We start from the raw sequence: 144,179 nt of genomic DNA on the forward strand, positions 1-144,179 counted from the left end.
AATAAATGGTCTCCATATCTTTTCAAATTTAATAGAAGTATCAAATACACCACTTCTAATTTTTTCTAAATTTAAACATAACATACTTTGAGAAAACCAATGAAATACAGTGGGAGGATTAATTTCCTTCCAATTCAGCAAAATAGATCTTCTAGCCATTAGAGTGAGAAATGCAATCATTCGACGGGCTGAAGAAGATAAATGAAACGAGTCCATCATTGGTAAACCAAAAATTGCGGTAATAGGATGGGGTTGTAAATCAATGTTCAATACCGCAGAGATAATATCAAAAATATCTTTCCAATATTTTTTCAAAAGCGGACATGACCAAAACATATGAGTTAAAGACGCTGTTTCAGATTGACATCTATTACAAATAGAATTTATATAAGAATAAAAATGAGCTAATTTATCCTTGGACATATGGGCCCTATGTACAACCTTAAATAGTATTAATGAATGTTTGGCACATATAGATGATCCTGCATTTCTAATGACTAGTACTGCTTATTGTTCTTGTGTTAAGGTGCTTTTATGGGATTATGGTGGCATGTTCTAGTTCATTTATTGTTCCATTTTAGCTTGGGTTATACAATTATTTGCTTGTGAATTTGTGGGTCACCCTGACTGTAAGCGGGGTGTGTGACGGTCGGGGTGAAACTGGTTGGGTTCAATCTCTGGGTCATGGTGCCTCATCTGTTTTGTGTTCATCACAACAGAATGGTTGCTGAATTGAAGAGCTTCCTTATCTGTCATTATGGACCAGATGCTTGTCATAGTATGTAAAAAATAGAGAGATGAGGACCGCTAGAAAATGAGGCTGAAGAAATAATGGGAGACAAGGAGATGGTTGATGAACGGAATGAGTGTTTTGCGTCAGACATCACTGTGAAAGACACTAGCAGTGTGCCAGGTGTAGGAGGGTGTGAGGAAAGAGAAGTAACTGCAGTTATTGTTACAAGGGAAAAGGTTCTCAAAAAGCTGAAAGAACTAAGGGTACATAAGACACCCGGACCAGATGAACTGCACCTTAGGGTTCTGAAAGGTAGCACTAGAGATTGTGTAGGCATTAGTAATAATCATTCAAAACCCCCTGGACTCTGGCATGGTGCCAGAGGACTGGAGAATTGAAAATGTCACTCCACTCTTTGAAGAAGGAGGAAGGCAGCAGAAAGCAAATTATAGACCAGTTATCCTGACCTCAGTGGTTGAGAAGATGTTGGAGTCAATTGTTAAGAAAGAGATGATGGAGTACTTGGTGACACAGTACAAGATAGGGCAAAATCAGCATGGTTTCCTTCAGGAAACGTCTTGCCTGATGAATCTGTTGGAATTCTTTGATAAAGGGAATGAAGTAGATGGTGTATATTTGGACTTTCAGAAGGCCTTTGACATGCTTACCAAGTTCAGAGCCCATAGTATTATAGTATTATACAGGAAAGTTACTTATATTGTTAGGTTGATTGATTGGTAAGGGGCAGTGAGTGGGAATAGAAGGATCCTTTTCCGGTTGGCTGCCTGTGACTAGTGGTGTTCCGCAGGGGTCAGTGTTGGGGCCACTTCTTTTTATGCTGTATATAAATGATTTAGATGATGGAATAGGTGGCTTTGTTGCAAGTTTATAGGTGATATGAAGATAGGTAGTGGGGCAGGTATTGTTGAGGAAACAGGTCGGCTGGAGAAGGACTTAGATTAGGAGAATGGGCAAGAGAGTGGTAAATGAAATACAATGTTGGAAAATGCATGATTATGTACTTTGGTAGTAGAAATAAATGTGTGGACTATTTTCTAAATGAGGAGGAAATCCAAAAATCTGAGAGGCAAAAGGACTGGGGAGTGCTTGTGCAGAACAGTCTGAAGGTTAACTTGCAGGTAGAGTTGGTGGTGAAGAAGACAAATGCAGTGTCAGCATTCATTTCAAGAGGTCTAGAATATAAGGGCAGGAGTTTAATGCTGACGCCTTATAAGGTGCTGGTGAGGCTTCACTTTGAATATTGTGAACAGTTTTGTGTTTCTCATCTAAGAAAAGCTGTGCTGGCATCGGAGAGGGTTCAGAAGAGGTTTACAAGATGATTCTTGGAATGAGAGGGTTATTATATGAGGAACATTTGATAACTCTGGGTATGTACCCGCTGGAATTTAGAAAGATGATGGGAGATCTCATTGGAACTTATTAAATGCTTAAAGGCCTAACTAGAGTAGATGTGGAAAGGATGCTGCTCATGGTGGAGGAGTCTAGGCCAAAAGGACACTGCCTCAGGATAGAGGAATGTCCATTTAAAACAAAGATGTTGAAAAAAGTCTTTAGCCAGAATCTGGTGAATCTGTGGAATTTGTTGCCACATGCAGCTGTGGAGGCCAGGTCATTGGGTGTATTTAAGGCAGAGATTGATAGGTTCTTGATTGGACATGGTATCAAAAGTTACAGGGAGAAGGCTGGGGATGGGGTTGAAGAGGGGGGAAGGATCAGCCATGATTGAATAGCGGAGCAGACTCAATGTACCAAATAGCCTCATTCTGCTCCTTTGTCTCATTACTACCTCACCAGCATTATTGTCCAGTGGTCCAATATCTCATCTCCCTTTTACTCTTGATATAACTGAAAAAAACACTGGTGTTCTGCTTTATATTATTGGCTAGTTTGCCCTCATATTTAACCTTTTCCTTTCTGATAGCTTTTTGAGTTGCCTTTTGTTGGATTTTAAAAGCTTCCCGATCATCCAACTTCCCACTCACATTTGCCACCTTATTTGTCCTATCCTTGGCTTTTATGCAGTCCTTAACTTCCCTTGTCAGCCACGGTTACCTACCCCTGCCATTTGAGAACTTCTGTGGCACCTTGTGATCTATCCTGCACCTTCTGAACAATTCCCAGAAACTTCAGCCATCTTTGTTGTGCCGTTTTCTCTACCAGTATCTTCCTCCAATCCACCTGGGCAAGCTTCCTCTCTCAGGCCTCTGTAATTCCCTTTATTCCATTGCGATACTGATACATGTGACTTGCACTTCTCCCTCTCAAACTGCAGTTCAATCATATTATAATCACCGTCTCCAAAGAGTTCCTTTACTCTTAAGCTCCCTAATAAGATCTGGGTTATTACTCAACACCCAATCTAAGATAGTCTTTCCCCAGTAGGTGAAACACAAGCTGCTCTGAAATCCATTTTGTAGACATTCAATTGATTTCCTCACTTGTGATCCAACACTAACCTGATTTTCCCAATCCCCTTGCATATTAAAGTCCCCCATTACCATTGTGTTATACACTTATTACATGCCTTTTCCAGCTCCTCTTATATGATTCCCATAATGTTTTGTTTTACCCTCACAGTTTCTTAACTCCACCCACAAAGATTCAACATTCTCTGACCCAGAGTCACCTCTTTCTAAAGATGTAATTCCATCTCTTACCAACAGAGCCACATCACCGCCTCTGCCTTCCTGCCTGTCCTTTCGATACAAAGTGTATCCTTTGATGTTAAACTCCCAACTTTGGCCTTCTTTCAACCACGACTCAGAGATGCCCACATCATCATACCGACCAATCTCTAATTGCATCACAAGTTCATCCACCTAATTCCAAACGCTACACACATCCAAATACAGCCACTTCAGTGCTACATTCTTCACCCATTTGAACCTTACCTCTGTGGTACAATTAAACTCTTTGTTCTGTCTATAATTGTACCCAATCTTTGGCTTGCCCTTCCTTAGATTCATGTTACACCCATCATCTACTTGTAAACCTGCTGGCTCATCCTCAGCTCTGTCATCCTGGTTCCCATCCCCCTGCAATATTAGATTAAACCACATCCAACGGCCCTAGTAAATTCTCCTGCAAGTATATTGGTCCTCCTCGGATTCAAGTGCGACCCATCCCTTTTGCTCAGGTCCAACCTGTCCCAGAAGAGGTCTTAATTATCCAGAAATCTGAATCCCTGCCCCCTGCTTCAATGCTTCAGCTACACATTTATCTGTCACCTCATTCTATTCCCATCCTCACTGTCTCGTGGCACAGACAGCAATCCCGAGATGACTACCCTTGAGGTCCTGCATCTCAACTACCTTCCTAACTCCCTGTAGTCTGTTTTCAGGACCTCCTCTCTTTTCCAACCTATGTCATTGGTACCAATATGTACCACGGCCTCTGGCTCCTCACCCTCCCTTTTCAGGATGTTGTGGATGCGTACAGAAAAATTGCAGACCCTGGTACCCGAGAGGCAATCTACCACCCATGTTTCCTTTTCATGTCCATAGAATTGTCGATCTGACCCCTGACTATAGAGTCCCCTATTGCTGCTGCCACCCTTTTCAGTTCCCTACCCTTCTGAGCCACAGGTCCAGACACAGTGTCAGAGGCACAGTTTTGCCCCAGGTAGGTCATCCTCCCCAACTGTACTCAAAATGGAGTACTTATTGTTGAGGGGAATGGCCACAGGGGGGCTCTCCACTGCCTGAGGTTCCCCTTTCCTTCTCCTGACAGTCACCCATTTATGTCTCCTGTAGCCTTGGGGTGACCACCTCCCTGTAGCTCGGTCTATCACCTCCTCACTTTCCCTAACAAGCCGAAGGTCATCGAGCTGCTGCTCCAGTTCAATAACCGTCTCTAAGAAGCTGCATCTCGTTGCACCGGGTGCAGATGTGACCATTAGGAAGGCTGGGAGTCTCCTGAAAATCCCACATCTGACATTCAGAACAGAACATTGGTTCTGTAGACATACCCCTATTCTCGCAAGATTTTAAGAAAAACACTTTGACTATGTTTCATAGGATAAAGGGTTAGATTGATCTCAGAGCAGGTTAAACGGTTCACTCAAAATCATAGGCTGAAAGTCCTGTACTGTGCTGTAATAACGGCAAATGTCCTGTACTGTTTCGTAATCATTGGGGAAATGTCCTGTACGGTGATGTAATCATTGGGGAAATGTCCTGTACGGTGATGTAATCATTGGGGAAATGTCCTGTATTGTCTGGAGTCTGGAGTTTAATGCTGAGGAGTGTGAGGTTCTACATTTTGGCAGGAATAATCCAAATAGAACATACACGGTAAATGGTAGGGCATTGAGGAATGCAGTGGAACAGAGAGATCTAGGAATAACAGTGCATAGTTCCCTGAAAGTGGAGTTTCATGTAGATAGGGTGGTGAAGAAGGCTTTTGGAACGCTGGCCTTTATAAATCAAAGCAATGAGTACAGAAGTTGGGATGTAATGTTAAAATTGTACAAGGCATTGGTAAGGCCAAATTTGGAATATTGTGTGCAGTTCTGGTCACCGAATTATAGGAAAGATATCAATAAATTAGAGAGAGTGCAGAGACGATTTACTAGAATGCTACCTGGGTTTCAGCACTTTTGGATACAATAGACAATAGGTGCAGAAGTAGACCATTCGGCCCCTTGAGTCTGCACCGCCATTCTGAGATCATGGCTGATCATTCACTATCAATACCCAGTCCCTGCCTTGTCCCCATATCCCTTGATTCCCCTATCCATCAGATATCTATCTAGCTCCTTCTTGAAAGCATCCAGAGAATTGGCCTCCACCGTCTTCCGAGGCAGTGCATTCCACACCTTCACAACTCTCTGGGAGAAGAAGCTCTTCCTCAACTCTGTTTTAAATAACTGACCTCTTATTCTCAATCCATGCCCTCTGGTACTGGACTCTCCCAACATCTGGAACATATTTCCTGCCTCAATCCTATCAAATCCTTTAATTATCTTAAACGTTTCAATCAGATCCCCTCTCAATCTCCTCAATTCCAGCGTGTACAAGCCCAATCTCTCCAATCTCTCTGCGTAAGACAGCCCTGCCATCCCAGGAATCAACCTAGTGAATCTACGCTGCACTTCCTCAATTGCCAGAATGTCCTTCCTTAAACCTGGAGGCCAAAACTGTACACAATATTCCAGGTGTGGTCTCACCAGGGCCCTGTACAAATGCAAAAGGACATCCTTGCTCTTGTACTCAATTCCCCTTGTAATAAAGGCCAACATTCCATTTGCCCTCTTCACTGCCTGTTGCACTTGCTCATTCACCTTCATTGACTGATGAACTAGGACTCCTAAGTCTCTTTGCATTTCTCCCTTACCTAACTCTACACCGTTCAGACAGTACTCTGCCCTCTTGTTCCTGCTTCCAAAGTGGATAACTTCACATTTATTCACATTGAATGACATCTGCCAAGTATCTGCCCACTCACCCAGCCTATCCAAGTCTCCCTGTATTCTCCTAACGTCCTCTTCGCATGTCACACTGCCACCCAGTTTAGTATCGTCAGCAAACTTGCTGATATAGTTTTCAATGCCCTCATCTAAATCGTTGACATAAATCGTAAAGAGCTGTGGTCCCAATACAGAGCCCTGTGGTACCCCACTAGTCACCTCCAGCCAGTCCGAGAAACACCCATTCACTGCTACCCTTTGCTTTCTATCTGCCAACCAGTTTTCTATCCATGTTGAAACCCTGCCCCCAATGCCATGAGCTCTGATTTTACTCACCAATCTCCTATGTGGCACCTTATCGAATGCCTTCTGAAAATCTAGGTACACAACATCTACTGGCTTACCCTCGTCTAACATCCTTGTTACACCCTCAAAAAACTCCAACAGATTAGTCAAGCATGATTTGCCCTTGGTAAATCCATGCTGGCTCGGCCTAATCCTATTACTGCCATCAAGATGTGCCACTATTTCGTCCTTAATAATGGACTTAAGCATCTTCCCCACGACTGACGTTAGGCTAACAGGGCGATAGTTCTCCGTGTTCTCCTTCCCTCCCTTCTTGAAAAGTGGGATAACATTAGCCACTCTCCAACCTTCAGGAACTGATCCTGAATCTAAGGAACATTGGAAAATGATTACCAATGCATCCGCAATTTCCTGAGCCACCTCTTTTAGAACCCTCGGATGCAGACCATCTGGACCCGGGGATTTATTAGCCTTTAGTCCTACCAGTCTACTCATCACAGTTTCTTTCCTAATGTCAATCTGTCTCAATTCCTCTGATATCTTATGACCCTGGCCCATCCATACATCTGGGAGATTGCTTGTGTCCTCCCTGGTGAAGACAGATCTAAAGTACGCATTAAATTCTGTTGCCATTTCCCTGTTTCCCATAACAATTTCTCCCAATTCATTCTTCAAGGGGCCAACATTGTTCTTAACTATCTTCTTTCTCTTCACATAGCTAAAAAAGCTTTTGCTATCCCCTTTTATATTCCTGGCTAGACTCTCATACCTGATTTTTTCTCTCCGTATTGCTTTTTTAGAGAAAGGTTGAACAAGTTAGGTCTCTATTCATTGGAGCGTAGAAGGTTGAGGGGGGATTTGATCGAGGTATTTAAAATTTTGAGAGGGATAGATAGAGTTGACGTGAATAGGTGGTTTCCATTGAGAGTAGGGGAGATTCAAACATGAGGACATGATTTGAGAGTTAGGGGGCAGAAGTTTAAGGGAAACACGGGGGGTATTTCTTTACTCAGAGAGTGATAGCTGTTTGGAATGAGCTTCCTGTAGAAGTAGTAGAGGCCAGTTCAGTTGTGTCATTTAAGGTATAATTGGATAGGTATATGGACAAGAAAGGAGTGGAGGGTTATGGGCTGAGTGCGGGTAGGTGGGACTAGGTGAGATTAAGAGTTCGGCATGGACTAGGAGGGCCGAGATGGCCTGTTTCCATGCTGTGATTGTTATATGGTTATATGGTTATTGTATTGTAATCATTGGGGAACAGACCTGTACTGTGACGTAATCATTGGTCAAATGCCCTGTATTGTGCTGTAATCATTGGGGAACAGTCCTGCGCTGTGATGTAATCCATAGGAAAAACTCTTGTATTGTGCTGTAATCATTAGTAACATAGAAAAGTAGAAAACCTACTGCATGACACAGACCCTTTGGCCCACAATCTTGTGCTGAATATGTCCCTACCCTAGAAATTACTAGGCTCTCTATTTTTCTAAGTTCCATGTACCTATCCAAAACTCCCTTAAAAGACCCTATCGTATCCTCCTCCATCACCGCTGTCGGCAGCCCATTCCACGCACTCGCCACTCTCTGAGTAAAAAACCTACCCCTGACATCTCCTCTGTACCTACTCCCCAGCACCTTAAACCTGTGTCCTCTTCTGACAACCCTGGGAAAAAGCCTCTGACTATCCACATGATCAACACTTCTCAAAAACTTATACACCTCTATCAGGTCACCTCTCATCCTCTGTCACTCCAAGGAGAAAAGGTCGAGTTCGCTCAACCTATTCTCATAAGACATGCTCCCCAATCCAGGCAACATCCTTGTAAATCTCCTCTGCACCCTTTCTATGGTTTCCACGTCCTTCCTGTAGTGAGGCAACCAGAACTGAGCACAGTACTCCAGGTGGGGACTGACCAGGGTCCTATATAGCTGTAACATTTTCTCTTGAATCTAAAACTCAATCCCACGCTGATGAAGGCCAATGCAGTGTATACTTTCTTAACCACACAGTCAACCTATGTAGCAGTTTTGAGTGTCCTATGGACTTGGATCCCAAGATCCCTCTGATCCTCCACACAGCCAAGAGTCTTACCATAAATCCTATATTCTGCCATCATATTTGATCTACCAGAATGAACCACTTCACACTTATCTGGGTTAAACTCCATCTGCCACTTCTCAGCCCAGTTTTGCATCTTATCATTGTCCCGCTGGGACACTGGGGAAAAGTCCTGTATTATACTGTAATCATTGGGGAACAGTCCTGCACTGTGATGTATTCACTGGGGAACAGTCCTGTTCTGTGATGTAATCATTGGGGAAATGTCCTGTATTATTCTGTAAACATTGGGCAAATGTCCTGTACAGTGATGTAATCACTAGGGAGAAGTCCTGTATTGTATTGTAATCATTGGGGAACAGTTCTGTATTGTACTGTAATCATTAGGGAACAGTGCTGTACTGTGATGTAATCATTGCGCAAATGTCAAGTACTGTGATGTAATCATTGGGGAAAAGTCCTGTATTGTGCTGTAATCATTGGGAAACAGACCTGTATTGCTATGTAATCATTGGGGAACAGCTCTGTATTGTGCTGTAATCATTGGGGAACAGTCCTATATGGTACTGTAATCATTGGGCAAATGTCCTGTACTGTGATGTAATCATTGGGGAACAGTCCTGTATTGTGATGTAAATATTGGGGAACAGTCCTGTATTATACTGTAATCATTGGGGAACAGTCCTGTATTGTGCTGTAATAATTGGGGAACAGTCCTGGATTGTATTTTAATCATTGGGGAACAGTCCTGTACTGTGCTGTAATCATTGGGGAACAGTCCTGTATTGTACTGTAATCATTGGGAATGGTCCTATATGATACTGTAATCATTGGGCAAGTGTCCTGTACTGTGATGTAATCATTGGGGAACAGTCCTGTACTGTGCTGTAATCATTGGGGAACAGTCCTGTATTGTACTGTAATCATTGGGGAAAAGTGTTGTATTGTACTGTAATCATTGGGCAAATGTTCTGTACTATGATGTAATCATTGGGGAACTGTCCTGTACTGTGCTGTAATCATTGGGGAACAGTCCTGTATTGTACTGTAATCATTGGGAATGGTCCTATATGATACTGTAATCATTGGGCAAGTGTCCTGTACTGTGATGTAATCATTGGGGAACAGTCCTGTACTGTGCTGTAATCATTGGGGAACAGTCCTGTATTGTACTGTAATCATTGGGGAAAAGTGTTGTATTGTACTGTTATCATTGGGGAAAAGTGTTGTATTGTACTGTTATCATTGGGGTAAAGATCTGTACTGTGATGTAATCATTCGGGAGAAGTCCTGTGTTGTGTTGTAATCATTGGAGAACAGTCCTGTATTGTGATGTAATAATTGGGGAACAGTACTGTATTGTGCTGTAATCATTGGGGAACAGTCCTGTATTGTACTGTAATCATTGGGAAACAGTCCTGTACTGTGATGTAATCATTGGGGAAAAGTCCTGTATTGTATTGTAATCATTGGGGAACAGACCTGTATTGTGCTGTAATCATTGGGGAACAGTCCTGTATGGTACTGTAATCACTGGGCAAATGTCCTGTACGGTGATGTAAAAATTGGGGAACAGTCCTGTACTGTGATGCAATCATTGGGGAACAGTCCTGTATTGTGATGTAATAATTGGGGAACAGTACTGTATTGTGCTGTAATCATTGGGGAACAGTCCTGTATTGTACTGTAATCATTGGGAAACAGTCCTGTACTGTGATGTAATCATTGGGGAAAAGTCCTGTATTGTATTGTAATCATTGGGGAACAGACCTGTATTGTGCTGTAATCATTGGGGAACAGTCCTGTATGGTACTGTAATCACTGGGCAAATGTCCTGTACGGTGATGTAAAAATTGGGGAACAGTCCTGTACTGTGATGCAATCATTGGGGAACAGTCCTGTATTATTCTGTAATCATTGGGGAACGATCCTGTATTATTCTGTAATCATTGGGGAACAGTCCTGTAATGTGCTGTAATCATTGGGGAGAAGTCCTGTTTTGTACTGTAATCACAGGGGAAATGTCCTGTACTGTGATGTAATCATTGGGGAACAGTCCTGTATTATTCTGTAATCATTGGGGAACGATCCTGTATTATTCTGTAATCATTGGGAAAATCTCCTGTACTGTGATGTAATCATTGGGGAGAAGTCCTGTTTTGTACTGTAATCACAGGGGAAATGTCCTGTACTGTGATGTAATCATTGGGGAAAGGTCCTGTTCTGTGATGTAATGTTCTATGAAACAAAAGCAGGAGCTGTTGTTCACAGTGACGAAGGTTATTGTAGATTTCAGGGGGATCTTCATAATTTGGTGAATTGGGCTGAGGAAGGTACTGACCATCAGAATTGGGACATTGTGTTGCAGTTGTTGGTGAGGTCACACGGAGTATTATGTCACGTCCGGTCACCCTGTGAAGGAACATGAAGCAGAAAAGATTTCTGGGGGTGTTGGCGGGACTAGGCGGCCTGAGTTTTCGGGAGAGTTGGCCAGGCTGGAGCTTTGTTCCCTGTGGGGGGACTTTACAGAACACGTGAAACTGTGAGAAGCTGAGATGAGGTGGATGGGAAGAGCCTATTCGCCAGGGTACAGAAGTCCCAAGTTAGAGAACACAGCACAGAAACAGGCCCTTCGGCCTATCTAGTCCATGCTGAAACATTGGAACTGCCTATTCCCATCAGGCTGCCCTGGACCAGAGTGCTGCACACTCCTACCATCCGTCTACCTTCGGGCTGTTGATGCATTGAAGGTTTCGATCACATGTGACAAATAAAGTTAACCTTTCCTGTCTCAATTGTTGGCTGCCTTAGGCCCCAGGTGCAGACCCTTACTCAGCCTGATATGGTTGTTCTGGCAGAGGTGGAGGGTGTCATAAGGAGCCTCGAGACTGAGGGAGAATGAGCTGCGGTGTGCCCCTCCCTGGTGACAGGGAGTCTGTTCTGGGTGCACGGACTGGTTTGACCAGATCGGTAACGAAGTGGCAGACTCACTACAAGCTGCTGAGGAACTGGCTTCCTCCCTCATGCCCCTGCGGCCTGTGAAAATCCCATGGGAATGAGGCAGTCCTGGTGTTCACAGCACGCACTCATGTCCGTACCTGTGCATGTGGTTTCAAAACCCTTTTCAGAGCTGCAGATGACACACACACATACAAGATAGAACAGGGAAACAGGCTATTCAGCCCAAGCAACTATTCTAACCAAGGTGCCTTTCTGAGCTAGGCCATTTATTAAGCAACACACACAAAATGCTGGTGGAACACAGCAGGCCAGGCAGCATCTACAGGGAGAAGCGCTGTCGACGTTTCGGGCCGAGACCCTTCATCGGGACTATCTGAAAGTAAAGATAGTAAGACAGAAGTAAGATCCTTACTGTCTTTCCTTTCAGTTAGTCCAGACGAAGGGTCTCGGCCCGAAACGTCGACAACGCTTCTCCCTACAGATGCTGCCTGGCCTGCTGCGTTCCACCAGCATTTTGTGTGTGTTGTTTGAATTTCCAGCATCTGCAGATTTCCTCGTGTTTGTCATTTATTAAGTTATTTAGATACAGCTTGGAGACCCTTAGAACTGCACCACCCCAATGAACCCTAGTCTAATCATAGAACAAATTACAAGGACCAATTAACTGGTACATCTTTGCTCTGTGGGGGGAAACCAAAGGAAACCCACACATTCCACAAGGTGGGCAGGAAGGCTCTACAATGGGGAGTCGAAACTGCATGACACAACACGAGCACCAGCTACCCTCCATCAAGGACGTAGATACAGAAAGGTGCCGAAACAGGACCTGTAACATCATGAAGGATCCCATCCACCCTGCTCATGGACTGTTTGTCCCACACCCGCCAGGGAGGATGCTACGTTGCATCTACGACAGGACTATCAGACTTAAAAACAGTTACTTTCCCCAAGCAGTAATGCTGATCAACACTTCCAGCCAGTAACCCACCCCTCCACACCCCTCTGTCAGTCACCTTGTGTACAGACACTCCTGTGCCTGGTGTCACTTGATGGATATACAATCAATCTATGTACATAAGCTGTCTCTTGTACCTATATGACTGTTTTTTATTATTGTGTTCTTTATCTTATTGTGTTTGCTTTTGAGCTGCAACAGATCCGGAGTAACAGTTATTTCATTGTCCTTTACACTTGTGTCCTGGAAATGACATTAAGCAATCTTGTATCTTGCGATAATGTTTGTTTTCGTCAGAAATGCGAATCCTGTCCTCTCTTTCCTCAGTTCCTGTACCCTAGAACACTGAGCTGCCAGTCCTGTCTGCACAATCTGTGACTCTTTGTGTTGCTTGAGCATGGCCAAGATGACAGTGAGGAGTACAAGATGATAAGGGGCAGAGACTGAGTGGATAACCAGGGACTTCATCCCACAGTGGAAATGACATCAGTTAAAAGTAATTGATGGGAAGTCTAGGTGGGGGGATGTCAAAGGTAATGTTACACAGAGAGTAGCGAGTACTCTGCCAGGGATGGTGGTAGTGGCCAATACGTTAGAAACATTTTAGAGACCTTAAGCAGACACATGGATAATTGCAAAATAGAGGGCTTTGTAGGAGGGAAGGGTTAAATTAATCTTAGATAGGTTAAAAATTCAGCACAACTTGTCTGAAGGGCCTATAATCTGCTGTAATGTAAGACCATAAGACATAGGAACAGAATTAGGCCATTCAGCCCATCAAGCCCGCTCCGCCATTCCATCATGGCTGATCCTGGATCCCACTCAACCCCACACACCTGCCTTCTCACCATATCCTTTGATTCCCTGATTGATCATGAAACTATCAACTTCTACCTGAAATTTACGCAGACTTGGCCTCCACTGCAGCCTGTGGCAGAACAGATTCACTACTCTCTCACTGAAAAAAATTCCTCCTTACCTCCATTCTAAAAGGTCAGCCCTCAGTTCTGAGGCTGTGCCCTCTCATTCTGGATAACTCTACCAGAGGGAACATCTTCTCCACACCCGCCTTATCTAGTCCTTTCAACATTCAGTAGGTTTCAATGAGAAACCATTCTTCTAAATTCCAGGAGTACAGGCCCAAAGCTGCCAAATGCTCCTCATGTTAACCCCTTCATTCCCAGAATCATCCTCATGAACCTCCTCTGGACTCTCTCCAATGACAACACACTCTTACTGAGATACAGGGCCCAAAACTGTTGACAATACTCCAGGTGCAGCCTGACTAGTGTCTTATAAAGGCTCAGCATTATCTCTTTGCTTTTATATTCTATTCCCCTTGAAATAAATGCCAATATTGCATTGGCCTTCTTTACCACAGACTCAACGTGTGAATTAACCTCCCAGGAGTCTTGCATGAGGACTCCCAGGTCCCTCTGCACCTCTGATGTTTGAACCTTCTCCCCATTTAGACAATAGTCTGCACTATTGTTCATTTTACCAAAATGCATTATCATACATTTCCAGCACTGTATCCCATCTGCCACTTTTTGTCCACTCTTCCAACTTGTCTGTCCAGCTGCGATCTCATTGGTTTCTCAGCTCTAACTACTCCTCCACCTACCTTCATATCATCCACAAGCTTTATCACAAAGCGATTAATTCCATTATCTAAATCATTGACAAACAATGTGAAAAGAAGTGGTCCCAATACTGACCCCTGAGGAATACCACTAGTCTTGGGCAGCCAAGCAGAAAAGGCCCCTTTTATTCCCACTCACTGCCTCCTGCCTGTCAGCCATTCCTCTATCCATGCCAGTATCTTTCCTGTAATGCCATAGGATTTTATCTCGCTAAGCAGCCTCTAAGATTCCCCGCACTCTTGTGTTTAGGGTTAATGGACCGTCCTGTCATGAAGAGGCCCGGGAAGGAGGGAGGCTTCTATTGGAAGCTGCTACAGTTCAGGCAGGGCTCCAGTACAGAATGTGGAGCTCTGATTCATGAGATGAATTGTCTGTGGGGAGGCCGGGGAAACAATGACACGGCATGAATTTGTTGTTTTGCGGCAGTTGTACAGAGCAACACATAAAAGAGTACAAGTTATGATATGAAATATATAACAAGTAAGTAAATAGTGCAAAAAGAGTGAAAATACTGCGGTGGTGTCCACGGGCTGCTTTTCCGTTCGGAAATCTGATGACAGAGGGAAGAGGCCGCTCCTCAAACAATGAGTGTGTGTCTGCAGGCTCCCTGACCTCCTGCCTGATGTTAGCAATGAGTAGACACCATGTCCTGTGTGACAGGGGCCGTTAATGATGAATGCTGACTTTTTGAGCCATCGCCTTTTGAAGTTGTCGTCAGTACTGCGGAGTTCACTGCATGGGATGACGCGGTCTGAGTTTACAGCTTTCTGCAGCTTTTCCCGACCCTGTGCTGTGGCCCCTCATACCAGGCTGTGATACAGCCGGTGAGAGTACATGTACAGAAATTTGCTGGAGTCTTTGGTGATGTGCCAAATCAGACTCTAATGAAATATAGCTGCTGGCGTGCCTTCTTCATAATTACCTCAATAAGCTGGCCCAGGACAGATCTTTGAAGATGTTGACACCCAGGAACTTGGAACTGCTCACCCTTTCCATGTTAGAGGGTGTGGGAGTGGACAGAGAATAGGCAGCATCCCAAAGTAACGGCCAAGCTGAATAACCACAGGAAGATGGGGGCTGGAGGAGAACCCTGGGGAAAGCGGCCAGGAAAGACAGGCCTCAGCACTGGGGGATCAACTACACGGAGCGCTGTTGCATCAGCAAGGACCCCCCCCCCCCCCACCCAGGCCATGCCCTCTCCTCCCTGCTACCATCAGGAACAAGGGGCAGGACCCTCAGGACTCACACCACCAGGAGAGGGAAAGTTATTTCTCCTCAACCATCAGGCAACTTCACTCGCCCCATCACTGAATTGTTCCCACAACCTATGGGCTCACTTTCAAGCACACTTCATCTCAGGTTCTCAATGTTTTATTTATTTATTATTCTTATATTGTTTATTATTTATATATTTATTATTCATATATTCACTATTTGTTTTTACCGACTTTGATAATAAACTTACTTTACAGTCAAAGCCTGAGGAGGCAGAGTGGTGTTAAATGGCGACTCCTTTGCTTGCACCTTCTGAAACAGCTCTATTTCCGTCTTTAATATCTTTACTTTTCCCTTTCAGGGTTGGAGTTACACACCGACTACGGTTCTTTGTGGGGATGGGACCCATTCTCGGGGTTTCAGAACTGGCTGTTGTTCGGCACGCCAAGGGCTCGGCCTAAGAGTCCAGCTCATATTTGGAAGCCTAGGATCTTGGGGTTCTGGAGGTAGGCAGATATCGAGGGTTGGTGTCACAGCAGGAGATCCGTGTGTGGTCGGAGGATCAGAAAATCTACTGTTGTATGCCCAAAGACCCAAGATCTTTGTGATCTTCAGGCAAAGAGCTCGAAAAAAGTGACGCAACAGACTCTTAACATCGTAAACCAGTGAGTTGTTTGTTATGTCTCCCCGCTCACTGGTAAAACGGAGACACCTCCTTCTCCCTTATTAGGGAGAGAGAGAGCCTGTGGTATGTCGAATACTGGGTGAAACGTGAAGTCTTTGTGGTAACTGCAAGTCTGTGCTGTTGCTTTGCTCACGTTTGAGTGCTCGGTGACGGGTGCCAACACTTTATATTTGCCGGGGGGGAGGGGGATCGTTGTTTGCTGCGTTTACGCGTGGGAAGGAGGAGCTGGGGGGGACTTTGGGGTTCTAACATTTAACTGTTGTTCATTCTTTGGGACACTCCTCTGTTATTGTGCATGTATGTGAAGAACAAGGGTTTCAGGATGTATATTTTATACATTTCTCTGCCATTAAATTGGACCTTCGATCCTTTGCACCTTTGAATGCCACAGAGGAAGGGGAAGAGGAAGGGGAAGAGGACAAGTTGCTGACAGTGAGGGGGAGCAAATGCTACGAGTTGGGACAATGAGAAACAGTGCCACAGAGACCAGAGGAATGCAGCTGTGGGGCACACCCTCACACAGAGAAAACTGCAACAGGTCTTGGCTCCACAGAGACTGTGGGAGGTGCCATGTAAACAGGAACATGTAAAAGCATAGAACATAGATCAATACAGCCCACAATGCTGTGCCAAAGCATTTTGATTAGTGATCAAGTGGCCAATCCCTTCTGCCAGCAAAATGTCCATACCCTTCCATTACCCTCACATTCATGAGTCTATCTAAATGTCCCTGATGTATCTGCCTCTAACACCACCCCAGGCAGGGCGTTCCCAGAACCCACCACTCTCTGTGTAAAAAAAAGACTTGCCCTGTCACAATGTGCATCTCATAATCTTATCAACCTCCATCAGATCTCCCCTCAGACACCACCACTTCAGAGAGAACTACCCAGGTTTGTCCATCCTCTCGTTATAGCGCACTCCCCTTGAATGAAAACGTTAGCGTCCCTGGCAGATGTGAAACCCCTCGTCTTGATGATCACTACAGCTCTAGAAGAGGCAGAGTGGACATTCTGGATATTTTCAGAGATTCTGGCCATGTTCCTGTAGGCAGGCAGGCTGGAGGGAAAGGAGAGGGAGAGGATTCAGGGAACCCCTGGCCTGATATCGGTGGTGTGGAGGATTACTGGGGATGCTCCCAATGGTACACACCTCGAAGAGCCTCAGACAACCAAATCCAGCTCCTGGCCTTCCCGTGTAGCTTAGCCAGTAAGCCCAGTCTACTGACAGGAGAAGGAGCACCTTAAAAACAGTCGCTTTGGGAAAAATTGGGCTCCTGAGCCGTGGTTGGCAGCTTGCCTAGGAGAAGGAAAACTCTGATCTCAAACCTCCGCTGCCTTCAGGGCTGTACCCACTCATGGAGAACGCTTTGAGAGCAAACCCTGAGGGTAAAGTCAAGAGCTGGAGTCCCTAAGGCAGTCCTACGCTGAGTTCAGTGCTGGCTGGTAACTCCTGTGATGCTGCTGGTGCCAAACTGTATCAGTCTCTGCCGTTTATTTGGGTTCATCAGCCGCGTGGAGAGGGGGAACCTGCTACGTGGGCAACAGCTTGCTCTCCATATCGTCCTGACTTGGCTTCTGTACTGGCTTGCGTCTGACAGCTGGGATGAACATCCATGTTGAACCCTGAGCAACAGAGGGCGTCTCCTCCTCTGCACGAAGCTGAAATCACTGAGTTACTGACAGCGAATAAAACAGCTGCAGAAGAGGCAAATTGGAAAATTCATTTATTCTTGTCACATGCACCAAATCAGTGAAATACTTTGTCTGCCATTCATTTAGATTATTCCTTTACCATAAGACACAGGAGCAGAATCAGGTCACTGAGTCCGCTCTGTCATTCCATCGTGGCTGATCCTGGATCCCACTGAACCCCATACACTTGCCTTCTTGCCATATCCTTTGACACAGGAAATTATCATCGTACCCACGGACTTGACCTCCACCAGAGTCTGTGGCAGGGCGTTCAACAGATTCACTACTCTCTGGCTAAAAAATTTCTCCTTACCTCTGTTCTAAAGGGTCACCCTTCAATTCTGAGGCAGTGCGCTCCAGTTCAGAATAACCACACGAACATCCGGAACATTCTCTCTACATCCACCCTATTTAGTCCTTTCAACATTCGGTAGGTCTCAATGAGGTACCCTCCTCTCTCCATCCCCTCACCCACATTCTACTAAGTTCCAGTGAGTACAGCCCCAAAGCTAACAAGCACTCCTCATGTGCTAACCCCTTCAATCCTGCAACACCCTCATGGACTCTCCAATGACAACACATCCTTTCTGAGATATGGGGACGAAGCTGTTGACAATATTCCAAGTGTGGCTTGACTAGAGTCTTATAAAGCTTCAGCAATATCTCCTTGCTTTTATATTCTATTCCCTTGATATAAATGCCAACATTGTATTTGCCTTCTTTACCACAGACTCAACCTGTAAATTAACCTTCTGGGAGTCTTCCATGAGGACTCCCAAGTCCCTCTGCATCTCTGATGTTTGAACCTTCTCCCCATTTAGAGAATAGTTCACACTATTGTTCCTTTTACCAAAATTCATTATCATACATTTTCCAACACTGTATTCCATCTGTCAGTTTTTTGCCCATTCTTCCAATTTGTCTAAGACCTTCTGCAGTCACATTGCTTCCTCAGCACTACCTACCCCTCCACCTACGTTCATATCATCTGCAAACTTTGCCACAAAGCCATCAATTCTGTTATCTGTCATTGACAAACAATGTGAAAAGTAGCAGTCCCAATACTGACCCTTGAGGAACACCACTAATCACTGCAGGCAACCAGAAAAGACTCCCTTTATTCCCACTCACTGCCTCCTGGCTGTCAGCCATTCCTCTATCAGCCAGTATCTTTCCTGGTTTGAACTGGTTGAGTCTCCGTTTGGTAAGGGATCGGAAAGCTGCAGGAACTTGTAAACTCATCATGGACACTAGTCTCCCCAGCACAGAGGACTGGTGATGTCTCAAAAAGGCAGAATCCACAATTAAGGAGCCCATCACCCTGGACGTGCCCTCTTCTCATTGCTACCATCAAGGAGAAGGTACAGAAGCCTGAGGATACAATGGTTCAGGAACAGTTTTGCCATCAGATTTCTGAATTGACAATGAACCCATGAACACTACCTCAATATTCATCTTTTTCACGTTGTAACATATGTCTTGCACTGTACCGCTGTCACAAAACATTAAATTCACTTCATCTGTCAGTGTTAATAAACCTGATTCTGATTCTGATTCAGGAGCGAAGTGAAACAGCGACAGAGAAAGTGCAGTACAGGCAGACAGAGTGATGCAAGGCCATTATGAAGTAGACTGTGAGGTTACAAATCCATTTTGTTGTATTAGGGAACCGTTCATTAGTCTGATAACAGGGGGGCAGAAGCTGTCCATCAGCCGGGTGGTACGTGCCTTTAGACTTTTGTGCTTTTGCCCACTGGGAGAGGGGAGATGAGAGAACGCCTGGGGAGGGTGGGGTCTCTGATGCTGCCTGCTTTACTGAGAAGTGTAGACAGAGCCCATGGAGGGGAGGCTGGTTTCTGTGATGTGTTGAGCAGAGTTGGTGTTGATCTGTGAGGGAAAGTCACATTTGACTAACGTGCTGGACTCTGAGCGGACATGATCAGAGGAATGAGAAGTGGCCTGGAACATTCCCATCACCTGCCCCCTGAGACAGCCAACCCCACCCGAAAACAGGCGAGGAGCAGGAAACTTCTCCCATCAATTCTGTGCCTGCTCCCGTGGACCTCCCATATTCTGTCGCCTCTCTACTCACTTCCCCTCCTCACCTATCCCTCTGTGCCTCGGCTGAAGGCAGACAGAGAAAACAGTGTGGGGAATCTCGGAGTCTCCCTCCTCATTCTCTTCACTCCCCTCACCTCTCCCACTGTGCCTCGATTAAAGGCACTCGGACAGAGCGTTGCGGGGAATCTCAGCGTCTCTCTCGCTGCTTCCTGTTGTCATTTCCTCAGCAATTTTTCCACAATTTAATTAAACGCACACACGGAGAGGTGGGGTCAGGCAGAGAGAGCGCAGACTCACATCCGGCTCTGAAATCTCCTCAGCCAGACCCTGACGGGGTTAGGAACAGCACAACAGTGAGACAGAGACAGCGAGACACTTTGAGGAGAGGCCCAGGGGTTCAGAGACCCTCAGCGGAGGAGATAACACACCCGCCTGTCCCACTGGGTGAGTCTGCGGTGGGACAGAGGGGGGAGCGGGGTGGGTGAAGGGGTTGGCCGTCGTCTTGAGGGCCGCTGGGCTGTGAGATGGTGCGTCTGCAGATTTCTGAGCAGAGGGGAAGGGCTTTGAGGCTCTGTGAGGTTGAGGGAGTGTTGCAGGGAGAGGAGATGCTACTGTGGGGGGGGCAGGTAGTAAGGACAAGAGGCTGTGAGGGTTGGGGTTTGGTGAAAGGAAGTGGGGGTGAAGAGGGGAGGTGTGAGGATTGTAGGGGTGTGGTGTGTGTAAGGGGCTGAGGAGTGGGGGGTCTGATGGACAGTGTGTCTTTTTCTATGTCTGATGTGTGTGAGACTCCTGATGTGTGTGTTTGTGTGTGTGTGAGAGAGAGAGAGAGGATGGTGTGTGTGTGTCTGCGTATGTAAAAGAGACTTGGTGTGTGTGTGTGGTCTTCTGGAGAGAGAGAGACTGTCAGTGAGAGAGAGATACTCATGTGCGTGAATGTGAGTCTTGGTGTGTGAGAGTGAGAGAGAGATACTCGTGTGTATGTGTGTGTGTGAGAGAGAGAGAGAGACTCAGTGTGTGAGTGAGAGAGAGATAGTCGTGTGTGTAAATGTGAGTCTTGGTGTGTGAGAGTGAGAGAGAGATACTCGTGTGTGTGTGTGTGTGTGTGTGTGTGTGTGTGAGTGTGTGAGTGAGAGAGAGACAGTGTGTGTGTGAGTGAGAGAGAGATACTCGTGTGTGCGCGTGTGTGTGTGTGTGTGTGTGTGTGTGAGTGAGAGAGAGATAGTCGTGTGTGTAAATGTGAGTCTTGGTGTGTGAGAGTGAGAGAGAGATAGTCGTGTGTGTGTGTGTGTGTGTGTGTGTGAGTGAGAGAGAGACAGTGTGTGAGTGAGAGAGAGTGAGAGACATTGTGAGTGAGAGAGAGATACTCGTGTGTGTGTGTGAGAGAGAGAGAGAGACTCAGTGGTGTGAGAGAGAGATACTCGTGTGTGTGTGTGTGTGAGAGAGAGAGAGAGATACTCGTGTGTGTGTGTGAGAGAGAGAGAGACAGTGTGAGAGAGAGAGAGAGACTCAGTGTGTGTGAGAGAGACTCAGTGTGTGTGTGTGAGAGAGAGAGAGAGACTCAGTGTGTGTGTGAGAGAGACTCAGTGTGTGTGTGTGAGAGATACTTGTGTGTGTGAGAGAGAGAGAGACAGTGTGTGTGAGAGAGACTCAGTGTGTGTGAGAGAGAGAGACTCAGTGTGTGAGTGAGAGAGATACTTGTGTGTGAGAGAGAGAGAGACAGTGTGAGAGAGAGAGAGACTCAGTGTGTGTGAGAGAGAGAGAGACTCAGAGTGTGTGTGAGAGAGAGAGAGAGAGAGAGACTCAGTGTGTGTGTGTGAGAGAGAGAGACAGTGTGTGTGAGAGAGAGAGACTCAGTGTGTGTGTGTGAGAGAGAGACTCAGTGTGTGAATGAGAGATACTTGTGTGTGTGTGAGAGAGAGAGAGAGACAGTGTGTGAGAGAGAGAGAGACTCAGTGTGTGAGAAAGAGAGAGAGACTCAGTGTGTGTGTGTGTGAGAGAGAGAGAGAGACAGTGTGTAAGTGAGAGAGAAATACTCATATGTGTATGTGAGAGAGAGAGAGTGTGTGTGTGTGAGAGAGAGAGACTCAGTGTGTGAGTGAGAGAGATAGTCGTGTGTGTAAATGTGAGTCGGTGTGTGTGTGAGTGAGAGAGAGAGAGAGTGCGTGAGTGAGAGAGATACTCGTGTGTGTGTGAGAGACTCAGTGTGTGTGTCACAGAGAGAGAGACTCAGTGTGTGAGTGAGAGAGATAGTCGTGTGTGTGTGAGAGAGAGACTCAGTGTGTGTGTGACAGAGAGAGAGACTCAGTGTGTGAGTGAGAGAGATAGTCGTGTGTGTAAATGTGAGTCGGTGTGTGTGTGAGTGAGAGAGAGACAGAGAGACTCAGTGTGTGAGTGAGAGAGAGATACTCGTGTGTGTGTGAGAGAGAGACTCAGTGTGTGTGTGACAGAGAGAGAGACTCAGTGTGTGAGTGAGAGAGAGATACTCGTGTGTGTGTGAGAGAGAGACTCAGTGTGTGTGTGACAGAGAGAGAGACTCAGTGTGTGAGTGAGAGAGAGATAGTCGTGTGTGTAAATGTGAATCTTGGTGTGTGTGTGTGAGTGAGAGAGAGAGAGAGATACTCGTGTGTGTGAGAGAGATACTCGTGTGTGAATGTGTGTGTGAGAGAGAGACAGTGTGTGAGTGAGAGAGAGATACTCGTGTGTGTGTGTGTGTGTGTGTGTGTGTGAGAGAGAGAGAGACAGTGTGTGAGTGAGAGAGAGATACTCGTGTGTGTGTGTGTGTGTGTGTGTGTGTGTGTGTGTGTGAGAGAGAGACAGTGTGTGAGTGAGAGAGATACTTGTGTGTGTGTGTGTGAGAGAGAGAAACTCAGTGTGTGTGAGAGAGAGAGATACTCGTGTGTGTGTGAGAGAGAGACTCAGTGTGTGTGTGAGAGAGAGAGATACTCATGTGTGTGTGTGTGTGTGTGAGAGAGAGAGAGAGACAGTGTGTGAGTGAGAGAGATACTTGTGTGTGCGTGAGAGAGAGAGAGAAAGAGACTCAGTGTGTGTGTGTGAGAGAGAGACAGTGTGTGTGTGTGTGAGAGAGAGAGAGAGAGTGTGTGTGTGAGAGAGAGAGAGGAGACTCAGTGTGAGAGAGAGAGAGATACTTGTGTGTGAATGTGTGTGTGTGAGAAAGAGAGACAGTGTGTGTGTGAGAGAGAAATACTCGTGTGTGTGAGAGAGAGAGACAGTGTGTGAGTGACAGAGAGATACTTGTGTGTGTGTGTGAGAGAGAGATACACGTGTGTGCGTGTGTGTGTGTGAGAGAGAGAGATACTCATGTGTGTGTGTGTGTGAGAGAGAGAGATACTCGTGTGTGTCTGTGAGAGAGAGATACTCGTGCGTGTGTGTGTGTGTGTGTGAGAGAGAGACTCAGTGTGTGAGTGAGAGAGATACTTGTGTGTGTGTGAGAGAGAGACTCAGTGTGTGTGTCACAGAGAGAGAGACAGTGTGTGAGTGAGAGAGATACTTGTGTGTGTGTGTGAGAGAGAGAGAAACCCAGTGTGTGTGAGAGAGAGAGAGAGAGACTCAGTGTGTGTGTGTGTGAGAGAGAGAGAGAGAGACTCAGTGTGTGTGTGTGAGAGAGAGAGAGAGAGACTCAGTGTGTGTGTCACAGAGAGAGAGACAGTGTGTGAGTGAGAGAGATACTTGTGTGTGTGTGTGTGAGAGAGAGAAACCCAGTGTGTGTGAGAGAGAGAGAGAGAGATACTCGTGTGTGTGTGTGTGAGAGAGAGATACTCGTGAGTGTGTGTGTGAGAGAGAGAGAGTGAGACTCAGTGTGTGTGTGTGTGTGTGTGAGAGATATACTCATGTGTGTGTGTGTGAGAGAGAGAGAGAGATACTCGTGTGTGTGTGTGTGTGAGAGAGAGAGAGAGATACTCGTGAGTGTGTGTGTGAGAGAGAGAGAGTGAGACTCAGTGTGTGTGTGTGTGTGTGAGAGAGAGAGATACTCGTGAGTGTGTGTGTGTGTGTGAGAGAGAGAGACTTAGTGTGTGTGTGAGATACTCGTGTGTGTGAATGTGAGTCTTGGTGTGTGTGTGAGAGTGAGAGACAGTGTGTGAGTGACAGAGATATACTTGTGTGTGTGTGTGAGATACTCGTGTGTGTGAATGTGAGTCTTGGTGTGTGTGTGAGAGAGAGAGAGAGACTCAGTGTGTGAGTGAGAGAGAGATACTCGTCTGTGTGTGTGTGTGAGAGAGAGATACTCGTGTGTGAATGTGTCTTGGTGTGTATGTGAGAGAGCGAGAGATACTCATGTGTGTGTGTATGAGTGAGAGAGAGACTCAGTGTGTGTGTAAGAGAGAGATACTCGTGTGAGTGTGTGACAGAGAGAGAGTGAGACTCAGTGTGTGTGTATGTGTGTGAGTGAGAGAGAGAGAGATACTCGTGTGTGTGTGTGAGAGAGAGAGAGAGAGAGAGATACTCGTGAGTGTGTGTGTGAGAGAGAGAGAGTGAGACTCAGTGTGTGTGTGAGATACTCGTGTGTGTGAATGTGAGTCTTGGTGTGTGTGAGAGAGAGAGAGAGACTCAGTGTGTGAGTGAGAGAGAGATACTCGTGTGTGTGTGTGTGTGTGTGTGAATGTGTCTTGGTGTGTATGTGAGAGTGAGAGACAGTGTGTGAGTGACAGAGATATACTTGTGTGTGTGTGTGAGAGAGAGATACTCGTGTTTGCGTGTGTGTGTGTGTGTGTGTGAGAGAGAGATACTCGTGTGTGTGTGTGTGGGAGGGAGAGAGATACTCGTGTGTGAATGTGAGTCTTGGTGTGTGTGTGAGAGAGCGAGAGATGCTCATGTGTGTGTGTATGAGTGAGAGAGAGACTCAGTGTGTGAGTAAGAGAGAGATACTCGTGTGAGTGTGTGACAGAGAGAGAGTGAGACTCAGTGTGTGTGTATGTGTGTGAGTGAGAGAGAGAGAGATACTCGTGTGTGTGTGTGTGTGTGTGTGTGTGTGAGAGAGATACTCGTGAGTGTGTGTGTGAGAGAGGGATACTCATGAGTGTGTGTGTGAGAGAGAGAGAGAGAGAGACTCAGTGTGTGTGTGAGATACTCGTGTGTGTGAATGTGAGTCTTGGTGTGTGTGTGAGAGTGAGAGACAGTGTGTGAGTGACAGAGAGATACTTGTGTGTGTGTGTGAGAGAGAGATACTCGTGTTTGCGTGTGTGTGTGAGAGAGAGAGATACTCGTGTGTGTGTGTGGGAGGGAGAGAGAGAGAGACAGTGTGTGAGAGAGAGATACTCGTGAGTGTGTGTGTGTGTGTGTGTGTGAGAGAGAGTGAGACAGTGTGTGTGTGAGATACTCGTGTGTGTGAATGTGAGTCTTGGTGTGTGTGTGAGAGAGAGAGAGAGACTCAGTGTGTGAGTGACAGAGAGATACTTGTGTGTGTGTGTGTGTGAAACAGAGATACTCGTGTGTGCATGTGTGTGTGAGAGAGAGAGATACTCGTGTGTGTCTGTGAGAGAGAGGGAGATACTCATGTGTGTGTGTGTGAGAGAGAGACTCAGTGCGTGAGTGAGAGAGAGATACTCGTGTGTGTGTGAGAGAGAGACTCAGTGTGTGAGTGAGAGAAATACTCATGTGTGTGTGTGTGAGTGAGAGAGAGAGGCTCAGTGTGTGTGTGAGAGAGATACTCATGTGTGTGTGTGTGAGTGAGAGAGAGAGACTCAGTGCGTGAGTGAGAGAGAGAGAGAGAGAGTTGGTGTGTGTGAATGTGTATGTGTATCATGGTGTGTGTGTGAGAGAGAGAGTGAGACTCAGTGTGTGTGTGAGATACTCGTGTGTGTGAATGTGAGTCTTGGTGTGTGTGTGAGAGTGAGAGACAGTGTGTGAGTGACAGAGATATACTTGTGTGTGTGTGTGAGAGAGAGATACTCGTGTTTGCGTGTGTGTGTGAGAGAGAGAGATACTCGTGTGTGTGTGTGGGAGGGAGAGAGAGAGAGACAGTGTGTGAGAGAGAGATACTCATCTGTGTGTGTGTGAGAGAGATACTCGTGAGTGTGTGTGTGAGAGAGAGATACTCGTGAGTGTGTGTGTGTGTGTGTGAGAGAGAGTGAGACAGTGTGTGTGTGAGATACTCGTGTGTGTGAATGTGAGTCTTGGTGTGTGTGTGAGAGAGATACTCATGAGTGTGTGTGTGAGAGAGAGAGAGAGACTCAGTGTGTGTGTGAGATACTCGTGTGTGTGAATGTGAGTCTTGGTGTGTGTGTGAGAGCGAGAGACAGTGTGTGAGAGAGAGAGATACTCGTGTGTGTGTGTGTGTGTGTGTGAGAGAGAGAGAGAGAGAGAGAGAGACTCAGTGCGTGAGTGAGAGAGAGATACTCGTGTGTGTGTGAGAGAGAGACTCAGTGTGTGAGTGAGAGAAATACTCATGTGTGTGTGTGTGAGTGAGAGAGAGAGGCTCAGTGTGTGTGTGTGAGAGAGATACTCATGTGTGTGTGTGAGAGAGAGAGAGAGTTGGTGTGTGTGAATGTGTATGTGTATCATGGTGTGTGTGTGAGAGAGAGAGAGAGACTGGAGATGTATGAGTGTGTGTAGTGAGAGAGACTCGGTGTGTGTGCATGTGCATGTGCATGTGTGTGATTCTTGCTCTGTGTGTGTGTGTGAGAGAGAGAGAGAGAGAGAGAGAGAGAGACTTGGGGTGTGTGTATGTGTGTGTGAGAGAGACAGAGTCACATCTGACCCCTGAATTTTCTACTTTTCCTCTGTTCCCACTCAGACCATATCAGCAGTACAGTGTTAGGCCATCTGGCCCATGAAGTCTCCTCCACAATTCAATCAGGGCTCATCTATTCCCGCCCCCCCCCCCCTCAGCCCCACTCCCTGAAACCCTTGATGCCGTGTCCAATCAGGAACCTACCCAGCTCTGCCTTAAATACACCCAATGACCCGGCCTCCCCATCTGCCTGTGCTAACAAATTCCACAAATTCACCAGCATCTGGCTAAGGAAATTTCTCCACATCTCTGTTTTATCGACCTAGCCTCCCCATCTGCCTGTGGTGATAAATTCCACAAGCTCACCACTCTCTGGCTATAGAAATTTCTCTGCATCTCTGTTTAAAATGGATGCCCCACTATCCTGAGGTTATGCCCTCTTGTCCTAGACTCCCCCACCATGGGAAACTTCCTTTTCACATCTACCAGCCTAGTCCTTTTAACGTTCGAAAAGTTTCAATGAGATCCCCTGTCACCCTTCTGAATTCCTGTGAGTACAGACAGAGAGTTATCAAATGTTCCTCATGTAATAATCCTCTCATTCCCAAAATCATCCTTGTGAACCTCCTCTGGACCCTCTCCAATACCAGCACAACTGTTTTAGATGAGGGGCACAAATCTGTTCACAATACTCAAGGTGAGGCCTCACCAGTGCCTTAAAAAGCCTCAGCATCACATTCCTGCTCTTGTATTCTAGATCTCTTGAAATGAAGCTAACATGGCATTTGCCTTCCTCACCACTGACTCAACCTGCAAGTTAACCTTCAGGGTGTTCTGCTCAAAGACTCCCAAGTCCCTTTGCATCTCAGATTCCTGGATTTTCTTCTCATTTAAAAAATAGTCTACACATTTATTTCTTCTACCAACATGCATGACCATGCATTTTCCAACAGTGTATTTCATTTACCACTTTCTTGCCCATTCTCCTAATCTGCATGAGTCCTTCTGCATCCTACCTGTTTCCTCAACACTACCTGCCCCTCCACCAAATTTGTATCATTGGCAAATTTGGCAAAAAGGCATCTATTCCATCATCTAAATCATTTTTTACACAGCATAAAAAGACGTGATCCCAAAACCGATCCCTGCAGAACACCGCTAGTCACTGGCAGCCAACCAGAAAAGTATCCTTTTATTCCCACTCGCTGCCTCCTACCAATCAGCCAATACTCTAACCATGTTAGCAACTTTCCTGTAATGCCATGGGCTCTTAACATGGGCTCATGTGTGTCACCTTGTCAAAGGCCTTCTGAAAGTCCAAATATACAACATCCACTGCATCTCCTTTATCTACCCTACTTGTAATATCCTCAAAGAATTCCAGCGGGTTCGTCAGGCAGGGTTTTCCCTGAAGGAAACCATGCTGACTTTGTTCTATCCTGTCCTGTGTCACCAAGTACTCCATCACCTCATCTTTAACATCTTCCCAACCACTGAGGTCAGGTTAACTGATCTATAATTTCCTGTCTGCTGCCTTCCTCCTTTCTTAAAGAGTGAAGTGACATTTGCAATTTTCCAGTCCTCTGTCAGAATACAATGATTTTTGACAGATCATTAGGAAAAGGGGCAGAGACAGGTTGCTGACACCAGAGGCTTTGGGCAGATGGGGCTCGGCAGCTGTGGCTGGCAGCTCATCTGGAAGGAAAACTCTGATCTCAAACCTCCGCTAACTTGTGGCCATACCCACCCTTGGGGAAGGCTTCGGGAATAAACCCTGAGGGAATAATCTGGAGCAGGATTCCCAAAGGCAGTCCTATGTTGAGTTCAATGCTGACTGGCAACTCTTGCGATGCCACCGATGCCAAACAGTATCGGTCTCTATCATTCCTTTGGGTTCATCAGCCGAGTGGAGAGGGGGGTCTGCTGCATGGGCGGCAGCTTGCTCTCCATACCCTACTGCCCTGACTTGCGTGTGAGAGCTAGGATGCAAGATCCATGCTGGAAACAGTATCATATTCTGTACACTGCTAGGATCCCAAACATATTCAGATCATAAGGGGTTTGACAATCAACAAGGGCCCGGCACCAGTCTGCATGGAACCGCACCGGAGGTAGAGAAACTGGTTCCTTAATATCACAAACATGGTCTGACATTTCATTATACACATAATTTCCATCTCACCATCAGCTAAACATAAAACAGCACAGGAACAGGCCATTTGGCCCACAATGCTGTGCTGAACCAGCTAAAAACCGAGTTAGAGCCTCTTGCCAGCCCTCCTGCTTGATCACGTCTATAACATCGGAACTCCAGAACATTGAGCTGTTCCGTCCTGCAAACAAATCTTATTCATGGCTACAATGGCATAATTCCATGTGTTGATCCATGCCCTGAGCTCAAATACCTTTCCTAAAATACTCCTTACATTGAAATATACACAACACAGAAGATTAGTCCCACCATGCTCAATTTTTTGATTCCTGATTTTATACGTAGGCTTAGCAACACCCTTCTCCACAACCTCTCCACTGTCTGTTCTGACAGTCCGGCTCCCATCCCCTGCAACCCTAGTTTAAACCCCACTCCCACACCCCCTTCTCTTGTGCAGCACTAGCAAACCTTCCCACTCGGATATTAATCCCCCTCCAGTTCAGGTGCAAACAACACCTTCTGTATGGTCCCACTTCCACAGGAAGAAAGCGCAATGACCCAAATATCTGAAACCCTCCTTCTAGCACCACCTCCTCAGCCATGTGTTAAACTGTATGATCTTCCTATTACTGGCCTCACTAACACGTGGTGTGGATAGCACTCCTAAGATCAGAGCCCTGGAGATCCTGTCCTTTAACTGGACCCCTAACTCCCTGAGCTCACTTTGCTGAACTTCGTCACGCCCCCCCCACCTGTTTCATTGGTACCGACGTGGACCACGACTTACCCGCCCACTAAGGAATTCTGCAGACTTGTCAGAGATGTCCCTGACACTGCAACCATGAGGTAACATATTGTCTGGGAATCTCGTTCTTGTCCACAGAAACTTCTTTCTGTTATACACCAGTAGTATTGCCCTCCCCATCAATCTCAATCACCTGTCATCTGGATATCTGATCTCATAAACCATCCTCCCATCACTCTCAGTCTCCTATCATCGAGATATCTGGTCTCATAAACCATCCTCCCATCACCCTCAGTCTCCTATCATCGAGATATCTGGTCTCATAAACCATCCTCCCATCCCTCTCAGTCTCCTATCATCGGGATATCTGGACTCATAAACCATCCTCCCATCACCCTCAGTCTCCTATCATCGAGATATCTGGTCTCATAAACCATCCTCCCATCCCTCTCAGTCTCCTATCATCGGGATATCTGGACTCATAAACCATCCTCCCATCCCTCTCAGTCTCCTATCATCGAGATATCTGATCTCATAAACCATCCTCTTCATCACCCTCGGTCTCCAGTCATCGAGTGTTACGACCTCGGCTCTCAGGAAGTGACACAAAGGAGTCAGTCCACAACAGGAATTACAAACCAAAAATGTTTATTCGTTAAAGTCAAGGTGAAGGGAAGAAGGGTGTTGTGAGATGTGGTAGTGCTGGCTGCAGAATGGCGGACAGAGAGTGGGAGTGTGTCTTTAAGCCGTCCCCATCAGGTGCTGGTAAAGGAAGATAATTGGGAAGGGGAATGGAACTGCAACACAGGTTAAAGAAGAAACACAGGCCACCCCCACCCTTAAAAAGGTTGCTCTGGGGCAACCTAAGGCTACCCCAATAATGCATACAGTATGTTCCACAAAGGATATAGACCATAAACAGATGCCAGCTACACTTTATGAAGGACCCCACACACCCCTCCTACAATCTCTTCTCCCTCCTGCCATCTGGGAAAAGGCACTGAAGCATTCGGGCCCTCACGACCAGACTATGTAACAATTTCTTCCCCCAGGCTATCAGACCCCTCAATACCCAGAAGCCTGGACTGACACCTTGCCCTATTGTCCTGTTTATTATTTATTGTAATGCCTGCACTGTTTTTGTGCACTTTATGCAGTCCTGTGTGGTCTGTAGTCTAGTGTAGCTTTTTCTGTGTTTTTTTTATGTAGTTCAGTCTAGTTTTTGTACTGTGTCATGTAATACCATGGTCCTGAAAAACGTTGTCTCATTTTTACTATGCACTGTACCAGTAGTTATGGTCAAAATGACAATAAAAGTGACTTGACTTGACTTAAGAGCTCCAAAGGGCATCTCTTAATACATTGTCCCTTGCACAGAGCCTGAATAGTTTTCTCTTTAATTTCCATTGTAAATACCGGAGACTCCAACAGACCTTCAACGGACTTTACTGCTTCACTCTTCTCTTTAATGACCTGCTGAAGTTCTTCTACTCTGGGTGCAGAAGAAATCTGTTCAGCATTTTGCACCTGAAGTTATTGGAGCTTCTGCCTTAAGCTATTATTTTCTTTATTCTAGATCGCAATTCTTCCTTTTATTCTGTGACCTGAAGAAGTCCAGATTCCAATAGTTCAATAGATTTTATTCTTTCGTCCTGCTCCTGAAGATGTTTTCTCATCTGTTCCATGACGCCTGTTCAGATGTCTGAGCTTGAAGCCTTTGTCCAGCTGTTAAAGCTTTGTTCTCTTTGTGCAAACTTTGTATATCCTGTTCCTTTCTTGTTACACAAAGATGTTAAGATTCTTCCATTAACCTCCTTTGTCTTTCTTCTCCTGCAACTCTTCAGCTGCATAAACTGCTGAAGTCTGGGCATGGCAGTGTTGATTCGAGTACTCATGGTTTGACCCTGCACTTGGATGTTCAGAGAATCATCTGCAGTATCTTGCTTTTGTTCTGCATTTACCAGCTACATCATCATTTCTTCTAGTTGTTGTTTAGGTAACATGGTATCTGTGCAAGCTCTGCACCTCTATTTGTTTGCTAATTTCACCTTCAGCAACCGCAAGTTTATTTCGTAACTCTTGCTTTGCATTCTGAACTTCTGTGAAGTCTTTGCAAGCGTCTGCAATTATGTTTCCGAGATTTTATTGCACTTCCTCTTGCCTCTTCAGCTTCGTCCTGTAGCTCATACTTAAATTGTTAGTTTGCCCATTCATAGGAAACTTCCAGATTGTCATTCTGTGCCTCTTCCTGCTGAAGGTGATTTATTTTCTCTGTAAATTGATCTCGTATCATCTTGCTAGTTTGTTTTGTTCTGTTGATGGCTTGCTCTCCATTTGACTGGGTGCTTTCCTCAGGATTCTGTTATCTCGTTTCAGTTGCTCTTGGTTACTGAAATCGCATCTGGGTTTCATTCACATGATCTTGAGAGCTGACTGACAGCTAGTTTTGCAAAGCTCCCAGTTCTTTTTCAAGGGTAATGCATTGTTCCCTTAACTTGGTCTCGACTACATTAGCTTTCTATTTTTGCGTCACCGACTCCTGGTTTAATTGTTTGCAAGTGAAACTTCATTCTGAAGAGCTCGAAGCAAGTTGAAGCAGTAAAATGGAGGAAGCCAACTCATGTTTCTAGCTCAGACATCACTATCTGGACAGAGAGGAATTTGCTACAGTGTTCACAGCTTTCTGCCTCTTATTAAGCTCTGAGCATTCAGAATGAGATGACCAGCTTCTTGCGGCAGAAAGCTGCGGCATTCTCAGATGTAAAATTCTCAGCTGAGGGCGAGGCCGGATGTACTGGTTTCAAAGATAGACCTTTACCCCTGTACTCGGCTCATGTTTACAGCTAACACTAACTGTGTGGGTTAACACTAACTGTGTCAATATGGCAGCTTGTTCAAAGGGTTGATGCCTTTTGCTCACTTAAGTAAACAGATGCAACATCAGGCAGACGGCTCTTAAATTCCTCAAGCAAGGTCAAACAAGAACTGCGTTGTTCCTACTTAATGAACTAAACAGCAGCCATCAAATAAATTCCTTTTCTCCCTGGCAAACAGAACATATGTTTGTTGGTCAAGCTTACTACAGTTCCTAAAGCACTGGTGGAACGCTGCTTGACCTCATCGTAATCTAAGCTCTTTTCAATGCCAAGAACAGAGTGGGCTTCCCAAGCCCTACCTTTCACGACACTCTGCAAAAGCTGAGTTCAAACCTGTTTAGGAGAATCTGAAGTGGCAGCCACCCATTCAGATTGAGAGAAGTATTTCTCAACATCCTTCTCTGCAAATAGTGGAACTAACTTAATATGGCTACCTACATCAAATACAGAAAACTTAAACTATAGTCCCTTAAGGAAATGCTTATGCTCTAAATACATTTGGTGCTCCCTTAACAATCACTCCTTGTCCCTGTCCTCTAACTGCCTCTCCTGCAGCGCCATCTCCTTCAGTCTCAACTCAATGGCAGCCTCGGACAAAGAAATAGGTTTGGGCACCAGGGGTGGGGGGAGGGGGAGCTAAATAACCTCAAGAACCCGGTGTCTATCAACATGTCCCCGATGACCATTCTTATGCTCCCTTTTAACTGTTTTTCAATGCTGGTAAGCTCAATTTTGTAACGAGAAGGCCGTTGCAAAAGTTGATCTTTTGTAGGCAGCTCAAGAAGCTCCACAGAAGGTTCTTTAATGAGGTGCCATATTTAAAAAGCTTTCCTAAAGTACGGACAGGTCAGCACCAACATACGAGTAGGGTGTTTAATAAAAAGCAACACTAACCTAGAGGGCCCAGTACAGCACACAGCTACCTATGCACTGAATGTAGTTGAAGCCAATTTTGCACTCTCTACAAATTCGCCATTAAGACCACGACTACAATAATAGAACTGGATGTTACCCCTCAACTAACAACATAGCACAGAGTGGATTATCCACCTCAGACAAGCACTACAATTCTCCAGTGTCAGTCATCCTAATTACCAAAACTCAGGGTGTTAGTCTACAAGTAAGTTCAAAGCTAGAACTTCATACAGAACCGAACATGGACCCATCACAAAAGTGCCTAAACTGTCATCACTTTTCCTCACCAATCATTCCTTAGCCAATTCACTAATGCTCTCACTCTCATCCCCCCCCACTCCCCGACTGCAAACTGAGAATGGTCATTGAGTATTAATCTAGACAATACACAGTACGTACAGATCTAGCCAGACAGACAAATGAGAACTCTGCTTCCAATGCCCTAACTATCTTAGTAATTTTCCTGTAATACCATGGACTCTTAACTTGATAAGCAGCCTCATGTGTGGCACCTTGTCAAAGGCCTTCTGAAAATCCAAATTCACAACATCCACTCTATTCCTTTTATCTATCCGACTTGTAATCTCCTGAAAGAATTCCAACAGGTTCGTCAGGCAAGATTTTTCCTAAAGGAAACCATGTTTTAAAAACAACCTCTCATCACCCTCAGTTTCCTATCATCGAGATATCTGGTCTCATAAACCATCCTCCTCATCACCCTCAGTCTCCAGTCATCGAGATATCTGGTCTCATAAACCATCCTCCCATCCCTCTCAGTCTCCTATCATCGGGATATCTGGTCTCATAAACCATCCTCCCATCCCTCTCAGTCTCCTATCATCGAGATATCTGGTCTCATAAACCATCCTCCTCATCACCCTCAGTCTCCTATCATCGAGATATCTGATCTCATAAACCATCCTCCCATCACTCTCAGTCTCCTATCATCGAGATATCTGGTCTCATAAACCATCCTCCCATTCCTCTCAGTCTCCTATCATTGAGATATCTGGTCTCATAAACCATCCTCTTCATCACCCTCAGTCTCCTATCATCGAGATATCTGGTCTCATAAACCATCCTCTTCATCACCCTCAGTCTCCTATCATCGAGATATCTGGTCTCATAAACCATCCTCCCATCCCTCTCAGTCTCCTATCATCGAGATATCTGGTCTCACAAACCATCCTCCCATCCCTCTCAGTCTCCTATCATCGAGATATCTGGTCTCATAAACCATCCTCCCATCCCTCTCAGTCTCCTATCATCGAGATATCTGGTCTCATAAACCATCCTCCCATCACCCTCGGTCTCCTATCATCGAGATATCTGGTCTCATAAACCATCCTCCCATCCCTCTCAGTCTCCTATCATCGAGATATCTGGTCTCATAAACAAACCATCCTTCCATCCCTCTCAGTCTCCTATCATCGAGATATCTGGTCTCATAAACCATCCTCCCATCACCCTCGGTCTCCTATCATCGAGATATCTGGTCTCATAAACCATCCTCCCATCCCTCTCAGTCTCCTATCATCGAGATATCTGGTCTCATAAACAATCCTCCTCATCACCCTCAGTCTCCTATCATCGAGATATCTGATCTCATAAACCATCCTTCCAACCCTCTCAGTCTCCTATCATCGAGATATCTGGTCTCATAAACCATCCTCCTCATCACCCTCGGTCTCCTATCATCGAGATATCTGGTCTCACAAACCATCCTCCCATCCCTCTCAGTCTCCTATCATCAAGATATCTGGTCTCACAAACCATCCTCCCATCCCTCTCAGTCTCCTATCATCAAGATATCTGGTCTCACAAACCATCCTCCCATCACCCTCGGTCTCCTATCATCGAGATATCTGGTCTCATAAACCATCCTCCCATCCCTCTCAGTCTCCTATCATCAAGATATCTGGTCTCATAAACCATCCTCCCATCACTCTCAGTCTCCTATCATCAGGATATCTGGTCTCATAAACCATCCTCCCATCACTCTCAGTCTCCTATCATCAGGATATCTGGTCTCATAAACCATCCTCCCATCCCCCTCAGTCTCCTATCATCGAGATATCTGGTCTCATAAACCATCCTCCCATCCCCCTCAGTCTCCTATCATCGAGATATCTGGTCTCATAAACCATCCTCCCATCCCTCTCAGTCTCCTATCATCGAGATATCTGGTCTCATAAACCATCCTCTTCATCACCCTCAGTCTCCTATCATCGAGATATCTGGTCTCATAAACCATCCTCCTCATCACCCTCGGTCTCCTATCATCGAGATATCTGGTCTCACAAACCATCCTCCCATCCCTCTCAGTCTCCTATCATCGAGATATCTGGTCTCATAAACCATCCTTCCATCCCTCTCAGTCTCCTATCATCGAGATATCTGGTCTCATAAACCATCCTCCCATCACCCTCGGTCTCCTATCATCGAGATATCTGGTCTCATAAACCATCCTCCCATCCCTCTCAGTCTCCTATCATCGAGATATCTGGTCTCATAAACAATCCTCCTCATCACCCTCAGTCTCCTATCATCGAGATATCTGGTCTCATAAACCATCCTCCTCATCACCCTCGGTCTCCTATCATCGAGATATCTGGTCTCATAAACCATCCTCCCATCCCTCTCAGTCTCCTATCATCGAGATATCTGGTCTCATAAACCATCCTCCTCATCACCCTCGGTCTCCTATCATCGAGATATCTGGTCTCATAAACCATCCTCCTCATCACCCTCGGTATCCTATCATCGAGATATCTGGTCTCACAAACCATCCTCCCATCCCTCTCAGTCTCCTATCATCGAGATATCTGGTCTCATAAACCATCCTCCCATCCCTCTCCTATCATCGAGATATCTGGTCTCATAAACCATCCTCCTCATCACCCTCAGTTTCCTATCATCGAGATATCTGGTCTCATAAACCATCCTCCCATCCCTCTCAGTCTCCTATCATCGAGATATCTGGTCTCATAAACCATCCTCCCATTCCTCTCAGTCTCCTATCATCGAGATATCTGGTCTCATAAACCATCCTCCTCATCACCCTCAGTTTCCTATCATCGAGATATCTGGACTCATAAACCATCCTCCCATCCCTCTCAGTCTCCTATCATCGAGATATCTGGTCTCATAAACCATCCTCCCATTCCTCTCAGTCTCCTATCATCGAGATATCTGGTCTCATAAACCATCCTCCCATCCCTCTCAGTCTCCTATCATCGAGATATCTGATCTCATAAACCATCCTCCCATCCCTCTCCTATCATCGAGATATCTGGTCTCATAAACCATCCTCCCATCCCTCTCAGTCTCCTATCATTGAGATATCTGGTCTCATAAACCATCCTCTTCATCACCCTCAGTCTCCTATCATCGAGATATCTGGTCTCATAAACCATCCTCCCATCCCTCTCCTATCATCGAGATATCTGGTCTCATAAACCATCCTCCTCATCACCCTCAGTTTCCTATCATCGAGATATCTGGTCTCATAAACCATCCTCCCATCCCTCTCAGTCTCCTATCATCGAGATATCTGGTCTCATAAACCATCCTCCCATTCCTCTCAGTCTCCTATCATCGAGATATCTGGTCTCATAAACCATCCTCTTCATCACCCTCAGTCTCCTATCATCGAGATATCTGGACTCATAAACCATCCTCCCATCCCTCTCAGTCTCCTATCATCGAGATATCTGGTCTCATAAACCATCCTCCCATTCCTCTCAGTCTCCTATCATCGAGATATCTGGTCTCATAAACCATCCTCCCATCCCTCTCAGTCTCCTATCATCGAGATATCTGATCTCATAAACCATCCTCCCATCCCTCTCCTATCATCGAGATATCTGGTCTCATAAACCATCCTCCCATCCCTCTCAGTCTCCTATCATTGAGATATCTGGTCTCATAAACCATCCTCTTCATCACCCTCAGTCTCCTATCATCGAGATATCTGGTCTCATAAACCATCCTCCTCATCACCCTCAGTCTCCTATCATCGAGATATCTGGTCTCATAAACCATCCTCCCATCCCTCTCAGTCTCCTATCATCGAGATATCTGGTCTCATAAACCATCCTCCTCATCACCCAGTCTCCTATCATCGAGATATCTGGTCTCATAAACCATCCTTCTCATCACCCTCGGTCTCCTATCATCGAGATATCTGGTCTCACAAACCATCCTCCCATCACCCTCGGTCTCCTATCATCGAGATATCTGGTCTCATAAACCATCCTCTTCATCACCCTCAGTCTCCTATCATCGAGATATCTGGTCTCATAAACCATCCTCCTCATCACCCTCAGTCTCCTATCATCGAGATATCTGGTCTCATAAACCATCCTCCTCATCACCCTCGGTCTCCTATCATTATGGGTGCACCATAGCATTATGGTATAAGGCATCAGTTTACAGTGCCAGTGACCGGAGCTGTCCTTTGAGTACAAGCCCAAAGCCTTCTCACATTAACCCTTTCATTTGTAGAATCATTTTCATTACCCTCTTCTGGATCCTCTCCAATGCCAGCACATCTCTTCTTAGATAAGTGGCTAAAATATACCCACAATACTTCGTGCAGTCTGATCAAGGCCTTATAAAGCCTCAATATTAGAAACATACCGGTACTCTGTGCCTATTCTACCTCATCCTATTGACCCAGAGCCGGAACATACCCTTCCAGTCCATGTACTTATCCAAACCTCGCTGAAGCGTTCCAATCAAACTTTCAGCCATCACGTCGGAGACTGGAGTCCAATCCCAGCACTGTTGGTAAGGAGTTTGTACATCATCCCCATGGAGTGCATGGGTTTTCCCTGGCGTTCCAGTTTCCTCCCACAGTCCAATCACGTACCGGTTAGTAGGTGAATTGTCCTGGGTTGAGCTAGGGTTAAATCAGTGGGCTGCTGGGCAGCACAGCTTGAAGGGTTGGAAGGGCCTCTCTGCTCTTTAACACTAACAAAATAGGCAGCCGGCCTGGACACTGTTCAGCCTGAATGGTCAGCAGCTGCCAGGCCACCAGAGTCTCCTGCAGGCTGTGCCTCCAACGCGATGGGGTCCTGGGACCTGCCTAACCCCGGTCTCTGCTCTACCCCTAAAGGGCAGCACCACGGGGATACACTCGGGAGTGGAGAGGTAACCCGAGACAACACGTCACTGGGTGTCTCCCAACAGCAATTGATTGGGATTGATCTCCGAATGTGCATCATGGGAATGATCTTGTTCCTGCAGTCGCTTGCTGGTGTCCAGTAGTGTCTCACAGAGGGGTACGTTGTAATCCAGGCTAAACAACACACTACACAATACCTCACTCACAGATTATAATACCTCACACAGTACGTACAACTACACACAGGCACACCCACACACACACGGACAGACATACACATGCACACACTCAGTTCTACAGCTGCAGGCAAACTCCGACACTAGTCACAGAGCCACCCAGCACAGAAACAGACCCCTCAGCCTATCTGCTCTCTGCTGACCAGTGTAGCCCCTCCAAGCCAGTCCCACTTGCCAGCATTTTGTCTATAACCTTCCAAACCTTTCCTAGCCACGAGCCTGTCCATCTGTCTTTTAAATATTGTTAGCCAACCTGCCTCAACCATTTCGTGTGGAGCTCATTCCATACACTGACCACCCTCTGGTGAAAAGTTCCCTCTCAGGTTCCTATTAAATCTCTCCCCTCACCATAAACCTGTGCCCTCAGCTTCTTGATTTGCCAACCCTGGGGAAATGACTGTACACATTCACACTACCTCCGGTCCTCTCGATTTTAAACACTTCTGTAAATCACTCCAATGAAAAAAGAACCTCTCTCCAGGACTCAGTCTCCAAATCCCTGGCACCGGCATCATAAATCTCCTCTGAATTCTTTCCACCTTATCGGCACAATTCTTACAGCAGAGCAAGCACTGAACCCAGGACACAATATCCAGCTGTTTCCCTCTCTCTGACCCCATCTATACAGCCTTTTAACAGCTAGATGTTCCTCTCTTACCAAAGGATGTTCCTCTTCTTCATCCCCAGATGTTCCTCTCCCTCAAACCCTCTCTCTCTCTCACCCCTAGACGTTCTCTCTCTTCCCAGGGTGCCCCCCTCTCACTCCCAAATGGGTCCTCTGTTTCACTCCCAGATGTTCATCTCACTCACACCCAGATGTTCCTCTCACTCACTGCCAAACAGGTCCTCTGTTTCACCCGCAGATGTTCCTCTCACATCCAGATGTTCCTCTCACTCACACCCAGCTCTTCCTCCCTCTCACAACTCCAGATGTTCCTCTCACTCACACCCAGATGTTCCTCTCACTCACTGCCAAACGGGTCCTCTGTTTCACCCGCAGATGTTCCTCTCACATCCAGATGTTCCTCTCACTCACACCCAGCCTCCCTCTCACAACTCCAGATGTTCCTCTCTCTCACTCCCAGATGTCCCTCACTCACACCCAGCTGTACCTGTCTCTCACTAAGCTAGATGTTCCTCTCTCCAATCCCAGCTGTTTCTTTCCCTCAGCCCCAGATGTTTCTCTCACCCCAGATGTTCCTCTCTCACACTCCAAGATGCATATCCCTCTCACCCCAGACATTCCTCTTTCCCCAGCCCACATGATTGTCTCTCTCACCCCTGAATGTAATGGGTGGGGTGTGGGGTAATGGGTGGGATGTGGGGTAATGGGTGGGATGTGGGATAATGGGTGGGTTGGGGGTAATGGGTGAGTTGTGGGGTAATGGGTGAGTTGTGGGGTAATGGGTGGGTTGGGGGTAATGGGTGAGTTGTGGGGTAATGGGTGGGTTGGGGGTAATGGGTGGGATGTGGGGTAATGGGTGGGATGTGGGGTAATAGGTGGGTTCGGGGTAATGGGTAGGGTGTGGGGTAATGGATGAGTTGTTGGTCACACCTAGGCTGTGGGAAGAGGTTGTTGGGTGACAGCCTGAGGGGGGAAAGCGAAGGAGAGTAGACAGGTAGTACAGAGCACCCCTGTAGCCATTCCCCTGAATAATAAGTTTACCGTCCTGGATACTGTTGGTGAGGACGAGCGACCAGGTGTGAGCCACGGTGGCAGGGCCTCTGGCACTGAGTCTGACCCTGTGGTGCAGATGGATGGGACGGAGAAGAGGAAAGCTGTCGTCATTGGAGACTCTAGAGTCAGGGGTGCAGACAGGAGATTTTGTGGAAATGAGAAGGACACACGCATGGTTAGTTGCCTCCCGGGTGCCAGGGTCCGGGATGTCTCTGACTGGGTGCATGACATCCTGGTACGAGAGGGAAAGCAACCAGAAGTCGTGATACATGTTGGGACCAACGACATAGGCAGGAAGAGGGATGAGGTCCTGAAGTGTGAGTTTCGGGAACTGGGCAGAAGGCTGGAGAACAGGACCTCAAGGGTGGCGTTCTCAGGATTGCTGCCAGTGCTATGTGATAGTGATGGTAAGAATTGGAGGAGATGGCAGTTGAATGTGTGGCTGAGGAGTTGGTGCAGGGGGCAGGGTTTTAGATTTTTGGACCATTGGGATCTCTTCTGGGGAAGGTGGGACCTGTACAGATTGGATGGGTTGCACCTGAACTTGAGGGGGAGCAATATCCTTGCTGGTAGGTTTGCTAGCATGGTTCGGGAGGGTTTAAACTAATTTGCAAGGGGGATGGGACCCGGAGCGATAGAGCAGTGAAAGAAGTTCATGGAGTAAAGCCAGATCTAACATATAGAGAGGCTTTGAGGAAAGAGGAGCAGAATAAAGGGTGTAAAGGTAGTAAGGTAGAAGGGCTAAAGTGCGTGTACTTCAATGCAAGAAGCATCAGGAACAAAGGTGATGAACTGAGAGCTTGGATACATACATGGAATTATGATGTAGTGGCCATTACAGAGACTTGGCTGGCACCAGGGCAGGAATGGATTCCCAATATTCCTGGATTTCAGTGCTTTAAAAGGGATAGAGGAGGGGGAAAGGGGTGGAGGGGTGGCATTACTGGTCAGGGATACTGTTACAGCTGCAGAAAGGGTGGGTAATGTAGCAGGATCCTCTTTTGAGTCAGTATGGGTGGAAGCCAAGAACAGGAAGGGAGCAGTTACTTTACTGGGGGTATTCTATAGGCCCCCTGGTAGCAGCAGAGATACTGAGGAGCAGATTGGGAGGCAGATTTTGGAAAGGTGCAAAAATAGCAGGGTTGTTATCATGTGTGACTTTAACTTCCCTAATACTGATTGGCACTTGATTAGTTCCAAGGGTTTAGATGGGGCAGTTTGTTAAGTGTGTCCAGGATGGATTCCTGTCACAGTACGTTGACAGGCCGACTAGGGGGAATGCCATACTAGATCTAGTATTAGGTAACAAACCGGGTCAGATGGCAGATCTGTCAGTGGGTGAGCATCTGGGGGACAGTGATCACCGCTCCCTGACATTCATCATTGTCATGGAAAAGGATAGAATCAGAGAAGACAGGAAAATTTTTAATTGGGGAAGGGCAAATTATGAGGCTATAAGGCTAGAACTTGCGGGTGTGAACTGGGATGATGTTTTTGCAGGGAAATGTACTATGGACATGTGGTCGATGTTTAAGGATCTTTTGCAGGATGTTAGGGATAAATTTGTCCCGGTGAGGAAGATAAGGAATGGTAGGATGAAGGAACCATGGGTGACAAGTGAGGTGGAGAATCTAGTCAGGTGGAAGAAGGCAGCATACATGAGGTTTAGGAAGCAAGGATCAGATGGGTCTATTGAGGAATATAGGGTAACAAGAAAGGAGCTTAAGAAGGGGCTGAGAAGAGCAAGAAGGGGGCATGAGAAGGCCTTGGTGAGTAGGGTAAAGGAAAACCCCAAGGCATTCTTCAATTATGTGAAGAACAAAAGGATGACAGGAGTGAAGATAAGACCAATTAGAGATAAAAAGGGGAAGATGTGCCTGGAGGCTGTGGAAGTGAGCGAGGTCCTCAATGAATACTTCTCTTCGGTATTCACCACTGAGAGGGAACTTGATGACGGTGAGGACAATATGAGTGAGGTTGATGTTCTGGAGCATGTTGATATTAAGGGAGAGGAGGTGTTGGAGTTGTTAAAATACATTAGGATGGTTAAGTCCCCGGGGCCTGATGGAATATTCCCCAGGCTGCTCCACGAGGCGAGGGAAGAGATTGATTACTGAGCCTCTGGCTAGGATCTTTATGTCCTCGTTGTCCACAGGAACGGTACCGGTGGATTGGAGGGAAGCGAACATTGTCCCCTTGTTCAAAAAAGGTAGTAGGGATAGTCCAGGTAATTATAGACCAGTGAGCCTTACGTCTGTGGTGGGAAAGCTGTTGGAAAAGATTCTTAGAGATAGGATCTGTGGGCATTTAGAGAATCATGGTCTGATCAGGGACAGTCAGCATGGCTTTGTGAAGGGCAGATTGTGCCTAACAAGCCGGATAGAGTTGATTGAGGAGGTGATCAGATATATAGATGAGGGTAGTGCAGTGGATGTGATCTACATGGATTTTAGTAAGGCATTTGACAAGGTTCCACACGGTAGGCTTATTCAGAAAGTCAGAAGGCATGGGATCCAGGGAAGTTTGGCCAGGTGGATTCAGAATTGGCTTGCCTGCAGAAGGCAGAGAGTTGTGGTGGAGGGAGTACATTCAGATTGGAGGGTTGTGACTAGTGGTGTCCCACAAGGATCTGTTCTGGGACCTCTACTTTTTGTGATTTTTATTAATGACTTGGATGTGGGGGTAGAAGGGTGGGTTGGCAAGTTTGCAGACGATACAAAGGTTGGTGGTGTTGTAGATAGAGTAGAGGATGGTCGAAGATTGCAGAGAGACATTGATAGGATGCAGAAGTGGGCTGAGAAGTGGCAGATGGAGTTCAACCCAGAGAAGTGTGAGGTGGTACACTTTAGAAGGGCAAAATCCAAGACAGAGTACAAAGTAAATGGCAGGATACTTGGTAGTGTGGAGGAGCAGAGAGATCTGTGGGTACATGTCCACAGATCCCTGAAAGTTGCCTCACAGGTAGATAGGGTAGTTAAGAAAGCTTATGGGGTGTTAGCTTTCATAAGTCGAGGGATAGAGTTTAAGAGTCGTGATGTAATGATGCAGCTCTATAAAACTCTAGTTAGGCTACACTTGGAGTACTGTGTCCAGTTCTGGTTGCCTCAATATAGAAAGGATGTTGAAGCATTGGAAAGGGTACAGGGGAGATTTACCAGGATGCTGCCTGGTTTAGAGAGTATGGATTATGATCAGAGATTAAGGGACCTAGGGCTTTACAGTTTGGAGAGAAGGAGGATGAGAGGAGACATGATAGAGGTATACAAGATATTAAGAGGAAAAGACAGAATGGACAGCCAGCGCCTCTTCCCCAGGGCACCTCTGCTCAGCACAAGAGGACATGGCTTTAAGGTAAGGGGAGAGAAGTTCAAGGGGGATATTAGAGGAAGGTTTTTCACTCAGAGAGTGGTTGGTGCGTGGAATGCACTGCCTGAGTCAGTGGTGGAGGCAGATACACTAGTGAAGTTTAAGAGACTACTAGACAGGTATATGGAGGAATTTAAGGTGGGGGGGTTATATGGGAGGCAGGGTTTGAGGGTCAGCACAACATTGTGGGCCGAAGGGCCTGTAATGTGCTGTACTACTCTATGTTCTAATGGGTGGGTGTGGCTGGGAGGATGGTCGGAGTGGTCAGTATGTCGGGCAGTCTCTGTGGGGGAGGGGTGGATGGCCGTGACCACCTTGCCAGATGAAGTGTCCATTCCCTTCAAGCTGCTGTCTGTTTGGCCAACCGTGGCTGTTGTCTTCGGTTGTTTTTGATGGATGGGGAAAGCCTCTGTGTTTTTGGTGAATTCCCCTGGGTTCTGCTGCCCGTCGCTGGAAAGAACGAAACATTTCCCCAGGATGGAAATGACAGGATCAAGAAGGTAAACAGGAGGCAGTGGCTGGGGATGTCCTCTTCACCCCTGGGCACACTCACTAATTCCATTGCCTCACTCTCCAGCGACTGTTTGTTCTCCCAGAGAGATCCACCGTCACAGTCCACATCGTCCCAAACCACTACCCCCACACAGAGAGCCCACAGATTACTGAGAGAGCAGGAGGGAGACACCGACACACACTGACACAGAGATACACACACTACACACACTGACACAGAGATACACACACTACACACTGATTCAAACACAGAGATACACACACTACACACACTGACACAGAGATACACACACTACACACTGATTCAAACACAGAGATACACACACTACACACACTGACACAGAGATACACACACTACACACACTGACACAGAGATACACACACTACACACTGATTCAAACACAGAGATACACACACTACACACACTGACACAGAGATACACACACTACACACTGATTCAAACACAGAGATACACACACTACACACACTGACACAGAGATACACACACTACACACACTGACAGAGATACACACACTACACACACTGACACAGAGATAGACACACTACACACTGATTCAAACACAGAGATACACACACTACACACACTGACACAGAGATACACACACTACACACTGATTCAAACACAGAGATACACACACTACACACACTGACACAGAGATACACACACTACACACACTGACACAGAGATACACACACTACACACTGATTCAAACATAGAGATACACACACTACACACACTGACACAGAGATACACACACTACACACACTGACAGAGATACACACACTACACACACTGACACAGAGATACACACACTACACACTGATTCAAACACAGAGATACACACACTACACACTGATTCAAACACAGAGATACACACACTACACACTGATTCAAACACAGAGATACACACACTACACACTGATTCAAACACAGAGATACACACACTACACACACTGACACAGAGATACACACACTACACACACTGACACAGAGATACACACACTACACACTGATTCAAACACAGAGATACACACACTACACACACTGACACAGAGATAGACACTCACATACACACACTGACACAAACACAAAGACAAAGACAGAGAAGCAAATTCACACACAGATACACGTGTACACACACAGCTGTTGAAGTGCAAGGTTGCTGTTGACGGTGGGAGTTGGTGGCAATACTGGTCTGCAATGTGGGTAGGGAAGTGAGATTAGGGGCTGGAGGTTAGTGCTGGGAGGTAGTGGAATTCACAGATCACTGCTCCCTCACTCAATGTCTACCAGCCCCTGCTACATCATCTATGATCAACAGCCTCCAAATCCCGCCCTACTCAGCTGAAATGCCACCTCCCGTCACTGATGTTGCCGATGATCTCCCCATTCCCTGTCCTCCTCCTCCTCTGTAATCTCCCAAGTGTCAGTTTCATAACTACCTGCTGGCAGAGGCTATCAAGGAGTAAGATGGGAGGGGGTAGAGAAGGGTGCTGAGGGTTAGGTTCACGGGCTGAATGGCCTCTCTACCCAGCACAGTGGGGGGGGAGGCCCAGGATGAAAGTGGTGTCTGGCCATTGGATGAGGAGCAGTCAGAGGGAGGGTTCTGCCAATCTGTGAAGGGAGGAGTCGGTCTGTCTGGGTTGGCGAGTGGGTCAGACGACTGCCTGGGACGGAGTGGGACAGATTGTCATAGACAGAGAAAGTCAGACAATGGCAGGGACAGGAGATTGGTCAGCCAGTCTGCAGCCAGAACGGTCATTCATCTTGTCTGTGAGGACTCAGTTTTCTGGGAGAGGAGCCATCAGGCTGATTGGGTGAGAGGGTGTCAGCATGTCTGGGTAGACTGCTGTGACAGGAGGGGTTAATCTGACGCGACAGAGGAAGCCAGTCGGTCTGCACGGGGTGGTGGGGGGTGCAGACTGACTGGCAGAGGATGGTCGTCTGTCTGTGACGTGAGGGTCGGTCAGTCTGTGACGGGACGGTCAGTCTGTCCGTGACGGGAGGGTCGGTCAGTCTGTGACGGGATGATCGGGCTGTGATGGGATGGTCAGGCTGTGTGTGACAGGACGGTTGGACTGTGTGTGACAGGACGGTCAGTCTGTGATGGGATGGTCAGGCTGTGTGTGACAGGACAGTCGGACTGTGTGTGACAGGACGGTCGGACTGTCTGTGACTGGACGGTTGGACTGTCTGTGACAGGACGGTCGGACTGTGATGGGATGGTCGGACTGTGTGTGACAGAACGGTTGGACTGTGTGTGACTGGTGGGCCACTCTCTCTTGGTCAGGAGGGTCAGACTATTTGGGACAGGGGAGTGGGTCAGTCTGTCTGAGAAAGGACAGTTGGTCAGACTCTATAGGACTGAACAAGTCAGCCTGTTACTCTGTCTGTGACATGTGGCTCAGCCTGTCTGGGACAGGAAGGTGGCGGACGATCGACGAACGGAGGCACCAGTCTGTCTGTTAGAGGGGTGGTCAGATGGTTGGACAGGTGGAGGTTATCTGTCTGGGACAGGAGCGGTCAGCTTGGGACTGCAGAGGTTATTCTGTCTGTGGCAGGATGGGCAGACTGCCTAAAACAGGAGTCAGCTTGTCAAGGACGGTAGAGTTGTCAGAGTGTCTGGGAAAGGCAAGCGGTCAGTCTGGGGAAGGCAAGCGGTCAGTCTGGTTGGAGCAGGAGGGGTCATTCTTTCTGGGACAGGAGGTATCAGTCTGTCGGACATCGCAGGGGTGTGTCTGACTGAGTCGGCAGGAGTCAGTCTGTCTGGGACGAGGGAGGAGACAGGCTGCCTGGGTCAGGAGGAGGCAGTCAATCCGGGATAGGAGGGGTCAGACAGTCGACTGCATGGGTCTGTCTGTCTGGTATGGGAAGGCTGAATCTGTGAAATTAGTTGCCAGATGCAGCTGTGGAGGCCAAGTCTTTACATTTATTTAGGGCAGAGGTGGATGGATTGGCTGGTCGGGACACGAAGGCATACGGGGAGAAGGCAGGAGATGGGGGCTGAGAGGAAAATGGAATCAGCCATGATGAAATGGCGGAGCAGACTCGATGGGCCAAATGCCCCAATTCTGCCTCTATATCTTCTGGGTCTGTCTGAGGTAGGAGGTGGTTTGTCTGGAACAGGAAGGGTCAGGTTGTCTGGGATGGAGTAAGTCACTGTACCAGACCTGAGTGATTAAACTGTCTGTGACGGACGGGTCAGTCAGTCTTGTCGGGGGTGGGGGGGGGGGGGCAGACTGCTGATCTGGATCTACGGAAGGAGGAGAGCCGGAGTTGTCCATTCGACCTGTCGGGACTGTTCTGCCTTCACCCAGCTGGCGGCTGGTCCAGATGTCCCGGACATCTGGAATTTCCAAATCAACCTGCTCCATACCGGGACTTTAGCATCAGTGGGTCGCTGTCCGCATCAGTCGCAACTCCCCATCTACACTTACCTCGCCCTCCTTCGCGCTCCCCTCCTTTCCCCCGGTCCGCTCTCCTTCCTCCTCGGTGCTCCCTCCCTTCCCTCCTTCCCTCCTCCCCCGCTCCCTCCTTCCCGCACGTAGTTGCGTCTGTCACCTGCGGGACTCGCGGCTGAGCTTCGCTCGGCGTCGGACAGGTGCCTGCCTCTGGGGAAGGTAATGAGGGCGGAGGGGTGGGGTAGTGGGGTTAGTGGGTGGATGGACGGAGGGAGGAGAGGCTGGGGGTGAGAGGGGAGGGAGGGGAGGGAGGCTGCGTGATAGAATTTCTCGGACCTTTCTCCTTCTGCCTTAACGCTTCGTCGGACGGGGCGCCGTGGCGTCCAGATCCCCACCCCCACCCCCACCACCTAGTTCACCCCCAGAGACTCATAGATACCCTTCCGCAGTCTCGGTGCGACACATCCCCCACCCACCATTGTCTCCATTTTCTCTTCTCTCTCCACATTCCGAGTCTCACTGTCCTCCTCGTCGCCCCCACTCCCTCTCCCTCCATCCCCTTTCTCTCCAACACAGTTTTCACTATCCATCTATCCATTCTCTCTTCAGCCATTTTGTTCCTTTCCCCTGCCCTCTCATTCGCCCACACCACCTCTCTTTCACAAGGTCTCCTCTCCCTCTGTGCACGATCTCTCCTCTGCTCCGAATTTCCCTCCACCTCCCCCTCCTTTGGATCGCTCTCCCTTCCCCTCTCTCCCCTTCCTCCGAATCTCTCTCTCCTCTATTCTCCTCTGCTCCGAAACTTCCTCCATCCCCTTCTCTCTCCCCGCTCTTCCTCTACCATTTTCCCTCCCTCCCCTCTCTGTCCCTCTCCCAATTCTCCTCCTCACCATTCCTCCTTGCTGGCTCGCTCTCCGTGCCGGAGGTTGGCGGAGTTGGAAGGCGCGCTCGTCAACTGGGTGGAGGGAGAGCTGAAGGTGAGATGAGGCAGGGGTCTTTCAGACAGGAAGCCGGTGAAAGTGGTCCACTGCTGTTTGTCATCCGTACAGGGTCTGAGATTGTAGGTGGGGTGGTTAGTATGTCTGTGCGACACTCCGCGGCTGGTGGCGTGCTGGAGAGGGAGGGAGGGTACAGTGGGATCTAGAACGACGGCCAAGGTGTCCGTTGGAATTCTCCCGGTGTATGGCGATCCATTCTGGGAATTTCCAGAACAGGATGTACACATAGAGCGGCAGGTCCCTGGGGGGTGTCGTCAACCCTAGGGAACACGTACGAGTGGTGTTACAGGTTGAGAGGGTGTGAAGGTGTGTGGGTGCTGTGTTTGGAGTGGGTGATGCTGGGTGTTTCAGGGTGGGCTGTGTTTTTGGAGTCGTGTACTATGTTTTGGAGTGGGCTGTTTTCAGGCAGGCATTTTGGGACTGCGTTTTGGACAGTGTATTTTGGGACTATGTTTCATGTTGGATCGTGTTTCCAGGCTGCATATTTCGGGTCTGTGTTTCTGGGCAGCAAATTTTGAGACTATATTTGTAACAGTGTATTTTGGGACTACGATTCTGGGCAGTGTACGTTGGGAATGTGGCTTTAGCCAATATATTGCGGGACTGTGTTTTTGACAGTGCATTTTAGGTCTGTGTTTACAGGCATTTCAGGACAATGTTTTTGGCAGCGCATTTCGGGGTTGTGTTTCATAGAGCACATTTCCGGACTGTGTTTCCAGACAGTGTATTTCAGGATTGTGTTCACTGCAATGTTTAATTTGGGACTGTGATTTTAGGCAATGTACTTGGGGACTCTGCTTCTTGGCACCCCTCTGCCAATGTACTGACTGTCCGAGAGACAGTCAAATTGTCGCCATGAGCAATGGCCTTTCATGGACTCCAGATCTGGTCCCTCTGGGGGCTGACCTGTTGTTTTCATGGTGCTGTTGGGGGGGGGGGGGCTGATGTTTTCTTCAGGAATAAGTGGGGGAATGAAGGGGGGTGATGTTTTCTTCAGGAATAAGTGGGGGAGTGAAGGGGGCTGATGTTTTCTTCGGGAATAAGTGGGGGAATGAAGGGGGGTGATGTTTTCTTCAGGAATAAGTGGGGGAGTGAAGGGGGCTGATGTTTTCTTCGGGAATAAGTGGGGGAGTGAAGGGGGGTGATGTTTTCTTCGGGAATAAGTGGGAGAGTAAAGGGGGCTGATGTTTTCTTCGGGAATAAGTGGGGGAGTGAAGGGGGGTGATGTTTTCTTCGGGAATAAGTGGGGGAGTGAAGGGGGGTGATGTTTTCTTCAGGAATAAGTGGGGGAGTGAAGGGGGCTGATGTTTTCTTCGGGAATAAGTGGGGGAGTGAAGGGGGGTGATGTTTTCTTCGGGAATAAGTGGGGGAGTGAAGGGGGCTGATGTTTTCTTCAGGAATAAGTGGGGGAGTGAAGGGGGCTGATGTTTTCTTCGGGAATAAGTGGGGGAGTGAAGGGGGGTGATGTTTTCTTCGGGAATAAGTGGGGGAGTAAAGGGGGCTGATGTTTTCTTCGGGAATAAGTGGGGGAGTGAAGGGGGGTGATGTTTTCTTCAGGAATAAGTGGGGGAGTGAAGGGGGGTGATATTTTCTTCAGGAATAAGTGGGGGAGTGAAGGGGGCTGATGTTTTCTTCGGGAATAAGTGGGGGAGTGAAGGGGGGTGATGTTTTCTTCGGGAATAAGTGGGGGAGTAAAGGGGGCTGATGTTTTCTTCAGGAATAAGTGGGGGAGTGAAGGGGGTGATGTTTTCTTCAGGAATAAGTGGGGGAGTGAAGGGGGCTGATGTTTTCTTCGGGAATAAGTGGGGGAGTGAAGGGGGGTGATGTTTTCTTCGGGAATAAGTGGGGGAGTAAAGGGGGCTGATGTTTTCTTCGGGAATAAGTGGGGGAGTGAAGGGGGGTGATGTTTTCAGGAATAAGTGGGGGAGTGAAGGGGGGTGATGTTTTCTTCAGGAATACGTGGGGGAGTGAAGGGGGCTGATGTTTTCTTCGGGAATAAGTGGGGGAGTGAAGGGGGGTGATGTTTTCTTCGGGAATAAGTGGGGGAGTAAAGGGGGCTGATGTTTTCTTCGGGAATAAGGGGGGGAGTGAAGGGGGGTGATGTTTTCTTCAGGAATAAGTGGGGGAGTGAAGGGGGCTGATGTTTTCTTCGGGAATAAGTGGGGGAGTGAAGGGGGGGTTAATGTTTTCTTCAGGAATAAGTGGGGGAGTGAAGGGGGCTGATGCTTTCTTCAGGAATAAGTGGGGGAGTGAAGGGGGCTGATGCTTTCTTCAGGAATAAGTGGGGGAGTGAAGGGGGCTGATGTTTTCTTCGGGAATGTGGGGGAGTGAAGGGGGGCTGATGATTTCTTCGGGAATGTGGGGGAGTGAAGGGGGGTGATGTTTTCTTCGGGAATGTGGGGGAGTGAAGGGGGGCTGATGTTTTCTTCGGGAATAAGTGGGGGAGTGAAGGGGGGTTGATGTTTTCTTCAGAAATAAGTGGGGGAGTGAAGGGGGGATGTTTTCTTCAGGAATAAGTGGGGGAGTGAAGGGGGGGTTGATGTTTTCTTCAGGAATAAGTGGGGGAGTGAAGGGGGTTAATGTTTTCTTCGGGAATAAGTGGGGGAGTGAAGGGGGTTGATGTTTTCTTCAGAAATAAGTGGGGGAGTGAAGGGGGGTTAATGTTTTCTTCAGGAATGTGGGGGAGTGAAGGGGGGTTGATGTTTTCTTCAGGAATAAGTGGGTGAGTGAAGGGGGGTTAATGTTTTCTTCAGGAATAAGTGGGGGAGTGAAGGGGGGTTAATGTTTTCTTCAGGAATAAGTGGGGGAGTGAAGGGGGGTAAATGTTTTCTTCAGGAATGTGGGGGAGTGAAGGGGTTTGATGTTTTCTGCAGAAATGTGGGGGAGTGAAGGGGCTGATGTTTTCTTCGGGAATAAGTGGGGCAGTGAAGGGGGGGTTAATGTTTTCTTCAGGAATGTGGGGGAGTGAAGGGGGGTTAATGTTTTCTTCAGGAATGTGGGGGAGTGAAGGGGGGCTGATGATTTCTTCAGGAATGTGGGGGAGTGAAGGGGGCTGATGTTTTCATCAAGAATAAGTGGGGGAGTGAAGTGGGGTTAATGTTTTCTTCAGGAATGTGGGGGAGTGAAGGGGGGTTAATGTTTTCTTCAGGAATAAGTGGGGGAGTGAAGGGGGCTGATGTTTTCTTCAGGAATAAGTGGGGGAGTGAAGGGGGGTTAATGTTTTCTTCAGGAATGTGGGGGAGTGAAGGGGGGTTAATGTTTTCTTCAGGAATGTGGGGGAGTGAAGGGGGGCTGATGATTTCTTCAGGAATAAGTGGGGGAGTGAAGGGGGGGTTAATGTTTTCTTCAGGAATGTGGGGGAGTGAAGGGGGGTTAATGTTTTCTTCAGGAATGTGGGGGAGTGAAGGGGGGGCTGATGATTTCTTCAGGAATAAGTGGGGCAGTGAAGGGGGGTTAATGTTTTCTTCAGGAATAAGTGGGGGAGTGAAGGGGGCTGATGTTTTCTTCGGGAATAAGTGGGGCAGTGAAGGGGGGGTTAATGTTTTCTTCAGGAATGTGGGGGAGTGAAGTGGGGTTAATGTTTTCTTCAGGAATGTGGGGGAGTGAAGAGGGCTGATGATTTCTTCAGGAATGTGGGGGAGTGAAGGGGGCTGATGTTTTCATCAGGAATAAGTGGGGGAGTGAAGGGGGGGCTGATGTTTTCTTCGGGAATAAGTGGGGGAGTGAAGGGGGGTTAATGTTTTCTTCAGGAATAAGTGGGGGAGTGAAGGGGGCTGATGTTTTCTTCGGGAATAAGTGGGGGAGTGAAGGGGGGATGTTTTCTTCGGGAATAAGTGGGGGAGTGAAGGGGGCTGATGTTTTCTTCAGGAATAAGTGGGGGAGTGAAGGGGGGTTAATGTTTTCTTCAGGAATAAGTGGGGGAGTGAAGGGGGTAAATGTTTTCTTCAGGAATGTGGGGGAGTGAAGGGGGCTGATGTTTTCTTCAGGAATAAGCGGGGGAGTGAAGGGGGGCTGATGATTTCTTCAGCAATGTGGGGGAGTGAAGGGGGCTGATGTTTTCTTCGGGAATAAGTGGGGGAGTGAAGGGGGGGGCTAATGTTTTCTTCAGGAATAAGTGGGGGAGTGAAGGGGTGTTAATGTTTTCTTCAGGAATGTGGGGGAGTGAAGGGGGGCTGATGATTTCTTCAGGAATGTGGGGGAGTGAAGGGGGCTGATGTTTTCATCAGGAATAAGTGGGGGAGTGAAGGGGGGCTGATGTTTTCTTCGGGAATAAGTGGGGGAGTGAAGGGGGGTTAATGTTTTCTTCAGGAATAAGTGGGGGAGTGAAGGGGGGTTGATGTTTTCTTCGGGAATAAGTGGGGGAGTGAAGGGGGCTGATGTTTTCTTCGGGAATAAGTGGGGGAGTGAAGGGGTTTGATGTTTTCTGCAGTAATGTGGGGGAGTGAAGGGGGCTGATGTTTTCTTCAGGAATAAGTGGGGGAGTGAAGGGGGGTTAATGTTTTCTTCAGGAATGTGGGGGAGTGAAGGGGGGTTGATGTTTTCTTCAGGAATGTGGGGGAGTGAAGGGGGGTTATTGTTTTCTTCAGGAATAAGTGGGGGAGTGAAGGGGGGTTGATATTTTCTTCAGGAATAAGTGGGGGAGTGAAGGGGGGTTAATGTTTTCTTCAGGAATAAGTGGGGGAGTGAAGGGGGTTGATGTTTTCTTCAGCAATAAGTGGGGGAGTGAAGGGGGGTTAATGTTTTCTTCAGGAATAAGTGGGGAAGTGAAGGGGGGTTGATGTTTTCTTCAGGAATAAGTGGGGGAGTGAAGGGGGGTTAATGTTTTCTTCAGGAATAAGTGGGGGAGTGAAGGGGGGCTGATGTTTTCTTTGGGAATAAGTGGGGGAGTGAAGGGGTTTGATGATTTCTTCAGGAATAAGTGGGGGAGTGAAGGGGGTTCATGTTTTCTTCAGGAATAAGTGGGGGAGTGAAGGGGGGTTGATGTTTTCTTCAGGAATGTTGGGGAGTGAAGCGGGGTTGATGTTTTCTTCAGGAGTACGTGGGGGAGTGAAGGAGGGTTGATGTTTACTTCAGGAATAAGTGGGGGAGTGAAAGGGGTTAATGTTTTCTTCAGGAATGTGGGGGAGTGAAGGGGGGCTGATGTTTTCTTCGGGAATAAGTGGGGGAGTAAAGGGGGGTTGATGTTTTCTTCGGGAATAAGTGGGGGAGTGAAGGGGGGCTGATGTTTTCTTCGGGAATAAGTGGGGGAGTAAAGGGGGTTGATGCTTTCTTCAGGATTGTGGGGGAGTGAAGGGGTTTGATGCTTTGCTGGTACATGGGAGGGAAGGCTCCAGATTTTCTGACGTTCATTCTTTGGGGATTCATGGATGTCAGAAGTTCAGATTGTACATGGAACCATTAATCCTGTGGTTGCAGTGACCATGGAAGAGGATGTGGAGCGGGTGTTTGAGGAGCGTGCGCTGCCCCATCTGCTGCAGAGCCTGGGCGCGCTGCTGAACGTGGTGCAGACCGCACTGAGCAGCCCAGCTGGCGGGCAGGAGCTGGATGTGGACAGGATTCAACAGGAGGTGGAGTTGGCCAGCAAGGGGGCCAAGCTGGCAGTCGACCAGGCGCAGGAGGCGTCTGAGAAGATGGACATAGCTTGCGAGAAGGCAACGGCGCAGTACGGTCAGCTGAGCGTCCAGCGCCGGGAGAAGGGTGCGGCCCTGCAGGAGCTCCAGGCCAAGGTGCGGCAGATGGAGAGTGAGAAGGAGCTGGCTACCAGCCGGCTGCAGGCTGCCACTGCCTCTTTGCGCCAGGCCGAGGACGCACTGCGCTCTGCTCGCGCCAAGGCCGGAGAGAAGCAGACCGGACGTGACGTCGGCATTGGGCTCAGCTTCCTGCTGCCCTGCGTGGGTGAGTCTCCAGGGAGGGTGCTGCCCAATAGTGGTCAACAGTGAGTGGACACTAGTCAATGCTGGTTATCAGTGGGGGGAATCACTGGTTACGGGTGGTCAACCATAGTCAGCACTAGTCATCGTTGGTCACCTGGGAAGAGCACTAATCAATAGTCTTCAACACTTGAGCTTGGGTGGAGAGACCAGTGAAATATGGTTAAACCAGTGGTAAGCAGTGGCCTGCAGGGGTTGGGATCACCGTTCCAGGTGGAGGGTGGGATGGCGGGGATGAGGGTGTGGGAGGCTATCATCCCTGTCTCGCTTTCCCTGCCTCCAACTGCAATTCCGATGGCTGTGGGTTTGGGATGAGAGGGGTTGGGAGCGGGTGGTCTATCCTTGCCTCACTTTCCCCTCTACCCTCCCCACCACAGGGATCCCGATGGCTGTGGCCTTTGAGAAGGAGCGTCAGTTGAGCAAGTCGGAGGTGGAGTTGGCGTCGGATGACCGCTCCCAGCTCCGCTACAGCGTCTCCAAGGATGAGCAGCTGCTCGAGCGGCTGGGCGGGGAGCTGCCTGAGCTGCAGGCCAAGGCCCAGCAGCTTGAGATAGAGCTCGGCGAGATTGGGGGGGCTGAGCGGGAACTGAAGGAGCTGAGGGGGCAGCTGTCTGACGCCCAGGCCCGCCTGCGTGCCTCCTTCCACCAGCTGAGTAGTCTGCAGGGGAAGGTAGGCACACTGAGCCTGCAGTGCCAGAACCTCTACAGCCTGAGGCCTTTGTTGCCCCCACTCGAGGAGGCCATTCTGCAGAGCCTCATGCTGCCCCCCCAGCCCCCCTTCACCCAGGCCTCCTTGCAGAGGCTGACAGGAGACCTGAAGGCCCTTCAGCCCCAGCTCAAGAACCTGCACCTATCACAGGACAGTGACGAATACCTGAAGTGAACCCGCCTTAGCGTGGCCCAGGTCAGGCCTGGCTCACAGGGTCCTGGAACGGGTAGCACATGAGGGTTTAGGAGACTGGTGGTCTGAGATCCCAGGGGTAGGGCAGTACACAGGATGCTGGAGCCCAGGGATGGGCAGCATTGAGGGGCAGGATAGCTGCCAAATACCCAACTCCCAATGCCAACCACCATATGCTAACCCTGCCCCACATCCTTGGATAATGACACTCAACTGACCAATAGATCTCAACTCCTGGATCACACATATTTCTGAATCTCCTGCATCTCTGTGACCAAGCTTACAAATAAAATATCATTCCTTCAAGTCTCCCCATGTTGTTGGTGTTGGGTGCTGGGTGGGGTCTGTAGGGGTGGGGTGGGGCCTGTGATTCTGGGTGGGGTCTGTGATTCTGGGTGGGGTCTGTAGGGGCTGGGTGGGGTCAGTGGCAGGTCTATGGGTACTAAATGGGTTTGGAGGGTACATGGTGGGAGTCAGTAGGAGCTGGGTGGAGTCTGTGGGTCCTGTGATTCTGGGTGGGGCCGGCAGGTGCTGGGTGTTAGCTCTGGGCATGGTGTAGAACCTGTGGGTGCTGGGGTAGTCTGCGGGTGGTGGTTACGATCCGTGGGTGCTGGGTTAGGACTGAATTGACTGTAGTCTTGTAGACCATAAGGCATAAGGGCATAATTAGGCCATTTGGCCCATCGAATCTGTTCTGCCATTCAATCATGCTGGTCCTTTTCTCCCCTCCTCAACCCCATTCCCTGGCCTTCTCCCTGTAAACTTTGACGCCTTGTCCAATCAAGAACCTACCAACCTTTGCCTTAAATACACCCAACAACATGGACTTCACATCTGCCTGCAGTAATAAATTCCACAAATTCACCACCCTCTGGCTGAAGAACTTCTTCCACATCTTTGTTTTAAATGGACGTCCCCCTATCCCAAGGCTGTGCCCTCTTGTCCTAGACTCCCTCACCATGGGAAACATACTTTCCACATCTACTCAGTCTCGGCCTTTCAACATTTGAAAGGTTTCAATGAGACCCCCCCCCCCCACCCTCCTAAATTCCAGCAAGCACAGACCCAGAGCTATTAGACGTTCCTCATATGATAACCCTTTCATTCCTGGAATCACCCTTGTGAGCCTCCTCTGAACCCTCTCCAATGCCAGCACATCTTTTCTAAGATGAGGGGCCCAAAACTGTTCACAATACTCAAGGTGAGGCCTCACCAGTGCCTTATAAAGCCTCAGCATCACATCCCTGCTCTGTACTCTAGACCTCTTGAAATGAACGCTAACATAGCATTTGCCTTCATCACCACTGACTCAACCTGCAAGTTAGCCTTTAGAGTGTTCTGCACAAGGACTTCCAAGTCTATCTGCATCTCAGATTTTTGGATTTTCTCCCCATTTATAAAATAGTCCGCACATTTATTTCTACTACCAAAGTGCCTGACCATGCATTTTCCAACATTGTATTTCATTTGCCACTCTCTTGACCATTCTCCTAATCTGTCTAAGTCCTTCTGCATCCTGCCGGTTTCCTCAACACTACCTGCCCCTCCACCAATCTTCATATCATCTGAAAACTTGGTAACAACACCATCTATACCATCATCTAAATCATAGACACACAGCATAAAAAGAAGTGGTCCCAACACCGACCCCTGCGGAACACCACTAGTCACTGGCAGCCGACCAGAAAAGGATCCTTTTATTCCCACTTGCTGCCTCCCACCGTTCAGCCAAAGCTCTAACCATGCCAGTAACTTTCCTGTCCTACCATGGGTTCTAACTCGGTAAGCAGCCTCTTGTGGGGCAAAGGCCTTCTGAAATTCCAAATACACAACACCCACTACATCCCCTTTATCAATCCTACTTATAATTTCCTCAAAGAATTCCAACAGGCACGATTTTCCCTTAAGAAAACCATGCTGACTTTGACCTATCTTGTCCTGTGTCACCAAGTACTCCTTAACCTCATCCTTAGCAATCGACTCTAACATCTTCCCATCCACTGAAGTCAGGCCAACTGGTCTATAATTTCCTTTCTTCTACCTCCCTCTGTTCTTAAAGAATAGAGTGACATTTGCAATTTTCCAGTCCTCCAGAGTCCAATGATTTTTGAAAGATCAAGATCCTAGTCAAGAACCTACAAAATATACCCGATAACTGGCCTCCACAGCAATGAGTTCCACGTTCTAGTGCAAACGTACATGCCCACAGTGTTCAGCTGAACAACCCCAGCAACAGTAACGACGACGAAACAAAACAAGTAAACAAGCCCCCTTCCATCCCATCTCTCCGTGATCAATCGCACCAAGTATCCTGCACCTGGGATGACAGGCTGGGATTTCAAAGGAGATGTGAGGGGCAAGTCCTTTTACTCTGAGAGTGGTGGGTACCTGCCTGGGGTGGTGGTAGAGGCAGATACATCAGGGGAAGGGATGTGAGGGAAAGGGAAAGATATGAATGTTGTATGGGTAGAAGGGATTAGCTGAGTTGGCTATCTGACTGCTAACTTAAATAGTTCAGCACAACTTTGTGGGCTGAACAACCTGTTCCTGTGCTGTACCGTTCAATGTTCTATGCTTGGGAAGAGGTGCTGAGGACCAAGAGCAGGATGTAGGGCTGAGCTGAAATCTAGAGCAACTGGTCCAGCTAAAGAGGGGTTAATCCCAGACTATCCAGGATGACAGGATGGCTGGGTGATTCACTGACCGGACACAACGTTCCGCAGTGACCTTGTTCAGCACTGCCGAATACTGAACAGTGCCAGGAATCTGCACAGACATCTCCAGTTAAAACACAGTCAAGGCCACTGCTGCAGATTGCAAACCACAGTAGTCCTTGGTCAGAAACAGAGCTACGTTTCCTGCATTACTGACCCACTACAAATGCCCAACAACAGGACACAGGATGAAGCTCCCTCCATATCCTCCCATCACACACTCACGAGTTCACAGACAGAGCGAAGCATCCTTCATAACCGCCCATTAGACACTCATAGGGTCAGAGACGAGAAAAGCTCCCTCTACACCATCCCATCACAAACTCACAGTGTCAGACACACAGTGAATCTCCCTCCACATCATCCTATCACACACCCCAAGGGTCAGACACACAGTGAATCCCCCTCCACACCATCCTATCAAACACCCCAAGGGTCAGACACACAGTGAATCTCCCTCCACACCGTCCTATCACACACCCCAAGGGTCAGACACACAGTGAATCTCCCTCCACACCGTCCTATCACACACCCCAAGGGTCAGACACACAGTGAATCTCCCTCCACACCGTCCTATCACACACCCCAAGGGTCAGGCACACAGTGAATCTCCCTCCACACCGTCCTATCACACACCCCAAGGGTCAGACACACAGTGAATCTCCCTCCACACCGTCCTATCACACACCCCAAGGGTCAGACACACAGTGAATCTCCCTCCACACCATCCTATCACACACCCCAAGGGTCAGACACACAGTGAATCTCCCTCCACACCGTCCCATCACACACCCCAAGGGTCAGACACACAGTGAATCTCCCTCCACACCATCCTATCACACACTCCCGGGGTCAGACAGAGTGAATCTCCATCCACACCGTCCCATCACACACTCCCGGGGTCAGACACAGAGTGAATCTCCCTCCACACCGTCCTATCACACACCCCAAGGGTCAGACACACAGTGAATCTCCCTCCACACCATCCTATCACACACCCCAAGGGTCAGACACACAGTGAATCTCCCTCCACACCGTCCCATCACACACTCCAAGGGTCAGACACACAGTGAATCTCCCTCCACACCATCCTATCACACACCCCAAGGGTCAGACACACAGTGAATCTCCCTCCACACCATCCTATCACACACTCCCGGGGTCAGACAGAGTGAATCTCCATCCACACCGTCCCATCACACACTCCCGGGGTCAGACACAGAGTGAATCTCCCTCCACACCGTCCCATCACACACCCCAAGGGTCAGACACAGAGTGAATCACCCTCCACACTGTCCCATCACACACTCCTGGGGTCAGACACAGAGTGAATCTCCCTCCACACCGTCCCATCACACACCCAAGGGTCAGACACACAAGGGGTGTGGTGAGATGAGGTGGGGGTGGGGTGGGGGGTGTCAATGGGCTGAGAGTCAAGATGGTGTCAAGCAGCAGTCTTCGTCACAATCGTGGCTCAGACTTTGATGTTTTCATTTAGCTTGTAAAAAGCACTCCCTATCCACCTCGCCATCCCTCTCTCCTCCCTGTCCGTTTTCCAACTCTGTCACGCTCTCCCTCTCTCAGCCATACCCTCCCTTCCTTCCCCTCTCTCCTCCCTCCCCTTCCCTTCTCTCCCCTACCTCATGCCTTCCTTCCGCCCTTCCCTCCCCACCCTTCCTCTCTCCTCATTCACTGCTCCCCACCTCCCTTCCTTCTCCCCATCCCTCCTCCCCTCATTCCCCCTACCTTTCCCTCCCCTCCCACCCCCAGAGTGCCCGGGGGAGTCCCACACAGGCGGCAGCTCCAACAACCAGTCCAAGGCGGAACTACATCATGGACAGCCGCAAGCAGGCTACCACGGGAGGTCTGGACATGGGACTAGCAACCCCAGCTGCGCAGACCTCATCCCTGGCATGAGGGAGACCTGAAAGCCTGGCCTGGGAAAAAGGACTCCCATGAGCCCAGTACTGGTGCTGGACTTCAGATGAAACGTCCAAAGTAAGCTGGTACACAGGAGGCAGTAGCTGGATGAAGGCCGGGTGATTCACAGGGGTCCGCTGATGTACATAGGCTGTGTGGATCCGTTACTGAGAGGTGACTCCCTGCTACAGCAGACAAGGTATGTCCATCACACACAGAGACGATGCTGGAGGAACTCGGCAGGTCAGGCAGCGTCTATGGAGAGGAATGAACCGTTGATTTATCAGGTCGAGACCCTTCTTCAGGACTGGGGAAAGGGGAAGGAGCAGGCCAGCGTGGGTTAGAGTCAGGGGACAGCAGAGAGCACCCTGGGGAGCAGTGAGGGAAAAGATCCAGAGGAACACACACAAAACGCGGGAGGAACTCAGCAGGCCGGGTGTGTTCATGACAAGTGAGAAAGTACCAGAACACCAACATAATTCCGGTTGCACAGACCACACCTGGTGTACTGTGTTTTTATTTAATGGAGAATGTAATTGTAGAAATAGCAAAGGGGAGAAGAAAAGGCTGTTAATGGTCTGTGTTCTCTAGAGCTACAAAGAATGAAATGAGATATTGTTGAAACTAAATGAACAGGCAGTGAATGGCTGGCTGATCCAAGGTTACAGCAGAAAGAACCGAGATTAAACCACCTTCACCCCACTGAGGTACAGTACCTTCACTCATCTCCAACTCCCTTTCAACTCTCCCTCTCATTCCGTCCATCTCCCTCAACGCCTCTTCGCTTCAATCACCCCACCAACTCATTCTCTCACACTGTTCTCACCCTCCTTCCTTCCCTCCCTCTCCTCTTTCCTCACTCCACTTTCCTTACTTCCCTCCCTCTCTCCCCTTTCCTTCCCTCCCTCTCTCTCCTTCCTTCCCTCCCTCTCTCTCCTTCCTTCCCTCCCACTCTCTCGCCTTCCTCTCTCTCCCCTTCCCTCCCTCTCTCTCCCCTTTCCTTCCCTCCCTCTCTCCCCTCTTTCCTTCCCTCCCTCCCCTTTCTTTCCTTCCCCCTCTCCTCTTTCCTTCCCTCCCTCCCTCTCTCCCCTCTTTCCTTCCCTCCCTCTCTCCCCTCTTTCCTTCCCTCCCTCCCCTTTCTTTCCTTCCCCCTCTCCTCTTTCCTTCCCTCCCTCTCTCCCCTCTTTCCTTCCCTCCCTCCCCTTTCTTTCCTTCCCCCTCTCCTCTTTCCTTCCCTCCCTCCCTCTCTCCCCTCTTTCCTTCCCCCTCTCTCCTTCCCTCCCTCTCTCCCCTCTTTCCTTCCCCCCCTCTCCTCTTTCCTTCCCTCCCTCCCTCTCACCCCTCTTTCCTTCCCTCCCTCCCCTTTCTTTCCTTCCCCCCTCTCTCCTCTTTCCTTCCCTCCTCTCTCCTTCCCTCCCTCTCCCCTCTTTCCTTCCCCCTCTCTCCTCTTTCCTTCCCTCCCTCTCTCTCCGCTCTTTCTTTCCTTCCCTCTCTCTCCTCTTTCTTTCCTTCCCTCCTCTCTCCTTTTTCCTTCCCTCCCTCTCTCTCCCCTCTTTCCTTCCCTCCCTCCCCTTTTTTCCTTCCCCCTCTCTCCTCTTTCCTTCCCTCCCTCTCTCTCCCCTCTTTCTTTCCTTCTCTCCTCTTTCCTTCCCTCTCTCCCCTCTTTCCTTCCCTCCCTCTCTCTCCCCTCTTTCTTTCCTTCCCTCCCTCCCTCTCCCCTCTTTCTTTCCTTCCCTCCCTCCCTCTCCCCTCTTTCTTTCCTTCCCTCCCTCTCTCCTCTTTCCTTCCCTCCTCTCTCCTCTTTCCTTCCCTCTCTCCCCTCTTTCCTTCCCTCCCTCTCTCTCCCCTCTTTCTTTCCTTCCCTCCCTCTCTCTCCCCTCTTTCTTTCCTTCCCTCCCTCTCTCCTCTTTCCTTCCCTCCCTCTCTCTCCCCTCTTTCTTTCCTTCCCTCCCTCTCTCTCCTTCCCTCCCTCTCTCCTCTTTCCTTCCCTCCCTCTCTCTCCCTTTCTTTCCTTCCCTCCCTCTCTCCTCTTTCCTTCCCTCCCTCTCTCCTCTTTCCTTCCCTCCCTCTCTCTCCCCTCTTTCTTTCCTTCCCTCTCTCTCTCCCTCCTTCCTTCCTCGCTCTCCCTCTCTCTGTCTGTCTAATCACCCTCAGTCCCTCCGGCGACTCAGCCGTCACTGGAACCGCCTCTTCGTGACGTCCAACCAATCACGCGTCGCACAAGTGCTTCCTGAATCTTGGAGGCTACGGACTCATCGGATTGGCCCTGGCGGTTTTGCATGGTGATTGGCTGGCGCCGCGGCAAAGCGCGATATTATTGGTCTCATTCCGCACTTGTCCCGCCCCAAGACCTGAGAGCCCGAGGGTGGGGTCGGATTATCGTTGAGTGATTAGGTGAGTGGGTGAGGGGTGGGAGGAAGAGGGGACACGGCGGCGAGTGGAGGGAAGGTGGGGCGGGAAGAGATGGGGGAGGAGAGGATCGAGGGGAGAGGGGAGGGGGAGGGGATAGAGGGGAGGGGATGGGGAGAGGAGGGGATAGAGGGGAGAGGGGAGGAGGAGGGGATAGAGGGAGAGGGGAGGGGAGAGAGGAGGGGATGGGGAGAGGAGGGGATAGAGATGGGAGGGGGAGTGAGTTGGGATGGAGGGGGAGGAGGGGATAGAGGGAGAGGGGAGGGGATGGGGGAGAGGAGGGGATAGAAATGGGAGGGAGGGGTAGGGAGAGGGGGAAAATGGAGAGGGGAAGGATGGAGGGGAGAGGGAGGGATCAGTCATTTGATAAAATGGGTTGTAAAATGGTTTCTTTAGGGAAAATTGGGCCTGACAAATCTGATGGAATTCTTTTAAAGAAATAACTACGAAGACAGACAAAGGAGAATTGGTTGATGTTGTGTATTTGGATTTTCAGAAGGCCTTTGACAAGGTGCCATACATTAGGCACGAGCCCATACAATAAACTACGAGCCCATGGTATGTTACTGGAAGGATTCTAACGCGGAGAAAGCAATGGCTGATTGGCAGCAGGCAAAGAGTGGAAAAAGACTGAGCCATTTCTGGTTGGCTGCCGGTGACTAGTGGTGTTCCACGGGGGGCTGTGTTGGGACCACTTATGTTAATGTCGATGATTTGGATGTTGGAATAGATGGCTTTGTTGCTAAGTTTGCAGATGATATGTAGCTAGGTGGAGGGGCAGGTAGTGTTGAGGAAGTGGAGAGGCTACAGAAGGACCTAGACAGACTAGGAGAATGGGCCAAGGAATGGCAGATGGGATACATGTTGGGAAGTGTATGGTCTTGTACTTTGGCAGAAGAAATGGAGAGAAAATGCAAAAAACTGAGACACAAAGAGACTGCGGAGTTCTTGTGCAGGATTCCCAGAGGTTAATTTGCAGGTTGAGTCTGTGGTGAGGAAGGCAGATGCAATGTCGCATTCATTTGAAGAGGACTGGAATATAAAAGCAAGGATGTAATGTTGAGACTTTAAGCACTGGTAAGGCCTCATTTGGAGTATCGTGAGCAGTTTTGTGCCACTTAGAAAGAATGTGCTGTAGCTAGAGAGGTTCATGAAAATAGTTTCAGGATTGAATGGATTGTCATACGGAGAGTGTTTGATAGCTCTGGCCCTGTATTCAGAAGAATGAGGCGAGACCTCATGGAAACCTGTTGAATGGTGAAGGGCTTTGATAGAGGAGATGTTTCCTGTGGTGAGAGAGCAGACCAGAGGACACAGCCTCCGGATAGGGGGGCATCTTTGAAGAATGGAGGTGAGGAATTTCCTTAGCTAGAGAGTGGTGAATCTGTGGAATCCGTTGCCACGGGCAGCTGTGGAGGCCGAGTCTTTACGTATATTTAAGGCAGAAGTTGATAGGTTTATGGTTCAGGGCATGAAGGGATACGGGGAGAAGGCAGGAGACTGGGACATGAATGGTCTAAAAATGGAGGGTTATGTGGGAGGGAAGGGTTAGATTGATCTTAGTGTAGGTTAAAAGGTCAGCACATCATTGTGGGCTGAAGAGCCTGTACTGTTGTGTGTTTTATGCGAGTAATTGGATCAGCAAATTTGTGAATGCCACCAGGTTTGGGGGTGTAGTGGACGGCAAGGAAGACTATCAAAACTTCCAGCACTGGCTGAGAAACGGCAAATGGAATTTAATGTTGACTAGTGTGAGGCGTTGCAGGGTAGATCTTACACACAGAACATTAGGGCACTAAGCAGTGTGATAGAACAAAGGGATCCTGGAATACAGGTCCGTCATTCATCAGGATCCTAAAGAACGCTTTTGGCACAGTGACCTTCATAAATCAAAGTGCAGGATATGTTGAAGTTGTACAAGATGTTGGTGAGCCCTAATTTGGAGTATCGTGTGCAGTTCTCATCATAAACCTGCAGGAAAGAAGTAAAAAGTGCTGAAAGAGTACAGAGAAAGATTACAAGGATATCGCCACGACTTGAGGAGCTGAGTTATAGGGGAAGGTTAAATAGGTAAAAACTTCATTTCCTCGAATGAAGGGAGATTTGATCGTATACAAAAGCATGAGGGGTATAGACAGGGTAAATACAAGCACAGGCAGCAGGTGTGGGGATTATGGGCCGAAAGGCCTGGACTGTGCTGTAAATTTCTGAGTTCCATGTCATACCTTACAAAGGTTCTCCAGTTCAGTCGATGGTGGTCCTTGATTAATCAGGGTGTCAAAGGGAGAACGGGGTTGAGAGGGATAATAAATCAGCCATGATGGGCCAAATGGACCAATTCTTCTATGACTGGTAGTCACACACCCAGCACAAACGCTCTCTGGCAGACGTGTACAAACACCAAACGCATGCAGCTCTCGCGGACGGTGTGTGATGCTGGACATCCTCGGATCCACTTCCCCTTGCGGCGAGGCTGAGGGAAGTGGAAGTGAGCCATGGCTGAATCCTGTTCCTCGACAGTGGCAGCTTGTCAGCTCTGCACACTGGGAAGCAGTCATGCCCTCAAAGGGAGGGCTGGTGAAGTCTTGTCACTCAGGAAAGTGTCCCAGTACTGCCAGCCTACCCCTCTCTCTATTAACTCTGCCCCTCCACTCCACCCTCACATCTCAGACTTCCCCTCTCCCTGCTCTGTCTGACTCTCCACATCTACTCTAATCAAATTCCCCCTAATCTCTGTCCCTTCTCTCTTGTCCCACCCTTCCAGGATGGGTAACCAGCTCCCATTCACTCTGCTGGCCCATTCCAGCACCGGGCCCCGTCCCACATCCCAGGATGGGTAACCAGTTCCCATTCACTCTGCTGGCTCATTCCAGCACTGGGCCCCGTCCCACGTCCCAGCACAAGCATAACGGGGAGCCCTCTGGCTCTCCTCCCATCAGCTTGGACTGTGGAAAGAAATCTTGCAATTGTTCACCCTTTGCTGCCAGGTGTTAGAGCAAACCCAAGAGTCTCGACCTGAAACCTCCATTCCCATGACCCTCTTCCTTCTATTACAGGAAAGCTGTGGGGGGCTTAGGGTCACTGGATGTAGGGAGGGGAATACGTGCAGGTAATATGGAGCTTGGTGGAGTTCTGGATCGTGTAGGACATTGTCATAGGTTACAACTGGCATTTTGAGGATACAGAACTGGGCTGAGATGTGGCAGATGGAGTTCAACATGGGGACATGTGAAGTGGCTCAGTTTGGAAGGTTGAATTTGAAGGCAGAACACAGGATTAATAGGATTCTTAACAGTGTGAAGGAACAGAGAGATCTTGGGGTCCACGTCCCTAGATCCCTCAAAGTTGCTGTGCAGGTTGCTACAAAGATTGGTGGTGGCTCGTTAAAGTGATGTTAATACAAGCGGGTGTAATTGTGAGGAGATTGGAAAGAAAGGGAAGGATGGCAGAGGTAGGGTTTTTATGCAGAGTGGTGGGTATGTGGGACACGGGCAGGGGTGGTGGCAGATGCAGCTCCATTAGAGGCATTAAAGAGGCTCTTAGATGGCAAGCAAATGTAAACAAAACATGGAGGACTATGTGGGAGGGATCTTACAATAGGTTCAACATTTGCACAACATTCTGGACCAAAGGACTGTACTGTTGTATGGTGGCTGCATTCGAGGGCATGTGTTACAACACAGGTTGCCCAAACTTGGGTTGTTTTCTCTAGTGTTGGAGGCTGAGGAAAGATCTGACTGAGGCTTATAAGATTATGAGAGGCATGGAAAGGGTAGACAGACAGTATCTTTTTCCCAGGGTTGATAATACCAGAGGGCATGCATTTAAGGCCCAGAGACCTATGGAAAGGTTCGATGTTGACCCTTTCATTGGTGAGATCATTCTGGACTCTCTCCAGTGCCAGCACGTCCTTTCTTAGATAAGGGGCACAAAACTGTTCACAATATCTTGCAAAGCCACAGAATTACATCTTTGCTTTTGTATTCTAGTGCTCTCAAAGTTAACATTAACATTGCATTTGCCTTTCATATGACTGACTCAAGCTGCAAATTAGCCTTTAGGGAATCCTGCATGAGGACTCCCAAGACCCTTTGTGTGTCCATTTTTTTTTGAATTTTCTCTCCATTTAGAAAATAGTCTACACTTCCATTTCTTCTACCAAAGTGCCTGATTAAACACTTTCTGACCCGATATTCCATCTGCCCATTCTCCTAATTTAAGTACTATGCAGACTTCCTGTTTCCTCAACACTGCCTCCACTCCTTTTAATATACAGTATTTCTGTTTTTGCACATTTTTCTAATCTATTCAATATATGTAATTGTTTTACTTGTTTATTTATTATTAATGCTCTTTGCTAGACTATGTATTGCATTGAACTGCTGCTGCTAAGTTAACAAATTTCATGTCACATGCTGGTGATAATAAACCTGATTCTGAACTCTGACCTGTCTTCATTTCATCGCAAACCTGACCGCAAAACCATCAATTCCTTCATCCAAATAATTGCCCAACAACATGAAAAGAAGCTGTAACAAAACACAGTCACCATAAGTCACTGGCAGCCAAGTCAAGCCACTTTTTTATTGTCATTTCAATTGTAACTGCTGGTACAGTACACAGTAAAAACGAGGCAACGTTTTTCAGGACCATGGTGCTACATGAAACAATACAAAAACTGCACTGAACTACGTAAAACAACAGAAAAAACTGCACAAGACTACAGACCTACCCAGAACTGCATAAAGTGCACAAAACAGTGTAGGCATTACAATAAATAATAAACAAGACAATAGGCAAAGTAGAGGCAGTAAGTTAGTGTCAGTCCAGACTCTGGGTATTGAGGAGTCTGATAGCTCGGGGGAAGAAACTGTTACATAGTCTGGCTGTGAGAGCCTGAATGCTTCGGTGCCTTTTCCGAGACGGCAGGAGGGAGAAGAGATTGTATGAGGGGTGCTTGGGGTCCTTCATAATGCTGTTTGCTTTGCGGATGCAACGTGTAGTGTAAATGTCCGTTATGGTGGGAAGAGAGACCCCGATAATCTCCTAGGCTGACCTCACTATCCGCTGCAGGGTTTTGCGATCCGAGTTGGTGCAATTTCCGAACCAGGCAGTGATGCAGCTGCCCAAGCAGAAAAGGCTCCTTTTACTCCAACTCTTTGCCTTCTGCCAGTCAGCCAACCTTCTACCCGTGCTGGTACCTTTCCTGTCGTACCATGGGCTCCTGAGCCTCAAATTCCTCCTCATCTCTCTTCTAACTGGATGTCCTTATATTTTGAGGGCTGTGTCCTCTGGTCCTAGACATCCCACCATAGGAGACATTCTCTCCATAGCCACTCTATCTAGGCCTTTCAATATATGTTCAGTTCTTTGTGCCTGAGCAAGTGTCTGCCCCTGTGTGGTGTCCACATACACACACGCCCATGGAGCTGTTCCTCAGTATCCCCCACCCTGTGTATGTGATCTCCCTGTGCTGGGGCTGTGTTTTGATTGGTAGATGATGATGTCATGCGCTGACCCATGTCACCCCATTGGTTGACAGGTGGCCGGAACGATCCCATGGCTGCATCGGCGGCGACAGAGGGCAGCGTGCTCGCCCCTATCCGGAGCGCCTTCCTGCAGCATAGCCGGGCAGAGGAGGTGCGTAGAGACAGCCAGCTCCTGATGCAGCCCTATGCCAACTGGGAGGAGTTCCTGGTGCCCGCGCCCACCGCCGTGGCCATCCTGGGTGAATTGATCGCGCTGTCCTCGGCCAGTGACTTCCCGCTCAACCGGCACAACCCGGAACGCCAGTACCAGCACCTCCGCTACCCGGAGTCGTTCCGTGCCTGCCTGGCACAGCTCAGCAACCAGGGCTGGAAGACCTTCAATCTGGCCCACAAGAACATGGACCAGATCCGGCTGCACTCCCAGAGCGTGCCCGAGCACACGCGGGCCGCACTGCACACCCTCCTGCGAGGGGACGGGGCCGCCCTGGCCCGTCTCCTGCCCCGGCAGCTGGGCAGCATCCGTGCTGTGGCGGGCGAGTGCCGCACGCTGGCTCACGAGGTGGAAGGGGCCTTCCTGTCCGTCACTGACCTCATCCACGAGCTTCTGGAGGCCTGCACCAGTGCCCGGGGGGCGTACGAGGCGGAGGTGGAGGAGGCGAGACGGGTGCTAGAAGGGGCGCAGCAGCGGAGGGAGACACTGGAGGGGGAGAGGAGGTGGGCGGAGGAATACCTCACCCGAATGACCCGGGAGGTGGAGGAGGCGGAGTACAGTTATCGCAGCGCGGTAGATCGGGCGCCCAGCGAGTGGGGGGTCCTGGGGATGATGGCGGTGGAGAACTCCATCAGTGTGGTCAGCAACCTGGTGTCGGGCTTCCTGTCTACGGTGACTGCCGACCCCGTCAGCCTCTCCACCACCGTGGTCGAGACCCTGGCCAACGTGGGCAACGCCATCGCGGAGAAGGTGCGGAATAAGGAGGGGGACGCACCACAACCCCCGCCGCAGCCCCAGCCCCCCGTTAGTAGTCGCCTCCTCTCCAGTTCCACCGAGCTAATGGTGGCCTCCATGAAGCTGCGGGAGCTGCTGTCCCCCGAGGCCCAATTGGGCCCCGACTCCCTGCGGGAGCCCGACACCGGCCAGGCATCCCGCCGCATCTTCCAGAGGGTGGAGGCCGAGCTGTCCCGGGAGGAAATGGAAGAGGGGGAGCATGAGGACGGCCAGGAGGAAGGTGGGCCCAGACAGGCTGCCCTCGCCCTTTGCCACCGGGGCATCGGAGTCTGCCAGCAGCTAGAGGAGCTGTGTGGGAGCCCAAAGCCCAGCGAGGAGCAGCTGGCCAGAGCAGCGGCTGCCATTGGCCACCTCTACAGCAAGGTGCTGAAGTTCAGCGCGGGCTGCCTGGCCGCCGGATCTCCGGTGCTCACTCCCAGCGCGCCCAACCTGTCGCGGTTGGTGCAGTCCACTGATCCTGAGGACAAGACCATGGTGCAGACGCTGGTGACCCAGGCACGGCTGAGGGTGGAGAACGCCCGGACACAGCTGGAGAGTACCCGCAGCGAGTACGAGAGGAGCTTCGAGAGTCTGAAGCAGAGCAACCGGGAGCTGGACCAAGTGGTGGAGCGGATGAGGCGGTGCCAGGTGGCGGAGGTGGACTTTGGCACCACGCTGAAGATGCTGGCCCAGGGCCTGGAGGCTTTGTCCAGGGTGAGGGAGCAGTGGACCAAGATGATTCACTTCTTCGAGATGGTCTCCAACTTGATCCGGGTGTGCCTGGACAAGTCACTGCAGATGTTTGCCGCCCAGAGTGAAGACGTGCAGGAACTGCAGAACTACAGCCAACAGCAGCTAGTCCGAGACCTGGTCTATGCACAGGCCTTCCAGGCATCCAACATCTCCTGCCTGGTCCACATGATCTCCAGCACCTACGTGGATGTGTCGAGCTGCTTTCTGATGGAGCGGATCACTCAGCTGGGCCGCCTCATCACGCTGGACCCTGAGGATCCGCGGTTCGTGCCTGAGCGCCAGAAGCTGCAGCAGGGCTGCGATGATGCCCGCAGGATGATCATGGAGCGAGTGCTAAGCAGCCGGCAGGAATTCGAGCAGCGGGTGCAGCAGCGCATTGAGGCCATTGAGAAGGGCCTGAGGGCCTCTCTGCCCCCGGCCTCGCCTCAGGAGCAACAGGCCATCGAGAGCTCCCTCGCGCAGCCTGCCCACTCCATCTTCCAGGAGATCTCCCAGGAGGAGGAGGACCAGTGGGCCTGAGGATCAGGAGGTGGCGAGGGTGGGCATTTTATTTCATTGTAACTTAAGAGATTTAGTGCAGAGTAGGCTCTTCCAGTCCTTCGAGCCTTGTCACCTAGCAACCCGACAACCCTGATTTAACCCCAACCTAATCACCGGACAATTTACAATGACCAGTTTACCTACTAGCCAATACGTCTTGGATTGTCAGAAAACCCATGCATTCCATTGGGAGGACAGAGTAGGTCTGGACTGAGCTCTGAACTCTGACAGCCCAGCTGGAACAGTCTTGTGTTAACTGCTATGCTACAGTGAGCCTGTCTTCCTCTTTCCCAGCCCAGTGACGGACATGGGACACGCTGGACCCTCTGTGAAACTTGAGCTTCTGAATCAGATTTTATCACTGATCTGTTTTGTGGGAATTGTTCAGTGGCAATGCAATACTGAAAAATTACTATGTTATAAGATCAATAAATACTGCAAATATCTTAAAGTCTTGTGTCATATTTAAAACAGATAGGTTTGTGATTAGTCAGGTTACGGGGAGAAAGCAGGAGAATGGGGTTGAGGGGAATGATGAATCAGTCATGATGGAATGGCAGAACAGACTCGATGGGCCAAATGGCCTAATTCTGCTCCTATATCTTATGTATTTTTTTGCTTCAATCAGTTAAGTATTTAGAACCAGCGCTTCAGGACTCAACCTCAGAATAGAAGAGAGATGAGGAGGAATTTCTTTAACCAGAGAGTAGTGAATCTGTGAATTTGCTGACAGACGTCTGTGGCAGCCAAGTTATTGAGTAAAGCGAGATTGACAGGTTCTTGATTAGTCGGAGCATTAAAGGTTATGGGGAGAAGGCAGGAGAATGGGGTTTAGAGTGATAGTAAATTAGCCATGATGGACTAGTAGAGCAGACTTGATGGGCTGAAAGGCCTAACTGCTCCCACAGTACTGTACAAAAATCATAGGCACAGATACATAGAGCTAGGGTGCCTCAGCCTTTTGCCCAGGACTGTATTTGTCAACGTGGACCAGAGAGCCAGTTTCTAAATCTGGTGGGACAAAGGATGTTGGGAATGGCGAGGGTGGATCAATGCCGGAGGGGTGTAGGACAGGTGGCAGAGAAGGAATGTCTAGGGAGGGGAGTGTCCCGGGTGTGGGCCTCGATGAACTTCTAACACTTTTCAGGCAAGATTTCCCTTCACAGAAACCATGTTGAATTTGACTTATTTTATCCTTCATCTCCAAGTACCCCAAAACTTCATCCTTAGCTGTGGAGGACAGGTTGTTGGGTTTATTCAAGGCAGAGCTTGATAGGTTCTTGATTGGTGATGGCATCAAAGATTACGGGGAGAAGGCCGGGAGGGGAGAAAAAGGAACAGTCATGATTGTATGGCCGAGAGAATCAGTGGACCAAATGGCCTCATTCTTATGTCTTAAAAATAGACTCCAGCACTTTCCCAACCACTGATGTCAGGCTATCTGGCCTATAATTTCCATTCCTTTGCCTTCCTCCCTTCTCAAAGAGCGGAGAGACATTTGCAGTCTTCCGGCCCTCTGGGACCATGCCAGGATCAAGTGATTCTTGAAAGATCATGACCAATGCATCTGTTATCACTTCAGCAACCTCTCTCAGGTCTCTGGGATGTCATCCATCTGGCCCAGGTGACTTGTCCACCTTAAGACCTTTGAGTTTGTCTAGCACTCCTGCTCCCCGACATTCATGGATCTCTGGCACACTGCTAGTGTCTTCCACAGTGAGAACTGATGCAAAGTACCTATTAAGTTCATCTGCCATTTCTTTGTCACCCATTACTAGCTCACCTGTTGTGGTGAACTACATATACCTGTCTGGACGCGCCCCCCCCCCCCCCCCCGCTGACTGCTCCTGTGGCCCCTCCCACAGACCCCGGTATAAAGGTGATTGGGGCCTGAGCCCTGCCTCTCAGTCTCCAGAATGTAGCATGGTGATCAATTGCTGCTTGTTCTTTCTTCCAGTCAATAAAAGCCAATATCTCGCCTCACGTCTCAGAGAGTTATTGATGGTGCATCACCTGTATCATTTCCCAGTGGTCCAATATCAACTCTAACCTCCCTTTACTCTAAATAATTGAAAATATTTTGGTATCCTGTTTTATACCATTGACTAGTCTGCCCTTGTATTTCATTTTTTTCCCTTATAATGTTTTATTTGCCATTTGTTGGATTTTAAGTCCCTAATCATCCAACTTCCCAATCACTTTTGCTACCTTATATGACCTTTCCTTGGCTTTTATGCAGTCCTTAAGCTCCCTTCTCAGCCCCAGTGGCCGACCCCTGCCATTTGAGAACTTCAGTGGACATATCTATTCTGCGCCTTGTGAACTATTCCCATAACTTCAGCCATCTCTGCTCTGCCGACATCCCCTCCAGTATCCTCTTCCAATCCACCTGGGCAAGCTCCTCTCTCATGCCTCTGAAATTCCCTTTTCTTCAACTGTGAGACTGATGCTTCTCCCTCTCAAACTGAAATATCAATTCAATCATATTCTGATCGCCACCTCCTAAGGATTCCTTTACATTCAGCCTCCTAATAAGAACTGGGTTATTACACAACAGCCAATCTAATATGGCTGTTCTCTGAGTAGGCTCAAGCACAGGCTGCTCTAAAAATTCATCTCGTAGGCACTCAACAAATACCCTCTCTTGTGATCTGACACCAACCTGATTTTCCTAATTCCCTTGCATACTGAAGTCCCCCATTACAATTGTGACATTACCCTTATTAGATGCCTTTTCCAGCTCCCTTTGCAATCTCAACCCCACGTCTCGGCTACTATTTGGAGGCCTATATATGATTCCCATCATGGTTTTTTTTACCCTTGCAGTTTAACTCCAGCCACAAAGATTCAACGTTCTCTGACCCTATGTCACTTCTTTCTAAAGATGTAAATCTCTTGCCAACAGAACCACACCCCTGCCTGTGCCTTCATGCCTGTCCTTTTGATATAAAGTATATCCTTTGATGTTAAGCTCCCAATTTTGGCCTTTCAACCACGACTCAGTGATGCCCACATTATACCAATTTCTAATTGCGCCACAAATTCCTCCACCTTATTTCAAACACTACACATTTAAATACAGCACCCTCAGTCTTGCATTATTCGCCCTTTTGAGTTGTTTCTACTCACGCTCAATGGCTAAGCGATGTTATGTCATGCTTAAACTTAGAGAAGATTCGTTGTTCCATTTCTGAATCAAGACAAGGCTTTCTAACATTGTGGGGATTTTTTTGAATTATTATCAAGTACAGATGTTGGCTAATATTGTGTTTTACTATAAAGATTGTTTTCCTTTGTTCTTTCTTTACCAAATAGCTTTTCTTGGTAGTGGGTTTGGATTTTTTTTGTATAATAAAGTTATTACTTTTCAATATCACAATTCAATTTCCTTGAATATGGGGTAGTGAGACTATAAGTGTGAGTCAAATATATTGTAATTGATATATGATACACATCCTCCTGTACTCTGTATTCCTTTTTGTAAGAAATCAATATTGAAAAAGAATTGTTTCTGTGGCACAATTTAGCTCTTTGCTCTGCATTTGTAGACAATCAGTAGCCTGTCCTTACACCCATCATCTAATGGTAAACCTGCTGGCTCATCCTCAGCAGTCAAACTGGTTCCCATCCCATTGCCGGATTATTTTAAACCACTCCCAATAGCTCTCGCAAACCTGCCCACAAGAATATTGGTCCCCCTCAGTCAGATTCATGTGTTATGTGAGAGTGCGTATGACGTCAGAACGCGGGGCTTTGTACAGTGGAAGTCTGGTGAATAAACGTGTGTGTTTAACACCGCGGTGTCCGAGTCACATTAACGCTACCTGGTGTCAGAAGGAAGAGGGAAGTTACAGCCACGGTCAAGTTTCAGCCTACGAGGTAATACTGCTGAGAACTGGAAGGTCTGGCTCCAGCAGTTTGAGCTGTTTTGCACCGCTGGTGGCGTAGATGACAAGACAGAGACAGTGCAAGTGGCTGGAGCAGAGGCAATAAAGGTTTGCAGGGTGAGCGAGATAAAATTGAAGTGTTGAAGAAAAAGTTTCAAGATTACTGCGAACCGAGAAAAACCTACCGTACATTCGAGACATTTTTTACGGGGGCTCAAGGACCGACAGGGACTATAGACGCCTACGTAACAGATTTGAAGAACAAGGCGAAAAGCTGTAAGTTTGGACAACTGCATGATTCTTGAATATGCAACAGACGAGATGATCATGTGAGAGGCGGACTGTTGAGAGAGGCGGAGCTTACATTGGAAAAAGCGATTGATATGTGCGAGATCACGTCGAATCAGGTTAAAATGCTTAATGAAGAGACTGACGTATACAAAATAAAAGCTGTGAAAACTGACAAGAGTAGGACAAAGCCCGCTCCACAGGATAGTCTAAAGGAAGTTAACTGCAACAGATGTGTTGATAAACATGGGTACAGAAAATGTCCAGCCTTTGGTAAAACATGCAAATTATGCAGAAAGGAAAATCACTTTGCAAAGGTGTGCAAATCGCAGGAGCAAGCAAGGAAAATGCATGCTGTGGAACAGAGTGAGTGCAACAGTGACATGTTCATTGGAACAATTGAAGTGGAACAGGAGGTATGCATCAAGAATATTGATAATGCAGAGATGGATGTTGAAGATGATTGGATTCAAGATCTGACAACAAACAGGAAGAATGTGACATTTAAGCTTGACACTGGGGCAAAGTGCAATGTAATGTCAGCAGAAACGTTCAACTCACTGGACATCAGAGGAAAACTTGGAAAATCCACCTGCAAACTTGTTGGATATTTTGGCCACAAGACAGCATCATTGGGAAAGAAAACACTCACCTGTGTGTATAAAGGACAGAAACACAAGATAGAGTGTGAGATTGTGCAACAGTATGTTTGGGCAATACCAGGCAGAGCAACATGCATAGAGCTAGGCCTGGTGAAGCGAATCTATGGTGTTGAGAAAGAAAATGAGTTTCTCAAAGACTTTGCTGACTTGTTTTCTGGACTAGGATGTTTACCAGGGAACCCTAACTCTAATCAATCTGCTTCCCCCAGGTAGGTTGTACCCCCCCCCACCCTCAGCAGTGCTCAAAATGGAGTGGTTCTTGTTGAGGGGGATGACTGCAGGGGTACTCTCCACTGATGTTCCCCCTTCCCTCTCCTGACAGTCACTCATTTATCTGTCTCCTGTAGCCCTGGGATGACTCCCTCCCGTATCTCCTATCACTGCTTCACTCTCCCTAACAAGCCGAAGGTCATCGAGCAGCAGCTCCATTTCCCTCACACGGTCTGTAAGGAGCTGTATCTGAATGCACCTGGTGCAGATGTGGCCATTGGGGAGGCTGGGAGTCTGGAAATCCCACATCTGACACCCAGGAAAGAATACTGGTTCTGCAGACATAACCTCCTATTTTCCGAAGTTATTTATTTAAGAAGCAAGAAATGAACTTGCCTACTTACCTTGCCTCTGCCTGTTCCTGCCAAGGCCTCACTACTCTGATTCAGCCCGCTCCGTCAACGACCACTCTGCAGTCTACCTCTCTTTAACCGAGACTGGGGTTGTAAAGCTCTTCGCTAGACCCCTGCGAGGACGTGTCTGTTGCATTTCCGCAGTACTACAATCCACCACACCCATCAAAGATCTTCCTACTTTTTAAAACTCTTTGCCAGACCTGCACGGGAATGCTTCTCTCCATAACCTTTGATGCCCTGACTAATCAAGAACCTATCAACTTCCGCTTTAGATATGACTTGGCCTCCACTACTCTCTGTGGCAATGAATTCCACACATTCATCACCCATTACATAGAAAAAATCCTTCCTCATCTCTGTTCTAAATGGACATCCCCCTATTCTGAGGCTGTGCCTCCCCGATGCTCACATCTGCATTGTAGGAACATCCTCTTCAAATCCACTCCGTCCAGGCCTTTCAACATTCGATAGGTTTCAATGAGATTCCCTCTCGTTCTTCTAAACTCCAGTGAGTACAGGCTTAGAGCCATCAAATGCTCTTCATATGGTGATCATTCTCACCGTTTTCCTCGGCTGCTTGTCCAGTGAAGACACTCTGCGGTTTTGCCAAACTCGTGAGACTGAGCTAGCTCTCCCATCCCAAACCCCGGTTTGTGTGGATGCTGTGTAATTTGCTACCCCGTTACAAATCAGTGCCACAAAATGAGACAGTACACTGCACACGATTAAAGGAATATTTATGAATCTTAAGGGTTAGAAAACAAGAAGGGACCATTCTAATTAAACAGTCCAATGTGCGCAAGTTAGAGCTCATCTTGAACTTCTCTGTCACTCACGCTGGGCCCTTGGTGAGCGTGAACGCCCACACCACCTTCCAAACATCACTTGCAACCTCCCACCGGCTCGTATCCTACCATCTGTTCTCTTCAGTGTCGTCTCTTCATCTCTCGCCAAACAATAACGAGGCAGCCTACAGGGAAGAAGTCATCACCCTGACACAGTGGTGTCAAGAAAACAACTTCATATTGCTAAACAAAGGAGCTGGTTGTGGATTACAGGAGGAATGGAGACAAGACTAACCCCTGTTGACATCAATGGATTTGGGGTTGAGTAAGTAAACAGATTTCCTCGGCATACACATCAACGAGGACCCCACTTGGTCTATACATAGCAGCTGTTTGGTAAGAAAAGAACACCAACGCCTCTTTCACCTCCGAGTTGAGGAAGTTTGGTATGGACCCCAAATCCTAAGAACTTTCTACAGGGGCACAATTGAGAGTATCCTGACTGGCTGAATTGCTGCCCGGTCCAGGAACTGTACCCCCTTAACCCCAGGACTCTGCAGAGAGTGGTGCAGACAGCCCAGTGTGTATGTAGTTGTGAACTTCTCACTATTCAGGGCATTTAGAAAGACAGGTGTGAAAAAAGGGCTCGTAGGATCACTGGGCCACCCCAACCACAATCTATTCCAGCTGCTACCATCCAGGAAACAGTACTGTAGCATGAAAGCCAGGACCAACAGGCTCCGGGACAGCTTCTTCCACCAGGCCATCAGATGGATTAAGTCAAGTCACTTTTATTGTCATTTCGACCATAACTGCTGGTACAGTACACAGTAAAAATGAGACAACGTTTTTTCAGGACCACAGTACAAAAACTAAACTACATAAAAAACACAGAAAAAAACTAGACTACAGACCTACCCAGGACTGCATAAAGTGCGCAAAACAGTGCAGGCATTACAATAAATCATAAGCAAGACAATAGGGCAGTAAGGTGTCAGTCCAGACTCTGGGTATTGAGGAGTCTGATGGCTTGGGGGAAGAAACCGTTACATAGTCTGGTCGTGAGAGCCCGAATACTTCGGTGCCTTTTCTCAGATGGCAGGAGGGAAAAGAGTTTGTATGACGGGTGCATGGGGTCCTTCATAATGCTGTTTGCTTTGTGGATGCAGCGTAGAGTAAATGTCTGTAATGGCGGGAAGAGAGACCCCGATGGTCTTCTCAGCTGACCTCACTATCCACTGCAGGGTCTTGCGATCCGAGATGGTGCAATTTCCGAACCAGGCAGTGATGCAGCTGCTCGGGATGCTCTCAATACAACCCCTGTGGAATGTGATGAGGATGGGGGGGTGGGAGATGGACTTTCCTCAGCCTTTGCAGAAAGTAGAGATGCTGCTGGGCTTTCTTTGCTATGGAGCTGGTGTTGAAGGACCAGGTGAAATTCTCTGCCAGATGAACACCAAGAAATTTGGTGCTCTTAACGATCTCTACCGAGGAGCTATCAATGTTCAGAGGGGAGTGGTCGCTCCGTGCCCTCCTGAAGTCAACAACTATCTCATTTGTTTTGTTCACATTAAGAGACAGGTTGTTGGCTCTGCACCAGTCCGTTAGCTGCTGCACCTCCTCTCTGTAAGCTGACTCATCGTTCTTGCTGATGAGACCCACCACGGTCGTGTCATTGGCGAACTTGATGATATGGTTCGAGCTGTGTGTTGTAGCACAGTCGTGGGTCAGCAGAGTGAACAGCAGTGGACTGAGCACACAGACCTGGGGGGCCCCGTGCTCAGTGTGATGGTGTTGGAGATGCTGCTCCCGATCCGGACTGACTGAGGTCTCCCAGTCAGGAAGTCTAGGATCCAGTTGCAGAGGGAGGTGTTCAGGCCCAGGAGACTCAACTCACACTGATTTGGGTGTTTTCTATGTTACATTAACTGTTCTATTTATTATAATTTACTATGATTGCACATTTAGATGGAGACGTAACATAATGATTTTTACTCCTCATGTATGTGAAGGACGTAAGAAAAAGTCAATTCATTCATTCAAAGCCCCAAGACCAACGCCAATGTCCCTCACCAAAAAAACCTTTCCTCAGTTCTGCCATCCTAATTGTACGGCACCCACTCCTCACCATCCCTTATCTTCAACAATGACCCACACAGGCTGAAAGCAGCACACCCTGCTCTTACAGAGCTGCTGAATGAAATACCGACAGCTGAACAGTAAAGATGTGAACCGGGGCATTACACCATTAATGGGTCATGTCAGGATCTGGAGGTTCAAACCTACAGCCAGACGTGGTTTTATTCTGCTAGGTCTGTGCCCGGTTACAGAGCGGTTTAATAACACCCCCACCCCGCGTCTCCCTGCTCCTTCGACTAGCACCCAGCTCGGAGTGACCGTGGGACTGCGTTGCCTCCACCATCTCAGGGCTGTGAGGCACCAGGATGAGGGGAGGAACGGGTAGGGGATGTGGGAGGGCACTTGGAGACAGACGCAGATGAAGAGCGTGGTGTGTTAACAGCCCGGGAGTGGACATGCAGACCCCTTGAACCCTCACTGACCACCCACCATATTTTTTTGACCATTTCACCTACAGCACTGGCACTTCCCGACCTCTGCTCACTGACTGTGTGCCGGACACTGGACCCCCCACTAACCTTGTTCACTGACCTCTGACCTCAGTCACCAACACCTCACCTCAACCCCCAGGGTTCAATTTCGGGGAAGGATGCGGACACTGGCGCCCTTGCTTATGAAGAAGGCAGGGATTAGGGGCGGGGGAGCAGTGAGGGGGAAGGAGTGCAGGTGGGTCAGCGAGTGGTCATGGCCAATGCTATACAGAGCGAAGGACTGCCGGCGCAGATCGAGGAAGAGGCCGATGTTGGGGGATGCGAGGTGGATTCCGGGTCCTGGCTGGTTCTGGTGCAAGGGGGTGGCCACGTCCTGCGACAGCTCCAGGCCCCACGACGAGGGATTGCGGCCCAGCCAGCAGGCAGGGGTACGGCCCTGGCGGGGCAGCGAGGGGCATGCCACTCCCACCACTACCACAGCCCCGCTCCACGCCACCTCCCAGTAGTGGCACTCCCCCAGCGCTGGCAAACCCAGCACCTGTGGCAGCCGCTTGAAGCGAACCTCGTTTTCCTCGTACGACTGAGTGTCTGGCGATGAGTTAGTGGCCACCAGAGCCCCCTCTGAAATCCGCAGCTGCTCTGAGGCCGTGCTCTGGTCAAAGGTCACTGCCGTCCAGTCTGGGGACAGAGAGGGAGAAGATGGAGTTGAGGTTTACTGTTATTCAACCACACACATGTACATGGCTAAATGAAGCAATGTTCCTCTGGATCAAGGTGCACAACACAGTACAGATAACTCACACAACACGTATTACCACAAATAGTTCAGCAAAATATAAAACATAATCACTCAGCAGAGAAACAGGCCCTTTGGCCCGTCTAGTCTGTACTGAACAACTATTCTGCCGAGTCCCATCGACTTGCAGCCAGATCACAGCCTTCCATATCCCGACCATCCATGTACTTATCCATACTTTTCTTCAGTTTCGTTATCCAGCCTGCAGCTACTGCTTGCATAGGCAGCTCGTTCCACACTCTCACCACCCTCTGAGTGAAGACATTTCACCCCTAATCCATAACCTCAGTGGAAAAAGACCTGTTTGCATTTACCCTGACAGTCCCCCTCATAATCTCGCTGTCAAATCTCGCCTCTCTCTCCTATGCTCCCGACCTATTCAATCTTTCTGTGCTTACACTTACCTCCCGCCACCAATAAGCAAGCACAGCAGCACTTCAAACGTGAAGAGACACGAGTCAGTGAGGGACGATGACCGTGACCGTCACAGGGTCAGATCGGGAAAGAATGTCAGGGTGGACACAGGGAGCGAGGGAGGGTTGAGTTGGTAGGAACATGAGAAACGGAGGGGAGGGAGGGAGGGAGGGTTCAGTTGGTAGGAACGTGAGAAGGGGAGGGGAGGGAGGGAGGGTTCAGTTGGTAGGAAAGTGAGAAATGGAGGGGAGGGAGGGTTCAGTTGGTAGGAACGTGAGAAGGAGGGGAGGGAGGGAGGGAGGGTTCAGTTGGTAGGAACGTGAGAAATGGAGGGGAGGGAGGGTTCAGTTGGTAGGAACGTGAGAAACGGAGGGGAGGGAGGGAGGGTTCAGTTGGTAGGAACGTGAGAAACGGAGGGGAGGGAGGGTTCAGTTGGTAGGAACGTGAGAAACGGAGGGGAGGGAGGGTTCAGTTGGTATGAACGTGAGAAACAGAGGGGAGGGAAGGGAGGGAGGGTTCAGTTGGTAGGAACGTGAGAAGGGGAGGGAGGGAGGGTTCAGTTGGTAGGAACGTGAGAAGGGGAGGGAGGGAGGGTTCAGTTGGTAGGAACATGAGAAACGGAGGGGAGGGAGGGTTCAGTTGGTAGGAACATGAGAAACGGAGGGGAGGGAGGGAGGGTTCAGTTGGTAGGAACGTGAGAAACAGAGGGGATGGGAGGGGAGGGAGGGTTCAGTTGGTAGGAACATGAGAAACGGAGGGGAGGGAGGGAGGGTTCAGTTGGTAGGAACGTGAGAAACGGAGGGGAGGGGAGGGAGGGAGGGTTCAGTTGGTAGGAACATGAGAAACGGAGGGGAGGGAGGGAGGGTTCAGTTGGTAGGAACGTGAGAAACGGAGGGGAGGGAGGGTTCAGTTGGTAGGAACGTGAGAAACGGAGGGGAGGGGAGGGAGGGAGGGTTCAGTTGGTAGGAACGTGAGAAACAGAGGGGATGGGAGGGGAGGGAGGGTTCAGTTGGTAGGAACATGAGAAACGGAGGGGAGGGGAGGGAGGGAGGGTTCAGTTGGTAGGAACGTGAGAAGGGGAGGGAGGGAGGGTTCAGTTGGTAGGAACGTGAGAAACAGAGGGGATGGGAGGGGGGGAGGGTTCAGTTGGTGGGAACGTGAGAAACGGAGGGGAGGGAGGGAGGGTTCAGTTGGTAGGAACGTGAGAAACGGAGGGGAGGGGAGGGTGGGAGGGTTCAGTTGGTAGGAACGTGAGAAGTGGAGGGGGGGGTCAGTAGTACGAATATGAGGAGAGGGGAGGTCATCATCATGCATGAATCCTGACAAAGATCTTGATGAAGGGTCTCGTCTGAAATGTCAACACTTTCTGCGTTTCCATAGATGCTGCTTATTCTGCCCTAGTTTCTCCAGCATTTTGTGTGCGTTGCTCAAGATTTCCAGCAGCTGCAGAATGTTTTGTGTTTAAAAATCTGTCAGGACCCTGGCATATCCCCCAGCCCCCACCTTCCCCACATCCATGTGTCTCATCGCAGGCTGCGATACGCATGGGCCCTGGGTGTCACCTACCCGCACACCCACAACCACACCTAATACTTTTCCGTGATAATCCTCAGCCCTTTGCCACAGGGAATACAAGTGAGAAGTATTACCCACATCCTCTGGCTGAAGACAGATTGCCTCTTTGTTCTCTAATGGGCTCCCCTCTCTCTCTAGAAACACAATCACTGACTCGATTATGGATATTGTATTTATTGAGTATGCCCACAGGGAGATGAGTCTCAGGGTTGTATATGGTGAAATAAATGTACTTTGATAATAAATTTACTCTCAACTTTGATAACCCCTTCTTTTTTTCTCCCCTCATTTGTAGGAAGTTCCTCCACATCGAATATTGAAAGGCCTAGAATGTGGAGAGGAAGTTTCCTATAGAGGGGGAGTCCAGGGCCAGAGGGACATCCCTTTCGAGCAGAGACAGAGAAATCACTTTAGTCAGATGGATAAATCTGTGGAATTTGTTGCCTTGAGCAGCTGTGGAGGCCAAGTCATTGAGAAACGGAGGGGAGGGAAGGAGGGTTCAGTTGGTAGGAACGTGAGAAACGGAGGGGAGGGGAGGGAGGGAGGGTTCAGTTGGTAGGAACATGAGAAACGGAGGGGAGGGAGGGAGGGTTCAGTTGGTAGGAACGTGAGAAACGGAGGGGAGGGGAGGGAGGGAGGGTTCAGTTGGTAGGAACATGAGAAACGGAGGGGAGGGAGGGAGGGTTCAGTTGGTAGGAACGTGAGAAACGGAGGGGAGGGGAGGGAGGGAGGGTTCAGTTGGTAGGAACGTGAGAAACGGAGGGGAGGGGAGGGAGGGTTCAGTTGGTAGGAACGTGAGAAACAGAGGGGATGGGAGGGGAGGGAGGGTTCAGTTGGTAGGAACATGAGAAACGGAGGGGAGGGAGGGAGGGTTCAGTTGGTAGGAACGTGAGAAACGGAGGGGAGGGGAGGGAGGGAGGGTTCAGTTGGTAGGAACGTGAGAAACAGAGGGGATGGGAGGGGAGGGATGGTTCAGTTGGTAGGAACATGAGAAACGGAGGGGAGGGAGGGAGGGTTCAGTTGGTAGGAACGTGAGAAACGGAGGGGAGGGGAGGGAGGGAGGGTTCAGTTGGTAGGAATGTGAGAAATGGAGGGGAGGGTAGATAGGGTCTTGATTAGCCAGGGCATCAAAGGGTGTGGGGAGAAGGCAGGGGAGTGGGGATGACTGGAAGAATTGGATCGGCCCATGATTGAATGGCGCAACACCTGATGGGCCGAATGGCCTATCTCTGCTCCTATATCTTCTGGTCTAATGGCTGAATGGTCTCGTTTTGCTCCTCTGTCTTATGGTCTTCTGATATATTTTGTGCTCCTGAATGACTCATTCCCTTAACACTTCCCCTATCATCCCCTGGCTTTCATTCACAGGCTGTCCCCACGTTGAACGTGATGGCCCTGAACTCTCATCATTGAATCTCACCTCCTGTCAGATACACACACACTCCCCACCCATACACTTTTGACGGGTCCTGTGTTGGAAACGCCACCATAATGAACCTTCCAAAGGGAGGTCGCCTTCTCCCACTGACACTTTCTCAGATTCCCTCCCTCCGTCAGGAGCCCCAGCTTCGAACACAGCTGGACTTTGCACATCCACACTCACGTCATTTTACAGATACGCAGTAGAGAGCATCCGCACAAAGGGCATCGGGCTGGAAAGCTCTACAACAGGCAGTTAAAACTGCAACACATCACTGGCACCAGCCTGCCCACCATCAAGGACATGTACTGTAGACAGCAGGTGCCAGAAAAGGGCCAGTAACATCATGAAGGATGTTGGAGGTGGAGATCCAGAGTTTAAAGTGCTGTGATTGGTGAGACCTGGATCGATACCAGAGGTTGAGGCCAAAGTTCATGTCCATAAACAGTAGGCTGGATGTCTGAGAGTCATCAGGGAGATTTAAGAGATTCTTCGATAAGCACATGGATGAAAGAAAAATACAGGGCTATGTAGGAGGGAAGGGTTAGATTGATTTTAGAATAGGTTAAAAGGTAAACAAAACATTGTGGGTTGAAGATCTGGTGCTGTATTGTGCTGTTCTATGTAATTTTGTTGCAAGTGGTGTTGACACCAGAATGTGTGTTGACAGTTGTGAGCTGCCCCAGCACACTTCTTGTGTTGTATTGGTTGTTGACACAACTGATGACTTTCACTGCAGGCATCAATGTAGATGTGATAAAGAAACCTAATCTGAATATAAACAGCGGAGTTAACGTCCCCAGACCGATTATCAGCAATCACTGTCACTGCCTGATATACCAGCTCCTCTCCCCTTTCCGACCACTGAGAGACCTACAGAACATCCTCAGCCTGTCACCACCTCGTTCGTTCCTGGTCTCCACCTGACCATTCTGTCAAAGTGCAGGACACCCCAAGCTCTGTCACCACCTCGTTCGTTCCTGGTCTCCACCTGACCATTCTGTCAAAGTGCAGGACACCCCAAGCTCTGTCACCACCTCGTTCGTTCCTGGTCTCCACCTGACCATTCTGTCAAAGTGCAGGACACCCCAAGCTCTGTCACCACCTCGTTCGTTCCTGGTCTCCACCTGACCATTCTGTCAAAGTGCAAAACACCCCAAGCTCTGTCACCACCTCGTTCGTTCCTGGTCTCCACCTGACCATTCTGTCAAAGTGCAGGACACCCCAAGCTCTGTCACCACCTCGTTCGTTCCTGGTCTCCACCTGACCATTCTGTCAAAGTGCAGGACACCCCAAGCTCTGTCACCACCTCGTTCGTTCCTGGTCTCTACCTGACCATTCTGTCAAAATGCAGGACACCCCCCAGCTCTGTCACCACCTTGTTCGTTCCTGGTCTCCACCTGACCATTCTGTCAAAGTGCAGGACACCCCCCAGCTCTGTCACCACCTCATTTGTTCCTGGTCTAATGAGACCATTCTGTCACCTGACCCCGAGCCCTGTCACCACACCCTTTTTGCTTTTGATCTCAACCTGGTTGGCCCCATATTCAGGGACCCTCACGATGAGACAGCTCTTGATCAATGCCCTCCTCTGCTCCTTTCTATCCTTTGCTGAGTTTCCATTCCCTGGACTGTGATGATCCACCCAGCCCACCGCGCCTCTGTTCCGGAGGGAAGTCCTGCCCCCTCCGTTACTCACACTTCAACAGCTGCTGCCTGCCCACGGGTTCTGTGCCAGCCCAGTCTTCTGCCTTGGCTCCTGGCGCTGGTGACTGCACGAGCTCTGGGGAGAAGTGCAGGCCAGAGTCAATGTCAGACATGGGAAGGGCAGTAACGAGGGAGGGGCAATGACAAGCACAGTGACACCAAGGGAGCAGTGGTACTGGGGGTTGGGACTGAGAGAAGCTCACACTGTGGGAGCTCTCTCTCCCAAAGTTGAATATTTGCTGTAAAGTTGCCGAAGAATGGTTTTGGAGACTGCCCGAGCACTTCACGAGTGTGGAACATCTCCTTGGCAGCGGACTGAAACAGTCTCCTTGCCTGGAGGGATTTGTTTCGGTGAAGCTTCTTGGTCCGTGTCTCTTGGTGCTGAGATCGAGTCTGACTTTGCCGGAAATGGGGATAGATTTATCCGTTTGTAACAGTGGGAAACCCATCCCGCTCAGAGTGCCTAGCCAAGGGCGACTAGGTGAAGGGGCCTTTGGAGTTTGGAACAGTGGCCCAGCCAGAAAAACGTTTTCATCTGTTTGCAACCGCTGTGCAGACAGTGCTGGAGTTTCTGCACAGATTTCCCTGCCTATCCACTCCTCTCTCCCATCCCGTCGCCAAACTGTTTCCATTTGACTGTTTGCTGGTGTTCCACTGGGTGTAGACGCTGCAATTTTCCAGCGGAGTGGTTGAACTCGGTGCAGCTCGAAGCTGGTTCCGCCATGTCCTACACGCAAGCTGCTGGGTCAGGGATTGCCACTCACAAAGAGGAGCACCCGTTCAATGAGCGACTTTAATGAACGCTGCATTGTGCCTACTTCAGTCGCTAGGAATGCCACCATAAAGGGCAAGGCGGGGGCTGTTGGAGGCCATCAGGGCTTTGATGCGTTAGAGGCTTTGAATGGGAAAACTGTTTTATTTGAAGTCACCGCGGGGTGTGCACTTGGCCCTGAGTTGGGAGTTAAAAGTGGGGAGGGTTTCATGCAGGTGGAGCCTGTGTTGGCCCCTGAGCAGATGGCAAAACTCTCTGACTTCTACCCCCATCTCCCTGACAAGGCCCTATTCCCCTATCTGCGCTCCATCGGTGAGGTGCGTTTAAAATAACCCTGATAAGGTGCAAGGCACCTTTGTGGGGTTAGGAGCACCTATTCTCGTTCCAGCGCCGCCTGCTTATGCAGCTCGAGCGGGGTGGGGATGCCAAGGGGAAGCCAGGTATATTTTGAGGGGCATTATTACTCCATTCCTTGGGCACAGGCCGCCAAAGGTGCCATGCCTGTAAGGAGCCCGGGCATTTTCGGAAGAACTGCATGAACTATCAGGCTGCCAACTCTGCCTTGGAGGCAGAAGGTGATACCGCTGTGCCACTCCCGACTGACTGTCCCTCCTCCCCGTTACTCCCCACTGACCCTCCTCCCACTGACTGTCCCTCCTCCCCGTTACCCCTCACTGACTATCCCTCCTCCCCGTTACCCCCCACTGACTGTCCCTCCTCCCCGTTACCCCCCACTGACCCTCCTCCCACTGACTGTCCCTCCTCCCCGTTACCCCTCACTGACTATCCCTCCTCCCCGTTACTCCCCACTTGCTGTCCCTCCTCCCCGTTACTCCCCACTGACTGTCCCTCCTCCCCGTTACCCCCCACTGACTGTCCCTCCTCCCCGTTACTCCCCACTGACTGTCCCTCCTCCCCGTTACCCCCCATTGACTGTCCCTCCTCCCCGTTACTCCCCACTGACTGTCCCTCCTCCCCGTTACCCCCCACTGACTGTCCCTCCTCCCCGTTACTCCCCACTGACTGTCCCTCCTCCCCGTTACCCCCCCACTGTCCCTCCTCCCACTGACTGTCCCTCCTCCCTGTTACCCCCCACTGACTGTCCCTCCTCCCCGTTACTCCCCACTGACCCTCCTCCCACTGACTGTCCCTCCTCCCCATTACCCCCCCACTGTCCCTCCTCCAACTGACTGTCCCTCCTCCCCGTTACCCCCCACTGACTGTCCCTCCTCCCCGTTACTCCCCACTGACTGTCCCTCCTCCCACTGACTGTCCCTCCTCCCCGTTACTCCCCACTGACTGTCCCTCCTCCCCGTTACTCCCCTCTGACTGTCCCTCCTCCCCGTTACTCCCCACTGACTGTCCCTCCTCCCACTGACTGTCCCTCCTCCCCGTTACTCCCCACTGACTGTCCCTCCTCCCCGTTACTCCCCACTGACTGTCCCTCCTCCCTGTTACCCCCCACTGACTGTCCCTCCTCCCCGTTACCCCCCACTGACTGTCCCTCCTCCCCGTTACTCCCCTCTGACTGTCCCTCCTCCCCGTTACCCCCCACTGACTGTCCCTCCTCCCCGTTACTCCCCACTGACTGTCCCTCCTCCCCTTTACTCCCCACAGACTGTCCCTCCTCCCCGTTACCCCCCACTGACTGTCCCTCCTCCCCGTTACTCCCCACTGACTGTCCCTCCTCCCCGTTACTCCCCACTGACTGTCCCTCCTCCCCGTTACTCCCCACTGACTGTCCCTCCTCCCTGTTACCCCCCACTGACTGTCCCTCCTCCCCGTTACTCCCCACTGACTGTCCCTCCTCCCTGTTACCCCCCACTGACTGTCCCTCCTCCCCGTTACCCCCCACTGACTGTCCCTCCTCCCCGTTACTCCCCTCTGACTGTCCCTCCTCCCCGTTACCCCCCACTGACTGTCCCTCCTCCCCGTTACCCCCCACTGACTGTCCCTCCTCCCCGTTACCCCCCACTGACTGTCCCTCCTCCCCGTTACCCCCCACTGACTGTCCCTCCTCCCCGTTACTCCCCTCTGACTGTCCCTCCTCCCCGTTACCCCCCACTGACTGTCCCTCCTCCCCGTTACCCCCCACTGACTGTCCCTCCTCCCCGTTACCCCCCACTGACTGTCCCTCCTCCCCGTTACTCCCTGCTGTGCCTCCCCCCACTGACTGTCCCTCTTCCCCGTTACTCCCCACTGACTGTCCCTCTTCCCCGTTACTCCCCACTGACTGTCCCTCCTCCCCGTTACTCCTGCTGCTCCACCGGCTATGGAAGTCGTGGCTGGACGATCGGCGGGGTGGGCTCAGGTGACGGGCAGAAAGGCAAAGCAGAATAAAAAGCATTTGAACGCTTCTCCCCCGGGAAAGGGGCAGCTTGTTGCTGTTGAATCAAGCCCAGAGGGTCCCGAAATTCAGCAAGAGCCTGGGGAAGTTGGGGAGGGGAGGTGGTGCCAGTGTGAGTGAGTGAAGTGGGGGTGGTTTGAGGGATTTGTGGTGTGAGGGTGGTTTTAGTGTTTTGGGGAGCGAGTGAGTGATGTGGGGTTGGTTTGAGGGGTTTGGGTTGTGACTGAAAAGTATGGGGGTGGTTCGAGGGATTTGGGGTATAAGTGAGTGGTGTCGGGGTGGTTTATGGGGATTGAGGTGTGAGTGTGTGGGGGTGGGTTGAGGGGTTGGGGTTGTGAGTGAGTGCTTGGGGATGATTTAAGGGCTTTCAGGTGTGAGTAAGTGGTGTGGGGGTGACATGAGGAGTTTAGCATGTGAGTGAGTGGTTTGAGGGGTTTGGGGTATGAGTGAGTGGTTTGGAGGCAGTTTGAGGGCTTTGGGATGTAAGTGAGTGGTGTGGAGGCAGTTTGAGGGCTTTGGGGTGTGAGCGTGTGGAGTGGAGGCAGTTTGAGGGCTTTGGGGTGTGAGCGTGTGGAGTGGAGGCAGTTTGAGGGCTTTGGGATGTGAGCGTGTGGAGTGAGGTGGTTTATGGGGTTTGTGGTGTGAGAGTGTTTTGAGGGGTTTGGTATGTGAGTGAGTGGAATGGGGGTAGTTTGTGGGGTTTGAGTTGCGTGTGTGGGGGTATGTTGAGGGGTTTGGGGTGTGAGTGAGAAGTGTGTGGGTGGTATGAGGGGTATGGGGGTGAGTGTGTGTTCGTTCGTGTGCCGTACCTCGTGTATCCGTGACTGTAATCTCAGCCATACAGGGGGTGGATTCTACAGCCACTGCTGTGCTGGCATTGCTCTCGGGATGGACTGTTCCAGAAGGAGCAGGAGTATTTGATGGGTGATCGTCTGGACATGGTGTCTGGCTGTCTGGACGCTCTGCAGAGAGAGGAGTGTTGTTAGTTGGCGACACTGAGGACACTGGATAAAATGTTGGTTATTTCAATGCAGGAGGAGAGAGGGATGAACGCAGGGCTGAGAGAGCCGTGTGGGACTGGGACGTTACAGAAACCAGGCCAGGGCAGGAGCGCGACTGGCAGCTAATTGTTCCAGGGCAGAGGAGCTAAAGGTGTGGTCAAGGTCAAGGAAAGAGGGGGAAAATGTTGATTTTATGATTAGAACATCAGCGCAGTTAGTCAAGGATGAAATTTCTGAGGGAGTATCCAGTGAGGATATGCGGATAGGAAGGAGCTGGGCACCTTGTTGGAGTTGCATTGTCGGCCCAAAGTTGTTAATCAGGTAGGAAGGTTGTGATCAATGAACCTGCGAACATTACCTCACTAATTGCTTTGCTCTCTTTGCACAACCAACCTCAGTACATTTCTTACTGTAATTTACAGCTTTTGTTACAATGTCCTGCTGCCACAGAACAACACATTTCATTCAGCTTTGGATAAGGAATATAGGGAACAAATCTGCTGGAGGTTGTGGGAAGTTGTAAACACTACAACGTGTCATTGTACAAGCAAGAGGAAATCTGCAGATCTGGAAACACAAAACACTGGAGAAACCCAGCAGGCCAGCCAACATCTATGGAAGTAAACACGAGATTCTGCCGACACTGGAAATCCAGGGCAACACACACAAAACACTGGAGAAACTCAGCAGGCCAGCCAACATCTATAGATATCATGAGTCAAGCTGTCGGTCCGAGACGTTGACTTACACTATTCTATAGACAGTGAGTTCCTCCAGCATTGAGTGGGCTGGGTTGTCATAGTTGGGGTTTTTAAACTTTCCTAACATAGAGGCATGGATGGTGGGGTGGAGATACATCTCTACCAAATGAGGTATAAGGTGCTCTCCTGCCCTCCACTAGACTGCAGGTCACCCTTGGGCAAGATGTAGTACCTGCTTAGACTGCCAATCATGTGCAGCCATTGGAGCCATTGTACAGTATATTTAAATATATAAGTCCATAAGATATAGGAACAGAATTAGGCCATTTGGCCCATTGAGTCTGCTCTGCCATTTCATCAAGGCTGATCCATTTTCCTCTCAGCCCCGATCTCCTGCCTTCCTCCTCCCAACAACATCCCCCCCCCCCCCCGCATCCCTTCATACCCTGACTAATCGAGGATTCATCAGACTCTGCTTTAAGTATACATACAGACTTGGCTTCCACGGCTGCCTGAAGCAACAAATCCCACAGATTTATAACTCTCCGACTAAAGAATTCCCTCCTCATCTCTGTTCTCAGAGGATGTTCTTCTATTTTGAGGCTGTGTCCTCTGGTCTTGGACTCTCCTACCAGAGGAAACATCCTCTCCACATCCACTCTATCAAAGTCTTTCACTATTCAATAGGCTTCAATGAGGTCACCCCTCATTCTTCTGAATTCTAGTGAATATAGGCCCAGAGCCATCAAACACTCTTCATGTGACAAGCCATTTAATCCTGGTATCATTTTCCTGAATCTCCTTTGAATACTCTCCAGTTTTAGCACATACTTTCTAAAGGGGACCAAAACTACTCACAATACTCCGAAAGTGAGACCTCACCAGTGCTTTTTAAAATCTCAACATTATATGATCTTGTCCTTTTATAATCTAGTCCTCCTGAAATGAATGCTAACGTGGCATTTGCCTTCCTCACCACAGACTCAACCTGCTAAGTAACCTTTAGTGAATCCTGCATAAGGATTCCTGTTCATTTGCGCCTCAGAATTTTGTGTTTTCTCTCCTACCAAAGTTCACAACCATACACTACTTGACACTGCATTCCATCTGCCATTTCTTTACCCATTCCCCTAATTAGTCTAAATCCTACTGTAGCCTCCCTATTCCCTCAAAACTGCCTGTCCCTCCGCCTATCTTCATTATCATCTGCGAGCTTTGCCACCAAGCCATCAGTTCCAACATCCAAATCATTGATATATAATGTAAAAAAGAATCAGACCCAACACAGACCCCTGTGGAACACCACCAGACACCAGCAGCCGTCCAGAAAAGGCTCCCACTCTATGCCTCTGCCAATCAGCCACCACTTTATCCATGCTAGAATCTTTCCTGTAATACCATGAGGACTTCTGAAAATCTAAGTACACAACATCGACCGTTTCTCCTACGTCGTTCTATGTCTACAAAGAATTCCAATAGATCTGTCAGGCAAGATTTTCCCTCAAGGAAACCATGCTGACTACAGCCTATTTTATCATGTGCCTCCAAGTACCCTGAGACCTTATCCTTAATAATAGACTACATCTTCCCAACCACTGACATCAGACTAAATGGCCTATGATGTCCTTTCTTCTGCCTCTCTCTCTTCTTGAAATGTGGAGTGACATCTGCAATTTTTCAGTTTACTGGAACCAGTCCAGAATCTAGTGATTCTTGAAAGATCATTACTGATGCCTCCACAGTCTCTTCAGCCAATTCTATCAGAACCCTGGACTATCTGCTCCAGATGACTTATCTACCTTCATATCTTTCCGTTTCCCAAGAAACATCTCTGTAGTGATGGTAACTTCACCCACTTCATGACCCGAGACCTGAAACTTCCACCATACAGCTGGTGTCTTCCACAGTGAAGACTGATGCAAAATACTTATTCAGTCCATCTGCCATTTCATTGTCCCTGTTACTGCCTTTCCAGCATCATTTTCCAATGCTCCGAATCCACTGTGCCTCTTTTTTATACCTTATGTATCCTCTTTAGCATTATCGGCTAGCTTCCTTTTGTATTCCACCTTCACCTTCTCAATGACTTTTTTAATTACCTTCTGTTGGTATTTAGAAACTTCCCAATCCCCTTGCATGTGAGGACAAGTCAGCGCAGGATTTGCACAGTGATGGTAGGGCACTGAGGAGTGTGCTAGAACAGGGAGAATCGAGGAATACTGGTCCAAAATTCCTCGTAAGTGATGGTACAGGAGAGTTGTAAAGAAAGCTTTTGCCACATTAGCCTTCATAGATGAATCCACTGAGTACAAAGGTTAGCATGTTATGGTTAAGCTGTGTAAGACATTGTTGAAGTTTAAATTGGAGTATTGTGTGCAATTTTGGTCACCTACCTACAGGAAAGATGTAAACAAGATTGAAAGAGTGCAGAAAAAATTTACAAGAATGATGTCAGTACTTGAGGACCGAAGTTACAGGGAAAGAACTACAGTCGGCTCTCCTTATCCGCGAGGGATCGGTTCTGGGACCCTTCGCGGATACCAAAAAACGCGGATGCTCAAGTCCCTTATTCTTAATGTGGTGGACATTAGGACCCGGTGGCAGAGCTCTGAATCCACAGCGTTTCTGTTCATGAAAATAAAGTGGAAATAATAAAGTGATCGGGAAGAGGTGAAAGGCCATCGGTCATTGGAAAAGCGTCAGGCTACAGTCGGTCAACGATCGCAACAATTTTAAAGGATAAAGTGAGAAAGGCCCTGCCCCGATGAAAGCTACAATTATTGCTAAGCAACGCAGTGATTTAATTATTGGGTTTTGGGTTTTCGATCCTCCACATCAACCAGGCACGGACGGACAGCGGACTCGGAAGTGGTCTGTCACTGGATCGAACTCGGGAACTTCCCGAGCCTGGTGCTGAAACATACGTTTTTAAGTGCTTTATATGCATAGAAAGGTAAAATATATATTATATACTAAGACATACGTTTGACTCACTGACGTTAAGTAATACCGGATGTACCTGTTCCAACTTACTTAGTAAGAGAACTTCTGATTTTTCTTCCATCCCGATCCACTGTAACCTACGCACATCTTCCGGTACTCTTTAAATCATCTCTAGATTACTTATATTACCTAATATGTAAATGCTATGTAAAATAGTTGTTATACTGCATTGTTTAGGGAATAATACAAGAAAAAAGTCTGTACATGCTCGAACAGCAAGTGCTGGAAGAGCACTTCCAGGTTTTCTCGATTTGCGGTTGGTTGAATTCACACATGCGGAACTCGCGGATAAGGAGGGTCGTCTGTATATACATAGAGCTGTACAGCACAGAAACAGGCCCTTCAGCCCACCTAGTCTATGCCCAACTATTTAAACTGCCTAGTCCCATCGACCTACATTGAGACCATAGTCATCCATACCTCTGTCATTCACAAGACCATAAGAGCATAATTAGACCATTCACCCCATCCAGTCTGCTTTGCCGTTCCATCATGGTTGATCCCAGCTTCCACCCTTACCTCTGTTCTAAATGGTTGCCCCTCAAATTTGAGGCTGTGCCCTCCAGTTCTGGATACCCCCACCATAGGAAATATCCTCTCCACGTCCCCCCATCCAGTCATTCAGTAGGTTTCAATGGTGACCCCAACCCCCTTGCATGCTTCAAAATTCCAATGTGTACAAGCCCACTCACTCACCATATCTTAACCCCTTCATTCCCAGAATCATTCTTGTGACCCTCCTCTGGAACTCTCTCCAACGACAACACATCTTTTCTGAGATCTGGGGCCCAAAACTGTGGGCAATAGATCAAGTGTGGCCTGATAATGTCTTATAAAGGCTCAGAATTATCTCCTTGCTTTTATATTCTATTCCCCTTGAAATAAATGCCCACGTTGCATTTGTCTTCTTTACCACAGACTCAACCTGTAAATTAACCCACTTGGAGTCTTCACGAGGACTCACAGGTACCTTTCCCCCTCTGATGTTTGAACTTGCTCCCCATTTAGATAATAGTCTGCACTATTGCTCCTTTTACCAAAATGCACCATCATACATTTCCCAACACTGTATCCCATCTGACACTTTGACCATTCTTCTTCCAATTTGTCTAAGTCCTGCTGCAATCACATTGCTTCCTCAGCACTACCTACCCCTCCACCTATCTTCATATCGACATGTCTATCCTGATCCTTATGAACTACTCCCAGAAACTTCAGCCATCTCTGCTCTGCAGTCATCCCCGCCAGTATCCCCCTCCAATCCACCCGGGAAAGCCATCAATTCCATTATCCAAATCATTGACAAACAATGTGGAAAGTAGCGGTCCCAGTACTGACCCCTGAGAAACAATGAGAAATAGTGAACTGAGTAACTAGTAACTGAGAACTAGTGACTGGCAGCCAACCAGAAAAGGTCCCCTTTATTCCTACTCACTGCCTTCTACCTGTCAGCCATTCCACTATTCATACCAATATCTCTCCTGAAACGCCACAAAATTTTATCTTGTTAGGCAGCCTCATGTATGGCACCTTATCAAACACCTTCCAAAAATCCAAGTAAATGACATCCACTGCCTCTCCTTCGTCCACTCTGCTTGTTACTTCTTTGAAGAACTCTAACAGATCTGTAGGGTTCCCTTCACAGAAACCATGCTTTGACTTACTTTATCATTAGTCACCAAGTACCTCAAAACTTCATCATTAGTAGTGGAGTCAAACACTTTCCCAACCATTAAGGTTCAGATAACTGGCCTAAAATTTCCCTCCTTCAGCCTTCCTCCCTTCTTTAAAGAGTGGAATGCCATTCACAATCTTCCAGTCCTCAGGGACCAGGCCAGAATCAAGTGATTCTTGAAAGATCATGACCAATGTATCCGTTATCACTTCAGCAACCTCTCTCAGGCCTCTGGGATGTTGTCCATCTGGCTCAGGTGACTTGTCCACCTTAAGACCTTTGAGTTTGCCTAGCATTTTTTCTTTGTAATAGCAATGGCACTCACTCCTGCTCCCTGACACTCGTGGACCTCTGGCACATTGCGTCTTCCATTGTGAAGACAGGTGCAAAGTACCCATTAAGTTCATCTGTCATTACTTTGTTCCCCATTACTACCTCACCAGCATCATTTCCAGTGGTTCAATATCAACTCTCACCTCCTTTTTACTTTCTATATAAATGAAAAAAACTTTTAGTATGCTGCTTTATATTATTGGCTAATCTGCCCTCATATTTCATCTTTTCCCTTCATATAGTTTTGTTAGTTGCCTTTCGTTGGATTTTAAAAGCTTCCAAACCATCCAACTTACTTCTCAACGTTACTACCTTTTTTGCCCTTTCCTTGGTTTTTTTTTTGCAATTCTTAACTTCCTTTGTCAGCCACAGTTGCCCACCCCTGCCATTGAAAACTTCTTCCTCTGTGAGACAGATCTATCCTGCATCTTGTGAACTATTCCCAGAAACTTCAGCCATCTCTGCTCTGCCGTCATCCCCACCAGCATCCTCCTCCAATCCACCTGGGCAAGCTCGTCTCTCATGCCTCGGTAATTCCCTTTATTTCATTTGTGACAATGATACATGTGAATTATGCTTCTCCCTCTCAAACTGCAGTATGAATTCAATCATATTATTATCACTGCCTCCTAAGTGTTCCTTTATGTTAAGCTCGCTAATAAGACCTGGTTTATTACACAACACCCAATCTAAGATGGCTTTTCCCTGAGAAGGCTCAGCACAAGTTGCTCTAAGGAGCTTTTTCATAGGCATTCAACAAATTCCATCTCTTGTGATCCAACACCAACCTGATTTTCTGAATCCCCTTGCAAATTGAAGTCTCCCATTACAATTGTGTCATTATCCTTATTACATGCCCTTTCCAGCTCCCTTTGCAATTTCAATCCCACATTTGGAGGCCTATATATGATTCCCATGTTTTTTTTAAACCCTTGCAATTTCTTAACTCCACGCACAAAGATTCAACATTCTCTAACCCTATGTCACCGCTTTCTAAAGATGAAATTCCATCTCTTACCAGCAGTCACAGCACCACCTCTGCCTTCATGCCTGCCAGGTACCTATCCGAGCTTCCCAGACATTGAAATGGAGCTCGTATGTACCACTCGCGCTGGCAGCTCCGACGTGGCATGCTATGCCACTGTGGCTCCCCTTTTCAAAGGTTGAGCAAGTTTGGACTGTGGTCCATGGACTGTAGGGGAACGAGAGGAGATCTGACAGAGGTATACAAATTATGAGGGGTTGACAGGGTAAATGCAAGCAGGCTTTTCCCACTCAGGTTGGATGGACATCATGGGTCAAAAGTGAAATATTTCAGGCAAACACAAGGGGAGCGTCTTCTCTCAGAGGGTGGTGAGAGTGTGGAACGAGCTGCAAGAGGAAGTGGTGGATACGGCTTCAATGTCAACAGTGAAGAGGTTTGGATAGGAGCGGAATGGTCCAGCTGCAGCTTGATGATACTAGGCAGAATAATGTTTTGCATGGACTGGATGAGATGAAAGGCCTGTTTCTGAGATGCAGAGTTGGCAGAGAAATCTCCAGGACCGAGGAAGGTACTTTGAAGAATTCCATTGGAGGCTGGAACAAAATTGAGCACCATCCTAGTACAGAAGTTAGCTTAATGCTATTATAGCTCAGAGTGTTGGCGTTCAACTCAGACTTCCTCTGTAAGGAGTCTGTACATCCACTCTCTACATTGCATGGCTTTCTTCCCACAGATCAAAGACTCACAGGGCAGTAGGTTAATTGGTCATTGAAAATTGTCCTGTGATTGGGCTCGGGTTAAAATCGTGGGTTGCTGGTTGTGGGCTGTATCTTGAAATAAATACATTGTGAGGGTCCTTGCTGAGGTATTGCCAACCTCACTGTCCTCTGATGAGCTGGTGCAGAAGCAGACAATAGCAAATATTGTGCCTGTAGGGATACAGCTGGTAATTATTGACCTGCTAACCTAACATCTGTGGTAGCTAAGTTGCTGGAAAATATTCTGAAGAATAAAATGCACATATTTAGAAAGGCTGGGGCGATTAAAGGTAAACAAATTGGCTTAATCCATGGGAAACCTTGCCTTATGGATTTGAGTTTCTTGAACTGACGTGGAAAGTTGATGAGGGGAGGGTGGAAGACAAAGCATATATGGAACACACACAAAATGCTGGTGAAACACAGCAGGCCAGGCAGCATCTATAGGGAGAAGCACAGTCGACGTTTTGGGCCGAGACCCTTCATCAGGAATAACTGAAAGAAGAGATAGTAAGAGATTTGAAAGTGGGAGTGGGAGGGGGAAATCCAAAATGATAGGAGAAGATTAGGAGTATTAGGAACAAGGAGGATGAACTTAGAGCATGGATTCGTATGTGGAACTACGATGTTGTGGCCGTTACTGAAACTTGGTTGGAGGAAGGGCAGGATTGGATGATGCAGGTCCCGGGGTTCAGGTGTTTTAAAAGGAATAGAAAGGGGGGTAGAAAAGGGGGGGGAGTGGCATTGCTGGTCAGGGATAGTATCATGGCTATAGAAAGGGAGGACGTTGCAGAGGGAATGTCCACAGAGTCGGTCTGGGTGGAAGTCAGAAATAGGAAGGGATCAATCACTGTGCTGGGAGTAGTTTATAGGCCCCCAAAGAGCCCTCGGGACACCGAGGAGCGGATAAGCAGCCAGATTTTAGAATGGTGCAGGAAATACAGGGTAGTAGTTTTGGGAGATTTCAACTTCCCTCATATTGACTGGCACCTCCTGAGTGCAGAGGGGAGAGATGGGGCTGAATTTGTCAGGTGTGTTCAAGAAGGATTCCTGTTACACAGTACGTGGACCGGCTGACAAGAGGAGAGGCTATACTGGATCTAGATCTGGGTAATGAACCTGGTCAGGCGACAGACCACTTGGTGGGGGAGCATTTTTGTGAGAGTGACCACAACTCCCTTAGCTTCAGCACAGCTATGGAAAGGGATAAAATCAGACAAAATGGTAAAGTGCTTAACTGAGGAAGGGATAACTTTGAAGGGATGAGGCAGGAACTAGCGAGAGTAAATTGGAAACAGATGTTCAAAGGGGAAAGCACAGAAGAAACGTGGAAGAAGTTTAGGGATCACTTGAACTGGGTTCAGGATAGGTTTGTCCCACTGAGGCAAGGAAAAAATGGTAGAAAAAGGGAACCATGGCTGACGAAACATGTGAGGGAACTCGTCAAGAGGAAAATGGAAGCATATGTTAGCTATAAGAAGTAGGAGGGGCTTATGAGAAATATAGGGTAGCCAGGAAGTAGCTAAAGAAAGGACTTAGGAGAGCTTGAAGGGGGCATGAGAAGGCCTTGGCATGTAGGATTAAGGAGAACCCCAAGGCGTTCTATGCGTATGTGAAGAATAGGAGGATGACGAGAACGAAGGTAGAACCACTAAAGGATAAAAAGGGCAACATGTGCCTGGAAGCAGAGGAGGTTGGGGAGGTCCTAAATGAATACTTTGCTTCAGTATTCACAAATGAAAAGGATCTTGATCAGGATGAGGTCAAAGTAGAGTGGGCCTGTGTGCTGGACAATGTGGAGATTGAGGAAGAAGTGCTGGATCTTCTTAAAAACATTAAGATTGATAAATCCCCAGGGCCGGATATGATACACCCCAAGTTGTTGTGGGAATTGAGAGAAGAGATCGCAGGAGCATTAGCTATGATCTTTGAATCCTCTTTGGCTGCAGGGGAAGTGCCGGAGGACTGGAGAATGGCAAATGTAGTTCCCTTGTTTAAAAGGTAACAGGGAGAAACCTGGGAACTACAGACCGGTGAGTCTTACGTTAGTGGTCTGAAAACTACTGGAGAGGATTCTTAAGGACAGGATCTACGAGCATTTGGAGAAGTACAGTCAACAGTCATGGATAGTCAACATGGCTTTGTGAATGAAAGATTGTGCCTCACGAGCCTGATTGAGTTTTTTGAAAAGGTAACAAAAGACATTGATGAGGGTAGGGCAGTGGATGTGGTCTACATGGACTTTAGCAAAGCATTTGACAAGGTCCCTCATGAGAGACTCATCCAGAAAGTCATGAGGCATGGGATAAGTGGAACCTTGCCTGTTTGGATAAAAATTGGCTTAAAGGAAGAAAGCAGAGTGTAGTTGTGGAAGGAAAGTATTCTGCCTGGAGATCGGTGACTAGTGGAGTGCCGCAGGGATCTGTCCTGGGACCCCTGCTATTTGTGGTTTTTATAAATGACCTGGATGTAGAGGCGGAAGGATGGGTGAGTAAGTTTGCGGATGACACGAAGATTGGAGGAGTTGTGGATGGAGCTGTAGGTTGTCGAAGGTTACAAGAGGATATAGACAGGCTGCAGAGTTGGGCAGAAAAATGGCAGATGGAGTTCAATCCGGATAAGTGTGAGGTGATGCATTTTGGAAGGACAAACCAGAAGACTGAGTACAGGATTAATGGTTAGTTACTTAAAAGTGTGGATGATCAAAGGGACCTTGGGGTTCAAATCCATACATCCCTCAAGGTTGCTGCACAGGTTGATAGGGTAGTTAAGAAGGCCTATGGGATGCTAGGCTTCATTAACAGGGGGATTGAGTTCAAGAGTAGAGAGGTCATGTTGCAACTCTACAAATCTCTGGTGAGACTGCACTTAGAGTATTGTGTTCAATTCTGGCCACCTCATTATAGGAAGGATGTGGAAGCTATGGAGAGGGTGCAGAGGAGATTTACCAGGATGTTGCCTGGATTGGAGAACAAGTCATATGAAGCAAGGTTAGCAGAGCTGGGACTTTTCTCTTTGGAGTGTAGAAGAATGAGAGAGGACTTGATAGAGGTCTACAAGATTATGAGAGGCATAGATAGGGTGGATAGTCAGTACCTGTTTCCCGGGACAGCAATGGCAAACACCAGAGGGCATATGTACAAAATTAAGGGAGGGAAGTTTAGGGGAGACATCAGGGGTAAGTTTTTTTACACAGAGGGTTGTGAGTGCCTGGAATGACTTGCCAGGAATGGTGGTGGAGGCTAAAACATTAGGGGTATTTAAGAGCCTCTTGGACAGGCACATGGATGAAAGAAAAATAGAGGGTTATGGGATAGTGTGGGTTTAGTACTTTTTTTAAGGATTATATGGGTCGGCACAACATGGAGGGCTGAAGGGCCTGTACTGTGATGTAGTGATCTATGGTTCTAAGACCGGAGGGGGTGGGGTGAAGCTGAGAGCCGGAGAGATGATTGGCAAAAGGGGTACAGAGCTGGAGAAGGGAAAGGATCATGGGATGGGAGGTCTAGGGAGAAAGAAAGGGAGAGGGGAGCACCAGAGGGAGATGGAAACAGGCAGTGATTGTGAGAGGGGCAGAGAGAGAAAAGATAAAAAAGGGGGGAAAATAATTAATAAATAGATAGATAGATAGGTAAATAAATAAATAAGGGATGGGGTAAGAAGGGGAGGGGGGCATTAATGGAAGTTAGAATTGATCTGTAACTTCCGTTAATGGCCCCTCCCCTTCTTACCCCATCCCTCCCTCCCTCCCTTCCATTCTTTTCTCTCTCTGCCTTCTTTCAATCAGTCGTGATGAAGGGTCTCGGCCCAAAATGTCGACAGTGCTTCTTCCTATAGATGCTGCCTGATCTGCTGTGTTCCACCAGCATCTTGCGTGTGTTGCTTGAATTTCCAGCATCTGCAGATTTCCTCATGTTTGCAAAAGTATATATGGATTTCAGTGAAGATTTTCTTAAGGTTCTGCATGCTGCTCTGGGACTGTCCAGGCACAGAACTGACCGCTCTGGGACTGACCAGTCCGAGACTGTCCGCTCTGGGACTGACCAGGCACAGAACTGACCGCTCTGGGACTGACCAGTCTGAGTGACCGCACTGGGACTGACCAGTCCGAGACTGTCCGCTCTGGGACTGACCAGGCACAGAACTGACCGCTCTGGGACTGACCAGTCCGAGACTGTCCGCTCTGGGACTGACCAGTCCGAGACTGTCCGCTCTGGGACTGTCCAGTCCGAGACTGTCCGCTCTGGGACTGACCAGGCACAGAACTGACCGCTCTGGGACTGACCAGTCTGAGTGACCGCACTGGGACTGTCCAGTCTGAGACTGTCCGCTCTGGGACTGACCAGTCCGAGACTGACCAGGCACAGAACTGTCCGCTCTGGGACTGACCAGTCCGAGACTGTCCGCTCTGGGACTGACCAGTCCGAGACTGACCAGGCACAGAACTGACCGCTCTGGGACTGACCAGTCCGAGACTGTCCGCTCCGGGACTGTCCAGTCCGAGACTGTCCGCTCTGGGACTGACCAGGCACAGAACTGACCGCTCTGGGACTGACCAGGCACAGAACTGACCGCTCTGGGACTGACCAGTCTGAGACTGTCCGCTCTGGGACTGACCAGTCCGAGACTGATCAGGCACAGAACTGTCCGCTCTGGGACTGACCAGTCCGAGACTGACCAGGCACAGAACTGACCGCTCTGGGACTGACCAGTCCGAGACTGTCCGCTCCGGGACTGTCCAGTCCGAGACTGTCCGCTCTGGGACTGACCAGGCACAGAACTGACCGCTCTGGGACTGACCAGGCACAGAACTGACCGCTCTGGGACTGACCAGTCTGAGACTGTCCGCTCTGGGACTGACCAGTCCGAGACTGATCAGGCACAGAACTGTCCGCTCTGGGACTGACCAGTCCGAGACTGACCAGGCACAGAACTGTCCGCTCTGGGACTGACCAGGCACAGAACTGACCGCTCTGGGACTGACCAGGCACAGAACCGACCGCTTTGGGACTAACTATTCTGGGACTGACCACTTCAGGCTGACTATTACAGAACTGACCACACATTCACTGACCAGCCCAGGACTCTGGTAACTCTGATAACAACCAGCCATGGTAGTGACCCCTCCAGGACAGACAGCTGAGGGACTGACCTGCTCCAGGACTGACTACTCTGGAACTTAATGGCTGTAGAAGTGACCTTCTGGAGGACTGACTGGCTATATTACTGAACAGCCATGGGACAGAGCTGCTCTGAGTCTAACAGGCCACACAATGGACTACCGGCTCCTGGACGAACCGCGAGACTGACCTGCTGTGCAGACAGGCTTTGGATATGCTGAACACACTCGGGCGACGGTCTGGACCTCCGACTGCAGCCGCTCGGTCTGCTCCAATACCACCTCCTGTAGCCCTCCCAGGGCATCCCACACCTCCACCCCTGTGTCGACCGGGGCAAGCCTCTCCACGACCTCCCAGTCCGTCTTCCAACCCTGCAGCACAGAGCACACATCTCAGAGCAGCGCTGGGGGGTAGTGAGAGGTGTGGGCGAGGAGGGGGAGCGAGGGGAGGCTGAGGGAAAAGGGGAAGAGGGTCCATACCTGGAGCAGTGTGACTGTGTCCTGGCTGAGCATTTGGAGCAGCTCCTTCTGTCGCTCCTCCAGTTGGAGCTTCCGCCTCTCCAGCCGAGCAGCCTCCTCGATGGCTTCACGCTGCAGACGTTCGGCTGCACCCCCTAGCAAACTCTCCAGCTGCCCCTGCACCGCCTGCGTGGCCACCAACAGCCCCTCCAGCGCCTGTCTCAAACCCGCACTTCGCTCGCTCACATCGTCCTGGGGAGAGAGAGAAAGTAACATGGCCACCACTGGGGGGAAATCCCTTCTGCCCATCCAGTCTGTGTTGTGTGCCTCCTCGTCACCCATCGTGGAGGGAGGTGTGATATTCTCTGCTGGGGGGACAGTACGGCCCATCCAGAGGGTACTGACTGAGGGCCTACCCCCCACACACACACAAATACATAGAGGTGAGGGGAAAAGGTCCCACACACCCTGCATGCCGTTGAGACATGGGAGAGACCCAGGTGAAACCCACCATCACAGACAAACCATCATATCCTCACCTTCCCCCTCCTTTCCCTGTCACTTCAGCCTCCCAAGCACATACACATTCCACCCCCTCACCCCCGCCATGACCCTCCGGACAAATAGTCAGCAAAGTGATGCTTCACGTTAGACCCCACACCACCACCATTTCGAAATACCATATGATAGAGGAGCAGAATTAGGCCATTTGGCCCATTGAGTCTGCTCCATATCATCAAGGCTGATCCATTTTTCCTCCCCAATCTCCTCCCTTCTCCTCTTATCCCTTCATTCCCTGACCAATTAAGAATCTATCAACTTGTATCTTAAATATACATAAAGACTTGACATCCACAGCAAAGTGGAGGCAACAAATTCCAGATTCACCAATCCCCTGGCTGAAGAAATTCCTCTTCATCTCCATTCAAAATGACGCTCCTCTATTCTGAGGCTGTGTCCTTTGATCTTAGACTCTCCTACCACAGGAAACATCATCTTCACATCCACTCTATCAAGGCCTTTCACCATTTGATAGGATTCGATAATGTCACCCTTCTTTCTTCTAAGTTCTAGTAAATATATGGCCCAGATCCACCAAATGCTCTTCATATGTCAAGCTGTTTAATCCTGGAATGATTTCTGTGAGCCTCCTTGGAACCCTCTCCAGTTTCAGCACATCCTTTCTAAGGTAAAGGATCCAAAACTGCTCACAATACTCCAAGTGAGGCCTCTCTGGTGTTTTATAAAGTCTCCGCATTACAACCTTGCTTTTATATTCTAGACCTCTTGAAATGAATGCTAACATTGCATTTGCCTTCCTCACCACAGATTAAACCAACAAATTAAACTTTGGGGAAACCTGCACAAGGACTCCCAAATCTCTGTGCACCTCAGTTTTTTACTATTTTCTTTCCATTAAGAAAATAGACAAACCTTTCATTTCTTCCACCAAACTGCATGATCATACAGTTCCCAACACTGTACTCCATCTGTCCCTACTTTGCCCATTCACCAAATCTGTCGAAGTCCTTCTGTAGCCTCTCTACTTCCACAAAACTACCTACCCCTCCACCTAACTTCATAACATCTGCAAACTTTGTAACAAAGCCATCTATTCTATCATCCAAAACGTTCACATATAATGCAAGAAGAATCGGTCCCGACACAGACCCTTGTGTAACACCGCTAGTCACCGGCAGCCAACCAGAAAAGTCTCCGTTTATTTCCACTCTTTGCCTCCTGTCAATCAGCCACCACTTTCAACATGCTGGGATCTTTCCTGTAATACCATGGGCTTGTCAAGCATTTTGACTGCGGCCTATTTTATCACATGCCTCCAAGTACCCCAAAACCAAACCCTTAATAATCAACTCCAATGTTTTCCCAACCACTGAGGTCAGAAAAACTGGGCCATCATTTCCTTTCTTCTGTCTCTCTCCCTTCTGGAAGAGTGAAGTGACATTTGAAATTTTCCAGTCTTCCAGAACCATTCCACAACCTAGTGATTCTTGAAAGATCATTATTAATGCCTCCACAATCTGCCTGGCCACCTCTTTCAGAACCCTGGCGTGTGGACACCATCTGGTCCAAGTGTCATATCTACCCTCAGACCTTTCCGTTTTCCATGAACCTTCTCCCTACTAATGGTAATTTCACACACCTCGTGACCCGACACATAAAACACAGTAAACCTACAGCACCATCCAGGCCTTCAGCCCACAGAGCTGTGCAGAACTTGTCCCCACCTTAGGAATTACCTAGGGTTACCCATAGCCCTCTGTCCAGGAGTCTCTTAAAAGACCCTATCATTTCCACCTCCACCACCGTGGCCAGCAGCCCATTCCACGCATTCATCACTCTGAGTAATAAACTTAACACTGACATCTCCTCTGTACCTACTTCCCAGACCTTTTCAGACATTTCAGACCTGGGAAAAAGCTTCTGACTATCCACATGATCAATGCCTCTCATCATCTTATACACCTCTATCAGGTCACCACTCATCCTGCATTGCTCCAAGGAGAAAAGGCAGAGTTCGCTCAACCTATTGTCATAAGGCATGCTCCCCAATCCAGGCAATCTCCTTATAAATCTCTGCACCCTTTCTATGGCTTCTACATCCTTCCTGTAGTGAGGTGAGCAGAACTGAGCACAGTACTCCAAATGGGATCTGACCAGGGTACTATATAGCTGTAACATTACTTCTCGGCTCCTAAATTCAATTCCACGATTGATGAAGGCCAATACACCATAAGCCTTCTTAACCAAAGTCAACCTGCGCAGCTGCTTTGAGTGTCCTATGGACTTGTACCCCAAGATCCCTCTGATCCTCCACACTACCAAGAGTCTTACCATTAATACTATATTCTGCCATCACATTTGACCTGCCAAAATGAACTACCTGACACTTATCTGGGTTGAACTCCATCTGCCACTTCTCAACCAAGCTTTATCCTCTGACAGCCCTCCACACTATCCACAACACCCCCAACCTTTGTGTCATCAGCAAACTTACTAACCCATCCCTCCACTTCCTCATCCAGGTTAATTAGAAAAATTATGAAGAGTAAGGGTCCCAGAACAGATCCCTGAGGCACACCACTGGTCACCGACCTCCATGCAAAATATGACCCGTCTACAACCACTCTTTGCCTTCTGTGGGCAAGCCAGTTCTGGATCCACAAAGCAATTTCCCCTTGGATTCCATGCCTCCTTACTTTCTCAATAAGCCTGGCATGGGGTACCTTATCAAATGCCTTGCTGAAATCCATATACACTACATCTACTGCTCTTCCTTCATCAATGCGTTTAGTAGCATCCTCAAAAACTTCAATCAGGCTCGTAAAGCAGGACCTTCCCTTGTTAAAGCCATGCTGACTATTCCTAATCATATTATACCTCTCCAAATGTTCATAAATCCTGCCCCTCAAGATCTTCTCCATCAACTTACCAATGACTGAGGTAAGACTCACTGTTCTATAGTTCAAACACAAGGAAATCTGCAGATGCTGAAAATTCAAACAACACACACAAAATGCTATTTTGTGTGTGTTGTCTGGTCTATAGTTTCCTGGGCTATCTCTGCTCTCTTTCTTGAATAAAGAAACAACATCCGCAACCCTCCAATCCTCCGGAACCTCTCCCGTCCCCATTGATGATTCAAAGATCATCGCCAGATGCTCAGCAATCTCCTCCCTCACCTCCCACGGTAGCCTGAGGTACATCCTGTCTGGTACCGGTGACTTATCCAATTTGATGCTTTCCAAAAGCTCCAGCACATCCTCTTTTTTAATATCTACATGCTCATGCTTTTCAGTCTGCTGTAAGTCATCACTACAATCACCAAGATCCTTTTCCATAGAGAATACTGAAGTATTCATTAAGTACCTCTACTGTTTCCTCCGGTTCCATACGCACTTCCCCACTGTCACACTTGATAGGTCCTATTCTTTCACGTCTTATCCTCCTTCTCTTCACAAACTTGTAAAATGCCTTGGGATTTTCCTTAATCCTGTCTGCCATGGCCTTCTCATGGCCCCTTCTGGCTCTCCTAATTTCCTTCTTAAGCTCCTTCCTAGTAGCCTTATAATCTTCTAGATCTCTAACATTAGCTAGCTGTCCGAACCTTTTATAAGCTTTTCTTTTCTTCTTGACTAGATTTATTACAGCCTTTGTACACCACGGTTCCTGTACCCTACCATAACTTCCCTGTCTCATTGGAACATACCTATGCAGATCTCCACACAAATATCCCCTGGACATTTGCCACTTTTTTCCCGTACTTTTCCCTGAGAACATTTCTTTCTAATTTAAGCATCCAATTTCCTGCCTGATAGCCTCATAATTCCCCTTACTCCAATGAAACGCTTTTCTAACTTGTCTATTCCTATCGCTCTCCAACGCTATTGTAAAGGGATAGAATTATGATCACTATCTCTAAAATGCTCTCCCACTGGGAGATCTGACAGCTGACCAGGTTCATTTCCCAATACACTGTTGCATGGCACTGTTGTGGGCGAATTCAATTGCACTATGATCTCTAATTATCTGAAGCTCTCTAAAGAACCCCCACCGCAGCCACTTCCGCTTCATGGGCCAGTGATCGAGCTTCCACGGGTCCATGGGTGATCAGAGTATCGTGCATAGTTTTGGGCCTGTTATCTAGGAAGGATGAGCTGTCATTAGATGAGGTTCAAAGGAGGTTCACATAAGTGATTGCAGGGTCGAAAGGCTTGTCATATTAAGAGCGTTTGATGGATCTGGGCCTGTACTCACTGGAACTCCGAAGGAAGAGGGTGACCTCACAGGAGTCTATGGAATGCTGAAAGGCCTCAAATCGAGAGGGCATCTGGAGAGGATGGGGAGTCTAGGACTAGAGACAGCGGGACATCCATTTGGAACAGAGATGAGAAGAAATTTCTTCAGCCAGAAAGTTGTGAATCTGTGGAATTCATTGCCACAGACAACTGGGGAACCCAGGTCATTGGGTATAAATAGTTAGGGCATGAAAGGTAAGAGAAATCAGTTGAGAGAGAAATAAATAAGCAACAATGGAATAGTGAAGCTGACTTGACGGGCTGAGGGATGTAACTCTGCTAATGGGCCTTATGCTAGGTGATGATGCCAGGGTCAGGAAGGTGAGAGAGCCCCCTGCCCACCCAGTACCAGCACAGAGGGTGGCTCACCCAGATAGATTTCAGCTGCTGAGACAACTTTGACTTTGCTTCACTCGTCTCCCTTAGACTCGTCTCCACAGCATCCGCCTGCTTCTGGATTGAATCCTGAAAAATCCAAACAGACATCAGTCCTCCACACTACACAACTGAAGTACAGACATACTTGTAGTGAGAGTTAGTGGGAAGCTCGGTACAGACAGAGAGTGGGTCAGTGAGACAATGGGTACAGGCAGAGAGTGGGACAGTGACACTGGGTACAGAGAGAGTGGGACAGTGACACGGTACAGGCAGAGAGTGGGACAGTGACACTGGGTACAGAGAGAGTGGGACAGTGACATGGTACAGGCAGAGAGTGGGACAGTGACACGGTACAGACAGAGAGTGGGTCAGTGAGACAATGGGTACAGGCAGAGAGTGGGACAGTGACACTGGGTACAGAGAGAGTGGGACAGTGACACGGTACAGGCAGAGAGTGGGACAGTGACACTGGGTACAGAGAGAGTGGGACAGTGACATGGTACAGGCAGACAGTGGGACAGTGACACGGTACAGACAGAGAGTGGGTCAGTGAGACAATGGGTACAGGCAGAGAGTGGGACAGTGACACTGGGTACAGAGAGAGTGGGACAGTGACACGGTACAGGCAGAGAGTGGGACAGTGACACTGGGTACAGAGAGAGTGGGACAGTGACACGGTACAGGCAGACAGTGGGACAGTGACACGGTACAGACAGAGAGTGGGTCAGTGAGACAATGGGTACAGGCAGAGAGTGGGACAGTGACACTGGGTACAGAGAGAGTGGGACAGTGACACGGTACAGACAGAGAATGAGGTAACTCCGCGAAGACCATTACCGATCTGACGGGTGGAATGATCTAACAGTCAGTTCAAGGTCTACTCCCACAAATGTATTTTGGTGATATGATTTTGTAAGTGATGTTAGGCTGGACCGGTGCGGGGTGGGGGAGGTTTATCCTGGCCATGGAGTTGAGGAGCAGTTTTGGGGGCGGGTCGGGGTCAGCAGGTCTGGTGCGGCGGTGGGGCAAACGGGGAAGGCGGTTTCTGGTTTGGGGAAGCTGTGTACCTGAGCCTGTTCAACTGCCCACTGCAATGGCAGGATCCTGTGTTCCACGTGGTCCTGGCAGGTACAACTACCACACATCAGGCGTTGTTCAGCGCAGCAGTAGAAGGTCAGCATGTCGCCATGCGAAGGGCAGCAGGAAGCCTTGGCCCCCCGCTGCTTGACCACGTCGCAGATGTGACTGAGCGCCACGTTCCTGCAGAGCTGCGGACGAGAGGTGTAGTGCCAGCGACAGAAGGGACAGTCAGGGCTGGTATGGCGTTTCCAGAACTTCTCCAGGCAGGATAAGCAGAAACTGTGGCCACATGGGATGGTGACTGGGTCAGAAAACAGGTCCTGGCAGATGGAACAGATCAACTCTTCCTGGATGTCCATGCTGATCCCTGACCCCAGTCCTCTGATGCAAGGAACTGATCCAGACCCAGCACCTAACTGCAGTCACTGACCCGAACCCTGACTCTCCACCCCAGTCACTGACCCGGATCCTGACTCTCCACCCCAGTCACTGGCCCGAACCCTGACTCTCCACCCCAGTCACTGACCCGAACCCTGACTCTCCACCCCAGTCACTGACCCGGACCCTGACTCTCCACCCCAGTCACCAACCCGGACCCTGTCTCTCCACCCCAGTCACTAACCCGGACCCTGACTCTCCACCCCAGTCACCAACCCGGACCCTGTCTCTCCACCCCAGTCACTGACCCGGATCCTGACTCTCCACCCCAGTCACTGGCCCGAACCCTGACTCTCCACCCCAGTCACTGACCCGAACCCTGACTCTCCACCCCAGTCACTGACCCGGACCCTGACTCCTGAACACAGCCACTGACTCTCGACCCCAGTCACTGACCCGGACCCTGACTCTCGACCCCAGTCACTGACCCGGACCCTGACTCTCCACCCCAGTCACTGACTCTCGACCCCAGTCACTGACCTGGACCCTGACTCCTGAACCCAGCCACTGACTCTCGACCCCAGTCACTGACTCTCGACCCCAGTCACTGACTCTCGACCCCAGTCACTGACCCGGACCCTGACTCTCGACCCCAGTCACTGACCCGGACCCTGACTCTCAAACCCAGTCACTGACTAGACCCGGACCCTGACTCCTGAACCCAGTCACTGACTAGACCCGGACCCTGACTCCTGGACCCAGTCACTGACTAGACCCGGACCCTGACTCCTGGACCCAGTCACTGACTAGACCCGGACCCTGACTCCTGAACCCAGTCACTGACCCGGACCCTGACTCCTGGACCCAGTCACTGACCCGGACCCTGACTCTCAAACCCAGTCACTGACCCGGACCCTGACTCTCAAACCCAGTCACTGACTAGACCCGGACCCTGCTCTCCGACGCCGGATCCACGACGGGATGTGAGAAAAAGACAGAGTGAGTCAGTCCTGCCCTCAAATGGCGTTTTCTCTCTTCCCCGGAGTCCGCAAACCCCCACGTACGGTTCAGGAAAATCCCTGGTCCCTCGTTCCGCTCTCCGCTCTGCGCCCTCGGGAATCGAAAGTGAAACCGCCGCCGCTTTCGGGAGACTTGTCTTTCCGCCGCCCGGCCCTTCGCTCAACCGGGCTCCGGTTCACATCCGCGGGCTGAGCCACGGCTCCTCCCCCGCCGCGGGCCCTGATCTTCCGGCCCGGAGACGGAGGGTCGGGGGCAGGTTGTCGTTGGTTCCGGTAGTATCTGCGTTCTGGCTGCAGTCTCCTTTACCACATTGCTGCCCACTCACCTGTCTCGGGGGAGAGTTGCCCCTCCCTCTGTCAGTAGCCTCCCCGCCCTCTTCACACTTCTTCATCATAGAAACACAGAAAACATACAACACATACAGTCCCTTCGGCCCACAAAGCTGTGCTGAACATGCCCCTACCTTATAACTACCCAGACTTTACCCATAGCCCTCTCTTTTTCTAAGCTCCATGTAGCCATCCAGGAGTCTCTTAAAAAGATCCTATCGTTTCCACCTCCACCACCGTCACCGGCAGCCCATTCCATGTGCTCACCACTCTCCATAAAAAACCTTACCCCTGACATCTCATTTGTACCTACTTCCAAGCACCTTAAATCTATGCCCTTTCATGCTAGCCATTTCAACCCTGAGGAAAAGCCTCTGACTATCCACACAATCAATGCCTCTTATACACCTCCATCAGGTCACCTCTCATCCTCCGTCACTCCAAGGAGAAAAGGCCGAATTCACTCAACCTGTTTTCATAAGGCATGCTCCCCCATCCAGGCAACATCCTTGTAAATCTCCTCTGCACCCTTTCTATGGTTTCCACATCCTTCCTGTAGTGAGGCGACCAGAACTGAGCACAGTGTTTCAAGTGAGGACTGACCAGGGTCCTATATAGCTGTAACATTACCTCTCGGCTCTTAAACCCAATCCCACAATTGAGGAAGGCCAATGCACTGACCATAAGACAAAGGAGCAGAAGTCAGCCATTCAGCCCATCGAGTCTGCTCCGCCATTTCATCATGAGCTGATCCAATCTCCCCTTTAGTCCCATTCCCCCGCCTTCTCACCATAACCTTTGATGCCCTGACTACTCAGATACCTATCAATCTCTGCCTTATGACTTGGCCTCCACAGCCACCCCGGCAACAAATTCCACAGATTCACCACCCTCTGGCTAAACATTTTTTTCACATCTCTGTTCTAAATGGGCACCCTGCAATCCTCAAGTCATGTCCTCTCGTACTAGACTCCCGGACCATGGGAAACAACTTTGCCACATCCACTCTGTCCATGCCTTTCAACATTTGAAATGTTTGTATGAGGTCCCCCTCATTCTTCTAAACTCCAAAGAGTACAGTCCAAGAGCGGTCAAACATTCCTCATATGTTAACCCTCTCATTCCTGGAATCTTTGTAGTGAATCTTCTCTAAACCCTCTCCAATGTCAGCACATCCTTTCTTAAATAAGGAGCCCAAAACTGCACACAGTACTCCAAGTGAGGTCTTACCAGTGCCTTATAGAGCCTCAACATCACATCTCTGCTCCTATACTCTATTCCTCTAGAAATGAATGCCAACATTGCATTTGCCTTCTTCACCACTGACTCAACCTGGAGGTTAACCTTAAGGGTATCCTGCACGAGGACTCACAAGTCCCATTGCATCTTAGAACTTTGAATTCTCTCCCCATTTAAATAATAGTCTGCCCGTTTATTTCTTCTACCGAAGTGCATGACCGTCCACTTTCCAACATTGTAATTCATTTGCCACTTCTTTGCCCATTCCCCCAATCTATCCAAGTCTCTCTGCAGACTCTCTGTTTCCTCAGCACTACCAGCCCCTCCACCTATCTTTGTATCGTCAGCAAACTTATCCACAAAGCCATCTATTCCATAATCCAAATCACTGATACACAACGTAAAAAGAAGTGGCCCCAACACAGACCCCTGTGGAACACCACTGGTAACTGGTAGCCAACCAGAATGGGATCCCTTTATTCCCACTCTCTGTTTCCTGCCAATCAACCAACGCTCTATCCACGTATGTAACTTTCCTGTAATTCCTTGGAAACTAATAATAAAATAAGTCAAAGTCAGCATGGTTTCTGTGAAGGGAAATCAACGTAAACAGAAGCGGCCCCAACACGGACCCCCTGTGGAACACCACTGGTAACCAGCAGCCAACCAGAAAGGGTTCTCTTTATTCCCACACAAAATGCTGGTGGAACGCAGCAGGCCAGGCAGCATCTATAGGGAGAAGTGCTGTTGACGTTTTGGGCCGAGACCCTTTGTCAGGACTAACTAAAAGGAAAGATAGTAAGAGATTTGAAAGTAGGAAGGGGAGGGGAAAATGCGAAATGATAGGAGAAGACTGGAAGGGGTGGGGTGAAACTGAGAGCCAGACAGGTGATTGGCAAAAGGGATACAGAGCTGGAGAAGGGTAAGGATCATGGGACGTGATGCACCATCATTAACTCTCAGAGATGGGAGGCGAACGATAGGCTTTTATTAGTAGCAAAACGGAGCACTGCCGTCTCGGAGAGTGAGGGGGGAGCAGTGCCTCCAATTGCCTTTATACCGGGGTCTGTGGGAGGAGCCATAGGAGCAGTCAGCAGAGGGGTGTGTTCAGACAGGTATACCTAGTTTACCACAGGACGGGAGGTCTCGGGAGAAAGAAAGGGGGAGGGGAGCACCAGAGGGAGATGGAGAACAGGCAGTGATAGGCAGAGAGAGAGGAAAATAAACTAAATATGTCAGGGATGGGGTAAGAAGGGGAGGAGGGGCATTAACGGAAGTTAGAGAAGTCAATGTTCATGCCATCAGGTTGGAGACTACCCAGCCGGTATATAAGGTGTTGTTCTCCAACCTGAGTGTGGCTTCATCTTGACAGTAGAGGAGGCCATGGATAGACATATCAGAATAGGAATGTGATGTGGAATTAAAATGTGTGGCCGCTGGGAGATACTGCTTTCTTTGGCGGACAGAGCGTAGGTGTTCAGCGAAAGTCTCCCAGTCTGCGTCGGGTCTCACCAATATATAAAAGACCACACCAGGGGCACCGGATGCAGTATACCACACCAGCTGACTCACAGGTGAAGTGTCTCCTCAGCTTAAGCCCTATCAGATATAAGTTGCCACAAGTACTCTCACTAAAGGAAGATTATACCGTGACTACCCAATCATTAAAGACTAGTTCACATCCTGTTTATTCTCCATGGTGAGTTTAGCTGCCACTACCCACCATTAGAGCAACAGGTTCCTCCCCCCTACTAAAGAGATGATGCTTCTTGCTAACAAAGAAGTTTAAAATACAGTTCATTTATTTACAGTCATATACATTTAAATCCAAATAACAGTCTTTGGATTGTTTAAAATTGTTTAAAACTGGGAAGATTTCTATCTTAAGCCTTTCCAAATCACAAACCATTTCCAAAACATAAAAGCATTTCCTATAAATTAAAAAGACATACCTGCGATGCAGATGAACAAACTGTCCATCACAGATACCAAAGCGAGAGGAATAGATTCTATCTTACCCCATTTTTCTTCCACACTTCTTGATGTTCATTCCTAATAAGCCTGAACTGTTCTCTACATTTATACAGTCTTTTGCCACTTCAATTTCACACATTTATGATACTTCCTCAGATACCCTTTTTACACAAGCAGTCTAAAAGCCTTTTGGAGATACAGTTCTCAGCTGCCTACCATTAATGCTGTGAAGCTAACTTCCTTGAGTATATAAAATTTCCACTTTATTAATAGATGAATCTATTGATATGCCAAGAGTTTGTTTCCATCTGGTCTGCAAGCTTCCTTGAATTAAAGCAGCTTAGTCAGCTTGTATGTTTTTAAACAAGCTGAATTAAATAACCCATTGTGTTATTCTGCACCTCTTAGGCAGTAAGGCAGCTTCAATGACCAAAATCCTCGTTCTACAGACAGAGTGTCTGCTATATTTAGAGCTTGTTTGTAAAGCTGCTCCACAGACAGTACTTTGTTTGAAATTTAAACTTATTACTGCTTACCATTTACATTTTAAGAACTGAAGACTGGCTCCCGTTCATGACCAGAAGCAAAACAATGTTAGTTGGAAGTTTACTTACAACTGTTTAATCTTGACAAGCGACTACTGCTGTTTTTAGAAAGTCGAGCTGTGCAAAACGTGAGACCTGCTGGCCCAGGAAGCAAACACCCATCGCACCCCCTCTTGCTAAGTGAAGATTTCTAACTTGGCTTCTTCCTTTGGGTATCAGCTTTGAGCTCAACACTTCTGCCAAAACTCCTCTTGGGATCAGACTATCACTCTTCCAACCATTCCAGTAGGTTACTAGTACTGAAAAGGCTCTCATTGATCTGATGCTCAAAAAACTCATTGAATACTTTTCAAAGTAGGGGTTTCTGTGTGATTTTCTCTTGAGTATTAATTTCCTCAATCTCAGCCTTACACATTTCCCAGCCCTCAAAGGATTTTCATTATAATTTTCCATAAGCATGTGACAATGAAATATCAATATTACAAGCCCATATTGGTTCATCTTAAAAATCTACTTCCCCACAAAAAGTTCTTGCTGTTTCTTTGATGCAAGCTTGAATCACTGTCGCGTAGGGAGCGATCCTTGCGGAAAGCAGAAAGAGGTGGGGAGGGAAAGATGTGCTTGGTAGTGGGATCCCGTTGGACTCCCTTGTCCATTCATCCCCCCCCCATCCCTTCCCACCGATCTCCCTCACGGCACTTATCCTTGCAAGCGGAACAAGTGCTACACCTGCCCTTACACTTCCTCCCTCACCACCATTCAGGGCCCCAGACAGTCCTTCCCGGTGAGGCGACACTTCACCTGTGAATCGGCTGGTGTGGTGTACTGCGTCCTGTGCTCCCGGTGTGGCCTTTTATATATTGGTGAGACCTGACACAGACTGGGAGAACGTTTCACTGAACACCTACGCTCTGTCCACCAGAAAAAGCAGGATCTCCCAGTGGCCACACATTTTAATTCCACATCCCATTCCATTCTGATATGTCTATCCATGGCCTCTTCTACTGTCAAGATAAACCACACTCAGGTTGGAGAACAACACCTTATATACCGGCTGGGTAGCCTCCAACCTGATGGCATGAACATTGACTTCTCTAACTTCCGTTAATGCCCCTCCCCTTCTTACCCCATCCCTGATATATTTAGTTTTTTTTCTCTCTCTCTCTGCCCATCACTGCCTGTTCTCCATCTCCCTCTGGTGCTCCCCTCCCCTTTTCTTTCTCCCTAGGCCTCCTGTCCCATGATCCTTTCCCTTCTCCAGCTCTGTATCCCTATTGCCAATCACCTGTCTGGCTCTCAGCTTCACCCCACCCCCTCCGGTCTTCTCCTATCATTTTGCATTTTCCCCTCCCCCTCTTACTTTCAAATCTCTTACTATCTTTCCTTTCAGTTAGTCCTGATGAAGGGTCTCGGCCCAAAACATCGACAGTGCTTCTCCCTATAGATGCTGCCTGGCTTGCTGCGTTGCACCAGCAGTTTGTGTGTGTTGCTTGAATTCCCAGCATCTGCAGATTTCCTCATGTTTCCCTTTATTCCCACTTTCTGTTTCCTGCCAATCAACCAACACTCTATTCACATATGTAACTTTCCCGTAATTCCATGGGCTCTTGTTTAGCAGCCTCATGTGCGGCACCTTGTCAAAGGCCTTCTGAAAATCCAAATACACAACATCCACTATATCTCCCTTGTCTAGCCTCCTTGTAATTTCCTCAAAAAAATTGCACTAGGTTTGTCAGGCAGGATTTTCCTTTAAGGAAACCATGCTGAGTTCTGCCTATCTTGTCATATGCCTCCAGGTACTCCATAAACTCATCCTTGACAATCGACTCCAACAGCTTCCCAACCACCGATGTCAAGCTAACAGGTCTATAATTTCCTTTTTGCTTCCTTGCCCCCTTCTTAAATAGCAGAGTGACATTTGCAATCTTTCAGTCCTCCAGAATCTATCGACTTTTGAAGGATCATTGCTAATGCCTCCACAGTCTCCACTGCTACTTCCTTCAGAACACAAGGGTGCACTCCATCTGGTCCGGGAGATTTATCTACCCTTAGATTATTCAGCTTCCTGAGTACTTTCTCTGTCGTAGTTGTGACTGCGCATATTTCTCTTCCCTGACACCCTTGAATGTCCGGTATATTGCTGAAGTCTTCCTCGGTGAAGACTGATGTAAAATACTCATTCAGTTCCTCTGCCATCTCCTTATCTCCCATTACAATTTCTCCAGCATCATTTTCTATTGGTCCTATATCTACTCTCATCTGTCTTTTACTCTTTATATACTTGAAAAAGCATTTAGTATCCTCTTTGAAATTATTTGCTAGCTTCCTTTCATAGTTCATCTTTTCCCTCTTAATGACCTTCTTAGTTTCCTTTTGTAAACTTTTAAAAACTTCCCAATCTGTCTTCCCACTAATTTTTGCTTCCTTGTATGCCCTCTCCTTTGCTTTTACTTTGGCTTTGACTTCTCTTGTCAGCCACGGTTTCATCCATTTTCCATTCGAAAATTTCTTTTTTTTTGGAATATATCTACGTTGCACCTTCCTCACTTCTCACATAAACTCCAGCCACTGCTGCTCTGCCGTCCTTCCCGCTAGTGTCCCTCTCCAGTCAACCTTGGCCAGTTCCTCTCTCATGTCACTGTAATTTCCTTTACTCCACTGAAATACCGACACATCGGATTTCGGCTTCTCTTTCTCAAATTTCACAGTGAACTCAATCATGTTGTGATCACTGCCTCCTAAGGGTTCCTTCACTTCCATCTCTCTAATCACCTCTGGTTCATTACACAATACCCAATCCAGTACAGCCGATCCCCTAGTGGGCTCAACAACAAGCTGTTCTAAAAAGCCATCTCGTAGACATTCTACAAATTCTCTCTCTTGAGATCCAGTGCTGACCTGATTTTCCCAATCCACTCGCATGTTAAAATCACCCACAATTATCATAATACTGCCCTTCTGGCAAGCCTTTCCTATTTCCTGTTGTAATTTGTAGTCTACATCACTGCAGCTGTTTGGAGCCCTGTAGATAACTGCCATCAGGGTCCTTTTACCCCTGCGATTTCTTAGCTCAACCCATAAAGATTCTGTACCTTCCAATCCTATGTCAACTCTTTCTAATGATTTAATAACATTTCTTACCATTAAAGACACTCCACCCCCTCTACCTACCAGCCTATCCTCCCGATACACCGTGTATCCTTGGACGTTCAGCTCCCAGAGACATGCATCCTTTAGCCACGTCTCAGTGATGGCCACAATATCATACCCGCCAATCTGTAACTGTACATCAAGACCATCCACCATATCCCTTATGCTGTGTGCATTTAAGTATAACACCTTAAGTCCAGTATTTGGTACTTTTTGCATTGATTGCAGTGCAACTCATCCCAATGGCTGCAAATTTGCTCCATCACCTGCCTGTCCTTCCTGACATCCTTACTGCTCACTACCTTAGATCTATTTCTGTTTTCCCTCTCCTCTGCTCCATCATTCCTGTTCCCATCACCCTGCCAAATTAGTTTAAACCCTTCCTAACAGCTCTATTAAACCTACCCACCAGGATATTGGTTCCCCTGGGATTCAAGTGTAACCAGTCCTTTTTGTACAGGTCACACCCGCCCCAAAAGAGGTCCCAATGATCCAGAAATTTGAATCCCTACCCCCTGCTCCAGTCCCTCAGCCACACATTTATCCTCCCTCCTCCTCATTCCATTCCTACTCTCACTGTCACGTGGCACAGGCAGTAATCCAGTAATCTTCTTAACTGCCTTCCTAACTCCCTATATTCTTTCAGGATTTCTTCCCTTTTCCTACCGATGTCATATGTACCACAATCTCTAGCTCCTCACCCTCCCACTTCAGGATATCTTGGACATGATCAGAAACATCTTGGACCCTGGCACCAGGGAGGCAAACTACCATCCGGGTCTCCTGACCGTGTCCACAGAATCGCCTATCTGACCCCTTAACTATCTTGTCCCCTATCACTGCTGCCTTCCTCTTCCTTTCCCTACCCTTCCGAGCTACAGGGCTGGACTCTGTACCAGAGGCACTGCCACTGTTGCTTCCCCCAGGTAGGCTGTCCCCCCCAACAGTACACAAACAGGAGTACTTATTGTCAAGGGGGACAGCCACTGGGGTACTCTCTAGTACCTGAAGGCACTGTACACCTTCTTAACCACACAGTCAACCTGCACAGCAGCTTTGAGTGTCCTGTGGACTCGGACCCCAAGATCCCTCTGATCCTCCACACTGCCAAGAGTCTTACCATTAATACTGTATTCTGCCATCATATTTGACCTACCAAAATGAACCACCTCACACTTATCTGGGTTGAACTCCATCTGCCACTTTTCAGCCCAATTTTGCATCCTATCAATGTCCCACTGTAACCACTGACAGCCCTCCACACTATCCACAACACCCCCAACCTTTGTGTCTTCAGCAAATTTACTAACCCAACCCTCCACTTCCTCATCTAGGTCATGTATAAAAATCACAGAGTAGGGGTCCCAGAACAGATCCCTGAGGCACACCACTGGTCAGTGACCTCCATGCAGAATATGACTTGTCTACAACCACTCTTTGCCTTCTGTGGGCAAGCCAGTTCTGGATCCACAAAGCAATGCCCCCTTGGATCCCATGCCTCCTTACTTTCTCAATAAGCCTTGCATGGGGTTCCTTATCAAATGCCTTGCTGAAATCCATATGCACTACTACTATCGTATACAGCAATTCCATTAGACCATAAGACCACAGACATGGGAGCAGAATCAGGCCATTTGGCCCATTGAGTCTGCTCTGCCATTCAGACATGGCTGATCATTTCTTCCCCACTCCCGGCCTTGTCCTCGTAACCTTTAATGCCATGTCCAATCAAGACCCTATCAAGCTCTACCTTAAATACACCTAACGACCTGGCTTCCACAGCTGCCTGTGGTAATTAATTCATCAAGTTCACCCTCCCAATGGCGAAAGCGATTTCTCCACATCTCTCTTTTAAATGAACAGCCCTCTATCCTGAGGTAGCGCCCTCTTCTCTCTCCACTATATTCCATCTGCCACTGTTTTGCTCATTCTTCCAATTTGTCCAAGCCCCGTTGCAATCCCATTACTTCCTCAGTACTACCTACTCCTCCATCTATCTTCATATCATCTGCATCTAATGCCAGCAATTCCATCCTCTAAATCATTGACAAACTGTGAAAAGTAGCAGTCCCAATATGACCCCTGAGGAACACCACTAGTCACTGGCAGCCGACCAGAAAAGGCCCCTTTTATTCCCACTCACGGCCTCCTGCCTGTCAGCCATTCCTCTATCCAACCCAGTATCTTTCCTGTAATGCCATAGGATTTTATCTTGTTAAGCAGCCTCACGTGTCACCTTATCAAACACCTTCTGAAAATCCAGGTAAGTGATGTGCATTGCCTCTCCTTTGTCCACCCTGCTTGTCACTTTCTCAAAGGACTGTAACAGACTTGTCAGGTGTTACATACCCCGTGAGTATCTTGTGACTGTCTTATGAGCATGATGTAATGGTCTTGTGATGGTGGGGTGATGTAATTTCCTGCCAGTGTGAGGTCACGTGATGTAATTTTCCTGCCAGTGAGAGGTCATGTGATGGCCTGTTTCAACAGGTATATAAGGGGAAAGCCTTGCTGCGACGCAGGTCAGTTTGTAGTTTAATTCGTCAGTGACTCCGTTATGCTGCGTATTCATCTCATGGCGCAGTTTTGTTTTAAAGTGGAGTTTTACTTTCTGCCTTAAGTCTCAAAGGTTGTTGCGGGCAGTTTCACCACAATGCTGCCAGTTTAGTCCAGTGGGACAGTGAAGAATTTATTGACGTGTGGAGACCTGAAAGATCAAGTAAAGTTGGTGTCGTCATCGGTAATACAGGATCGACCTTATGGAATCCTCATTCAGAGGGTAGTGGCCTGCATCCAAGATAGCTCCTGCATTGTGAAAGCAGAAGGAACTGGACGCAGCCGTATTCACCAATGCCTTTAAGCCATTTTATTTCCTTCATCATAAATCCTTCAGGCAAGGCATATTTTGGCAGGGGTCAGCAGTAAAGTCACATCGTTGAGGAATTTGTTACTTCAGGAAAGTCTCTCTTAATTGACTGTGTACATCATTTGGACTTTTGCATTTACCACTTTTAAGAACCGTGTTCACATTTATCACTTTGAGAACTGTTCGAGTTGCTGTATAGCCGTCAACTTCCGGTTAAGCTACTCGTTTGTTTACTTTTGGTTTTTTATCGAGCAGTGTTTAATAAATGTTTTATTTGCTTATAAAAAACCTGTCTCAATTCTATATTCATTGTTGCCGTATCATAACACAGTCAAGATTTCCCTTTACAGAAACCATGCTGACTTTGACTTATTTTATCATCAGTTTCCAAGTACCTCGAAATCTCATCCTTAATAATACACTGCAACACTTTCCCAACCACTGAGGTTAGACTAACTGGCCTATAATTTCCTTTCTTTTGCTTTCCTCCCTTCTTAAAAAGTGGAGTGACATTTGCAATCTTCCAGTCCTCCGGAACCATGCCAGGATTAAGTGATTCTTGAAAGATCATGGCCAATGCATCTGTTATCTCTTCTGCAACCTCTCTCAGGTCTCTGGTCCAACTGGTCCAGGTGACTTGTCCACTATAAGACCTATGTGTTTGCCTAGCACTTTTTCCTTTGTAATAGCAATGGCACTCACTTCTGCTCCCTGACACACATGGCTCCCTGGCACACTGATTGTGTCTTCTACAGTAAAGACTGAAGCAAAGTACTCATTACATTCATCTGCTATTTCTTTGTCCCCCATTCCTACCTCACCAGCATCATTTTCCAGTGATCCAATATCAACTCTCACCTCCCTTTTAGTCTCTCTATAACTGAACCCAAATTCCTTCAGTATGTGGACTTTGCAAGGAGGGGGGAGAATGGGTTGGACCTTGTTTAGACAAACATCCCCGACGCGTACCGGGGAGCGCCCCGCCCCCACCTCGGATACTCAGACCACATCCCTGTTATGCTAATCCCAGCATACAGACTGTTCATCAGGCGCTCCAGACCAGTTCAGAAGCAGGTGAAAACCTGGCCAGCAGGAGCCATCTCTGCTCTTCAAGACTGCTTTGAGCACACTGATTGGCACATGTTCAGGGAGGCTGCAACCATTGGCGATTCCACCAACTTAAAGGAGTACACAGCATCAGTGACCAGCTACATCAGCAAGAGCATCGACGACGTCACTGAGTCCAAGACCACACATGCTAACCAGAAGCCATGGATGACAGCGGAGGTGCGTGCGCTGTTGAGAACCCGTGACTCTGCCTTCAGAGCAGGCGACAAGGCAGCCCTAACAAAAGCAAGGGCCAAACTGTCCCGGGCCATCAGAGGGGCAAAGCGTACACACACCCAGCGAATCCACAGCCACTTCCAGGACAGCGGCGACACGCAGCACATATGGAAGGGCATCCAGGCCATCACCAACTACAGGGCAACATCACCTGACTGTGTGGGGGATGCCTCCCTCCCAGATGTACTGAACAACTTCTACACTTGTTTTGAGGCAGAAAATGACATGATGGCGAGGAAGTCCACCCCTCCTACAAATGATCAGGTGCTGTGTCTCACCGTGGCCGATGTGAGAAGAACCCTGTGCAGGGTCAACCCACGGAAGGCTGCTGGACCAGACGATTTTCCTGGTAGAGTGCTCAGAGGATGAGCAGACCAGCTAGCAGATGTTCTTACTGACATCTCCAACATCTCCCTGAGCAGCGCCATCGCTCCAACGTGCTTCAAGGCCGCCACCTTTGTTCCCATGCCGAAGAAGTCTTCAGTGTCCTGCTTCAGTGACTACCGTCCTGTTGCACTCACATCCATCATCATGAAGTGTTTCGAGACGCTCGTCATGAGGCACATCAAGACCCTGCTGCCCCCCTCACTGGACCCCCTGCAGTTTGCGTACCGTCCCAACCGCTCAACAGATGACGCCATTGCCATCACCCTCCAACTGGCCCTAACCCACCCGGACAAAAAAGACATATACATTCGAATGCTGTTCATAGACTTCAGTTCAGCATTGAACACAATCATCCCTCAGAAACTGGTTGGAAAGCTGAGCCTACTGGGCCTGAACACCTCCCTCTGCAACTGGATTCTAGACTTCCTGACTGGGAGACCTCAGTCAGTCCAGATTGGGAGCAGCATCTCCAAAACCATCATGCTGAGCATGGGGGCTCCCCAGGTCTGTGTGCTCAGTCCACTGCTGTTCACTCTGCTGACCCACGACTGTGCTGCAACACTCAGCTTGAACCATATCATCAAGTTCGCCAATGACACGACTGTGGTGGGTCTCATCAGCAAGAACGATGAGTCAGCTTACAGAGAGGAGGTGCAGCGGCTAACGGGCTGGTGCAGAGCCAACAACCTGTCTCTTAATGTGAACAAAACAAAAGAGATGGTTGTTGACTTCAGGAGGGAACGGAGCGACCACTCCCCGCTGAACATCGACGGCTCCTCGGTAGAGATTGTAAAGAGCACCAAACTTCTTGGTGTTCACCTGGCAGAGAATCTCACCTGGTCCCTCAACACCAGCTCCATAGCAAAGAAAGTCCAGCAGCATCTCTACTTCCTGCAAAGGGTGAGGAAAGTCCATCTCCCACCCCCCATCCTCATCACATTCTACAGGGGTTGTATTGAGAGCATCCTGAGCAGCTGCATCACTGCCCGGTTCGGAAATTGCACCATCTCGGATCGCAAGACCCTGCAGTGGATAGTGAGGTCAGCTGAGAAGACCATCGGGGTCTCTCTTCCCACCATTTTGGACATTTACACTACACGCTGCATCCGCAAAGCAAACAACATTATGAAGGACGCCACGTATTCCTCATACAAACACTTCTCCCTCCTGCCATCTGGAAAAAGGCACCAAAGCATTCGGGCTCTCACGACCAGACCATGTAACAGTTTCTTCCCCCAAATCATCAGACTCCTCAATACCCAGAGACTGGACTGATACCAACTTACAGCCCTCCACTGTGCCTATAGTCTTGTCTATTATTTATTGTAATGCCTGCATTGTTTTGTGCACTTTATGCAGTCCTGTGTAGGTCTGTAGTCTAGTGTAGTTTTTTCTGTGTTGTTTTTACGTAGTTCAGTGTAGTTTTTGTACTGTTTCATGTAGCACCATGGTCCTGAAAATCATTGTCTCGTTTTTACTGTGTACTGTACCAGCAGTCATGGTCGAAATGACAATAAAAAGTGACTTGACTTGAAAAGCTTTTCGTCTCCGGCTTTATATTATTGGCTAGTTTACCCTCATGTTTCATCTTCTCCCATCTTACAGCTTTTTTAGTGCCATCAAATGTTGCTTGTATGGTAACCCTTTCATTCCCGGAATCATCCTTGTGAACCTCCTCTGGACCCTCTGTAATGCCAGCACATCGTTTCTTAGAAAAAGGCACAATTGAGGGCATCCTGACTGGCTGCATCACCGCCTGGCATGGGAACTGTACCTCCCTTAATCACAGGACTCTGCAGAGAGTGGTGCAGACAGCCCAGTGCATCTATAGTTGTGAATTTCCCATGATTCAGGACAGTTGTAAGGACAGGTGTGTGAAAAGGGCCTGTAGGATCATTGGTGACCAGAGTCATCCCAACCACAATCTATTCCAGCTGCTACCATCCGGGAAACGGTACCACAGCATAAAAGCCAGGACCAACAGGCTCCGGGACAGCTTCTTCCACCAGGCCATCAGACTGATGAACTCACACTGATCTGAGTGTCCTCTATATTACATTGACTGTTCTATTTTTTTATAAGTTACTATGATTGCACATGGTACATTTAGATGGAGATGTAACATAAAGATTTTTACTCCTCATGTATGTGAAGGATGTAAGAAATAAAGTCAATTCAATTCAAATCTGTTCACTGTACTCAAGGTGAGGCCTCACCAGTGCTTTATAAAGCCTCAGCATCACATCCCTGCTCTTGCATTCTAGACCTCTTGAAATGAATGCTCACATTGCATTTGCCTTCCTCACCAGCGACTCAACCTGCAAGTTAACTTTTAGGGTGTTCTGCACAAGGACTCCCAAGTCCCTTTGCACCTTAGATTTTTGGATTTTCTCCCAATTAGAAAATATCACCTTTACTTCTACTACCAAAGAACATGACCATGCATTTTAGACAATAGACAATAGACAATAGGTGCAGAAGTAGACCATTCGGCCCCTCGAGTCTGCACCGCCATTCTGAGATCATGGCTGATCATTCACTATCAATACCCAGTCCCTGCCTTGTCCCCATATCCTTTGATTCCCCTATCCATCAGATATCTATCCAGCTCCTTCTTGAAAGCATCCAGAGAATTGGCCTCCACCGTCTTCCGAGGCAGTGCATTCCACACCTCCAAACTCTCTGGGAGAAGAAGTTTTTCCTCAACTCTGTTTTAAATAACTGACCTCTTATTCTCAATCCATGCCCTCTAGTACTGGACTCTCCCAACATCTGGAACATATTTCCTGCCTCAATCCTATCAAATCCTTTAATTATCTTAAACGTTTCAATCAGATCCCCTCTCAATCTCCTCAATTCCAGCGTGTACAAGCCCAATCTCTCCAATCTCTCTGCATAAGACAGCCCTGCCATCCCAGGAATCAACCTAGTGAATCTACGCTGCACTTCCTCAATTGCCAGAATGTCCTTCCTTAAACCTGGAGACCAAAACTGTACACAATATTCCAGGTGTGGTCTCACCAGGGCCCTGTACAAATGCAAAAGAACATCCTTGCTCTTGTATTCAATTCCCCTTGTAACAAAGGCCAACATTCCATTTGCCCTCTTCACTGCCTGTTGCACTTGCTCATTCACCTTCATTGACTGGTGAACTAGGACTCCTAGGTCTCTTTGCATTTCTCCCTTACCTAACTCGACACCGTTCAGACGATACTCTGCCCTCTTGTTCCTGCTTCCAAAGTGGATAACTTCACATTTATTCACATTGAATGACATCTGCCAAGTATCTGCCCACTCACCCAGCCTATCCAAGTCTCCCTGTATTCTCCTAACGTCTTCTTGGCATGTCACACTGCCACCCAGTTTAGTATCGTCAGCAAACTTGCTGATATAGTTTTCAATGCCCTCATCTAAATCATTGACATAAATCGTAAAGAGCTGTGGTCCCAATACAGAGCCCTGTGGTACCCCACTAGTCACCTCCAGCCAGTCAGAGAAACACCCATTCACTGCTACCCTTTGCTTTCTATCTGCCAACCAGTTTTCTATCCATGTTGAAACCCTGCCCCCAATGCCATGAGCTCTGATTTTACTCACCAATCTCCTATGTGGCACCTTATCGAATGCCTTCTGAAAATCTAGGTACGCAACATCCACTGGCTTACCCTCGTCTAACATCCTTGTTACACCCTCAAAAAACTCCAACAGATTAGTCAAGCATGATTTGCCCTTGGTAAATCCATGCTGGCTCGGCCTAATCTTATTTCTGCCATCTAGATGTGCCACTATTTCGTCCTTAATAATGGACTCAAGCATCTTCCCCACGACTGACATTAGTTCTCTGTTTTCTCCTTCCCTCCCTTCTTGAAAAGTGGGACAACATTAGCCACTCTCTAATCTTCAGGAACTGATCCTGAATCTAAGGAACATTGGAAAATGATTACCAATGCATCCGCAATTTCCTGAGCCACCTCTTTTAGAACCCTCGGATGCAGACCATCTGGACCCGGGGATTTATTAGCCTTCAGTCCTACCAGTCTACTCATCACAGTTTCTTTCCTAATGTCAATCTGTCTCAATTCCTCTGATATCTTATGACCCTGGCCCATCCATACATCTGGGAGATTGCTTGTGTCCTCCCTGGTGAAGACAGATCTAAAGTATGCATTAAATTCTGTTGCCATTTCCCTGTTTCCCATAACAATTTCTCCCAATTCATTCTTCAAAGGGCCAACATTGTTCTTAAATATCTTCTTTCTCTTCATATAGCTAAAAAAGCTTTTGCTATCCCCTTTTATATTCCTGGCTAGACTGAGCTCATACCTGATTTTTTCTCTCCGTATTGCTTTTTTAGTTAAGATCTGCTGTTCCTTAAAACTTCCCCAATCATCTGTATTCCCACTCATCTTAGCCCTGTCATACTTCTTTTTCTTTAATGCTATACAATCTCTGACTTCCTTTGTCAACCACTGTGGCCCCTTCCCCCTCTTTGAATCCTTCCTTCTCATTGGAATGAACTGCTTTTGCATCTTTTGTATTATGCCCAAGAATATCTGCCACTGCTGATCCACTGTCTTTCCTGCCAGGGCATCCGCCCATTTAACTTTGGCCAGCTCTTCCCTCATGGCTCCGTAGTCTCCTTTATTTAATTGCAACACTGACACCTCTGATCTGCCCTTATCCCTCTCAAATTGTAGATAAAAACTTATCATGTTATGATCACTACTTCCTAATGGCTCCTTTACTTCAAGATCACTTATCAATTCCTGTTCATTACACATCACCAAGTCCAAAATAGCCTCGTTCCTGGTTGGCTCAAGCACAAGCTGTTCCAAAAATACATCCCTTAGACACTCCACAAACTCCCTATCCTGGGGTCCAGCACCTACCTGATTCTCCCAGTTCACCTGCATGTTGAAATCTCCCATAACGACTGCATTACCTTTAGCACATGCCAATGTTAACTCCCTAATCAACTTGTACCCAATATCCACGCTACTGTTTGGGGGCCTGTACACAACACCCATTAGGGTCTTTTTACCCTTACTGTTCCTCAGCTCAATCCACACAGACTCTACTTCCCCTGTTCCCAAGTCACCTCTTGCTAAGGACTGAATCTCATTCCTCACCAACAGGGCCACCCCACCCCCTCTTCCCATATTTCTGTCTCTACGATAGCACGTATACCCTGGTACACTCAATTCCCAGGCCTGATCCCCTTGCAGCCATGTCTCCGTTATCCCAACAATATTGTAGTTCCCCATTTTCATCTGAGCTTCAAGCTCATCTGTCTTATTTCTGACACTATGTGCATTCAAGTATAGAATTCTTAGCCTATTCCTCCTCTCTTTGCTTAAAACACTGTCTACTGTACCTAACCCAGCTCCTTGAACTTCCATCGGGCAAATTGCACCCTGAATTTTGATGACCTTCTCAAGATCACCCAAACCTTGTACACATTTAACCCCATGCACCTTCTGACCAACCCTCTGGATCTGGATCCCTGCCCCCTGCCCATCTAGTTTAAACCCCCCCGAGCAGCACTGGCAAATACTCCTGCAAGAATGTTAGTACCCCTCCGGTTCAGATGTAGACCATCCCTTCGAAACAGATCCCAATGTCCCTGGAACAAAGACCAATTATCCAAAAACCTGAACCCTTCCTTCCTGCACCATGCTCTCAGCCTCGTATTAGTGTGCATAATCATTCTATTCTTCGCCTCACTCGCACGTGGCACAGGTAGCAATCCCGAGATTGTCACCCTGGAGGTCCTGCCTTTCAGCTTCACTCCTAACTCCCTGAACTCTCTAAGCAGGACCCCCTCACTCACCTTACCTACATCGTTGGACCACTACATCTGGGTTCATGCCCTCATTCTCAAGAATAGCCTGCACCCGATCTGAGATGTCCCGGACCCTGGCACCAGGGAGGCAACATACCATCCGAGACTCCCAATCTGCCCCACAAAATCTCCTATCTGCCCCCCTGACCATAGAATCCCCTAAAACTATCGCTCTCTTCTCTTCCCTCCTCCCCTTTCTAGTTGAGGGTTCAACCTCTGTGCCAGAGGCAGGACCACTACAACTCATTCCTGGTAGGTCATCCCCATCAACAGTATCCAGTACGGTATACTTATTGTTAATGGGAATGGCCGCAGGGGTGCTCTGCTCTCTCTGCCTGCTCCCCCTGCCTCTCTGGACTGTCACCCATCTGCCTACTTCTTGGTTTTTTGGTGTGACTACCTCCTGATAACTCCTATCTATCTCTGCCTCCACCTCCCGAATGATCCGTAGTTCATCCAGCATTTTTCCAACATTGTATTTCATTTACCACTTTCTTGCCCATTCTCCTAATCTGTCTAAGTCCTTCTGTATCCTACCTGTTTCCTCAACACTACCTGCCCCCCACCAATCTTTGTATCACCTGTAAACTTGGCAGCAAAGCCATCTATTCCATCATATAAATCATTTATATACTGCATAAAAAGAAGTGGTCCCAACACCGACCCCTGCAGAACACCACTAGTCACTGGCAGCCAACCAGAGAAGGATCCTTTTATTTTGCCTCCTACCAGTCAGCCAAGAACTTTCCTGTAATGCCAGAGGCTTTTAACTTGGTAAGCAGCCTCATATGTGGCACATTGTCAAAGGCCTTCTGAAAGTCCAAATATACAACATCCACTGCATTTCCTTTATCTATCCTACTTGTAATATCCTCAAAGATTTCCAACAGTTTCGTCAGGCAGCATTTTCTTTTAATGAAACCTTGCCAGCTTTGTTCTATGTTGTCCTGCGTCACCAAGTACTTCATCACCTCATCCTTAACAATTGACTCCAACATCTTCCAACCACTGAGGTCAGGCCAACTGGTCTATAATTTCCTTTCTGCTGTCTTCCTCCTTTCTTGGAGTGACATTTGCAATTTTCCACTCTTCTAGCACCATGCCAGAGTCCAATGATTTTTGAAAGATAATTAGTAATGCCTCAATAATCTCTAACGACACCTCTTTCAGAACCCTGGGGTACAGTTCATCTGGTCCAGGTGACTTATGTTCCTTTAGGTCTTTTAGCTTGTTAAGCACCTTCTTGCTTGTAATAGTAACTGCACCCACTTCTCTTCTCTCACACCCTTCAACAGGCCAAAGAGACAGGAAATAAGATCAGGTTTTTCCTTTTTTCCTTTTGCTGATTTGGTCTTGGTTGCAGGCAGGACGGCAGATATGGCAGTGGAATGCTCCTCCTGTAGGACGTGGGAATTCATGGAACCTGACGGTCCCCCTGATGACCACACCTGTGGGAAATGCAACCAACTCCAGCTCCCAAAAGACTGCATTAAGGAGCTGGAGTTGGATGAACTAAGGATCCTCGGTATCCCTGTTACTATTTGGGGTCTATAAAAACACCCAGTAGAGTTATTGTCTCCTTCCTCTTTCTGACTTCCACCCACAGTGACTCAGTAGACAATCCTTCCATGACTTCCTCCTTTTCTGCAGCTGTGACACTATCCCTGATTAGCAGTGCCACACCCCACCTCTTTTGCTTCCCTCCCTGTCCCTTTTGAAACATCTAAAGCCCAGCACACTCAGCAGCCATTCCTGCCCCTGAGACACCCAGGGGTCTGTAATAGCCACAACGTCATAGTTCCACGTTTTGATCCATGCTCTAAGTTCATCTGCCTTTTTTATAATACTCCTTGCATTAAAATAGACACATCTCAGACCATCAGGCTGAGTGCATCTTTGCTCTAACATCTTCCTATCCTCCCTCACAAACTCCCTACAAGCTGTCTCTACATGTGCGCCAACCACCTCATCCTCTGCCTCTTCACTTGGTTTCCAACCCCCCCTGTAAATCTAGTTTAAACCCTCTCCTACAGCTTTAGCCCAACCACTGATGTCAGGCTAACAGGTCTATAGTTTCCTTTCTGCTGCCTCCCACCCTTCTTAAATAGCGGAGTAACATTTATAATTATCCAGTCATCTGGTACAATGCCAGAATCTATCGATATTTGAAAGATCATCACTAATGCCTCCGCAATCTCTCCAGCTACTTCCTTCAGAACCTGAGGGTGCATTCTGCCAGGCCCAGGTTTATCCACCCTCAGACCATTGAGCTTCCTGAGCACCTTCACAGTTGTAATTTTCACTGCACAAACTTCACTTCCCTGACACTCTTGAATGTCTGGTGTACTGCAGACATCTTCCACTGTGAAGAGAGATGTAAAATACGCATTCATTTCCTCTGTCATCTCTGCATCTCTCAGTACAATATCTCCAGTGTCATTTTCTATTGGTCCTATATCCACCCTCAACTCTCTTTTACCCTTTATATACTTAAAAAAGCTTTTAGTATCTTCTTTGATATTACTCACCAGCTTCCTTTCATAATTCATCTTTTCCTTCTGAATAACCTTCTTAGTTTCCTTCTGCAAGTTTTTATCGGCTTCCCAATCCTCAATCTTGCCACTAGATTTGGCTTCCTTTGCATACTCTCCCTGTTGCTTTTACTGTGGCTCTGACTTCATTTGTCAGCTGGGGTAATGTCCTTCTTCCCTTTGAAAATTTCTTCTTATTTGGAATATATCTGTCTTACACTTCCCTCATTTTTCACAGAAACTCCAGCCATCGCTGCTCTGCTATCCTTCTGCTAGTGTCCCTTTCCGGTCAACTTTGGCCAGTTACCCTCTCATGCCACTGTAATTTCCTTTATTCCACAGAAATACTGACACATTGGATTTTAGTTTCTCCTTCTCAAATTTCAACGTGAACTCGATCGTATTGTTCCTTAACCTTGAGCTCCACAAATTAAATTAAATTCCACAAATCCACCACTAAAGAAATTTCTAAAGAAATTTCTCTGCATCTCTGTTTTGAAAGGGCACCCCTCTATCCTGAGACTGTGCCCTCTTGTCCTGAACTCTCCCACCGTGGGAAACATCCTTTCCACATCTACTCCATCTCGACCTTTCAACGTTTGAAAGGTTTCAGTGAGATCACTCCTCATCCTTCTGAATTGCAGTGTGTACAGACCATCAAATGTTCCTCATATGATAACCCTTTCATTCCTGGAATCATCCTTGTGAACCTCCTCTGGACCCTCTCCAATGCCAGCATATCTTTTCTAAGATGAGGGGCCCAAAACTGTTCACAATATTCAAGGTGAGACCTCACCAACGCCTTCTACAGCCTCTGCATCACATCCTTACTCTTGTATTCTACACCTCACCACCTTCCTCACTGCTGACTCAATTTGGAAAAACATTTAATTGATGTAGGGGTAAATATGATACTATTAGTCAGAAACTTGGCAGCAGACATTCTCAGGGAACTGCACAGCAGGAATGTAGCACGGCATGGAGTTCTGCATAGGTATGTTCCATTGAGGCAGGGAAAGGATGGTAGGGTTAAAGAACCATGGGGTACAAATATGTAGAAAATCTAGTTAAAAAGGAAAAAAAAAGCTTACGAAAGGTTCAAGAGACCAGGTACTGTTGGAGCTTTAGAAAATTAAAGGGTTGCCAGGAAGGTGCTTAAGAATGGAATTAGGAGAGCTGGAAGGGGCCTTGTTGAACAGGATTAAAGAAAACTCCAAGACATTCTACAGGTATGTGGAGAGCAAGAGGTTGAGCCATGTGAGAATAGGACCAATCAGATGCGATAGTGAAAACATATGCACAAAGTCGGAGATTGAAGATTCTTAACAAAACATAGAAACATTGAAATCTACAACACTTTACAGGCCCTTCAGCCCACAATGTTGTGCCGACCATGGAACCTATTCTAGAAACTGTCTAGAATTTCCTTATTGCATAGTACTTAATGAATACTTTGCTTCAGTATTCATCAGGGAAAAGGACCTTGGAAATTGTGGGTATGACTTAAAGTGGAATGACTTACCCCAGGCTACTGTGGGAAGCCAGGGAAGAGATTGCTGAGCCTCTGGTGATGATCTTTGTGTCATCAATAGGGATGGGAGAAGTACCAGAGGATTGGAGGGTTGCAGATGCTGTTCCCATGTTCAGAAAGGGAGTAGAGATAACCCAGGAAATTATAGACCAGTGAGTCTGACTTCAGAGGTGGGCAAGATGTTGGAGAAGATCCTGAGAGGCAATTATGAACATTCAGAGAGGCATAATATGATTAGGGATAGTCAGCATGGCTTTGTCAAGGGCAGGTCATGTCTTATGAACATGATTGAATTCTTTGAGGATGTAACAAAACACATTGATACAGGGAGAGCAGTGGATGTAATGGATATGGATTTCTAAGGCTTTGACAAACACTCATTCAGTAAGTAAAGAGATATAGAAACATAGAAAATAGGTGAAGGAGTAGGCCATTTGGCCCTTCGAGCCTGCACTGCCATTCAGTATGATCATGGCTGATCATCCAACTCAGAACCCTGTACCTGCTTTCTCTCCATACCCCCTGATCTTTTAGCCACAAGGGCCTTATCTAACTCACTCTTAAATGTAGCCAATGAACTGGCCTCAGCTATTTCTTGTGGCAGAGAATTCCACAGATTCACCACTCTCTGTGTGAAGAAGTTTTTCCTCATCTCGGTCCTAAAAGGCTTCCCCTTTATCCTTAAACTGTGACCCCTCATTCTGGACTTGCCCAACATCGGAAACAATCTTCCTGCATCTAGCCTGTCCAATCCCTTTAGAATTTTATACGTTTCAGTAAGATTCCCCCCTCAATCTTCTAAATTTCAGTGAGTATAAGCCTAGTTGACCCAGTCTTTCTTCATATGAAAGTCCAGCCATCCCAGGAATCAATCTGGTGAACCTTCTCTGTACTCCCTCTATGGCAAGAATGTCTTTCCTCAGATTAGGGGACCAAAACTGCACACAATATTCTAGGTGCAGTCTCACCAAGGCCTTGTACAACTGCAGTAGAACCTCCCTGCTCCTGTACTCAAATCCTTTTGCTATGAATGCCAACATACCATTTGCCTTTTTCACCGCCTGTTGTACCTGCATGTCCACCTTCAATGACTGGTGTACAATGACACCCAGGTCTCGTTGCACCCCGCCTTTTCCTAATCGGCCACCATTCAGATAATAATCTGTTTTCCTGTTCTTGCCACCAAAATGGGTAACCTCACATTTATCCACATTAAATTGCATCTGCCATGAATTTGCCCACTCACCTAACCTATCCAAGTCACCCTGCATCATCTTAGCATCCTCCTCACACCTAACACCGCCGCCCAGCTTCGTGTCATCTGCAAACTTGGAGATGCTGCATTTAATTCCCTCGTCTAAATCATTAATATATATTGTAAACAACTGGGGTCCCAGCACTGAGCCTTGCGGTACCCTACTAGTCACTGCCTGCCATTCTGAAAAGGTCCCGTTTATTCCCACTCTTTGCTTCCTGTCTGCCAACCAATTTTCTATCCACCTCAATACCATGCCCGCAATTCCATGTGCTTTAAGTTTGCACACTAATCTCCTGTGTGGGACCTTGTCAAAAGCCTTTTGAAAATCCAAATATACCACATCCACTGGTTCTCCCCTATCCACTCTACTAGTTACATCCTCAAAAAATTCTGTAAGATTTGTCAGACATGATTTTCCTTTCACAAATCCATGCTGACTTTGTCCGATGATTTCACCGCTTTCCAAATGTGCTGTTATCACATCTTTGATAACCGACTCTAGCATTTTCCCCACTACTGATGTCAGGCTAACCGGTCTATAATTCCCCGGTTTCTCTCTCCCTCCTTTTTTTTAAAATGTGGGGTTACATTAGCCACCCTCCAATCCTCAGGAACTAATCCAGAATCTAAAGAGTTTTGAAAAATTATCACTAATGCATCCACTATTTCTTGGGCTACTTCCTTAAGCACTCTGGGATGCAGACCATCTGGCCCTGGGGGATTTATCTGCCTTTAATCCCTTCAATTTACCTAACACCACTTCCCTACTAACATGTATTTCCCTCAGTTCCTCCATCTCACTAGACCCTCGGTCCCCTAATGTTTCCGGAAGATTATTTATGTCCTCCTTAGTAAAGACAGAACCAAAGTAGTTATTCAATTGGTCTGCCATGTCCTTGTTTCCCATGATCAATTCATCTGGTTCTGACTGTAAGGGACCTACATTTGTCTTAACCAATCTTTTTCTTTTCACATATCTATAAAAGCTTTTACAGTCAGTTTTTATGTTCCCTGCCAGCTTTCTCTCATAATCTTTTTTCCCTTTCCTAATTAATCCCTTTGTCCTCCTCTGCTGGACTCTGCATTTCTCCCAGTCCTCAGGTGTGCCGCTTTTTCTGGTAATTTGTATGTTTCTTCTTTGGAATTGATACTATCCCTAATTTCCCTTGTCAGCCACGGGTGCACTACCTTCCCTGGTTTATTCTTTTGCCAAACTGGGATGAACGATTGTTGTAGTTCATCCATGTGATCTTTAAATGCTTGCCATTGCATATCCACCGTCAACCCTTTAAGTATCACTTGCCAGTCTATCTTAACTAATTCATGTCTCATACCTTCAAAGTTACCCTTCTTTAAGTTCAGAACCTTTGTTTCTGAATTAACTATGTCACTCTCCATCTTAATGAAGAATTCCACCATATTATGGTCACTGTTACCCAAGGGGCCTCACACAACAAGATTGCTAACTAACCCTTCCTCATCACTCAATACCCAGTCTAGAATGGCCTACTCTCTAGTTGGTTCCTCGACATGTTGCTTCAGAAAACCATCCCGCATACATTCCAAGAAATCCTCTTCCTCAGCACCCTTACCAATTTGGTTCACCCAATCTATATGTAGATTGAAGTCGCCCATTATAACTGCTGTTCCCTTATTGCATACATTTCTAATTTCCTGTTTAATGCCATCCCCAACCTCACTACTACTGTTAGGTAGCCTGTACACAACTCCCACCAGCATTTTCCGCCCCTTAGTGTTATGCAGCTCTACCCATATCAATTCCACATCCTCCAGGCTAATGTCCTTCCTTTCTATTGCGTTAATCTCCTTTCTAACCAGAAACGCTACCCCACCTCCTTTTCTTTCCTGTCTATCCCTCCTGAATATTGAATATCCCTGGATGTTGAGCTCCCATCCTTGGTCACCCTGGAGCCATGTCTTTGTGATCCCAACTATATCATATTCATTAATAACTATCTGCACATTCAATTCATCCACCTTGTTATGAATGCTCCTTGCATTGACACACAAAGACTTCAGGCTTGTTTTTACAACACTCTTATCCCTTATACAATTATGTTAAAAAGTGGCCCTTTTTGATTTTTGCCCTGGATTTGCCTGCCTGCCACTTTTACTTTTCACCTTACTACTTTTTGCTTCTACCCTCATTTTACACCCCTCTGTCTCTCTGCACTTGTTCCCATCCCCCTGCCACATTAGTTTAAATCCTCCTGAAAAACAGTAGCAAACACTCCCCTGAGGACATTGCTTCCAGTCCAGCCCAGAGACATGGGATCCAAGGAGACCTTGCTTTGTGGATCCAGAATTGGCTTGCCACAGATCAACGGCTGGTTGTAGATGGTTCAAACTCTGTATGGAGGTCGGTGACCAGTGGTGTTCCACAGGGATCTGTTCTGGAACCTCTCTTTGTGATTTTTATAAATGACCTGGATGAGGAACTAGAAGGGTGGTTAGTAAGTTTGCTGGTGACACAGAAGTTGGGGGTGTTGTGGATAGACAGAAGGGTTGTCAAGAGGTTACAGTGGGACATCGATAGGATGCAGAACTAGGCTGAGAAGTGGCAGATGGAGTTCGACCCAGAGAAATGTGAAGTGGTTCATTTTCATAGGTCAAACCTGAAGACAGAATATAATATTAACAGTAAGATTCTTGGCAGCTTGGAGGATCAGAGAGGTCTTGCGGTTCATGTCCATAGGGCAATCAAAGCTGCTGCGCTGGTGGTAAGAAGGCGTATGGTATGTTGACATTCATCAACCGTGGGATTGAGTTCAAGAGCCGAGAGGTAATGTTACAGCTGTATAAGACCTTGGTCAGACCCCACTTGGAGTACTGTGTTCAGTTCTGGTCACCTCACTACAGGAAGGATGTGGATGCTATAATGAGAGTGCAGAGGAGATTTACAAGGATGTTGCCTGGATTGGAGGGTGTACCTTATGAGAATAGGTTGAGTGAACTTGGCCTTTTCTCCTTGGTGCAACAGACGATGAGGGGTGACCTGTTAGAGGTGTACAAGGTAATGAGAGGCATTGATCGTATGGAGAGTCAGAGGGCTTTTTCCCAGGGCTGAAATGGCAAACATGAGGGGCCATAGGTTTTAAGGTACTTGAAATAGGTATGGGGGCGGATATCAGGGGTAAGTTTTTCACACAGAGTAGTGGGTGCATGCAATGCTTGCTAGTGATGGTAGAGGCAGATACAGTTGGGTCTTTTAAGAAGATTTTAGATCGGTACACGAAGCCTAGAAAAACTGAGCACTATACGACAGGGTAATTCCAGGCAGTTTCTAGAGTAGGTTACACGGTTGGCACAACATTGTGGGCCGAAGGGCCTGTAATGTGCTGTAGATTTCTATGTTTTTTGTTCTATCTGACACACTGTTAATGTCTTCCACAGTGAAGACAGATACAAAATACCCATTTAGTTCACCTGCCATCTTCTTGTCCTCTGTTATTTCTATGGCCTCATTTTCTCGCGGTCCTATATCCATTCTCATTTCATTTTTAAATTTTTTACATACTTGAAAAAGCTTTCATTATCTACTTTGATATTGTTTGATAACTGGCTTTCATATTTTATTTTTCCCTTCCCAATGAGTATTTCAGTTACTGTGTAGGGTTTTAAAAGCTTCCCAATCCTCTGTCTTCCCATGAATTTTTGCCCTTTAGAAACACAGAAAACCTACAGCACAATACAGGCCCTTCAGCCCACAGAGTTGTGCCGAACACATCCCTGCCTTAGAAACTACTAGGCTTACCCATAGCCCTCTATTTTACTAAGCTCCACATACCTATCTAAAAGCCTATTAAAAGACCCTATTGTATCCACCTCCACCACCGTTGCCGGCAGCCCATTCCACGCACTCACCATTCTCTGCATAAAAAACTTACCCCTGACATCTCCTCTGTACCTACTCCCCAGCACCTTAAACCTGTGTCCTCTATGGCAACCATTTTAGCCCTGGGGAAAAGCCTCTGACTATCCACACGATTAACACCTCTCAACATCTTATACACCTCTATCAGTTCACCTCTCATCCTCCATTGCTCCAAGGAGAAAAGGCCGAGTTCACTCAGCCTATTCTCATAAGGCATGCTCCCCAATCCAGGCAACACCCTTGTAAATCTCCTCTGCATCCTTTCTATGGTTTCCACGTCCTTCCTGTAGTGAGGCGACCAGAACTGAGCACAGTACTCCAAATGGGGTCTGACCAGGGTCCTGTATAGCTGTAACATTACCTCTCAGCTCCTAAATTCAATTCCACAATTGATGAAGGCCAATACACCATATGCCTTCTTAATCACATAGTCACCCTGCACAGCTGCTTTGGGCGTACTATGGACTCGGACCCAAGATCCCTCTGATCCTCCACACTGCCAGGAGTCTTACCATTAATACTGTATTCTGCCATCATATTTGACCTACCAAAATGAACCACCTCACATTTATCTGGGTCGAACTCCATCTGCCGCTTCTCAGCCCAGTTTTGCATCCTATCAGTGTCCTGCTGTAACCTCTGACAGCCCTCCACACTATCCACAACACCTCCAACCTTTGTGTCATCAACCAACTTACTAACCCATCCCTTCACTTCCACATCCAGGTCATTTATAAAAATTACAAAGTGTAGGGGTCCCAGAACTTGAGGCACTCCATTGGTGACTGACCTCCATGCAGAATATGACCCATCTACAACCACTCTTTGTTTTATGTGGGCAAGCCAGTTCTGGATCCACAAAGCAATGACCCCTTGGATCCCATGCCTCCTTACTTTCTCAATAAGCCTTGTATGGGGTAGCTTATCAAATGCCTTGCTGAAATCCATATACACTACATCTACTGCTCTTCCTTCATCAATATGTTCAGTCACATCCTCAAAAATTCAATCAGGCTTGTAAGGCACGACTTGCCCTTGATAAAGCCATGCTGACTATTCTTAATCATACTATACCTCTCCAAATGTTCATAAATCCTGCCCTTCAGGATCTTCTCCATCAACTTACCGACCACTGAGGTAAGACTCACTGGTCTATATTTTCTTGGGCTATCTTTACTCCCTTTCTTGAATAAAGGAGCAACATCTACACCCTCCAATCCTCCGGAACCTTTCCCGTCCCCATTGATGATGCAAAGTTCATCGCCAGAGGCTCAGCAATCTCCTCCCTTGCCTTCCGTAGTAGTTTGGGGTACATTTCATCTGGTCCCGGTGACTTATCCAACTTGATGCTTTCCAAAAGCTCCAGCACATCCTCTTTCTTAATATCTACATGCTCAAGCTTTTCAGTCTGCTGCAAGTCATCACTACAATCACTAAGATCCTTTTCCATAGTGAATACTGAAGTAAAGTATCCATTATGTATTTCTGCTATTTCCTCCAGTTCCATACAAACTTTCCCACTGTCACACTTGATAGGTCTAATTCTTTCACGTCTTATTCTCTTGCTGTTCTCATACTTGTAGAATGCCTTGGGGTTTTCCTTAATCCTGCCCACCTAGGCCTTCTCGTGGCCCCTTCTGGCTCTCCTAATTTCCTTCTTAAACTCCTTCCTAGTAGCCTTATAATCTTCTAGATCTCTAACATTACCTAGCTCTCTGAATCTTTTGTAAGCTTTTCTTTTCTTCTTGACTAGATTTATTTCAGCCTTTGTACACCACGGTTCCTGTACCCTACCACAACTTCCCTGTCTCATTGGAATGTACCTATGCAGAACTCCACACAAATATCTCCTGAATATTTTCCACATTTCTTCTGTACTTTTTCCTGAGAGCATCTGTTTCCAATTTAAGCCTCTAATTTCCTGTCTGATAGCCTCATACATAATTCCCCTTACTCCAATTCAATGCTTATCTTACTTGTATGTTCCTATCTCTCTCCAATGCTGTTGTAAAGGAGATAGAATAATGATCTCTACCTCCAAAATGCTCTCCCACTGAGAGATCTGACACCTGACCAGGTTCATTTCCCAATACCAAATCAGTTACAGCCTCTCCTCTTGTAGGCTTATCTACATACTGTGTCAAGAAACCTTCCTGAACACACCTGTGGAACTCCACCCCATCTAAACCCCTCATTCTAGGGAGATGCCAATTGACATTTAGGAAATTAAAGTCTCCCATCATGATAACTCTGTTATTATTACACTTTTCCAGGATCTGTTTCCCTATCTACTCCTCGATATCCCTGTTACTATTAGGCAGCCTATAAAAAACACCCAGTAGAGTTATTGACCCCCTCCTGTTCCTAAACTTTACCCACAGAAACTCCATAGACAATCTCTCCATGGCGTCCACCTTTTCTGCAGCCATGACACTATCTCTGATCAACAGTGCCACGCCCCCAACTCTTTTGCCTCCCTCCCTGTCCTTTCTGAAGCATCTAAAACCCAGGACTTGAAGTAACCATTCCTGTCCCTGAGCCATCCAAGTCTCTGTAATGGCCACAACATCATATCTCCAAGTACTGATCCACGCTCTAAGCTCATCCATTTTGTTCACAACACTCCTTGCATTAAAATAGACGCATCTCAAACCTTTAGTCTGAGTGTTTCCCTTCTCTATCACATGCCTATCCTCCCTCTCACACTGTCTCCAAGCTTTCTCTATTTGTGAGCCAACATCCTCTTCCCCAGAATCTTCAGTTCAGTTCCCACCCCCAACAATTCTAGTTTAAACTCTCCCCAGTAGCCTTAGCAAACCTCCCCGCCAGGATATTGGTCCCCCTGGGATTCAAGTGCAACCCATCCTTTATGTACAGGTCACACCTGCCCCAAAAGAGGTCCCGATGATCCAGAAATCTGAATCCCTGCCCCCTGCTCCAATCCCTCAGTCACACATTTATCCTCCACCTCATTCTAATCCTATACTCACTGTCACGTGGCACAGGCAGTAATCCCGAGATTACTACCTTCACAGTCCTGCTTCTCAACTTCCTTCCTAACTCCCTGTAGACTTTTTTCAGGACCTCTTCCTTTTTCCTACCAATGCAATTGGTACCAATATGTACCACGACCTCTTGCTGTTCTCCCTCCCACCGCAGGATATCTTGAACGTGATCTGAAACATCCCGGACCCTGGCATCTGGGAGGCAAACTACCATCCGATTTTCTTTCCTGCATCCACAGAATCGCCTGTCTGAACCCCTGACGATAGAGTCCCCTATCACTACTGCCTTCCTCTTCCTTTCCCTACCCTTCTGAGCCACAGGGCCAGACTCTGTGCCAGAGGCACGGCCACTGTTGCTCCCCCCAAGTAGGCTGTCCCCTCCTAACAGTACTCAAACAGGAGTACTTATTGTCAAGGGGTACAGTACTCTCTAGTACCTGACTCTTCCCCTTCCCCCTCCTGACTGTGACCCACTTGTCTGTCTCCCGTGGCCCCGATGTGAACACCCGCCTATAACCTCTCTATCACCTCCTCGCTCTCCCTGACCAGGTGAAGGTCATCGAGCTGCATCTCCAGTTCCCTAACTCAGTCCCTCAGGAGCTGCAACTCGACACACCTGGTGCAGATATGGCCGTCTGGGAGGCTGGGAGACTGCAGGACTCCCCACATCCAATACCGAGCACAGAAAACTGGCCTCACTCACATACTTCCTACCTCGCCTCATCCCGTTACCGCCTCAGCCTGTTCAGCCAAAGCCCTCTCACTTCGCTGCCCACTCCGATGCTGCCCGCTGGATACGTCTGCCTTCTTTTTAAACCTTTCACGCGCTACTGGCTGACGTCAAGTACCTGCACAGTCTCAGCTCTCTTTAACCCAAGTAGGAAAAAAACTCCCTTTGCTCCGAAAAATCAGCAGTTCACTCGCAGCCTTCTTGTTCCCTTAGCTTTGACTTCCCTTGTCAGCCACAGTTGTACGATTTTACCATTTGAGTATTTCTTCATTTTTGGAACACACATATCCTGCACCTTCCTCATTTTTCCCAGAAACTCACGCTATTGCTGCTCTGCTGACATCCCTGTCTGCAGCTCCTTCCAATTTACTTTGGCCAGCTCCTCTCTCGTACCACTGAAACTTCCCTTACGCCACTGAAATACCGCTACATCAGACCTTACTTTCTCCCTGTCAAGTTTCAAGTTGAACTCAACCATATTGTGATCGCTGGCTCCTCAGGGTTCTTTTACCTTAAGCTCCCTCATCACCTCCAGTCCATTACAGAACCCCCAATCCAGCAGAGCTGATCCCCTGGTCGGCTCAACGACAGACTCCTCTAAGGCATTCACTTCCTTGGAATCCATTTCCAATCTGAGTGGGATGCTCCCTCGCTCCACCCCCGATGTCAGCCGTGTGCAACGGTGCTGGTACTGTGGTCAGTCCTCTCCGCCTCCACTCAGTCACCTCGGCCCCAGTGCTCACTTCTGTTCTGACTGGCCAGATGCCACCATGTGCCTTTCCTTCTGTGCTGGGGGGCTGAGGGGGGGTTGAAGCTTCCTCTGGTCTGGATACTGGAACCAGCTTGGGGAGCAGGTACCTTGGGGGTCACAAAGTTAAACCCTACAGAGGCAGGCCCTTCAGACCAACTTATTCATGCTAACCCAGATTCCAATCTAAACTAATCCCATCTAAGACCATAAGACATAGGAGCAGAATTGGACCATTTGCCCATTGTCTGTTCTGCCATTCCATCGTGGCTGGTTTATTATCCCTCTAACCCCATTCTCCTGCCTTCTCACCATAACCTTTGATGTCCTGACTAATCAAGAACCCATCAACCTCTGATTTAAGTATGCCCAATGACTTGGCTTCTACAGCCACCTGTGGCAATGAATTCCACAGGTGTCCATGTGTGGCCTCTTCTGCTGTCGTGATGAGGCCACATTTAGGTTGGAGGAACAACACCTGATATTCTGTCTGGGTAGTCAACCTGATGGCATGAACATCGATTTCTCAAACTTCCAGTAATGCCCCTTACCCCACCCCCCACCTTCACCATTTCCCTCTCTCACTTTATCTCCTTGCCCGTCTGTCGCCTCCCTTGGGTGTTCCTTCCCCTTCTTTCTTCTATGGCTTTCTGTCTCTTTCATCAATCAACTTCCCAGCTCTTTACTTCATCCCTCCTTCTCCAGGTTTCACCTGTCCCCTTGTGTTTCTCCTCCACCCCCCCCCCTTTCAAACCTACTCCTCAGCTTTTTCCTCCGGGTCTGCCGAAGGGTCTCGGCCTGAAACATTGATTGTACTTTTTCTAATGATGCTGCCTGGCCTGCTGCGTTCCTCCAGCGTCTTGTGTGTGTGTTGCAAGTTAACCTTCAGGGAATCCTGTGCAAGGACTCCCAAGTCCCTTTTCACTTTCAGTGTAGTTTTGTATTGTTCATGTAGCACCATGGTCCTGGAGGAACGTTGTTTCATTTTTACTGTGTACTGTACCAGCAGTTTATGGTCGAAATGACAATAAAAAGCAACTTGTCTTGACTTGACTTTAGACTTTCATACTTTCTTCACATTTATAGTCTATGCCTTTATTCCGTTTTACCAAAGTGCAAGTCCATACAATTGGTTCCACTGCATTCCATCAGCCACTTCTTTGCATTCTCCAATCTGTCCCAATGTGCCCACATTTGCTCCACAATCGAAAAGCAATGCCATATTAAAGCAGACCCCTCAACCCAGCTGGCCAAGAGGGTGTCATGGTGGCTTAGTGGTTAGCGGAATGCTTGACAGAGCCAGTGACCGGGGTTCAATGCCCACCACGGTCGATAAGGAGTATGTACGTTTTCCCCGTGACCACGTGCGCTTCCTCCAGATGCTCCGTTTCCTCCCACAGTCCATCGGTTGTGTTAGTGTTAGTGAGATGTAGGTTTGCTACGTTGGCACTGGAAACATGATGACACGTGTGGGCTGTCCCCAGCACCTCCTCACACTCTGTTGGTTGTTGAAACATTTCACTGTAGGTTTCAATGTACATGTGACAAATGAAGATCATCTCTTGTCCACATCAACCAAGATTCAAATTCTGAGCTGGTCCCATTAGCCATTGAAATGATCTTCCAAATGTAATTGTACCTACCGTTATGTATTTAGTATTTCAATATTTGAGTAATCTGACCTGAAGGTATGAATATCGAATTCTCTTTCTGGAGAGCAAACTACCCCCCCCCCCATTCCCCACTCTGACCTTTTACTCCTTCCCGCCTGCCTATTACTTTCCACTGGGTCCCCTCCTCCTTCCCTTTCTCCCATGGTCCACTCTCCTCACCTACCTGATTCCTTCCTCTCCAGCCCTGGACCTTTCCTGATCACCTTCCAGTGTGCCTCTTTCACCTGGCCTCTCTGTTTAATTCAGGCATCTCCCCCTTGCTTCAATCTCGACGAAGGGTCTCAGGCCAAAATGTCACTTGTTTACTCCTTCCCATCGATGCTGCCTGACCAGCTGAGCTCCCCTAGCATTTTCTATGTGTTGCTTTGCGTATATATTGTTTAATTATGCATTCTTGTTCATTTAAATAATTCCTTACTGGTTATATGTATAAATATGTTAATATTTAGACTCACATCTCTTGGCTCCTTGTTTTCCTTTGAATTAGTTTAATGTTTTGAACTTCAAAACATAACTCTCACCTTTCCCTAACAGCTCGTTCCATATACGGACCCCCCCTGGGTGAAAATCTTACTCCACGAGCCCCTTTTAACTCTCTCCCCCTCACCTTAAACCTGGAATCTCTACCAGCTTTATTCACCATATACATTGACGTGGAGGAGTAGCCAGAGAATGATGATGCACCCCCATGGCAGCGAAGGCAGAGGGAGGCTATGAAGGTCCTCCGTCACCTTACACTCCGTGCCACTGGACCCTGACCCTAATCAGCCAAGGAGCTCGTGGTGGCTGCCTGCGCATCAGCCTCTCCGCACTAAACAAAGATGCGCACTGGCGTTCTTCACTAACCCCTTGGGAGAACATCATTCTCGGCTCGAGTGATCGCAATACCACGACTAGTATTAGGAATTTGCTGTGGTGTTGGCATGACATTCAATGATTATAAAGAATAAATAATTACATAAAATTAAAGGTAAGTTGTTGACATCTGCAAGATGGTGCCCATGAACCACAGGGACATTCTGCAGACTATGTACAATACTTCTAAATGACTCTCACTGCAGTCTGCTGTGTATCATTCCCCTTTCAGCAAAGTACTTTTAATGATCTTCAAATTGCACAATCTCATGAAAGGAATGGAATAAAATGTGTATAAATGTATAAATACTACTATGTATTTTCGATATAAACAGCATTATGAAATATGGTTTAAAAAGTTTACAGTGCAATGTAACAATGGGAGTAATAGTTAGAGGGGGTGGTGGGGCTAAGAATGGTTAATCAGATTAACTGCCCTTTGAGGAATAAACTTTTTCAGATGGAGTGAAGTTTTTTTTAAATAACCCTATAGCACTTTCCAGACGGGAGCTTTTGGAAACCACAGTTTGCAGGGTGAGTGGTGACTGCAACGTTTTTACTGCCTACGTCTTTGTCATGGAAAGATACAAGTCTTGCAGTGATAGTGGACTGTAGCCAATGA

General features: G+C 48.1%; 3 protein-coding genes and 1 long non-coding RNA gene across 10 annotated transcripts in view; 3 read left to right on the top strand and 1 right to left on the bottom strand.

Moving 5' to 3' along the window:
- Positions 1-19,880: 19,880 nt before the first annotated feature.
- Positions 19,881-55,598, top strand: LOC132402556 (uncharacterized). 4 transcript variants are annotated; one of them, XM_059985425.1, is made up of 3 exons: positions 19,881-20,184; positions 53,874-54,353; positions 54,766-55,598. In XM_059985425.1, the coding sequence occupies exons 2-3, from the start codon at positions 53,879-53,881 to the stop codon at positions 55,269-55,271; spliced, it is 981 nt and encodes a 326-aa protein (XP_059841408.1). In that variant the 5' UTR covers positions 19,881-20,184; positions 53,874-53,878; the 3' UTR covers positions 55,272-55,598. The 4 variants fall into 4 exon arrangements, with proteins under 4 accessions (XP_059841408.1, XP_059841411.1, XP_059841409.1 ...); XM_059985428.1 differs by lacking the exon at positions 19,881-20,184 and adding an exon at positions 43,891-44,024; XM_059985426.1 differs by lacking the exon at positions 19,881-20,184 and adding an exon at positions 47,326-47,679.
- A 4,147-nt stretch (positions 55,599-59,745) lies between these two features.
- Positions 59,746-70,550, top strand: LOC132402555 (uncharacterized). Of its 3 annotated transcripts, none has more exons than XM_059985424.1 (2): positions 59,746-60,122; positions 67,875-70,550. In XM_059985424.1, exon 2 carries the CDS (start codon positions 67,892-67,894, stop codon positions 70,076-70,078), a length of 2,187 nt encoding a protein of 728 aa, XP_059841407.1. In that variant the 5' UTR covers positions 59,746-60,122; positions 67,875-67,891; the 3' UTR covers positions 70,079-70,550. The 3 variants fall into 3 exon arrangements, with proteins under 3 accessions (XP_059841407.1, XP_059841406.1, XP_059841405.1); XM_059985423.1 differs by lacking the exon at positions 59,746-60,122 and adding an exon at positions 62,000-62,317; XM_059985422.1 differs by lacking the exon at positions 59,746-60,122 and adding an exon at positions 62,704-62,890.
- Positions 70,551-76,282: 5,732 nt separating this feature from the next.
- Positions 76,283-109,988, bottom strand: LOC132402558 (E3 ubiquitin-protein ligase TRIM65-like). Of its 2 annotated transcripts, XM_059985430.1 has the most exons (8): positions 109,700-109,988; positions 108,245-108,536; positions 107,169-107,264; positions 102,004-102,234; positions 101,715-101,895; positions 88,758-88,910; positions 84,822-84,905; positions 76,283-79,595 (listed from the first exon to the last, which is right to left on the bottom strand). In XM_059985430.1, exons 2-8 carry the CDS (start codon positions 108,356-108,358, stop codon positions 79,060-79,062), a joined length of 1,395 nt encoding a protein of 464 aa, XP_059841413.1. In that variant the 5' UTR covers positions 108,359-108,536; positions 109,700-109,988; the 3' UTR covers positions 76,283-79,059. The 2 variants fall into 2 exon arrangements, with proteins under 2 accessions (XP_059841413.1, XP_059841412.1); XM_059985429.1 differs by lacking the exon at positions 109,700-109,988 and having other exon boundaries at positions 108,245-109,454.
- Positions 109,569-144,179, top strand: part of LOC132402561 (uncharacterized) — a 68,689-nt gene continuing 34,078 nt past the window's right edge. Inside the window, exon 1 of the long non-coding RNA XR_009514949.1 lies at positions 109,569-109,634. This is a non-coding gene — a long non-coding RNA (uncharacterized LOC132402561). The remainder of the gene's footprint in view (positions 109,635-144,179) is intronic.

This window comes from Hypanus sabinus, chromosome 12, assembly GCF_030144855.1.
Source record: "Hypanus sabinus isolate sHypSab1 chromosome 12, sHypSab1.hap1, whole genome shotgun sequence".
In the NCBI taxonomy this organism is placed as follows: Eukaryota; Metazoa; Chordata; class Chondrichthyes; order Myliobatiformes; family Dasyatidae; genus Hypanus; species Hypanus sabinus.

Excerpts from the sequence above, each read along its gene's own strand:
- LOC132402556 (XM_059985425.1), top strand. The coding sequence starts at position 53,879 with ATGGAAGAGGATGTGGAGCGGGTGTTTGAGGAGCGTGCGCTGCCCCAT. Across the intron at positions 54,354-54,765 it reads CTTCCTGCTGCCCTGCGTGG|GGATCCCGATGGCTGTGGCC; the intron begins GTGAGTCTCCAG and ends TCCCCACCACAG.
- LOC132402555 (XM_059985422.1), top strand. The coding sequence starts at position 62,806 with ATGTTGTGTATTTGGATTTTCAGAAGGCCTTTGACAAGGTGCCATACA. Across the intron at positions 62,891-67,874 it reads CAATAAACTACGAGCCCATG|GTGGCCGGAACGATCCCATG; the intron begins GTATGTTACTGG and ends ATTGGTTGACAG.
- LOC132402558 (XM_059985429.1), bottom strand. The coding sequence starts at position 108,616 with ATGGACATCCAGGAAGAGTTGATCTGTTCCATCTGCCAGGACCTGTTT. Across the intron at positions 107,265-108,244 it reads GGGCAGTTGAACAGGCTCAG|GATTCAATCCAGAAGCAGGC; the intron begins GTACACAGCTTC and ends TGGATTTTTCAG. Across the intron at positions 84,906-88,757 it reads TACAGTCACGGATACACGAG|AGCTCGTGCAGTCACCAGCG; the intron begins GTACGGCACACG and ends ACTTCTCCCCAG.